At 38.8% G+C, this 121896-nt stretch overlaps 11 protein-coding genes across 32 annotated transcripts in view; 6 read left to right on the forward strand and 5 right to left on the reverse strand.

Annotated features, from left to right (window-relative positions):
• Positions 1 to 24630, forward strand: part of mycbp2 (MYC binding protein 2) — a 33505-nt gene extending 8875 nt beyond the window's left edge. For 5 of the 13 annotated variants that reach the window (XM_055153279.1, XM_055153298.1, XM_055153291.1 and 2 more), the window contains 65 exons: positions 342 to 461; positions 539 to 620; positions 708 to 825; positions 941 to 1299; positions 1376 to 1548; positions 1809 to 1934; positions 2011 to 2138; positions 2215 to 2306; positions 2390 to 2524; positions 2601 to 2684; positions 2769 to 2865; positions 2946 to 3138; positions 3273 to 3547; positions 3619 to 3840; positions 3911 to 4102; positions 4568 to 4774; positions 4863 to 5000; positions 5088 to 5266; positions 5335 to 5477; positions 5582 to 5682; positions 5769 to 5987; positions 6230 to 6452; positions 6531 to 6649; positions 6742 to 6829; positions 6901 to 6950; positions 7029 to 7201; positions 7472 to 7616; positions 7693 to 7899; positions 7970 to 8025; positions 8091 to 8206; positions 8285 to 8382; positions 8651 to 8767; positions 9002 to 9142; positions 11547 to 11771; positions 12520 to 12652; positions 12723 to 12842; positions 13454 to 13639; positions 14661 to 16283; positions 16364 to 16533; positions 16623 to 16870; positions 16953 to 17120; positions 17195 to 17352; positions 17436 to 17635; positions 18007 to 18156; positions 18242 to 18405; positions 18762 to 18918; positions 18994 to 19218; positions 19311 to 19376; positions 19540 to 19779; positions 19892 to 19981; positions 20090 to 20170; positions 20245 to 20511; positions 20601 to 20884; positions 20959 to 21055; positions 21140 to 21259; positions 21330 to 21431; positions 21507 to 21635; positions 21730 to 21862; positions 21952 to 22055; positions 22133 to 22321; positions 22413 to 22520; positions 22613 to 22822; positions 22908 to 23015; positions 23152 to 23317; positions 23396 to 24630. In XM_055153279.1, the coding sequence (XP_055009254.1) occupies positions 342 to 461; positions 539 to 620; positions 708 to 825; positions 941 to 1299; positions 1376 to 1548; positions 1809 to 1934; positions 2011 to 2138; positions 2215 to 2306; positions 2390 to 2524; positions 2601 to 2684; positions 2769 to 2865; positions 2946 to 3138; positions 3273 to 3547; positions 3619 to 3840; positions 3911 to 4102; positions 4568 to 4774; positions 4863 to 5000; positions 5088 to 5266; positions 5335 to 5477; positions 5582 to 5682; positions 5769 to 5987; positions 6230 to 6452; positions 6531 to 6649; positions 6742 to 6829; positions 6901 to 6950; positions 7029 to 7201; positions 7472 to 7616; positions 7693 to 7899; positions 7970 to 8025; positions 8091 to 8206; positions 8285 to 8382; positions 8651 to 8767; positions 9002 to 9142; positions 11547 to 11771; positions 12520 to 12652; positions 12723 to 12842; positions 13454 to 13639; positions 14661 to 16283; positions 16364 to 16533; positions 16623 to 16870; positions 16953 to 17120; positions 17195 to 17352; positions 17436 to 17635; positions 18007 to 18156; positions 18242 to 18405; positions 18762 to 18918; positions 18994 to 19218; positions 19311 to 19376; positions 19540 to 19779; positions 19892 to 19981; positions 20090 to 20170; positions 20245 to 20511; positions 20601 to 20884; positions 20959 to 21055; positions 21140 to 21259; positions 21330 to 21431; positions 21507 to 21635; positions 21730 to 21862; positions 21952 to 22055; positions 22133 to 22321; positions 22413 to 22520; positions 22613 to 22822; positions 22908 to 23015; positions 23152 to 23317; positions 23396 to 23511 (11453 nt within the window). In that variant the 3' untranslated portion in view covers positions 23512 to 24630. The remainder of the gene's footprint in view (positions 1 to 341; positions 462 to 538; positions 621 to 707; positions 826 to 940; positions 1300 to 1375; positions 1549 to 1808; positions 1935 to 2010; positions 2139 to 2214; positions 2307 to 2389; positions 2525 to 2600; positions 2685 to 2768; positions 2866 to 2945; positions 3139 to 3272; positions 3548 to 3618; positions 3841 to 3910; positions 4103 to 4567; positions 4775 to 4862; positions 5001 to 5087; positions 5267 to 5334; positions 5478 to 5581; positions 5683 to 5768; positions 5988 to 6229; positions 6453 to 6530; positions 6650 to 6741; positions 6830 to 6900; positions 6951 to 7028; positions 7202 to 7471; positions 7617 to 7692; positions 7900 to 7969; positions 8026 to 8090; positions 8207 to 8284; positions 8383 to 8650; positions 8768 to 9001; positions 9143 to 11546; positions 11772 to 12519; positions 12653 to 12722; positions 12843 to 13453; positions 13640 to 14660; positions 16284 to 16363; positions 16534 to 16622; positions 16871 to 16952; positions 17121 to 17194; positions 17353 to 17435; positions 17636 to 18006; positions 18157 to 18241; positions 18406 to 18761; positions 18919 to 18993; positions 19219 to 19310; positions 19377 to 19539; positions 19780 to 19891; positions 19982 to 20089; positions 20171 to 20244; positions 20512 to 20600; positions 20885 to 20958; positions 21056 to 21139; positions 21260 to 21329; positions 21432 to 21506; positions 21636 to 21729; positions 21863 to 21951; positions 22056 to 22132; positions 22322 to 22412; positions 22521 to 22612; positions 22823 to 22907; positions 23016 to 23151; positions 23318 to 23395) is intronic. The other 8 variants (XM_055153314.1, XM_055153338.1, XM_055153288.1 and 5 more) reach the window with 7 other exon arrangements.
• Positions 24631 to 25045: 415 nt separating this feature from the next.
• fbxl3a (F-box and leucine-rich repeat protein 3a) lies at positions 25046 to 31039 on the forward strand. Its single transcript, XM_020936302.2, has 5 exons — positions 25046 to 25305; positions 25645 to 26026; positions 26101 to 26223; positions 27183 to 27354; positions 27823 to 31039. The coding sequence occupies exons 2-5, from the start codon at positions 25646 to 25648 to the stop codon at positions 28461 to 28463; spliced, it is 1317 nt and encodes a 438-aa protein (XP_020791961.1). The 5' UTR covers positions 25046 to 25305; position 25645; the 3' UTR covers positions 28464 to 31039.
• Positions 31040 to 31052: 13 nt separating this feature from the next.
• cln5 (CLN5 intracellular trafficking protein) lies at positions 31053 to 33294 on the reverse strand. The gene is made up of 4 exons (XM_020936316.2): positions 33080 to 33294; positions 32475 to 32649; positions 31767 to 31992; positions 31053 to 31678 (listed from the first exon to the last, which is right to left on the reverse strand). The coding sequence occupies exons 1-4, from the start codon at positions 33184 to 33186 to the stop codon at positions 31191 to 31193; spliced, it is 996 nt and encodes a 331-aa protein (XP_020791975.1). The 5' UTR covers positions 33187 to 33294; the 3' UTR covers positions 31053 to 31190.
• A 61-nt stretch (positions 33295 to 33355) lies between these two features.
• zgc:162944 (uncharacterized protein LOC569993 homolog) lies at positions 33356 to 35087 on the forward strand. The gene is made up of 4 exons (XM_020936223.2): positions 33356 to 33576; positions 34123 to 34294; positions 34378 to 34576; positions 34695 to 35087. Exons 1-4 carry the CDS (start codon positions 33382 to 33384, stop codon positions 34888 to 34890), a joined length of 762 nt encoding a protein of 253 aa, XP_020791882.1. The 5' UTR covers positions 33356 to 33381; the 3' UTR covers positions 34891 to 35087.
• acod1 (aconitate decarboxylase 1) lies at positions 34971 to 37629 on the reverse strand. Its single transcript, XM_020936224.2, has 5 exons — positions 37561 to 37629; positions 37316 to 37477; positions 36954 to 37043; positions 36678 to 36877; positions 34971 to 36076 (listed from the first exon to the last, which is right to left on the reverse strand). The coding sequence occupies exons 1-5, from the start codon at positions 37570 to 37572 to the stop codon at positions 35140 to 35142; spliced, it is 1401 nt and encodes a 466-aa protein (XP_020791883.2). The 5' UTR covers positions 37573 to 37629; the 3' UTR covers positions 34971 to 35139.
• Positions 37630 to 38116: 487 nt separating this feature from the next.
• On the forward strand, positions 38117 to 39819 carry kctd12.1 (potassium channel tetramerisation domain containing 12.1). The gene has a single exon (XM_020936313.2). It carries the CDS (start codon positions 38554 to 38556, stop codon positions 39418 to 39420), a length of 867 nt encoding a protein of 288 aa, XP_020791972.2. The 5' UTR covers positions 38117 to 38553; the 3' UTR covers positions 39421 to 39819.
• Positions 39820 to 55573: 15754 nt separating this feature from the next.
• LOC110170631 (LIM domain only protein 7-like) lies at positions 55574 to 94735 on the reverse strand. 5 transcript variants are annotated; one of them, XM_055148701.1, is made up of 30 exons: positions 94700 to 94735; positions 94264 to 94340; positions 89417 to 89487; positions 87880 to 87949; positions 82538 to 82644; positions 76152 to 76182; positions 75675 to 75788; positions 74759 to 74969; positions 74066 to 74309; positions 69959 to 69988; positions 69288 to 69402; positions 68252 to 68391; positions 67290 to 67932; positions 66663 to 66893; positions 65967 to 66081; positions 64917 to 65078; positions 63011 to 63195; positions 62852 to 62915; positions 62593 to 62649; positions 61397 to 61422; positions 61043 to 61150; positions 60744 to 60827; positions 59679 to 60079; positions 59052 to 59096; positions 58579 to 58637; positions 57633 to 57816; positions 57104 to 57421; positions 56627 to 56735; positions 56245 to 56347; positions 55574 to 56175 (listed from the first exon to the last, which is right to left on the reverse strand). In XM_055148701.1, the coding sequence occupies exons 2-30, from the start codon at positions 94330 to 94332 to the stop codon at positions 56153 to 56155; spliced, it is 4119 nt and encodes a 1372-aa protein (XP_055004676.1). In that variant the 5' UTR covers positions 94333 to 94340; positions 94700 to 94735; the 3' UTR covers positions 55574 to 56152. The 5 variants fall into 5 exon arrangements, with proteins under 5 accessions (XP_055004676.1, XP_055004672.1, XP_055004681.1 ...); XM_055148697.1 differs by having other exon boundaries at positions 60741 to 60827; positions 94700 to 94729; XM_055148706.1 differs by having other exon boundaries at positions 60741 to 60827; positions 63011 to 63111; positions 94700 to 94728.
• LOC110170632 (LIM domain only protein 7-like) lies at positions 70930 to 73559 on the reverse strand. Its single transcript, XM_020936310.2, has 3 exons — positions 72908 to 73559; positions 72528 to 72671; positions 70930 to 72166 (listed from the first exon to the last, which is right to left on the reverse strand). Exons 1-3 carry the CDS (start codon positions 73327 to 73329, stop codon positions 71380 to 71382), a joined length of 1353 nt encoding a protein of 450 aa, XP_020791969.2. The 5' UTR covers positions 73330 to 73559; the 3' UTR covers positions 70930 to 71379.
• A 1424-nt stretch (positions 94736 to 96159) lies between the features above and the next one.
• Positions 96160 to 98808, reverse strand: uchl3 (ubiquitin carboxyl-terminal esterase L3 (ubiquitin thiolesterase)). Its single transcript, XM_020936311.2, has 9 exons — positions 98698 to 98808; positions 98501 to 98512; positions 98116 to 98244; positions 97868 to 98024; positions 97224 to 97309; positions 97095 to 97142; positions 96951 to 97026; positions 96803 to 96861; positions 96160 to 96724 (listed from the first exon to the last, which is right to left on the reverse strand). Exons 1-9 carry the CDS (start codon positions 98737 to 98739, stop codon positions 96641 to 96643), a joined length of 693 nt encoding a protein of 230 aa, XP_020791970.1. The 5' UTR covers positions 98740 to 98808; the 3' UTR covers positions 96160 to 96640.
• A 262-nt stretch (positions 98809 to 99070) lies between these two features.
• On the forward strand, positions 99071 to 101173 carry commd6 (COMM domain containing 6). Of its 2 annotated transcripts, XM_020936312.2 has the most exons (7): positions 99071 to 99264; positions 99542 to 99600; positions 99701 to 99766; positions 100213 to 100289; positions 100382 to 100550; positions 100619 to 100771; positions 100970 to 101173. In XM_020936312.2, the coding sequence occupies exons 1-7, from the start codon at positions 99246 to 99248 to the stop codon at positions 101018 to 101020; spliced, it is 594 nt and encodes a 197-aa protein (XP_020791971.1). In that variant the 5' UTR covers positions 99071 to 99245; the 3' UTR covers positions 101021 to 101173. The 2 variants fall into 2 exon arrangements, with proteins under 2 accessions (XP_020791971.1, XP_055004705.1); XM_055148730.1 differs by lacking the exons at positions 99071 to 99264; positions 99542 to 99600 and having other exon boundaries at positions 99717 to 99766; positions 100420 to 100550.
• A 539-nt stretch (positions 101174 to 101712) lies between these two features.
• tbc1d4 (TBC1 domain family, member 4) lies at positions 101713 to 120603 on the forward strand. 5 transcript variants are annotated; one of them, XM_020936219.2, is made up of 23 exons: positions 101713 to 102709; positions 105774 to 105902; positions 105996 to 106236; positions 106979 to 107223; positions 108055 to 108144; positions 108550 to 108654; positions 108734 to 108866; positions 108975 to 109066; positions 109177 to 109287; positions 109371 to 109493; positions 109748 to 109807; positions 110859 to 111076; positions 111410 to 111562; positions 112970 to 113124; positions 113683 to 113895; positions 114814 to 114975; positions 115387 to 115545; positions 115897 to 115997; positions 116081 to 116224; positions 117227 to 117386; positions 117464 to 117633; positions 117766 to 117942; positions 118438 to 120603. In XM_020936219.2, exons 1-23 carry the CDS (start codon positions 102302 to 102304, stop codon positions 118666 to 118668), a joined length of 3780 nt encoding a protein of 1259 aa, XP_020791878.1. In that variant the 5' UTR covers positions 101713 to 102301; the 3' UTR covers positions 118669 to 120603. The 5 variants fall into 5 exon arrangements, with proteins under 5 accessions (XP_020791878.1, XP_055005327.1, XP_020791881.1 ...); XM_055149352.1 differs by having other exon boundaries at positions 110862 to 111076; XM_020936222.2 differs by lacking the exon at positions 111410 to 111562 and having other exon boundaries at positions 101714 to 102709.
• Positions 120604 to 121896: the final 1293 nt, after the last annotated feature.

Here is a 121896-nt window from a genome sequence, read left to right on the forward strand (position 1 = left end):
ATTTCAGCCAGCCATTCAGTGGTTAATGCCAAATATTTGTGTGTCTGAACTATATATTTTGTTGGTAGTAATTGGGAAAGTCAAATAAAAAAAAGTACAGTTACAACACATTTAAGTTGTGAGAGATCTTTTGAAGTGTGCTTTATTATTGAAACAAAAAACTATCCACTAAAACCTTTTATGATGGAGTTGGACTATTTGTGCTTTGGTTCTCTTTTCCTATCTCTTCTCGGTCCTTCCACTACTCCAGTCTTTTTTCCAGCCGTTTGCAGGAACAACAGTGGATACACTTTCTCTCCTATCTGAATCATTTTTCACTTACTCTTGTATGTGCCTTACAGATGGGAGCAGTGAACGAGGAGAAAAGGATGCCAGCAAAATCACCACCTACCCTCCTGGAGCAGTAAGGTTTGACTGTGAGCTGCGAGCGGTTCAGGTCAGCTGCGGTTTCCACCACTCGGGTAACTTTAAATTCTGTTGTGCTGTAATGTTAAACAAATCTTCATTTATAAACATGGCATTATCATTCATGTCACAGTGGTTCTAATGGTAAATGGAGATGTCTACACATTTGGTTATGGACAGCATGGACAGCTTGGGCATGGTGATGTCAACTCCAGGTACATGATATGATTATTTAGTTATTTAGTACAAAAAAGCATTCAGAATCCAACTACATATCTTTATCAACTATCTATCAACTTTAGGGGATCGCCGACTTTGGTCCAGGCACTCCCAGGTCCCAGTGTCCAAGTGACAGCAGGCAGTAACCACACTGCTGTTCTTCTACTGGATGGACAAGTATTTACTTTTGGCAGCTTCTCGGTAAGAAATTTGCTAAAATTTGTCTTTAATTTTTACTCTTGAATATGACTTCAACTATTTTGAGAAAGCATTATAATTTTCTTTCTGTTTTTTTTTTTTTTTTTTTTTTTTTTAGAAAGGACAACTTGGCAGGCCCATATTAGATATGCCCTACTGGAACGCAAAGCCATCTCCAATGCCTAATATTGGGGCTAAATATGGACGGAAAGCTACCTGGATTGGTGCCAGTGGAGACCAAACCTTTCTGAGGATTGACGAGGCTCTTATTAATTCCCATGTACTTGCTACTTCAGAAATCTTTGCTAGCAAACATATAATTGGTCTTGTACCGTCATCTGTGTCTGAGCCCCCTCCATTCAAATGCTTACTGATCAACAAAATGGATGGGAGCTGTCGTACCTTCAACGACTCTGAACAAGAAGATCTTCAGGGATTTGGCCTTTGTCTTGACCCAGTCTATGATGTTATTTGGAGGTTTGAAGTTTTTGTTACCTATTGTTAGCAAATCAGTGGATTAACATTAATTTGTTAATTCTGTGATCATTTTCAGATTCTTGCCTGCCTCCAGAGAAATGTGGTGTTACAATGCTGTTATAGCTGATGCCAGAATGCCCACAGCTACAGATCTACAGTCTCGTTGCAGCATTCTTAGCCCAGAGCTTGCATTGCCTTCAGGGTCCCAAGCATCAACCACTCGTTCTCATGCAGCCCTTCATATTCTTGGTAACAAATAGTTTCATCTTTTTTCTTCCAGAAATTAAACTGTAAGAGATGTGAAAAACAAATGTATGTACCATTATTTATAGTAGCACCTCCTGGCTGGTAACTGGTGTTTGTCTTAAAACTAGTTATATCAAATGATTTCAATATTCAACATAGTTATAATTTTAAATATTACTTTTATTTCCTATATTGTGTACCCTTAGTTTGTACAATTCCTTGCATTATCGTGGTCATGCATATGAGGTTTATTATTTAAATAGGCTGCCTGGACACACTGGCTGCAATGCAGGAGCTAAAGATGGGTATAGCAAGTGCAGAGGAAGAGACCCAGGCTGTAATGAAAGTCTACTCCAAGGAAGACTACAGTGTGGTGAACCGCTTTGAGAGTTAGTATCATTTTTGTGTTTAATAAATATGCTGCCCCAATACTTGTGCCCTTAAAGCATTGTTGTACTGTTTTAGGTCATGGTGGTGGTTGGGGCTATTCCGCTCATTCTGTTGAAGCCATTCGCTTCTGCGCTGATGCAGACATTCTGTTGGGTGGCTTGGGGCTGTTTGGTGGACGAGGAGAATATACTGCCAAAATCAAGGTAACATTTTCTGATATACTTAAATGACATTCTTGCCATTAATGAGTTCAGTAATACTTTTCTCAATTTTTTAAAGCTTTTTGAATTGGGACCTGATGGAGGTGACCATGAAACAGATGGTGATCTTCTTGCAGAGACAGATGTGCTAGCCTATGACTGTGCTGCTAGGTAATTTTACTTACTCTATAGAGTTATAGAGATCAGTTGATACAAACTCTCTCTGTCAATGTCTTGTTGCGTTTGTTACTTAGGGAAAAGTATGCCATGATGTTTGATGAACCAGTACTGCTACAGCTTGGCTGGTGGTATGTGGCATGGGCGCGAGTGTCTGGTCCTAGTAGTGATTGTGGTTCTCATGGTCAGGCTACCATTACTACTGATGACGGGTAAAAAAAAATTAAAAATCTTAAATTTTTTTAATACTTCCTCGACAGTTTTTGAATAACATTTGTCAACTTTTAGAGTGATCTTTCAGTTCAAAAGCTCCAAGAAGTCAAACAATGGCACAGATGTTAATGCTGGTCAAATACCACAACTACTGTACAGGTAACATATTGTATAGCTTAACTATAACATATAGATTAATTATTCTTCATGTTCAACCAATTAATGTGTATCTGATCACATTAGGCTTCCATCAAATGATGGCAATGCTTCTAAAGGAAAGCAGCAAACAAGTGAGCCAGTTCATATCCTTAAGCGCTCCTTTGCTCGAACAGTTTCTGTGGTAAGAAAACTTGTATACGAATTGTGATTGCCAATGCATTAGTTTGACATTTGCGATAAATGTTTAAAATGTCTCTCTAGGAATGTTTTGAGTCCTTGCTGAGTATTCTTCATTGGAGCTGGACCACTTTAGTTCTGGGAGTGGAGGAGTTGCGTGGCCTTAAGGGTTTTCAATACACAGCCACCCTGCTGGATCTGGAGAGACTGCGATTTGTTGGCACATGTTGCCTTCGCCTTCTCAGGGTGTACATCTGTGAGATCTTTCCTATTGCAGGTAGATTTCTTTTTGATCACCATACTATATTCTAGACATAGAAAGAGTTGGATAATTGGCAAAATGGCACCTTGACTACATACAGTAAAATGTATAATACTGATAAGGTTTTCTTTTGTTATTTTGATTTTCAGCCAGCACAAAGGCTGTTGTGGAGGAGTCAAGCAAACTGGCAGAGTGCGTGGGAAAGACACGCAGTCTGTTGAAAAGAATCTTATCTGAAGGAATAGACAACTGCATAACCAAACTGGACAATGACCCCCAGGGGTATTTGTCTCAGCCCCTTACTCTGCTGGAAGCAGTGTTACAAGAGTGCCACAACACATTCACTGCCTGTTTCCATTCCTTCTACCCTACACCTGCTCTGCAATGGGCATGCCTCTGTGATCTGCTCAATTGCTTAGATCAGGTAATGTTCATAGTACTTTTGCAATGTAGGCTCACATTTTACATTGGTTTATAAATTTCTCCTTTTTCCAGGATATTGCTGAAGCAAACTTCCGCACGTCCAGCAGCCGTTTGCTTGCCGCTGTTATGTCAGCTCTTTGTAACACATCTGTCAAGTTGACATCCATCTTGCCGATTGCATATGATGGTGAAGTACTTCTCCGCTCACTGGTCAAACAGGTCAGCACAGAGAATGATTCTGCACTAGCTCACCGCTTTCCCCTGCTGGTAGCCCACATGGAGAAACTAAGCCATGTGAGTAGTTGAAGTGACTTTTAAAGTGCGTATTGTTGCAGAAGTTGACAGTTGATATTTGTTTCATTAGACTGAAGAGAATCTAATGGGCATGACAAGTTTCCGGGAGGTGCTGGAGAAGATGCTGGTGATTGTTGTGTTGCCAGTAAGAAAGAGTCTCAGGAAAGAAGTCGAGCTTTTCTCCCCACATTTGGTCTCAAACACCTGTGGCCTGCTTGCCTCCATAGTTTCTGAACTTACTGCCTCCGCCCTTGGTTCTGAGGTAAATATTACATTTTATAGTTTTCATACAAATAAAACTAAAACTAAAAAAAAAAAACAACTAAAAATCTACATACAATTCAGAAAGGGACTTAAATTAAGTCTGCTAAGCCAGAAGTGTCAACAAAACAGTCCTATTATAATTGTCATCCCACAATTTACACAAAAACTCATGTTGGGCAGATTATGTCACCATAGTAACCAACATTTGGCGGCAACTCATGTTTTTCCCGCTGTCTGTTGTCAAGGAAACCATTGCTCTCTCCCAAAGTGCGTGATGCAGAAATGTGACTAGCTTTTGTAATATTGTTTTTAAACAGTGTACATCTCTTGTACATCCTATGCCTTTCAACAATAATTTCCCTGTATGAACAAACAACATTATCTAACCACTTAGGAAACTCAGTTGGGGCTCAGTTGCACCTGTTATTTGCCTTAGCTTTCTTCTTTAAATATTTTCCAACAGGTTGATGGGCTGAACTCACTTCACTCTGTCAAAGCATCTCCTAACCGATTCACCAAAACAAGCCAAGGTCGGAGTTGGAACACAGGCAATGGTTCTCCAGATGCTATCTGTCTGACTGTGGACAAACCTGGGGTTGTTTTAGTGGGAGTCTGTGTCTATGGAGGAGGAGGTATTCATGAGTATGAACTGGAAGTGCTCGCTGATGATGTAAGACTTTGTATTTGTAATAGTTGTATTAGTAATGCATTTGTACTAAATCGTCCATCACTGCATACTTTATATTGTATTTGTTTAGGCTCAGACTGAACATCCTGGCGATTCAGCTCATTCACATAGATGGACTTCACTGGAGCTGGTGAAGGGAACCTACAGCACAGATGACTCTCCCAGTGATATTGCAGAAATACGCTTGGATAAAGCTGTACCACTGAAGGTAGGATGCAATGTTACATGTTCACATTTAAGATTTTAAGATTTTGCTGTCAATAATGTGCCTTTTGCTGTATTTGTTGGGTTGCAGGAAGGAGTGAAATATGCTGTTCGCCTGCGAAACTATGGCAGTCGTACAGCTAATGGCGATGGGGGAATGACCACAGTGCAGTGCTCTGATGGTGTGTCCTTCACCTTTAGTACATGCAGTTTGAGCAGCAATGGGACCAACCAAACCCGAGGACAGATCCCACAGATTCTGTACTACAGGTAAAAGCATTTAGATTATATTTTAACTTAATGTTTATACAGGAATGATTTTTTTTCTCTGTTCATAGGAGTGAGTATGATGGAGATCTCCAGTCACAACTTCTCAGCAAAGCTAACGAAGAAGATAAAAACTGTAGTAGAGCTCTCTCTGTGGTCAGTGCTGTGGTGAGGGCAGCAAAAGACCTTCTCCATCGAGCGTTTGCTGTTGATGGTGAGTGTCATTAAGCTAATGGACACATAAATATTTCATCACTACCAAAAAATGAAAAAAGAATAACAATTACTGAATAAATATCAATTTCTTTTGTTGTACAGCTGATGATATTCCAGAACTTTTGAGTTCTTCTAGCCTGTTTTCTATGCTCCTACCTCTCATCCTGGCTCATATTGGACCAGTCGCAGCATCTGTGCCGAAGGTATGAGGTTTATGCTGACTGGTAAATGAGCATTTTGATAATTTATTCATTTTTGGATAATGTATTTATTTATTTTTGCACTTTAGGCTGCTGTTGAGGTTTTTGGCCTTGTCCAAGAGTTGCTTCCCGCTGTTTCTGCTCTTAACCAAAAATATGCTCCACCAACCTTCAATCCCAACCAATCCACTGACAGTACTACTGGCAACCAGCCTGAGCAGGGCCTTTCAGCTTGTACAACCTCTAGTCATTACGCAGTGATTGAAAGTGACCATCCATACAAGCAAGCTGGTGTCACACAGTATAAGGTAAACTAGATCTAATAGATAACTTGATGTAAGTCATTATTTCTATCTTTGAACTGTTTTTCCCCACTCTGTCACCTATTGCAGCATAAATATATTTTATATCTACTATATATTATTTTTTTTATTGTATATTTTTGCTACTGTGTCCAATTTCCTTTCTAGATCAATAAAGGTTGTCTAAACTAATGTTAAACCAACTCCATAGAAATGGATTCAACTTTTTAAATGAATGTTGTTTTTAGGTGTCATTCCCAGACTGTGTACGTTGGACTACTGTTGAGTTTGATCCTCAGTGTGGCACAGCACAACCAGAAGATGTCCTCCGCCTTCTTATTCCCAGCCGAATCCTTCACCTGGCCAGCCTTGGGGGCAAACCACTAATTCATGACACCATCAACACATGGACTGAACTCAAAAAGTTTTCTGGCTCCACAGGATGGCCAACAACTGTACTTGTGCTTCCAGGTAAAAACTTTTTTCATCAGTCATCATACATTTTATTATCTGTATTGATTCATTGCTAATTATTTAATTTTCTCACAGGAAATGAAGTCTTATTTTCACTAGAAACTGCATCTGATTATGTAAAGGACGAAAAGGCTTGTTTCTATGGATTCAAATGTATTGCAGTGGGTTATGAATTCAATCCTGGTCCAGATGAGGTAAAAACTACATTAGTCAATAACTCATTAGTCAATAGATCTTTAATAAAACAACAAGAACCACTGTGACTATCTATAACTTACTGTTGTAGGGCATTATCCAACTAGAGAAAGAGCTGGCTTACTTGGGTAGTGTGTGTGCAGCAGCTCTGATGAAGAAAGACCTTGCCCTTCCAATTGGTAAGGCAAAATCTACTGTTGTAAAGAGATCTACAAATGTTGTTAATTATGTATTTATATTTTTTATTTAGGTAATGAGCTAGAAGAAGATCTTGAGATACTTGAGGAAGCATCACTTCAGGTATAGTGTTTGTTTTTTTAAGCTACATGATAAAATTGTTGTTTCTTTATTTTTACAATATTGGCTTGTTTTTGCTAGGTGTGTAAGACACACTCTGGAATCTTGGGGAAAGGCTTGGCTTTATCCCACTCTCCAACAATACTCGAAGCCCTGGAGGGAAATCTGCCTTTGCATCTCCAAACCAATGAGCACTCTTTTCTCGAAGATTTCATTACCTGTGTACCAAATTCAAGTGGAGGACGCCTGGCCAGGTATACAAGAAACTATTAATGTTACAGTAAAATTGTAACATTAAATATGTATTTAACACTTGTTAAACAGCACAGGTCATAGAAACGGGTATGACAGCCAAACAATAAAAATGCACCTGCTTAATGAACAGATAATTCACAGGTGCATGAGAGTGGTAGACACCAAAGAGGTTTTTGAAGAATGCCTTTTGACATTATCGTGTCTTTTTCTTGAATCAAAATATTTCACAATGATGAATGACTACAACATTTTTTGTCCTTTATTGGCAGATGGCTGCAGCCAGACTCATATGCAGACCCCCAGAAGACATCCTTGATCTTAAACAAGGATGACATCCGTTGTGGATGGCCCACTACTGTTGTTGTTCAGACCAAAGACCAGTATGGTGATGTGGTCCATGTACCCAACATGAAGGTAAAGAAATTGTTTAATTTAAGATAATCACCCATGCAGTATTATACTAAATTGCCCATTGTGTTTGTATCTCAAGGTGGAGGTAAAGGCGGTACCAGTGTCACAAAAGAAGTCTGTACAGCCTGAAAATATGAAGAAGTTGCAGAAACTTCCTGGAGGATCCTCTCCATCATCTTCTGGGCCTGATCTGACATTTGGAGGGCTACCGACGCCAAAGTTAGAGGCCACATATGAACCAATGATTGTAAAGGAAGCCCGATACATCGCTATAACAATGATGAAGGTTAGCTCAGAGCTGTTCAGTATGCTTGATGAACTAAGTGATCTCATTATTAACTACCCCTCTTTTACAGGCGTATGAAAACTATTCTTTTGAGGAACTGCGCTTTGCTTCACCTACTCCAAAGAGGTAAGTGAGGTGCAATCAAAACACTTAGTGAGATGTTGTGTTCTTATTGATTTGCTCCTACTTAGACCCAGTGAAAACATGCTGATTCGTGCCAACACTGATGGGACCTACAGTGCCAATTGGACTCCTGGAGCTGTGGGTCTTTACACAATTCATGTTACCATTGATGGGATTGAAATAGGTGATTTTATTCAAATATTATGTTTTTCAAAAAATCTAAATTAGTTTTGATGCTAAAAGACACAGTATTTAATTACAGATGCTGGTCTGGAAGTGGAGGTCAAAGACCCTCCAAAGGGCATGATACCTCCTGGAACTCAGATGGTAAAGCCAAAAGCTGAGCCTCAGCCCAGCAAAGTAAGTTATTTCAGCCCATACAGGCAACCTTGTCAAACAATAGGATACTGTATATACATGTCACCTCAGTAAACAAAAGGTGGTTAAAGGTGGTTTTAAGCAGTTGGAACATAATTCAATTGCTTCAGTAATTTAATTCTCATCCTGCTAACTCTTTATACGCAATGACAACTGATGTCAACTTTCAATGTGTCTGGTGCTGTAAACTGCTGCTTAACTGTACTCTGCTCAGCTTCTCACAGTCTCCTCTCACCTTTGCTTCTCTCAGGTCCGCAAATTTGTTTCTAAGGACAGCGCAGGTCTGCGTGTGCGTAGTCACCCCTCCCTGCAGAGTGAACAAATAGGCACAGTGCATGTCAATGGCACTATCACTTTCATTGATGAGGTAACTGATGGGATGTACAGTACTATATAGTATATAGTGTCACTTTTTGTTTTAGTGTTTTTCTTATCTTTGTTGCTTCACTTGCTTTCAGGCCCCTTGAGATGATAGAGAATTCAAAACAAACAAAATTTCATTTTCTACTAATCTGACCCAGAATGTTTTCTGTAGCCTCAGGTGCTGTGTGTATTGTTTGACTTCTATTAGTAACAGGTGGAATGGCTGTTTTTTTCTCAGATCCACAATGATGACGGTGTGTGGCTCAGACTCAATGATGAAACTGTGAAGAAGTATGTCCCAAGCATGAATGGGTACACTGAGGCCTGGTGCCTCTCTTTTAACCAGCACTTGGGCAGGAACCTTCTGGTCCCGACTGACGTAAGTAAAAGCCTCTTTGAACAATCAGACTTTTAATCAGATTTATTATGGTAAAGGCTCCTGTGGTCTTTTCCTCAGAAACTCAAGCAAAGATAAATTGTTTTAATGATGGTTGTTTCTGCCTGACACTAACAGTGTCTTCATAGTATGGTCATCTAAGGGTGCATTCACACTTGTTTGGTTTGGTGCAGTTTAGTTTTGTTGTAGACTTGGGTCCTGTTGTAGTCCATGTTTAGGTACAATTTGGATATAATGTGTGTGTAAGTGTAAACGCACCCTAAGATCATCAAATATGGCTTGTTGCGGTGTTCACTTGCATGAAAAGATCTACTGACAATGTACTAACCAACTGTAAACAGGAACAGAACAGAGAGTTGCATGCGTTTATTCTATGCAGTCACAAATTTATTTAAGGAAAACTTGCTTAAAGGCCTTAAAAGACATTGCAATAAACCCAGTTGGCATTTGACAAAAGGGCAATTATTTTCTGTTGCCTTAGTGGCATTGTGTTGTTGTTCTACCCATGGCTTTTTCACTCTCAAACATGAACAGTTGCTGTTAGCAGCATGGAAACCCTTAACTCCATGCCATATAAAAAGATCATAAAAGTTACATCTAGTAGGCAATACTAGACAACTTTGGGAATTTGTAGTTGTGTTTAACATGGCAAAATAGCATCACAGTGCAATGAATGTGGTTTTCTGTCATGAAGCAGTCACTTTGAAGCAATCACCTATTAGCAGTCACCTATTTCTTACCTAGGGATGGGAACTCAAAACTAGTGCTTTGTCACAGTAACAATAGTCTATTGGGACCATTGTTTTTTTTATTTCCAGCATTTGGCCCTATTAATTATTGATGTAATAATACTAATGATTGATGTTGGCCCAGAACATCTAATAAACTTTGAACTCCTATCATACAAAGCCATTCTGTAGTTGCTTTATATATGCTCTGCACTGGCATCACAAAATTTCTCTTTCATAAGATGGGTACCCTGCATGTGACTCACTTTGATGCACAATGTCCGGCTTTCTCTGTGCTGTGCTCTTCTCATCAAACTTAGCATTGAAAATGGACTACTCCTGTTTCTTACGATTTAGCCCTAGGTATTGGATCTCTTCAATTAATTCAAATAATGTTCAAATGTTTCAAAAGGCTATTGACATGAATTAATGTAGTTCTAGATATTTTAATTGTTTTTTTCAATTAAATGTTCTATTAAAAGGACCCCTATTTCATTTTCAAGTGAGCAGTGTGCTCTAATGAATGAATTAATGAAAACTGTAAAATGTTATTAAATTTAAGTGTACCTAAATTTGCACTTTGGTAAATTTTTATCAGCAGTTCCCAATTATCAAGAGTGTCAATAACAGCAGTAATATTTTTAAAATCTTAACGATACCCATCCCTATTTTCTTAAGCTCTGTAAATTTCTCCTTGCATTGAGATGCCTAATTTTCATGTGAAGTCTCAGTCTGAACAGCATGACACACTTCTACATTAGTCAAATGGGGGATTTTTTTGGAAGTTTATTTTGAAGTTATTCAATATTTTATTTGATCATTGATCACAGATAAGGAAAACTAAAACAAACTGTAGATACATTGTGAACTGCCTTTTTTCCTTTTATGTTTGTTGTTGTGTATAACAGTTTTTTTTCTTCATCAACTGTGCAGTCTTATCTCCACCTTATAAATTATTACAAAATAATAATTTACATTCTTCCAAAAAAATACATCTGGTACATATCCCCAACTCTTCCCTTTTCATTTTTGGATCAACCACTGTTTCTTGACTTTCTTACAATCTGTTGCTTAGAATGTCTTTAACGCTAGCCAAGGAGTCAGGGATATCGGCTTTTTGTCATGGACACCCTTATCTATATTTCCCCCACAGGTGAGTTATGGAATTAAGGGAAATGTAGCTTGACTTTCTTATACAACTTCAAATGTATAGTTTTGCTTGTCTTTTTAAACCCTTGTGGCTATGTAGTCCCATCACACAGTATGAATAATTGCACGGTTCAGTCTCAGTTGCATGGTTGCCTGTTTTATTCTTTTTCAGTCCTGTGTTAAAAAGAGAACACAGCACAACTAATGGTAACAAAATGTATTTAATGTTGCATGGGGTCAAATTTGCATGAGGTTTTCTTTACACTGTGTGCAGTCCTGCATTCTTTTGCATCATATATTCCAGAGATATTAGCGACTTAAAACCTATACAATACAATTCTTATTACTACAAAAACTGTTCAGCAATGAAAGGAGTTTTGTAGCATTATGGTCAATTTTGGAGGTTCTGAAACAGACAAATGCACACATTTAATACAGTATTTCATCTTCTCACTTCTCTTTGCAAATTTTCTACATCTTGGTTGACATCCATTTCTTACCTGTTACAGGAGGTCAGGGGCCAGTCGGAGGAGAACGTAAAGGAGGTGAGCAGCTGCCCTTCCCACGAAGCCCCCATTCGGGTGCAGAGCAGGGCAGGGCAGGGCGGCGGCCCAGGGCTTTATAAGGTAGTGAAGACCGGCCCCTCTGGTCACAACATCAGAAGCTGCCCAAACCTTAGGGGTATCCCCATTGGAATGTTAGTACTTGGCAACAAAGTCAAGGCAATAGGCGAGGTACGCACTCACCCCAAAAATGCACCGTTTTCATGGCTTGAGTAACTCCATAATCAAAAATGTAGAAGTGCAGTGGCTGTTGTGCTCTTGGGCATAATTTAATAGTGCTAAATTGGGTGCTGTGGTTGGTATGTTTCTGACTTTTCTTGCTTTTTTTCCTTGCTGGGTTTCACTTTTGTGTCTTCAGGCTTTATAACTAATAATAGTTTGTCTATTAATCCATTGCACTTTCAGGTTGTCATTTGAGCTGGCAGAACACTTCTTCTGGGAGTCTGATTGCAAATTCCAGGGGCTATTGTCCACACTTTATTTCTTGCCCTTTTTAACAATAGTTCAATAACTAGGTACAGTGGACTTTCTTTCACCTTGTAATAAGATGTAAAACTGCACTGTGGGATCTGATTATTGACTTTGGTGTGTCATGCTGTTCAGCAATTTTATTTTGTGAGACTGCAATAATTATTTAATCCATGTTTCTGGGTTTGTTTGTGGTCATTGAAATTCATACTCTTACAATCACTTAATTGAGATTTATTTGTAAGTGGCATAGGAGTAATCTTGTATATGCGGTTAAATAATGATTTATGTGCAATCCTTTGAAAACTGTGAGCGCATGTGAGTGATCAACAGTAATATGGCCTGTACTCTGTGTTCTATTGATCTACTCGAATGAGGTGAATGGGCTTGGTTTTGCCTCTAGTTGGTAAAAATGTGTGAGAATGGATAAAGAGTGTTCTTTATGCATTAGGTGGTCAACTCAGAGGGAACATGGATACAGCTGGATAAGAATAGCATTGTGGAGTTTTGTGAAAGTGATGAAGGAGAAGCCTGGTCATTGGCAAGGGACCGTGGAGGAAATCAGTACCTCAGACATGACGAGGGTAAGCAGTGTTCTTTTGTGATTTTTCTCCTGTTAAACTGAAGATCATTTTGTGATTTATTTTTTAACAGAACAAGCTCTTCTTGAGACACAGACTCCACCTCCCAGCCCTTTCTCTGTGCAGGCATTCAACAGATCCACAGCCTCAAATGGAGCCCAGGGCTTTGACTATGGGATCTCCAACAACAAAGGTAAAGCTTACATATCCCTGAAAGATCTGCTTTTAACTAGCCTTTTGATTTTCATCTTTTCCCTTTTACATGTTTTATCAGTATCAGGTTTTCAAAGATCACTTTCCTTTTTGACAACTCTGCAATGCAGCTTATGCTTTTCATTCTTCTGTCATTTGTCTTGTTTTCTTACTAGATACATACACTACAAAAAAAAATAAATATATATATATATATATATATTTTAATAATTTGTTTAGATCCAATGAAAAACTGCAAAACTAGACCAAAGAGACCTTTTCAGCAAAGTTGAGAACAAACTTCACCTTAAGTGAGGTTCTTTTTTTTCACGATCTATTCCCAATTAACTAGGGCTGTAAGTATGTCCACTTTATGTTGTACTTAGTGACATTAAAGCAGTAGCATCAGTAGCAACTGTCACAATGCTGCAGCTGACCTTCTTACTTGACTTGTCAAGTAAAGATTGTGTTTCTTTTTAAATTCTCATTTTACACATCATTTCAGTTGTGCACAAGAACTGAATGATTGCCAGTGAATGACCCTCATTGCACTAAAACCTCGGGCCTAGTTGAAGCTGTAGTTGTTCCACCTCCTTTGTCTCCTGTTTGCAGGTGACCGGTTGAGTGCCATACTGAATTCCATTCAGTCTGGGCCTTTCCTCTCAGCAGCTCCCTCTTCCTCCATTTTTGAACAAGCTGCCCAAACTCCCTCCTCCTCCTCTTCCTCCCTTGTCCACAGTCCATTTGTGTTTGGACAGTCCCCCTCCCAACTGTCTCAGCCACAACCACAGCTTCTCAGTAAGTCTGTCGTGCCTTTTGACAGTTCCTGCTTGGAAAGTGCACCTGAGATTTAGGTCATCTAAATGTTGATTTTAATTTTGTTGTGTTTGTTTCATAAGCTAATACCGTGATATTTAAAATGACAATTTTATCATTTGTAATATTATTATTATTATTTAATAATAATAGTTATAATTTCCTGTTCCTAATTTTCCTTCCTGCGATTATTGTTCCTTAAATATAGTCCGCATACCCCCCTTTTTTAATCGTACCACCTTTCCAGCCCAGACATTCACTGCAGAAAACTATTTTGACCCAGAACTACAATTTAGGTTTTTAAACGTCACAAAAAATAACTCAACCTACCCCTTAAGACTAAACAAGCTGCTAAAAAATTTCATTATTAACAATCTACCTCTTTTCTACATTAAATATTTAAATTTTTTTCTGACATATTTTATTTCCTTAACAAGTTTACTTCACATAACATTGCTGTTTTGTGTCTATCAAACTTATATTTTAGTTTTCTGTTCTATTCCCTTGTTTTCTTCTTGGTGTTTCTTAACTACTCATTGTCTGTCTTGGCCTTGTACATTTCATAGCATTGTTCATGGCTCACTTGCCCTCTTTCAGCTATAGATGGTTCATCTCGCAGCCTTGCTTCTCGTGATCGTGTACACAAAAACTCTGTGTCTGTGGCTGGGCATGGTACTGCTCTCTCATCTCTCACTCAAAAGCAAAAGGGTGGGTAATTGCATGATGTGATCTAGAGCAGACTTGTCAGAGGGTGAAATAAAGGGTAATATGGGGCAATAATTGACAGGGAAATTTCACATTGTCATTTCAAATTTTAAGACTGGGCTGGAATTCATCTTTCATCAGCCTAAGCTTTTTCATCTATCTCAAACCAAAAATAATAGCTCTTTGTATATGTTTTGCTTTTTAATTATACCCGTTTATCCATAGAATTTGATGCTTGCCATTACAGTAAATGTTACATCCAACTTATCTAACTCTTTGTTATATACAATCTTTATAGGTGAGCGTGGAAATCTTATGTCCGGAGCCAGGCCTATGTCTCCATCATCCAAACACCGATTGGAAAATCGTTCACCAAAACAGGAGAGCCGCGGAAACCGTGTGTCTGAACAGAGCAGGATGAAGACTGGGGAGGGCGCACTTTCAGCTAGCGAAGCTCTTATTTTAAGATCAGACACGGCTAAACTGAGGTCAGACACGCACAGTCGCTCTCACTCGCCGAATCACAACACTCTACAGGCTTTAAAGGCAGACGGCAGGACCCCGGGACTACGTGCAGAATCACCAAACCCTGGGTCTCGCTCCATATCCCCCAAACAGAAAGGTTCATCCTCATCTGGAAGGTCTAGTCCTTCTTGCACTTCTCCTCAGCAGAACTCTGTATCTCCTCATGATAAAAATCTCCCTTCTAAAGTTAGCCCTTCTTCCAAATCCCGCCTGGATCCTCCCAGAGAAAGATCGAAGTCAGACTCTTACACCTTGGATCCTGACACCCTTAGGAAGAAGAAAGTTCCTCTTACAGAGCCGCTTAGGGGCAGGTCTACCTCACCAAAGCCTAAACTGTCCCCTAAAGACCCAAATAAGGGTGTGATAGGTAATGTAGAAAATCGTATTCCCTCTTCTCAAGTTACCCAGGAAAACCTGCATAGTGAAGTTGTGGAGGTGTGCTCTTCAAGTACTCTTCTCTCCAATGAAGATACAAATGATGAAAATGCAGATGATGCTTCTTGCAAGGTGCACTTTAGCATTGGCAAAGCCCCAGTCAAAGAAGAACAGGAAAGTCGCTCTTCTCCAAAGGTCAGTCGCAAAACCTCCAGTAGACACACACGGCCTAAGAAGGACAAATCTGGACCCTTGTTTAAAGCTGAGAGCTCCACAAGACTGACAGAGCCGGCCAAACAAGCAATGTCCCCGTCTGTGGCCGAATGTTCACGTGCGGTCTTTGCAGCATTCCTATGGCACGAGGGTATCGTACATGATGCCATGGCCTGTTCATCCTTTCTCAAGTTTAACCCAGACTTAACCAAAGAGCACGCCCCGATTCGTAATTCTCTTGGAGGACAGGGGGCTGAGGAGAAGGAGAGCAAACTAAAGAACCGGCACTCTTTGGAGATATCATCTGCACTGAATATGTTTAACATAGCTCCTCATGGCCCAGACATATCCAAGATGGGCAGCATCAATAAAAACAAGGTACTCTCAATGTTGAAGGAACCACCGTTGCCAGAGAAATGTGAAGATGGAAAAGCTGATGCAGTTTCGTATGAGATGACCTCTCATACTTCTATGAGGGCAAAGTCAATTTTACCCCTGACATTACAACACTTAGTTGCTTTTTGGGAAGATATATCAATGGCTACGATCAAAGCTGCCACCCAAAACATGATATTTCCAAGCCCAGGTTCAAGTGCCATCCTTAAAAAGAAGGAACATGAAAAAGACAGTAAAAAAGCAAAGAAGGAGAAGAAGAAGAGGGAGAAGGCTGAGGTGCGCCCCAGAGGGAATCTGTTTGGAGAGATGGCACAGCTCGCTATGGGTGGGCCAGAGAAGGACACCATCTGTGAGCTGTGTGGAGAATCACATCCCTACCCTGTCACCTACCATATGCGACAGACCCACCCTGGTAAGACCATGAAGAAATAGACTGTGTTGACACAACTTAACGTTTATCTGCAAGATACAATTTTCTCATTTCTTTCACAGGCTGTGGCCGCTATGCTGGTGGTCAAGGGTACAACAGCATTGGTCACTTCTGTGGTGGTTGGGCGGGAAATTGTGGAGATGGAGGCATTGGAGGTAGCACCTGGTACCTTGTATGTGATCGCTGTCGGGAAAAATACCTGAGAGAGAAACAAACTGCTGCTAGAGAAAAGGTAGCTAAATGCTAAATATTTAAAAGACACAACTGTCCACATGACTTTAATAATCATATAACATTGATACATTTCATTTTACTTTAAAGGTGAAGCAGTCAAGGAAGAAACCATTACAGGTTAAAACCCCAAGGGCTTTGCCCACTATGGAGGCTCACCAGGTCATTCGGGCAAATGCTTTGTTCCTGCTGTCTCTGAGTAGCGCTGCAGAGCCCAGCATGCTTTGCCATCACCCACCCCGACCTCCACATGCACAGTTGCTTCCCAGCCTCAAGGAGGGTGTGTCTGAAGAAATGCCAAACAAAATGGGATGTCTTTACCTTCAGACACTTGCCAGGTTGCTATTACGTTTTGAATGTTTTTAAAATACACTACAATTTCTGTGACTGAGAATAACCTTATTATTTTACACAATCCAGGCAACACACTGAAAACTTTGGGGGTTACCAGGATGATAACCTTTTCCAAGATGAGATGAGGTATTTACGCTCCACCTCTGTCCCTGCCCCCTACATCTCAGTTACACCTGATGCCTGCCCTAATGTTTTTGAGGAACCAGAAAGTAACATGAAATCAATGCCCCCAAGGTAAATGATCCATACAACTTTTTTCCTATGCCTGCATCAAATGCTTAGTTGAGACTAAAACTTTTATCTTTCAGTCTTGAGACCAGTCCAATTACTGACAGTGATACAGCTAAGAGGACTGTGTTCCAGAGGTCATACTCAGTTGTAGCGTCTGAATATGATAAACAACATTCTCCATCACCAGCTCGGGTTAAGGCTGTGCCCAGACGCAGAGTGCACAGTGGTGATGCAGGTAAGTTAGTCTGTTGGTAACCTCTAACAATAATGTATTATACTATAAGTGTGTAACATTTTCCCACTCTGTGTCTGAAATAGAGGTAGGATCTTCACTGTTACGACACCCCTCTCCTGAGCTGTCCAGGCTAATTTCAGCTCATGGCTCCCTCAGTAAAGGCGAGAGAAATTTCCAGTGGCCTGTCTTGGCTTTTGTTATTCAGCATCATGACCTTGAGGGACTGGAAGTGGCAATGAAGCATGCTTTGAGGAAGTCTGCCTGTCGAGTCTTTGCCATGGAGGTACTCTCTCTAAAATTCGTTTTTCGCAACTCTCGTGTAAAAATAAAAGTCAAATAAAGTTATAAAGAGTGAAAAACATGTTTTCATTTGAATGGTTAGTAGGCTTGCTCCTTATTTTGGACAATGATGAACAAATAATTGTTTGGGCTTGTCACTAGCACATTCTGATTAAACTACCTGCCCGGTTGGACAATAATGTTACTCCTACATAGTTAACATTTGACAAAACTTAAAATTAATAGTACTTTTTTTTTTTCCCTCATATAGCTTTTAAATTTCTCAGGTGCTTAGAACATCTTCTGAAAGAAAAGTCAGATATTGTCTTTTAAGATTAAAAGGTTTTGAACCTATTTTTTTTATTCCACTTATAGGCTTTCAACTGGCTGCTGTGCAACGTGATACAGACCACATCTTTACATGATATACTATGGCATTTTGTGGCATCTCTTACACCATCTCCTTTTGAACCTGAAGATGAAGAGGATGAGGAAAACAAAGGCAACAAGGAAATTGTGGAACAGGTGAATAATGTCTAAAATGACACCATCTTAAAACTGGTTAAAGTGTAATTTGCTCATATCACATTTGTTTTGTTTTTTTACATAGCAGGAAAGGGACCTGGGTGTCTGTGAGCATCCCCTGTCAGACATCGTCATTGCTGGAGAGGCCGCTCACCCTCTTCCTCACACCTTCCACCGGCTCCTCCAGACCATCTCTGACCTCATGATGTCCCTTCCCAGTGGTAGCTCACTTCAGCAAATGGCTCTCAGGTCTATATAATTTTTTCACTTTGACCTGTCAAATGTATACATGGTTTCTCAGTCCTTCCAAAGCAGTGTTTCCCATTAATAATGGAATGTATATGGTGGCCCCCAATAGTCTACAAACAAGCTGAGCAAAAATGGTAAAACAAATGATATTTGTAGTGTTATTCTAAACATACAAGTAGGTATATTCAATGTGTAATCAGTGCTTTTTATCAATAAATGCAAGTGACAGTAACACCAAATATTGTATTAAATAAAATTATGCAAATTGATGGACCATTTGTGCCACCTTAGGCTTCATATCAGTCTGTGGGAAACATTGCAAAGGCATATTGTAAATGTATGGATCTCTATTTTAGGTGCTGGAGTCTTAAATTCAAGCAGTCAGACCATCAGTTCCTTCACCAAAGTAATGTTTTTCATCACATCAACAACATATTGTCCAAATCAGATGATGGAGACAGTGAGGAAAGCTTTAATATCAGTGTGCAATCTGGCTATGATGCAATGACTCAGGTAATGTTTTATGATTAGCCTGAATTGTACTGCAATTTATCCAATACATATTTAATACAATAGTTTATTTTATAGGATCTGTGCCTGGTCACCTGTCTAAAAGACCTAACAAGTGTTGTAGATATGAAGACATCTAGTCGCCCAGCTATGATTGGAAGTCTCACTGATGGATCCACAGAGACTTTTTGGGAATCTGGAGATGAAGATAAGAACAAAACCAAAAGCATTACGATTAGCTGTGTCAAAGGCATAAATGCTTCAAATGTATCTGTACACGTGGACAACTCCAGAGATATTGGGGTGAGAAAATACCGTAACAATAAAGTGATTTTATCCTCATAAGAAGAATTCAATTTACTTAGTTTTCATACATTTACTTTTATGATTCCCAGAACAAAGTCACTTCAGTTACATTCCTGTGTGGAAAAGCGATTGAGGACCTCTGCAGGATAAAACAGGTACTGTTTACTGTTTATTATAACTACTATTACTACTACTATTACTAGGAACCCCACATTTATTTGGAAACAGAGATGGGTAGTTAGTAGAAATGATGATAATATGTAGCAACAATTTTCACAAATTTCCTTTATTTATTTATTTTATTTATTACTTTATTAGGTTGACCTTGACTCTCGACACATGGGCTGGGTGACTAGTGAGCTCCCTGGCGGGGGTCATCATGTGATCAAAGTGGAGCTGAAAGGCCCAGAAAACACACTGAGGGTTCGACAGGTGAAGGTTCTTGGGTGGAAAGAGGGCGAGAGCATCAAGATCCCAGGACAAGTGTCGGCCAGTATGGCCCAACAGAAGAACTGTGAGGCAGAGACTCTTAGAGTGTTTCGCCTCATCACCTCCCAGGTATATCACAATACTTTTTATTACAAAACTGCCAGTATATGTACAGTAAATTGGTAAAATGTTATCTATTGGAAAACATATAAACACCTGTTTCCTACTTATCTTCAATTAGGTATTTGGAAAACTCATTTCTGGTGATGCAGAACCAACTCCAGAACAAGAGGAGAAAAACTTGCTATCATCTCCCGAAGGAGAGGACAAGGTCTTTTTCTGAATGAATGTGGCATGTTTTAGAAACGTGGTTCATCTTATAATCAGTTATAGTTAATGATGAAACTTTGTATATTTTTTTATTTTGAATTTTTTACAGGCACCTTCTGATGCAGACCTCAAGGAGCACATGGTTGGCATCATATTTAGCAGAAGCAAACTCACTAATCTCCAGAAACAAGTAAATATTCAGGTCCTATAAGTATGCCCTTTTCATCTTCACACATCAACTAACTGGTAAAATTTCCCAAATAGGTGTGTGCACATATCGTTCAAGCTATTCGTATGGAGGCCACAAGAGTCAGGGAGGAGTGGGAGCATGCTATCTCCAGTAAAGAGAATGCCAATTCTCAGCCCAGTGATGATGATGCTTCTTCAGATGCCTACTGCTTTGAGCTCCTGTCCATGGTCCTTGCTCTCAGTGGCTCTAATGTGGGCCGCCAGTATCTAGCACAACAGCTAACTCTTATGCAAGATCTTTTCTCACTGCTTCATACCGCCTCTCCACGAGTACAAAGACAGGTGGGCTGTTTTTTTTTTTTTGTTTGTTTCTAAGGGCACCATGTGGGCTTTTGACTATGTTTTACGCAGTTGTCTTGTATTACTATTAGGTGACATCATTACTTAGACGGGTACTACCTGAGGTGACCCCAGTACGACTGGCCAGCATTATTGGAGTGAAGGCTCTGCCCCCTGCAGATATCAGTGACATTATCCACTCCACTGAGAAAGGCGACTGGAACAAATTGGGCATCTTAGACATGTTTCTGGGCTGCATTGCTAAAGCCCTTACTGTGCAGCTCAAAGCCAAAGGTACAACCATCTCTGGCACTGCTGGCATGGCTGTGGGCAAAGGGGTAACAACAGTCACTCTGCCAATGATCTTCAACTCGAGGTGTGTATTCACATATTTGAAATCATACAAATGACTGATTTTGTGGTTTGAGTAACTGTCCAATATTTCTTTAGTTACATCCGAAGAGGTGAGAGCCACTGGTGGATGAAAGGCTCCACTCCTCCACAAATAGCAGAGATCATCATAAAGCTGGTCAAAGACATGGCAGCAGTAAGTTTTCTCTGTTTTTCTATGTTCCTTGATCTATGTACCCAGTTATTGTTTGTCTTTACAAATATACTTTTATTTGTAAAGGGCCATTTATCTGATGCATGGTCCAGAGTCACCAAAAATGCCATTGCTGAGACTATCATTGCTCTGACCAAAATGGAGGAAGAGCATAGATCTCCTGTAAGATGTATCGCCACAACACGGGTAAATTAATACACTGTATACATTTAAATCACCTATAGCTCTAGACTCAACTTCTTTTTTTCCCCCACAGCTTTGGTTAGCCTTGGCTTCACTTTGTGTTTTGGACCAAGATCATGTAGACAGGCTGTCCTCTGGCCGGTGGATGGGCAAAGATGGTCAACAAAAACAGATGGTAGTTATAGTAAAACACTCATGAAAAATTCTAATAAAATATATTTTTAAAATTTGTATCTGTTGTTCTTTACAGCCCATGTGTGATAACCATGACGATGGAGAGACAGCCGCCATCATCCTGTGTAATATTTGTGGCAACCTTTGTACTGATTGTGACAGATTCCTCCACTTGCATCGGCGCACACGCTCTCACCAAAGACAGGTCAGTGGAAGTCCATAAATAAATATAGTATAAATAGTGTATATACACACACATACAAATAAATTAAAGTAATATTTTTATGTTTATTGCACAGGTATTTAAGGAGGAAGAGGAGGCTATAAAGGTGGATCTCCATGAAGGTTGTGGAAGGACCAAACTTTTCTGGCTTATGGCCTTGGCTGATTCAAAAACTATGAAAGCCATGGTGGAGTTTAGAGAGCACACAGGTAACTACTATGTTATTAATGTTGGGGTAACCTGTGATTGTCATGGATTTGGATATTTGTTCAGATATTAAGAAGTGTGTTATTTGTAGGTAAACCAGCATCCAGCAGCTCAGACGCCTGCCGCTTCTGTGGTACCAGGAATGGAACTGAGCTCTCGGCTGTGGGAAGTGTTTGTTCAGACCCAGACTGCCAGGTACTTGCAGTTGCCAAACACTACATTGGCACTTTTTGTAATAATTTTCCCTAACTTCCGTTTTATCTCTTTTGTAGGAGTATGCCAAACTTGCCTGCAGTAAGACACATGCTTGTGGGCACCCGTGTGGTGGAGTCAAGAATGAAGACAGTTGCTTGCCCTGTTTGCATGGCTGTGACAAAAACACTGGCTGCCTGAAACAGGATGCAGATGACATGTGTATGATCTGCTTTACCGAAGCCCTCTCAGCTGCCCCTGCAATACAGGTAGAGACAAAACATGATAGTAGACCTATGGATTGTTGTTTGTTTGTTTGTTTGTTTGTTTGTTTAATTCATAAATCTGTTCTGTTTGCAGCTGGATTGTACTCACGTATTCCACCTTCAGTGCACTCGTCGTGTTCTGGAAAATCGTTGGCTTGGGCCTCGTATTACATTCGGTTTTATGCAGTGTCCCATTTGCAAGGTATGTTTCCTATGCAGAACTTAAAATATATATTTAATTCCCTTATTCCTGTTCATGTGACTAAATGTGGTTGTTTTTTGTCATATCTATAGAACAAAATCAACCACTCTGTGCTCAAGGACCTGCTGGATCCCATTAAAGAGCTTTATGAGGATGTAAGGAGGAAGGCTTTGATGAGACTGGAGTACGAGGGTCTACACAAGAGTGAGGCAATAACTACTCCTGGAGCACGCTTCCATAATGACCCTGCAGGATTTGCTATGAACAGATATGCATATTATGTCTGCTACAAATGCAAGAAGGTTCTCCATCGTCTATTATTTTAATTAAACGTTTAATTGGTGATGTTTGTCAACATTGAGAGTTCATATTATTATTGTTTACTAGGCCTATTTTGGAGGAGAGGCACGCTGTGATGCTGAAGCGGGACAGGGAGATGACTATGACCCCAGTGAGCTTATCTGTGGAGCTTGTTCAGATGTGTCTAGGGCTCAGGTGAGCGATTTATTCAAAAAAACTCAACAGTTTGACCAAAAAACATGCAACATACTTTTGTACAATACATGTATTATATATAGATACATACAAAAAATACATTTATCTTTAATGCTGCTTTTTGTGTACTTGCTAGATGTGCTCTAAGCATGGTACAGACTTCCTGGAGTATAAATGCCGGTACTGCTGCTCTGTGGCGGTTTTCTTCTGCTTTGGCACCACCCACTTCTGCAATGCCTGTCATGATGACTTCCAAAGGATGACCAGCATCCCAAAAGAGGAGCTGCCTCATTGTCCTGCAGGTGTGTAACTGCTCTTTTTACATTGTTGCACATGTGCAGCCATTCAAAGTTTGCTCACAAATACTATTTCTTTCACAGGGCCAAAAGGCAAGCAGTTGGAGGGAACAGAGTGCCCATTGCATGTGGTACACCCTCCAACAGGAGAGGAGTTTGCTTTGGGCTGTGGTGTGTGTAGAAATGCTCACACGTTTTAAAACCTGAACTGTACAAACAGTTCTCTACTGTGATTTGGCTGCAGCTGAGACTCAGCCGTGAAGCTTGGTGTTATCGAGTTTCCTGCCCAGTTCTGGACCAGGTCTTTGCTCGCAGCCAGGCGTCTTCAGGTCTGCATCAGTAACGTGTACTCTGCCATATAAGAGTGGTGGCTACTCTGACGTAACCTGATTAAATACAGAACAATAACTTTAAAAAAGGAAAAAAGAAAATTACTTGTGACGTGTTTGCATGCAGCCGGTGTATTCCCCTCGGCTTCTATAGACGTTGCACACCTCCTGATCTCTGAAGTGTAACATTACAAGGTTTAACAAAGAGTATAGAATAAGGCAAGTTTGGATCAGTGTGGGATTTAAAAAAAAGGAACAGGCTGCATTTCCAGCTTCCTATAAATTTAAAATATTGTTATATGTAACTTTTCGTATCTTGTACAGTATTCTCCACTGTCAAGTGCATCATGGGTTGACAGATAAAAAATTGTTGGTGGAAAAGACTGTTAAAATGTTATGTTTAGGCGGAAAATAGTGTATGATTTATCTAATCTTGTATATAATGATATTATTCAAAATAGCTGTATTACAAAGTTGCTACTCTTCACTTCATTTTTGTTTGATATTCTGGATTATGTTTGGAGCCAGAACTTTTATTGAAGTGCAATACTGGGTGTGCCTCCTATTTTGCAGCTGTTAAACCTATGGAATGTATGTCGATAAAGCCACTGTACATTTTTATACAGTAGTCAGTATCTCCTAAATGTCAGCTCTCTTCCATTGTCTATGAGAAGTAGATACCTGGAACATACTGTCATAAATCATATTTGCAACCCTTGGTGAAATAAAATAAAATATTTTAAAAAATGAAACACTCAGGAGGAGACTGACAGTTGAGTTAGGAGAGAGGGCCCGTCTTGACACCAAACTGTGCACCCATCATCCTTTTTCCAAGCAGGAGGCAGGGGGGTTGGGATCATTGAAACAGAGTGTAGAGAATAAGAGCTGCTGTTAAATAAAAAGCTTATTACACGTGAATCTGCTCTGTAATATTTGTTGTGGATGGAGCTGAATGGTAATAAACCAGGTTCTCTGTTTCCCAATGCTTTATTACTGTGTCTTTCTTTTTCACTGTGCCCCATGTAACTTTTCTGCTTGTCCTCATGGAAATATTGTGTTGTATTCATCTGCATAAATTTGTTTAATTTTATGTGCTTTATAAATAGACAGGTTTAAATGCCATGAACATTTTAGACAAAGCAATAACAAAGCAGGTGATATTCCCTTCAGTGCACCTTAAATTGTTTCTTGGGTATATAGTACTGATACAAACAAATACCACGTTACTTGGAAAAATATAGATAAGAGCTACTCTACTCTACCATTTTTATTATAATAAGTATTATTCTTTCTGCTCAGTAAACCATCAACTCAACTGCATAGACAAGCCTTTCCAACAGCCATTTCAGATTGCATTTCCCACAATGCACCGCACCACTCACAACAACACTCGCCATTTCAGTTTTAAGGGGGGTCACTCCACCGCCACCAGCTCCCACTAAGGAACTAGGTCAATCGAGTGGAGGTGCAGGACTCACGCCGATTCTTTTCTGAAAACGTCTCCCGCTCTTATCCGTGGTCAAGTGGCTCTGTTTTTGTGCTCTAATGCGTGCGATCTGGTTCATACGGATGAGTTTATGCAGCGTGGGCCCAGGCTGAAGTGTCAATCTCTCTCGGATCCTCCTGCTAACAGCTTCCTAACTATAAGCGACTGTAAACATCAAGGTAGGATACGTGTGGGAAGTGTTTCCATCCATGCGCACATTTCTTTTGAGCTGTTTTTGCTTTTTGTATGTTGTAATAGGTAGCAACATAGTGTAGCTGGTATAAACCATTAACATAAAAAGCAGATGTAACTTCTGTGCGCATAGCTAGCTGCCCTTATTAGACATACACTTACAAGGCTACACGTTTTGACCGTGGGCCTCTCATTCATATTATTTCATCGTAAATAACACTATCTGCAATCTGCTGGAGCAACTGGGGATTTGTTTTTATTATTTCAATTTCAAACTTATTTTTCTCCAACTCATTTTGACATATATTTGTTGGGTTTCTTGATAGGATGAAACGCATGAAAGGTAATGAGGAGGACAGTAACAGCTCCCCCAGTGTAAACCAATCTGAGCCATATAAAAGGATGCGGCCGGAGGACCTGGAGGAGCCTGTGGCAGAGGGGGACAGTGCAGCACCAGGCTGTGATTGGGCCCGGCTGCCCCAGGAGCTCCTGCTGCATATCTTTCAATACCTTCCGCTTCTGGACCGGGCCTATGCCTCTCAGGTGTGCCGGGGGTGGAACCAGGCTTTCCACATGCCAGAGCTGTGGAGGTGCTTCGAGTTTGAGCTCAACCAACCAGCCAGCTCCTACCTCAAGGCCACACATCCTGATCTCATTAAGCAGATCATAAAAAGACACTCCAATCACCTGCAATATGTTAGCTTCAAGGTGGGAATGAGTCTCCAAACCCCTCCCTTTCAGGTATGCAGAGTGTATATAATACTGTGTTTTACTCTTGTCAGGTGGACAGCAGCACAGAGTCGGCAGAGGCTGCCTGTGACATCCTCTCACAGTTGGTCAACTGTTCTCTTAAAACATTGGGACTCATCTCAACTGCTAGGCCCAGCTTTATGGAGGTCCCAAAGGTAAAAGCACCACAGAGACCAAGTGTATTTGTTTTATTATCGTTGTTATTTCACCTCTGCCTCTGTCTACAAGTAAGCTTATTTTCGTACATTTTTACTGTGCTCTCTGGACTGACTCCAGTGTGCAATAGATTTAGTTCTGTTTACTTTACTTTTGGGTCTTGTTCATATACACCACGCATCATTCACCCAAAACATGCACCATGAGCCATGTGAAAGTCCATCAGCTGATTGCTGAACTTATTTTTATGACAGTGTGCTTTAAGTGGACACACAAAGCCCTGTGAATATGCAAACATGCAATCACTGCCACTGTACACTGTGGCCTTTCACCTGAGGCTAAATACACCATGAAGGCTATACACGCTGGTGACGCAGACAGAGGCAGGAGGAGATGTGTCTCGCTGAAGATTATCCAAATTGCCAGAGGAACGTGTCAAACAGCAGCTGTACAGCACCCATTCATAGCCTGTAAAGGCCTACATGATCCAAGCACTCAGAATGCTTGGTGCGAGCTTTTAATGCGAATCAGAATGCAGCTATGTTCACACTGGCCAAAGCGCTCCTCTGTTGGAGTGAATGCTCTTTTTTTGTCAACCTAACTAGTGATAGTGTGAAAACGATCTAAGATTCAAGAATTCTCACACATGGACAAGGAGAAGCAAGATGACATTTACAAGAATAAAGCCCAGAAGTTATATTGTGTCTTTTTACTGAACACAGGCTCTTAACATTTAGACTATCACAATAGCCTTGAAATGTTCACATTACAAGGCCTTGGTTACACTCTCCGCACAATAACCATAATACTGCCTATGTTGTAGAAACATGTGAGTTTAAGAGACCCTACACACAAAGAAATGACTTGTAGCTGTTGGATTACACAGGTTCACAGTGAAATAGTGACTTATTAGAAAGGCAACACTGATTTAACTAACTTTTTATTTTACTTTTCACAGTCTCACTTTATCTCAGCTCTTACTGTGGTATTTGTCAACTCCAAATCATTATCTTCACTCAAGATTGATGATACACCAGTAGATGACCCATCTCTGAAAGTGCTGGTAGCAAACAACAGTGATACTCTTAAACTCCTCAAAATGAGTAGCTGTCCTCATGTCTCTCCAGCAGGTACTTGATTTAATTATAACAATTATTTACCCAGGTAAATTACAAACATGTTCTTAATTTATAATAAGGGACTATTCACATTTCAAAGAGGACTGTAGTAGGGGTGTAACAGTACACAAAAATCACGGTTCAGTACGTACCTCAGTTTGGTTAATTTTTGGTACAGTATGTGTTTATTAAACCAACAATTTGTTTTAACATTATAGAAATGGGAAAATAAAATAAATGCAAAGTGCTGCTTGGTAATACTAATAAGCCAAATAAAATATTCTTGAATAAACACATCTAGTGGCAGAAGTTAACACACACAAATTGCGTGAACTCATTCGGTTTGTGCATTCCTGCACCAAACCAAACGTCCGGTACCGAAACAGTTTGGCACGAATACATGTACCGTTATACCCCTAGTCTGTAGTAAAGATGCAAACAAAACCCAATGTTCCTATTCATATTTGTGCATAATTGCAGGGATCCTGTGTGTAGCTGACCAGTGTCATGGCTTAAGAGAGCTGGCCCTCAACTACCATCTCCTGAGTGATGAGCTCCTGTTGGCTTTGTCCTCTGAGAAACACGTTCATCTGGAGCATCTTCGTATTGATGTTGTGAGCGAGAATCCTGGTCAGCATTTCCACACAATCAAAAAGAGCAGCTGGGACGCTATGGTGCGGCACTCTCCTAAATTTAACCTTGTCATGTACTTCTTCCTCTATGAAGAGGAATTTGGCCCTTTCTTCAATGATGAAATTCCTGTCACCCATCTTTACTTTGGTCGCTCTGTTAGCAAGGAGGTATTGGGCCGTGTGGGCCTACACTGCCCTCGTCTGGTGGAGCTGGTAGTATGTGCCAATGGTTTGCGTCCTCTGGATGAAGAGCTCATCCGTATCGCTAAGCACTGCACCCAGCTGTCTGCTATCGGACTGGGAGAGTGCGAGGTCTCCTGCAGCGCCTTTGTAGAGTTTGTCAAGATGTGCGGCCGGCGGCTCTCACAGCTGTCCATCATGGAGGAGGTGCTGATTCCAGATCACAAATACTCCCTCGATGAGATTCACTGGGAGGTCTCAAAGCATCTAGGGCGAGTCTGGTTTCCAGACATGATGCCCACCTGGTGAAGGGGACAGTCTTGTCCATGGCTGAATCTCCATGTTTGCAATAAGTGCTCAGAATTTCCCTCATTCTGAGGGAAATGTTTGTAAATGTGGAGGTGGCTTAAAAAAAGTTTTGTTTTTTTTTCCTGAGTTTTTTGGGTTTTTTCCTGAGTGAAGGAGAATGTCAGTGTGGTGCCTAAAACACAACATAAATATTATATATTCTATACATCAAAAATAAATTAGCTTAATCTAATGAGTGGAATTTATCTTAAACATTCTGTACACATGAAGAATTATGATTATTAACATTGTATGAACATTGTTGCCAGGTTGTATCGTCTAGATTGCTGTATAAAATGTCTATGTATGTATGTGCACAGTTGTGCATGTGAGTCCACCAAATGCTTTAATATTTACATAATACGGTGGTTAGAAAGTATGGCAAGCTGTCCAGTTGACTCTAACACTGATTCACAAGCTTTCTTGTTTTTGGCAAAAAGCGTAGTGGTTTATTTTATTTTCTACATCTGGGAGCTGACATGGTCCTACCACACCTTATCTAGCTAAAGTTAAAAAAAAAAGTTTGGTCTAGTAGTCTATCTTATTTGTCAATAGCAATGCAAGACTGACTAGGCCCAAATCTATTGATGAGATGTGAGGTGTATCAAGTTTTTGTGAACTGATTTTTTTTTTTTTAATCATTTCATTTTTTTTTTAGTTAATGCAAATTATTCTGTTGCTACATCAAACACATCTGAAACACAGTTCATGTTTCAAGTATGTTATTTACCTTGATATGTAGAAGCACCTTATAATTCTGAGTAGATCCTTCAAGGGCACAAATGCCACAATATCTTTAGATTTGTACTGTTGATTTTTTTTCTTAACTTTCTTAACTGTTATGTATATAATGCACAAAGAGTCTGAATTTGAGAATGATTGAAAATATTGATTCGATAGTGTGAACTGATTTTTGTGCATTATTTTGACAGCCTATTGTGCACGCTGGGAGTGCAGCATTTTTGTTCTCTTGTGCATTTATTTGTATATTGTCTGTAGAGGTTTCATTAGTATCTTCTGCTCTTTGCCTGTTCCAACTCTAAACCTTTGTTTATTATTGTGATCTGCCTTCCTCATTACCTTTGTCTGATCTGCTGTCATTGCACTGTGCAACAGAACCAAGGATAATGCAGGAATGTCATTGCCAGCGGAGTTGTAGCTTTTGTCATTGATCACATCCAAGCATCCACTAGACTCTGTTATAAAGGTTTGGCAAGTCAGATGAGTGAAACAAGCTTTTTTCCTTTAAGAAGGAAGTTGATAGAATCTGTATATAAAATGCTGTGTGTTTGATCATCAATAGAAATGTACTTATTTCTGTATTTCACCCTCTGTCAGGGTTTGAAATTTCTCTTGTCTTTTATAAACAGATATTCTTTTACTAGATTTTTCATTCTCTCTTTACATATAAAAGTATAGAGTTCGGGATTATGTTGCCATGAGAATTTAGCATAATGTTAAACCACTGGAGATTTCATGACGTTAAATACTAACAGCTTTCATTTAAATGAGTTCCAACAATAGAGTGTGATATATGTATTTACCAGTAGTGACCCCAATTATTGCTTATTTGCTCCATGGCCCTTCTGTTTGTTCTTTATTTCATTTTGCCAATGTATTACTCTGGACGTTTTGCACGTCTGTTCACAAATGTTTTTGCCGTTTGATCCCAAGCTCTATATTTATTTATTTATGTAAAGTTTTTGTAAAATGCTTTTTTTACGGTTGTGCCGAAGAAATGCTATTAACTGTAAGCAGTAGAAAATGAATAAGTACTGAATGAGCCATAGGCTTCATTCTACTGCTTCTTAAACATATTGCGGCGTGTTGAAACAATTCTTTGTTTTTGTTCCTAGTGTTTGATACAAATAAATAAAAGGTTGGAGTTGGCAAAAAAAAAAAATTTCCACCTGTTTTTAGTACATTTTTTTTTTAGCAATCCTGAGCATAATTCATCACCAGAAAATCTGTTTTAATTAATGTATTAAGATTGACATTCTTTATGAAGATACATTTGACTTGATCTGCTCAGATGGCAATATGAAGTTACAAGGCCCATATTGTTGAATTGTGCATTTGTTTGTAAAAAAAAATGTTTTGCAAATAAATGAAATGTCTTACAGAAGAAAAAAGCTGTAGCACCTTAATTTGACCACAATAGTGAAGCCATAAACACAAACAATGCCTGTTAAAAATGCTAATAATATACTTGGTCTGTTTTCTGTAAAGATGATCTTGAATCACTGATAGTTGGACTGCTGGTTGTTTGCTGTAACTGTTTTAAACCTGGCTGGTTGTCTGTGCTTGTGTGCAGTAATATACCACAATTTTATTCATTATTGCTTCAGATGGTGTGCAGTGAATTTTCAGTTTTAGTTTATGGCAGTTCTAAAGCTACACAAGTGTCTACACAAGATTTTAAAAGCAATGTCAAAATACTTTAAAACACGCCTCCTGCTTTTCTGGTCACCTCTAAGAGAATGGAATACTTCTGGACATATGATTCAATACTGGTAATAAAGAAATAAATAAAAATCCTTGTGCCCATCATTTGGTATATACATTAAGATATTTTATTAGTTTTATCATAGTAAATTAGTCATTCATCAGTATTGTCTTAAACTCATTAATTACAAAACTCAAAATTATCAGCTTTGATGTGACTGTGGTGTATTTGCACATCAGATGTCACGGTAATGGTACTTCCTCATATGTGATCTGTATATACGGATATTTCATTGGCAAATACCAGTATTCAAAGTTGTAATAAAGGTAAAAACTTTTGTCCAGCACAACTTTGTCATAAGCTTCCAACAGACTAACAACTATGTCAACATAGGACTGATGAGGCCTGAACATGTAGTAAAATTTCCTAATGTCCTTTGCTAGGTTTTCCAGTGCAGGCTGGCCAAAGATAGCACTGTCGTTTCCCAGGTATCTTGGTTCTCCACTGTACAAGTAGATCTTTGTGTAGTTGGTTTGTGTTCGACTGGACAGTTTAGCCCCCAGTTCAGTCAGTTTCCTGTATGTGCGATGAACAAATTGGGAGCAGTCATAGGACTCAAACCAAACTGTGGCATTGGAGCTTGGGTCCGAGCGCACGGTCCAGGTTTCATAGTAAATACCAGTGCTGTTGTCCTGCTGCACCCACTTGGCCAAGTCATTGAACTGGTTGCCTGGAGAAAGTCAGTTTAAACAACATAAATTAAGTTTGTCAAAATTGTCTTATACGATTCATATATTTTAGATTATTTGACATCTCACCTGAGATTTCACCTATTTTTTCCAACGTGCCATTTTGAGACCAGTGTAAATCATCTATGCCTTCAAAAAAGCAGGCAGCTCCCTGATTGCACCAGAATGGGGCATTGAATTTGGGTCTGAGGTGAGGAAAGGTGCAGTTGCCCAGCTGAAACAGTTCATACCACTCCGTGGTGAAATTAGTCCTCATCTCGAAGCTACTGAAGCCAATGGCGTCATGCATAATATGCTGCAAAGAGAACAAGCACAACATAGATTTTTGTGAAGCTGTGGTGGAAGAAGTATAAATTTTTGTTACTTAAGTAAAAATGCAGATACTAGAAAAAAAATTGAAAAAAATACTCAAGTAAAAGTATAACATGAAAAATCTACTTAAATAAAAGTATTAAAGTACCCATTTAAAAATGTGCTTCGAGAGTAAACCATGAAAATATTAGTTAAAGCTTCAAATGTTGTGAATTTTGTTCAACAGAAACAACTCAATTGATCAATAAAAAACTTCAAACAAAAAAATACATTTACTTTCCGGCCCTGTTAAAAAATGTGGTGTAGAAAAGTACAAATACCAGCTCCCAAATGTAGCTAGTTAATAAAGTAAAACACACACACACACACACAAAAAAGTCCATAAGTGTTAAAAAAAAAGTGTTTGTGTGCTTTACTACTTGTACTTGTTACATTCGACCACAGGTTTGGTGGCTTTGTTCTTACCACTTTTCCAAGAAGATCTCCATATTTGAATTCCCAAACAGGAGTCTGTAGTCGATAAACCGAGATGACATCACTTTCTGTCATGTAAGGTATCCTTCCATCCTGATCTCCTGTAGGACAGAAGGGGTACAAGGCCTGGCAGTAGGAGTCCACATCCGGCCGATAGTCAAACCTCCTGTGGGTGAAAGAATGTAGAGCACACATTTAGGCACATACAGATATATACATATAACGTTAGTCTTCGTTATTTACTCTTTACTTCTTAATGGCATAATGCAGCCCTCAGACATCATAGACGTGTGCTTTCTACTGCAAGTTTATATTCACCATCAGTCTTTGGCCTTCCTCATTTTGGACACCCATGACCTAGCTAACCTAAGACTTTGATCATTAATCTACACATATTAAAGAGTAAACCTTCTATAGAAAATCATGGGGGAAAAAATAATAACAAAAATCTGCCTATCATAACCTGCATAGATTATCAAGTTGAGTCACTGTTTTTAGTTTAAGAGTTTAACAGCGTTTATCACAGTAGCTCAAATCAAGAAAAAAGTTTCGACGGTTGTGTCACATGATTTTGTTTACTAAAATAAGTGACTTACTTGTAAGGGACAGGCCACTTCTGCCGTTGTTCTTCACTGCTTCTTAACGGAGAGAAAAAGCTAAAACCCAGTAATAAGCTAAGAAATAAAACTAGATAACAAGTCATTCTATAAATGTTGAAAATAGAGGTAAAAGTCGACGCTAGGACGAGAGCCTGTCCATTGCTCTGCACTTCCTTGTGATGGTCACATGAATGTAAGATGGTAGTAAACAAAGCGTACACACGGTGGCGCTCTGAGTAAATGTATACGTAAACTCTCGTAGAAGAAGCAGTTTCCGTCCTTTGTCAGCCCTTTCCACCATGCTCAGTCTGCTGCGCCACTGTACCCCACGCCTTCTCACGCTAAGGACGATCCAGGGTCTCAACTCACATTTTTACTCCACTGAAATGGCTAAACGCGTGGCTGTGGTGCTGGCGGGCTGCGGAGTTTTTGATGGCAGTGAAATACACGAGGCCTCGGCTGTTTTGGTACATCTGAGCAGAGGAGGTGCAAGTGTAAGTTTGCATTACTGTAATATAAACTAATAATAATAATAGTCATAAACCTGGTGGGAAAGCGAGCAGTGTTGTTTTGAGCACTTACTTCTCATTAAACTGTGTGTTATATAACAGCAGTTGGGCATATTTCTAACAAACCTATTTTGGCATGCAACAAACCATGCACATGAACACTTTCGAAAGTCAGTTTTCAACTTTCGGTTTCCCCACCCTTGAGGGGAAACCCTTGAGCGGAAACCGAAAGTTGTTGATGTTGGCTTGAATGTTCCACAGTCTGACATTATATTTACCTCTCTTTGCGTTATTATTGTATTACAAGTGTTACTCCTCAAAAATACATTGAAAAACATGCATCGTATCTTGACCTGGTGGCATCACCTGCTTGTCTCCATGGTGATGTTGTTAAACTGTGGGACATTCCAAGCAAGGCAATAATATCTCCATAGTGAAAAGCATCTGGCAGGCCTTGTCCTAGCAAGTTACACAGTGCACCTTTAAATCTCTGGGCTAAGCTAAACTAAGCTTCCATTTGCTACTTTGCAGGTGAATATGTTTGCACCCAACATTGACCAGATGCATGTGATAAATCACCTCAAAGGAGAACCATCACAGGAAACCAGAAATGTGTTAGAGGAGAGTGCCAGGCTGGCCCGTGGAAACATCCAGGACCTGTCCAAACTGAGCGTCAAAGATCACGATGCCATCATTTTCCCAGGTGAAGTTTACCTAACATACCTGTATAACATTGTTTTTAAATAGCTTTTGCGTCAGTGCATAATAAATGTTGTATCTGTTTAGGTGGTTTTGGTGCAGCCAAGAACCTGTGCACATGGGCGGTGCAGGGGAAAGACTGCTCTGTGAACTCAGAGGTCCAGGCTGTGCTGCAGGCGTTTCGCACTGAGGGCAAACCAATTGGCCTCTGCTGTATTTCACCTGTGCTCGCTGCCAAAGTGTTTCCTGGATGTGAAGTCACTGTTGGCATTGAAAAGGATCAAAAGTATGTGCCTATTTTTGGTAGTTTATTGCAAGTGCATATTTTGTGTTTTTTAAATCTATTTATTGCAATTATTTATTTCAGCACAGCTCTAATTAAGTGTTTTTCAATACTTGTTTAGGTATCCAAACACTGCTGATACAGCAGCAGCTATTAACCAGCTGGGATGCACACATGTGAATAAGAGTGTCAGTGAGAGTCATGTGGATGAGAAGAACAAGGTGGTCACCACCTGCGCCTTCATGTGTGACGCGCCTATTCACGAGGTCTTCGATGGCATCGGCTCCATGGTGAAGGATGTGCTAAAACTGGCTTGATTTGTTTTTTGGACTTATTTGAGCAAGATTCATTTGTAAGCACTTATATGATTACAACAGGCATAATCAATCATCACAGATCAAATTAAAACATGTTTATTTACATAATCAAATCAGCTACTCTACACCGATTGTCTCAGTAATGTAGATAGAAAAAACATTGCATGACAATAATGTAAATAAATGGTATTAAGTTATTGTGTCATTTTTTAATATATACGGCTATACGGCATTCATATATAGCAACAATTACACCTTGTGGGAAAGATTTGCCATTTTCAAACAGGAATATAGTGAAGCACAGTCTCTCTCATTCTCAATGTTTTCTATCATATCAATAATGCCTTCAACTCCCTCAGAAGTCAACACTGCAGATGCGTTTGACTTGAACTTCTCTATCAAGTCCTCGTGACTCAATGGCTTCCTCCAGTGGCCATAAAAAGTATTGCACTTTGCTGCATAACGTTGCCCATCATTGGTTTGCAATTCAACCTCACTATACATATTTTCAAAGCTTGGTTTGTTATCTGCTGGTGTTTCTATTTTAACCTTGGACAGCAATTCTTTCAGAGCTTTTCGATTTATTTGCGTCTTGCTGAAAGAATCTACGGTCACTTTGTTATCCAAAAGAGCTGAGCAGGCATTGAACTGAAATGAGTGCCTGGCTTGATGCTGTGATGTGGGTAAAGCGCAGTTAATATACTTGGATGGGGGGACTCTAAGTGTGATGCTAATAATTTCACTGGGTTCAAAGCTCCTCACTTCCTCTATCTTTGCTCTTGCCGCTAGTGCTGCATCTGCAACCCAGTGCATTCCCAAATGGGCAGGAATCCTCTTGAAGGCAACATCCTGCTTTTCTAGGCTCCATTCAAACCCACCGTCACCACAGCCAGGCATAACACTCGGATCATAGTCTCTGTAGTAGATCCCAAATCCACAGTCCATGTCTAGAATAGCAGGATTTCCTTTGAGTCCCAGTTGAACCAGCTGAGCAGCCTCTAAGCCTCTCCGTGTTGCATTGCCAATGTGGAGAGGTTTGGTTTGGGTAGCTGTGTTAGCTAAGGGAGCACCCGCAGAGGAGGCAGCCACAGCCAAAGCATGACTGCACTGCAAAGCGGATAGACCCAAGAGTTTAGCTGCTGCTGCTGCACTGCCCATCACCCCTACCACACTGGGAGGATGAAATCTGTTAAAACAAAAAAGTTACATATCAATAACTGTATATTTTAAGGAGGGATGGATAATATGCCAAAAACATGATTTTCTTAGAGCATTATCATGATTTTGACTATACTATGATTCATTTCTACTTGAAAAGGTAAATAAAGTAATTTGCTTCTTCTGAGAGTTCACACTTCACTGTGGTTGTTTAAAGCCTCCTGTCACTTACTAAGGACATGACAGAAGCTGACCAATAGAAGGAGTGGGAGTGGAAAAGTGTGTTTGAGTATTCAGATGCAGCAAACAACTTAATAATCATGATTTCACCCAAACGGCATATACTCAAAGATCAGTTTACAATTTGATTTCTATCCCCTTGGTGCTCAGCTCTAATTTTAAGTATAATGTTTTTGTTAAATGTATTGTCTTCTAATGAAATAGAAATAAACAAGTTTGCTGATGATGACCATATTGGACACCTTTAAGAATAGCAACAATAATAATAGCAATATTTTCCATAAACCATTATGCCACAAAAAAATTCTGTATTTAGATTTTACTTGACAGCATAAAGACACTCAGAGAAGAAATGGTCTGCCGCTGGTTTACACGACGAATATTTTTACCTTTCAGGGATGTTTTGAGCCTCTCTGGAAAACCTCAACAGCCTGCCCTGCACTTCAATGCCCACATTAAAGGCCAGAAGCAGCTCCAGTCCTGAGGGCTTTTGGGGCATTGTCTCCGCCAGTGCCAGTAGAGCAGGTAGCACCGCTCCAGAGGGGTGAGTTGCAGGATGCCAAGTGTCATCAAAGTCCATGGAATGAACCTATTACCAGACAAGTGGTGCTAATGAGAGTGTGTTCAAGAATAAATTGTCTTCACATGTATCTTATAACACCTACTGCAATTCCATTGACAAAGGCAGCATAATGAGCTGGGAGACTAATTTTGGATTTTCCCCAAATGCAGCTCTTCTCTTCAGAACTGAATAACTGCAATTAGACACACAGAAAAGCTTGCAATTAGATGTGGACACAAGTGTGGCTCCAGTTAGACTTAGGCTTAAACAAATTTTATTGACCCACAAGGGAAATTATTTGGACACAGTAGCTCCCACATCACAATATATTATTACTTTTTTTAAGGCTTAACAGGTTGCAAACAAAACTGCATCAAGAAAACTCAACACATACTTAAAAAACACAAATTATATAGTAATATATTGGCATACATATCTATTGTCCTAGAGTAAAGTTCATTCTACCTGGCTGTAAGTGAGCGCTTTGTTGAAGACAGATGTCCTGGTTCCAATGAGCCCTACGCCCAGAGTGTCAAGCATCATTCTTTTGCTCCTCTTAATCACACCATCTGTCAACTGAGCGCTGTTAAGAGCATGGATCCCCACACCAAAGCTCTCTGTAATACCCTGTAAAGGTGAAATGAGGCTGTTCAGACCAAAATATAAAGAGAGAGATCAATTATCTAAATTAACTACACCACTGTTCTTACCTTGCGCAGCATTGTTCTTGACTAAGATAATATGACATTCTTGGATCTTTTATAGGTCCCTGTAATCTGCACCAAATTTCCCAGTGACACCATAAAGAGAAGTTAAGACTTTCATAATGACTCAGTGCTTGTCTTTTTTTTAGTTTTGGTTTAGTTTAATCTAGGATTTGTTTAGACAAATTACTGAATTTACATCACTCTTTCAATTTTCTTCTTACCTGTTAATATGCTCAAGTACCCATTTATAAGAAAGAAAAAGGGCACCTTAAATTCATAGGAAATCTCATGCACATAATTGACCACTCCTGTCTTTCACAATCTTCTTTTTCTGTAGATGACATGATGGGAATTTAGTGAAAAGGGAAGTATGAGTCTTGACCAACATACACAATTTGAACATTTAGGATTTTCTAAGGGATTGTCACAGTTATGTAAAACACATTTCATTACCTTGTTTATTTTTTGTAAAATTGATGACAGATGTGTGGTGGGATTTGGGTTTGGTTGCATTTAATCAAATCCAGAGTGGATTAAGCCCTCATAATGAATTTTGAGGTAAGGTGAGAGTTAATATTGAAGTTTGTGTTTCCTTGCCTGATGTGGCTGCATTTCCAAGTTTGCTACAATGGGTGTCACTCTTTACATATTTTATAGACTATCATATGGGTTTGTGAGAATGAAACTTGAAGAATAAAACAAACAACAACAAAAAAATCCACACATCAGCTTTTTAATACGGATGTTTATCAATGATCCTGTATAACGGTATACGTGATAGGCCTGTAAGTGGATAAAAAACACGTCACTAAGATGTCATATTGTCTTGAAACAGACCGTGAATAGTTAATATAAGCCCCGAGTGCCCTATAACGCACGCGCGCTGGCACACGTGGTGAGAAAGGGTTTCATAAACAAGCTGCTGCCACTCTGCTGCTCACTTTCCTCTGATCCTGCTCCAGTGCAGTGCGCCTCGGAGCCAGACGCACAAGGACCATGGCACTGGCAGACACGGAGCGCGGAGTGTCCATTTGCGGCGACTCCAGCTCACCCTTCTCTGAGATTATTGAGCTCAATGTCGGTGGGCAAGTCTATGTCACCAGACATAAAACTCTGGTCGCGGTGCCGGATTCACTTCTGTGGAACATGTTCAGTAAAAAGTCGCCCAAGGATTTGGCACGCGACAGCAAGGGGCGCTTCTTCCTGGACAGAGACGGCTTCTTGTTCCGCTACATCCTCGACTACCTCCGGGATCTCAACTTAGTGCTGCCGGACTATTTCCCAGAAAAAAGTCGACTGCAGAGGGAGGCGGACTTTTTTCAGTTGCAGGACCTGGCAAAACGCTTAAGCCCACGAATGAGTAAGGACAACTCCATCAGTGAAGAGATCAGTCAGAGCGATACGGAGGAAGGTGCGCAGCAGTGCGGCCCCTCTGGTGCCATGGAGACTTTACGCACCGTGTCTTCTAGTGGGGCTGTGCGCTCCCCGTCGTTAGATTCCAGAAGATCGGGCTATATCACTATCGGATACCGCGGTTCATACACAATCGGAAGAGACATTCAAACTGACGCCAAATTCCGGCGAGTAGCGCGCATTACCGTTTGCGGCAAGACGTCTCTCGCCAAAGAAGTATTTGGGGAAACGCTAAACGAGAGCAGAGACCCCGACCGACCACCGGAGAGATACACATCTCGCTACTACCTAAAATATAATTTTCTAGAACAGGCGTTTGACAAGCTGACAGAGGCGGGCTTCCACATGGTGGCCTGCAGCTCCACTGGCACCTGCGCCTACACCAGCAATGACCCCAACGAGGACAAAATCTGGACCAGTTACACCGAATACGTTTTCTGTCGGGAATAAACAATTTATTTATGCCCTGCTGTAAATAAAACATTTCACAATGTAGGGAATGTCTTTGAAATGTATTGTATTATTGGCTATAATGAGAGACTGTATCACTATGTCTGATTATGTTTGTTTAAAAAGAACGCAATTACGCATTCTCAGTATTTAATGACCTTAGAGTATTGGAAAGAGGGATGTAGATCCAAACAACCATTAACATCGTCTTTAGATCTGCATGTCAATAATGACACATTAGCCAAACTAAATCCAATAAGCATATGTCACTATAACATGCTTGATTACATTGGACACACTTTGTATTAGCAGGTTGATTGCAAATATGTAAGTATATGTACATTCACGGTATATGTTCAGCCTGTTCAGAAGAATAAACTTTTATTGTGATTCTCAAAAGATGCATTATTTAATTTGATTTACAATTGTGTTGAGCCCATCAGCATTTTCTTGTGTTAAGGTGTTCTGAAACATTGCTGACAGCTCCATGCTTTCTGTAACATGTAAATATTGCACTAGGTGGTGTTTTTGCCCGTTCATTTTGTCATATCAATTAAACGTGCACATTTAAATAGTGCAGCTGTGCACACATGATGTCATTATCATATCAAGTGTAATAATGAAAGGGCCAGCTGCACACAAATAGGAGGGTGACGGTGCCAGCTACAGAGCATGAATGAGAAGTCCGCGTCAAAGTAGAACATTGTGACAATGGAGCAGTGAGGAAAAACATGAGGGAACTTTGCCACATAAAGCAGCAAGGTACCGTCTTAACACATACATTTTATTAAGGTTTTATTTCTATAGGAAGATCGCTGTGTTTTGAGAATGCATTTTCTTACGGACCCTACCCTCAGTGTGATATGTCATATCTCTGTATAATGTTTGTGCAGGTACACAGGTCTGCAGTTATGTAAATATTTTTGTCTTGTTGCTTTTGCTGTGTTGATCATTTAAAATAATCTAAACCGTATAGACACACATCTGACCTTGCATTTTTGCTTTAGTGTGTTGTGATATAGGCCTAATGTATGCGGCTGCATTTACCAAGCAGCATTTGCCTAAAATTGTGATGGAGAAGCATAAAACATTCTCTGCAGCAAAGTGAACTTGTTGATTTGTATTCTGAGCATGGTTCAGGAAACTTCAAGTTTCAGAGTTTTTAGATCAAAGTCAGTTTTATCAGCACATCTCAACTGTAACCTCAAACCAAATTTTCATAATTTTAATGAAATTCTGACTCAGAACACATTTTTGGAAATTGTGATATTTAGGCATCAAAAATAGAAAGGTTGTTTCATTTTGTACAGATATTTTTTAATGGTCTATTCAGGATCTTTTATTAAAAAAAAGTCATACAAAAGGTCTGCATAAGCACATAAGCATAAGCAACACAACACACATTTCTATCTTCTGTGTACTTCTCAAATAAATAAAAGGAACAATTAGTCTTTTGGTCAATTAGTGCAGCAGAAGCCTGTGCAAAAGCTACTGCTTTGAGGGGGAAAACATCAAACTCTTTTTCTTAAAGCTTTTACAGCTGTTTTCAAATGGATTTCAATAGTGCTTTAGGGCCTATTTAAATATACTTGAGCAAGTACATGGCTGGATGTAACTAAATTAGAAGCCTACATCATAAACCACCACATCTATATTAGGTCTTTAGCCATTAGACCTTTCTGAGCACAGCTTCAAGCGACCTGCTCCACAGAGGAGACCGTACTGATATGCGCAGACTCTGGTGTAATGTAGATAGATGTTAAACCAACCCCTTAAACATAACAGTCATGAATGCAGTGACCAGTAACAGTGAAATAAAAATATTTATTGAAGCAACAAACCAGTGATGACTAGCTGCATTATGACAAACCATTCACTGCAACAGGAAACAGTCTTTTCAAATGATGTATGACAGGGCAGTACTCCCAGAAGCGGATCATACCAGAGACGCAGCAGAAAGAATCAAATAAAAGTTAGTTATCTGTCAGATTAGATCCAAAGCACCATTCAGTATTCACGGGGACTTCATCCAGTTAACTTTTCAGTATTGTTTCTCGTACACAAAACTCTACAATCTTCTATTTGGAGACTGAAAGCTGTTATGCAACACAGACTAAATCAATACGGGTTGACAAGGATCTACTCCAGGTGCAGCATGTTTGTTGTGTATTTCTTATTGCAGCACCGTAAGCCCTGTAACTGTGGGGCCAAGGTGCAGTGTGAGAAGTGCACAACATCTAACATCTGCTGGACTCTTGGCTGACAGATGTCTGCCTCCTATGACATGTTTACAGGTCATGGCCTCATTAGATAACCAGGCCATCAAAGACAGCTTTTAATTTGGAGATGTAACTTATATTTAGATTTGATTAGCTTCCACAGAGACTGAAGTTTATTACATGTGCTAGAAGTTATTTTTTTATTTGGTCTCGTCATGGCAGCATGTTATGGATGCACAGAGGTCAGCAATTTTGCAGTGAATCACAAACACTTCTTTTTACTGCAGTCTCTGCTGGAGGCAAAGAGACTGACTGTTCTGGCTCACATCAGTTATTTTGAAGCCGCAAAAGCATCGCAACCTTAAACATCTTATCCAACAGAATATTAGACTCATGTATCATCAACTAACCAAGGCTACAACTGTATATGTGTGAGTGATAGAGAGCCATGGGAGCTAAATCCTGAGTATCAGCTATTTTAACTAAGTTAAAATAAAATGAATTCATGTGAAGATAGAGCTGCTGTTTTGCACATCTAAAATGCCTGTGACAGGTTAGACTACTCATATTTCTAAAACACAGTTAAGATCATTATATTTAAGAAATATAATATAAGAATATACAAATATAACAAAACATCTTTTTTCTGAGGAAATCATGTCTAAAGTATATGAAAAAATGTGTTCCTTTTGCGTACATCGTGACAAACTTTTAGACAGAATTCTCCCTATTGTCATCGGTATGTTCAGAACTCTCTTCTTCCTGTAATTATCAAGACATTTTTCAACTTGTCTTTGCAAATTGCTTCCTGATTGGTGTAAAACTATAATTTCTAATTGCCATAGTAATAATACCATCAAATTAAGTCAAAATGAGAGAATCTTAAAAATCATATGCACTTGGGTAAGCTTGGATTATTTGAAAAAGCTTATCCAGCATGAGGCAAGCTTGTTCTGTAGGTTTGTTATACACGCATTTACAAAAAGAGAGTCCAGGATAATTGAACCAAGCACATTAAAGCATAAATTCCAGTTAAATGATGCGTATGTGTGGTACCTGGAGATGTTGCATTGCTGACGTCTGATCATGTTGTGGTGGAGGCAGACAGAGCGACAGGTGGTCCCATGATTTCCACTCCCTACATTCTTCCTTCACCGAGGCGCTCTGATCGTGCCGAGACAGGTGACATTTAAACATTCAGGAGGATTTCTGTGAAAAAGGAAAGGTCATATGATTGCAAGAAAGAAAAAAAAATACAAGAAATATGACATCTTAATATGACAGGTTTTGAATGATATTTGACAGATATTCTTGTATAGTTGAGTGAGATCATACTAAACTCTGCTGTTACTCTTTAACAAATGTACATGTCATTATTAGCACAAATATGGTCTGAGTTAGTTATTATAAATCACTTAAAAGTCTTATATTACACAAAATGGATTCTTGGGAGCTTTAAATCATGTTACCTCAACACAAACTTACCCGGAGTTGTCTACATCTCCAAAGCTCAAAATGCTCTGTTCCACCTTGTGATGTTTTCAAGTTACCTTTTATCTTTAGTTCAGTAGAGATAGACAATTCCAGGGCTGAAATTATCCAAATAATTCTAGTGAAACTGTATGGAGTTTAAAAACACAGTGGAGCACTTCCTGTATTACCACATGGCATCACAAGGTGGAACAGAGAAGAACTCAGCCTAAATATGCAGAGTTTGTTTGTGAAACATGTGTGAAACAAAACACAACTCCAGGTATGTTTTTGCTGAGGAAATAACATTATAACAGAGAACAGAGAATATTAAAGGTTAACATTTCCATTAAAATGACAGTATCCCATTACTGTTATCCAATTATGTAGTTTATAAGTGAAAAATAACTCTAAAATGTAATACCATCAGTCATACCAGTGCATGTATTGCTGTTCTATTCTACTGTGAAGTCAGAGTACTTTCAGATAAGCTAGTGCAAAAGATAATGCAACATCAAATCTTAAGTCCCATCCCCGGTTAGTTATATTGACTTACATGAAGAATCGCATGCACACTTTTATATGTCAATCATTCAGTCACTGATGGTTGCACGGTGTAATACAGAAAGTGTTTTGCTTTTTGATTTCCCATGCTGCTGTGTGGGACTTGCTGGATTCTCTTTGGATAACCCTCTTTTTCTAGTGCAGTGTACTCAAACCTCCTGAAGGGATAACTATTCTGGGCACAGGCAGTTCTTGTATCTTGGCTGTGTTTAAATGCTAACATTAACACCACAAGGAAGACATTTTGAATTTAGAATAAATTAATATTCCATACAGCTACTGCTCTCTCCAGATTGACCCTTACAACTGATGCTTGTTCAAATTGGCAATGAAGTCAATTGTAATTACTGGGATCTGATTAGCAAGCTCTGTTTCCTTGTACAATCTTGCATGGTGTTGGATTAGAGTCAGCTGTTTTCCCCACTCCTCTTAAAACGTCTTTCTTCAGTCTTACTTACAGGCTATTGTGAAATCTAATGCAGAGAGATGAGAGATGTGTTCACACACCATGCTTTCATGTTTTTGGGGACAGCCTTTTCACTGAACCATGAATGTAATATTTACCTTCATTTAATATTTAAACATTTAATTTAAATAGAATTGAATAATCTTAGCTGGTATTCGGTCTCTCTGGCAGCTCTCATGTGAAGGGAACATGATTATATAATGTAGAAATTATGTAATTGTGTTAGTAGTGCAAGCACATGAGGAACTGATGCGATCGCCAAAGTGGAGATAACCTACTATTGTACTGCGATCATATATGGCAGGAAATGATTAGCGATGCCTTAAAGAGATAAAATGTATTTTTGTCTCTCATTTTCAAACCCTATGTCCAAGCTACTTTACAATGAGGTCCAGTAACTACAAAATTACTGTTAAATGTATTTTGAATAATAATAATTTAACTTTGCTGTAAATTCTTTCAAACCAAAGTTTTACTAAAGCAAATGAATAAACTAATGCTTATGCTAACAGCAAAACATTAAATAGTATAATTATTAAATTAGTGTCCATACTGTGCTATGTAAACAGTGTAATAAGTTATTAAAATGGCCACATGTGTGAAATAGAAGCAGTTGGTCCAGCTGTGAACTGAATAAACAAAGAACAGCATGTGTCCCATCTCCGCTGAGGTAGGCAACATGGCGGCCTCCTCCTCCTCACCAGGGAGCATCCTCACCCTTCTCACTTAGCCTGCTAATCTCTGCTCTCCATCTGCAGCACTGTCCCCACAGTCTGAACACCACGTCTATACCAGTGTATTTCTACTATTGATTACATTCTAAGGCCTGTCATATGACTGAAGGTCTGCTGGATTTTAAAAGCAGATAAAAAAGGCAGTGGGCCCAGTGGGCGACTCAGCAGTATTTGTCCATCCTTTATGACTTCAAACTCTGGAGTCTCAATGGTAGAGGTCACCAGCTGCTACACCTCAGTCAGGAAATCAAATGGGCTTACAGATCTCAGGAAAGGGCAGGGAGGATTTAGGGGGGCAAGAACACTTACAACTTTCATTACTGTATGTAGGCTAGTAATGAAGTAAATGCTTGGGTAGTCAATCTAAAGCATGATAATTGTAGAAGAAAAAAAAAAAGACAGGCATGGATCTGCCAAATCAACAAATTGAAATCATTATCATAATAACGATAAATCAAGGAATCAAGCAATCAAAGAAAAAAATCAAAATAAATAAATAAAAGGGAGAAGGTCACATATATTGCACCCCCCTCGCACACACACAAAATGTACATGCTTTCATTTACTAGTAAAACTGTATTAAGTATTAAAGTAAAAATCTAAACAAGACAAAGAAAAAGTCTAATGTAGGACCCAATATGGAAAATCATGAAAACAGTTTGTCTTTTAGTCAATTTTCTTTTCAAAAACATAGAATTTCTGTAAAATTCGGAACCTTTTGTTGCAATATATTTATTTTCTTTTGATATTTGGTAAGTTATTGCATCTGCCAATACTGTGATATTGATACTTTTGTGATATATTGTGCAGGTTACTAACTTGCTGCAACTGCTACCATCACTGGCACAACCACTACTGTACTTATATTATTCTTTTATATGATACTGGTCTTTTCCCGAACAAGAGTTAACATGGAGCCTCTCACAATTGGTCGGGAAGTTTAGCAAAATAATCTCAAGTTACTATTTGTGCAATGTGATACTGTTTCTTATCTCAGTGTCTCATTTGCAAATATAAGAAGCCAAAGCCTCCAGAAATCAATGTGTGGGTTTAGATGGAGGGGCACAGTCTGACATCCTCAAGTGGCTCGCATTACAATGAGACAAACGAGTGCTTATCCAAAAAGCTCGGCTTAGTGTGTTGTTAATTAAGAAAGGGATTATATACTCCAAAATAATCCAAACTGTGATGCAAAATTACTCCAGAGCAAAAGCATGGATCATGAGAAAATTATTCAGCCACATCCTAAAGCGTTTGTTAATCAACAAGCTATGAAAACATTTGGTCCTTTGTGGCAAATTGTTCAAGATGGAAAAACCCTCAAAGTCTCTATATAGCATCTTCGGTAACTATGGCAACAGCATGAAGTCTATAAAAAAACAACTCTTTTTTTTTTTAGGTGAAAGTGGGCAAATTAACAATCTTTTTTTGGTCATTGCAACAAATTATGTAATCACGTTAAACAAAGTTAAGATCTGTTTTTTCTCTTGCTCGCACAGTAAAAAAACACTTGTTGGCAGTACGTGTGTTCCAGTCCATTGCTTATCTGCGCTCCTCCTGCGGACATAAAGTATGAGCTCAGGAAAGCATGAAATTGAGTTTGGAGACAAATGGACGTAACAATGCTTTGATGATAACCTAGAGCAAACAAGGAGACCATTAGGAGGTTAACAAGCCAAATAGTCAAATGCGCGCGTTAGCCTTCCTCCTCTGCTATGTACGCGTCTCCTTGCCACTCACAGTTTAATCATGAACCAACCTAATGGCTTGAGTGTATAGACTGACTGTAATGAACTGCATGCAGTTTCTATGCCGGAGGGCGGATGGTGGTCGGGTAGCTGTTTCTGTTCATTAAAAGCTGGAGATACCCGCGGATGGTTTTGACTATAATTGATGTTAGCAATGTATTTAATAATAAAAGAGGCAGACCACAGGGCAATAGATTTATCAGCATCGTTTACATATGTCTCTCCAGGCTTTCATTTAGATTAGAGGAAAGAGGATTTGTAAGAACAGTTTGCCCCTGAGGAAGAGGACATTTTTGTAATTTGCACATAACAAGACAAGTTTATATTCTATCAAAATTAAAATATTGTAAAAAATAAATCCTGAATATAAATCTGAACAAATAGTAGCAGAGTGTTTGAGGAGAGAGGTCCCTGAGGGCGGCCTGTCCCGGCTCCGTCCTCCTGGGCTGGCAGTGAAGTATGAAGAAGATAGCAGCTGGATATTAACCTGGGACTGCAGGGCAATCGCCACGGCAACCTCAACTCATCCATTCTGCAGACTCCAAGTCTACTCTGGGATTACCAGGACACAACTTTAATAAAGCTCTGGTTATTTTTCCTTTACATATACAGCTGGGATAAAATATTTTAATATCTTATTTCTGGGTATGGACATGGGGTAGCACTTCTCTATTAATTAAGCATGATAATAAGCATGATCTGCTGCTAAATAAAGGCACACTAATTATTCAGGTGGGGGATCTGCCACCTGCCTATCTCCATGGAGGAGGAATTCTGTCTAAAATGTTCAGCAGTATAGTGTTAAAATTTAAGTATCTTGTATTTATTCAGTTATTCCTGTGTTTAGTAGTTTCTTACTGTGAGTACAGCACCTCCCACAGATGTGACCTGTAATTTAACGTGGCTATGTCACTTGCTTGCCTTGCATTGAGATAGATACACTTAATGCCATACTGTGAAACATTTCTGACTACATCTCCATGGAAACAAGAAGGTTGCAGAACATCAGAAAATAAGCATTTAGTGGACAAACTTTTAACTAAAGTAATAGTTAATAAGTTCTTTCCCAATACCCTGTGCAGATGCGTTCATCACAATATCAGCAAGAGAGGTCAATTTTGTCAGACTGTGCCATTTCTCCATTGATGTCCATTTGGGTTTCTTCTAAAAGCTGCCAGGCACAGAGCCATCTCCACATTGTCCACGTCACCAGAAATTGTTCATATATCAATATATTGACAATAGCACTGCTCCTCTGTTGTAGTGCGAACAAAACAAGGAGCTTACAGTGCAGGAAATGATGGGTTCTGAAAGGCTATTCACCATACAGTAATTATAGCGCTGCCAGCGAGATAATGACTTTGAATGGACCACAAACAAAAGACAGGACTGACAGCTTCACGTTCTAGTGGAGCTTTTTCAGATAAAATATTGCTTGCTTTAGGCTGTGGTGACAATGTGGTCTCATTCAGAATTGGGTGCAGCCTTTTAGGAATCAGTTCCTTTAAATGTGTGGCAAAAAATCCATGATCGTTAACTAAACCATTTCATTTATAGTGAGAGTAAAAACTAGAACTGGCAGCAAATTCCCCATTAAATGAATTTAAAAGTGTAATAGAACTTTTTGGAGTGTCTGTCTAGAAATTTGTTTTGCCTATTGATACTTTGCAGTGACATCATACTGGGGGTGCTAATTGCATCTCTACTGCCAGAATGTGCAACAGTTACTATGGTGACACAATGCACACAAAAAAAATAAAATATACAAAATGGATTTAAACAGCACATTTTCAGGAGCCTGTGGTCACTATGAGCACTCATGGTCCTGTTTAGGAGTTTGATTTTCAACTAAAAATGGTGAGAGTGACTAAAAACATTTGACACTAATTTGTCATGTGAGAGACAAATGATCTCACATGTAGTTCAAACTAAGTCAGCTCTTTCTAGTCTAACTGTGTTAATATAAAGCTCACATTAAGTCTAACGTGAGCAACAGAGCTTCAGACAGAGTAAGCTTCACACTCCCAGTGAATATTGATGACATCAGCTCCAAAATATCTATATATGGGTCTTAGTACAATATTGAATTGAGGTGTCCATGTCTTTGGAGACAAGCTGGTGATCTGCCACAGGTCAGACCTGTGGAGTGGCGTCACAGTAAGAATGTGATTCATGGTGTTTTCTAGCAATAAAAACAACTGTAATTGGATAATTGCAAGTTAGATAAGTTTAATGCTTTACTATATATTCCAGACCATCTAGGGGTGTCAAAAATATGGACCGGAGGCCGGATCCGGCCCTCCAAGACCTTTATTCTGGCCCTCAGCTGATTTTCTACTAAAATATTTTAATTATATTTTAAAACCTAAAGAGAGAATTTGCAATTTTTTGCACACCATAACTACCTTTGTGAGCAGGCTTTCTCAATAATCAAAATTAATAAAACAAAGCTGCACTCAAAGCTAACGCACAAGCACTTGAATGACATTCTGAAGATAGCAGCTACTCAGGACATGGTGCCTGATATTGATGCATTTGTGCAGGCTAAAAGATGCCAAGTTTCAGGAGCAAAAAGAAAGCATCTAAATTCTAATCTAAAGTTAATGTTAAAACATTGTGTTGAACTTGCATTTTTCTTATAGTTTCAGGTTGTTCATAATATTATAATATTTTGTAAAAGATTTCTGTAATAGATTTGCATTTCTCTTTACTTATTGCTATTTTTGGGGTATAAATGCCATGAGTTTTCTGATCCAGCCCCTTTGGGATCAACGTAGGTTGGATATGGCCCCCAGACCAAAATGAGTTTGACACCCCTGATCTATTACATTTCAATGAGACAAGCAGGGAGTGGACTCTCCATCTGTAAAGTTACATAGTACCCCTTTAAGTAAACTTTATTCTTTTTCACTGACTGTGGCTTTGCAGTGATTTCTGTGGACAAATCTTGTTTTGCACTGAGCTAATTTACAACTAATTCAGAGGAAGGAAGACGGTTTTATTGAAATCTCTGTGAGCGTGACATGCAAAAAGTCTGTCTAATTTTGCCAATTAAACTATTACAAATTACCGAAATAATTTATTATAACACAATTCTCTAATTATGAAATAAAGTCCCTTTATTTAAATGTTTATATGCACACCTTGTTGCATTTGAAAAGTTTGATAATTTACCCTGTTTACTCTTTGTTTGCCTTTGATTGGCCTAATTGACTGACAGCTTCTGGAAGGAAATCAATAAACTTTGTGACTCAGAGGAACAGGAATACACAGTCTCAAGTCTCTGGTTAGATTTGTCTGGTCATGCTTCACAAATGCAAGACAAAACATCAATGCAGGAAAAGCTTTGGCTGCCATGAGTTAAAATTAAATTCATTAAAATAATAAAAACACAGTTGATTCTAAATAAATTAAACAAAATAAAAATACATATATTATTTCTCTTCCAAAATTTCTAGCTTTCTTCAAAATGAAATATTTATAAAACGTATTTCGATCTGAATATAAAGAGGGATTAACAAAGCTGCTTGATAACCACATCAACATTTTAAACCAGACGCTTGGAACATGAATGTCTTGCTAATGATCCTTCTAGACTCAAAGGAATGAAGCGCTCTGAATTATGTAGGTTTAAGATTATGTAAGGTTTGTGCCGGGAAATGAATAGTTATAAATACAGTATATTTATGAGGCAATATATTCCCTGAGTAGCATACAGATTCGTGATTATATGAAGAGAGTGTAAAGAGAGACGTGATTGAATCCATAATCCATAGCATTCTCTGTCCTTTCACCTAAAATGAAAATGAACAATAACATTCTCTCAGTAGTCCAACCATCAGGACGACAGCGCTGTAAAGACATGTATGGCATCAAAGATATATGAATGAGATGTTGTGCGATTTCTTCAGCCCCCAATCACACACTAAAGAAAAGGGACCAAACTAACAAAATTGTCATGTTACTTCAAAATGCAATATCATCTTGGAGTAAAGGTTCAAAAAAAGCTTTTGTAGAACTTACTGTTACATAAACACTTCAATATTTAGCTTTTTTGTTATGTGAAAATCAATTCTGTATTTTCTTGTGTGGCTACTGGTCAAAAATCAAATGAACTCTTGGCAATGCAAGGCCATCATCATCTTCTCTGAAACTAATTATTGGAGTAATATATTCAGATCCATATAAAAGTCAAAAAGACAATTTGCATAAGCGATTTTGTGTCAAATAAATGTCTTTTTATGTGAGAGAGCAATTATGCAAATCAAGTCCAAAAAATATCTCCACACAAAACAGTCCAAGACACATTTACGTCAATGAGATGAAAGCACAACAGTTGCAAATAGAATCTGTCTGACATTCTGTGAGAACCAGGTGTGCACACGTCGCTAAAACTAACATCCCAACATCAAATAAAAGGTCAGATTACAGCGCGTGTTGCACTTCCTTTTATGTTTTTTTTCTCTGAATAAATTTCAATTAACTTGGATGAACCGTGACAGGCCATGGAAGTATTACTGTAACGGCTGTCTGTTTGAGGCACAGTCTGTTTACTGCATCTGTAGAAAATATGACTGACATGTGGTTAATAGCCCACAGTGTCCAGTCCAGTCTATAACATAGTACTGACCCAAACACCAAATGGAAGAACACTGTGTCCAAGGAAAAAGTCATGAATAAAGGAGCACCAATGTGGAAATATACTGACACTTTGTAATCCCATGTGTATTGGGGGAATGTTCACCAGTTATCATGGAGACACAGTGCACACTTCAGTTAAGTTTTAAGCCAAATAAGTTTTAAGATTGTCTGAAAACTCAAGAAAAATAAATACAAAATGGATTTTTAACACATTTTCAAGAGCCTTTGATCAATATGAGCGTTCAGGGTCCTGTTTGATTTTCAACAAAATGGTGAGAGTGACTCACTGATAAAGTGTTGGTTAATGCTTGCTAGTTTGTGACTGTAAAGTTATTTGACAGAGAATGTTTGTGTGTATTGGAAAAATATAAAGTGCTGACTGTCAATTATAGGTAATGAGCCTTTGTACTTCAGTATTAACACACATACTTTTGTGGTACATATAGCCTAAAGCAATTTCAAACTTCACTGCAATGATGATCAGAATTCTCACTGAAATAAGATTTTGTAGGGTTTTGTGCTATATGTCCCTGTTGTATTAGTGTGAGATAAATCTGGTCAAAACATAGAGTATAAAACTTTTGATATGTGTTACTCTGCACGTTCGGATCCATGAGTGACATGCTGTTAATAATCCCAGTGTCCAGCACGGTCACTGTCCTCTCTCTCACATCTATAAAACACCAGAGGAAATGGGGAATCAGTAATTCAGGTCAGGCTCATCTATAGCACTGGAGGAGGATGGAATAATATAAAAAACTAGCTCTCATCTCCCCAGGCATAATAGTCTGCATATCAGGATGGCCCAGCTGCGTCCAGCTGTCTTATCATCTCAGTGCGAGCCTAAGAAACATGTCTGACTGGCTTTCTTCTCCTTCACGCTGCAAAACTACAAAAACTGCAATTTTTTGCTTTCCTTCCTTGTGTTAAAGCAATTCATGTTTTTATGCAATGGTGCATTTGGAGATTCTGGGTCATTCTGCAGCTTTAGTAACACTAAAATAATGAACAATGCCAGTATATTTGAGTACGATATATCTCCTGAACATTGAGCATTACACTCCTCCTACTCCTTCTATTTCTAGTAGATAACGGAGAATATTTCTTATGGAGATTATTGCACTGTTTAATTTACTGGAAAAAAAAAATGTAGATAAAGATAAAAATCAAAAAAAAAAAAAAAAAAAAAAAAGCAGAAACCATGTGAGGTCAATACTGGAAAAGTTTCACAATTACAACTTTAAATTGTTACTGATTTTACCTGCATCTCATCAAAAATAAATTGGAGAGTGCTCTGGGTCACACAGACAAATTAAAGATGTTCTCCTTCTTGATTGTAACATGGCTCTGAACATGCAGAGGAGGCAAAATAACCGGTTTTCAGCACTTTCCAATCAGCCTGTGTTTTAAATGACTAATCTTCTTCTTGGGTGTTATTTTTGGTCCCCTATTGATGAGTATTCCTAATGTGTGTTCACATTTAATCCTGACAGGGACGCACCTGCACAGCTAAACAGCACAGTTACAACCAAAGCTTCATTATTCAATCACTATTTTATTTTTGGAGGGCGCCGCATGCTCCAAGATTGACTGCGTCGTAGGTGCCCTTTTGAGAGGCAGGGATTAGACTCAGCCCCATTCATAATGAGGACAAGCAGGGATTGGAGCTGATCGTTTCCTCATTGAACAAAGGTCAACGATCAATATCTGTGGACAAGTTTAGTTTTTACATCTGTGGGGAAGAGGGGCACTAATCTGTTGACTATGAGCACTCCATTACCCCTGTGCCACAGGTGAGATGCACTTTCACATCCGCACTGTTTGTCATTAGCGTTGGGAGCTGGAGGTCCCTCATGAAGCCTTTATTCAATGTGACATTTAATTTGGACTAGGTCAAACGACAAATTGCTTATAAAGAGTGAATGTGAGAGTGAATGGTCTGTGTATGTTTGGTGGTCCTAAACAAAGCAGGCTGTAGATGCTCCGTAAGCCAAATGACTCCTAACATGAATATTTGGTTAGACGAGTGAATACAATAACAAATACTTGGCACCAAAGACACACAAAATAGTAAAAGTAAAAGTCATCATCAGCTTCTCTCCATGGAGATGTTGCCCGGAATGGTCCACAGTATGGCATTACACGTATTTATCTCAGAGATGGAGACAGCAGGTGACACCATAGGGCCAGGTTGCATACAAGATCTATGGAGAGGCGAGCCCACTCACAGTAAGAAAGCTAATTTTTAAGTCAATACAAAAATTAATGCATTTAATGCCATATAGGGAGACATTACAGACAAAGCATGAAAACAACATCTCCATGAAGACAAGCAGATGATGAACCCTCCATCAGAAGTTACTCAATGCAACTTTAATGTAAAACAAGAATCATTATCATATCATGATAGACTTACCTAAACATCGAAGAAAAGCTTTATTGTCCACTTGAATCTGGGAGAGAAAAGATAAAGTAACTTTAAAGGTGCAATGCGCAACTTTACGGGTGGAGGGTCTCTTACCTGCTTGTCTCCATGGAAACGTTATTGCTTTCCCTGAAATGTTCCATTGGTATGACATTCAAAATATCCATCTAGCATTTGTTCATTACGAGTGCCTCTATTGCTCAAAATTTCAATTCCTTCTCTGAACAGAATTTGAATTGTAATGTGGCGCTGTAGCCAGCTTGTCTCCCTCATGATAGAAAGGTTTGATCTGTACAGTGTACAAACACAGTAATAACATTTCCATGGAGACAAGCAGGTGGCAAACAATCCACTAGAAATGTTACGTAGTTCACCTTTAAGGACACTTTAAAAACATGCTTTCATTTCATCTGAAAGCTATTTAGATGAAGACCTTTATGATCTTTAGCAGTCAGCATATTTTTTGTAATAGGTCATATAAATTGATCATCTTGCATTAACCTTTTCAAAATGTATCAATAAAAAATAATAATAAAATACAGCCATTTTACATTCTTCGTAATGGTCTGACTAGAGCTTTAGTACCTTTAGATCTATTTGCAAATACAGCCTACAGTGCAATGACTGATGGAGCTCATTGTCGGTTTACTTTAAGTGCATATAATCTCATCTGTGTTGTGGTTTACGACAGTATGAAGCTGTTAAGTGCTCAAAAGCCATGGCAACAGGTCTGTAGAGACTGACAGGTCCTAATTATAGTATAGATTCAAGCTGCAAGTCAGTTAAAGCTAAGGTACAACTTTAAACAAAATGGGTGATCAGGTGGTTAATAGACATCTTTGCATCTTATTTTACCAACCATGATTACAGTATAAATACTACTTGAGATACTTATCTTGCAGGAAAATACGGGGGTCAGCTCGTTGTTGTGGTTTGTGCATGATTCCGTGAGTGGATATGAGGCGATACATTTATTTGCAGTTTATATAGCTCAACTTTACTCTTTCTATGTAGCAACGTGACATTTTGCTTAATAGCTAATCCTGCAGGCTACTAATAATCAATGTAAACAGTGCCCCCTTTTGGTGAGGTCATAATATAATTTCACACGCCACAGTTGAATAAAATGCTTGAGAATGTTTTCTATTTTTACTGTTCCATCTTGGTAGAGACTAGACCTGGCTTCCAAGTTATAATTTTAGTTTTCTGTGTAAGGGAGTCGGTGAATCATCATTGGCAGACCTGACATAAAAATCTGGATTTATTTTCTTAAAGCCATTAAACTGTATATTTGTTGCGTGTTATTAGGACTAACATTTACCATTAGCCAACGAAAATCTAAATAAAAGTAATCTTTTTATTTAAGATGGCTGCCTCAAGGCGACGTGTGTGCTCCTTCAAAGTCTCAGCCAATTTAATCCTGCCTAAATCCATCTATCAAGTGAATGCATCTTCTATTTATGGCAAGCAGAGGCTCCTCACCTTGTTTCAAAAGCAATTGAGAGTTCAGGATCTAGAGAATATTTCTACTCTATCCTGTATGAATATTCATTGGCTGCTTAGGCAGATAGCATTTTGTGAGACAGTGACAGAATACATTAGAAAAATAGCTTATCAAAGTGTAATCAAATGTAATGCATGCACGCCAAAATGAAATATGCATGACAAATTGGCTTTGGAGCAGGCAGAGCAGGCATGTCCTCTGAACCCTGAAACTAAATCTCATTGAAATTCCTTTCATTATGACGGAGCAGAGGAGGGACAGAGAGGCAGAAATGATGGGAGGGAATTTGAGATTACAGAGGCAGCTGAATCCTTGCATCACAAACTAGTATGTCACTGCAAAACTGTTACATAACTTTATAATAAGGGACACCAAAGTGTAATTGAACATTTAGCTGTTTTATTTACAAATGAATAATTTCGCCTTGTATCAGTACGATATTTTCTTTACATGAAAAACCAGGTACAATCTTTTCTTAATCAGTGAAAAGCAAGTGCAGACAGACAAAGGACATTTTTAAATATATTTTTCAAGAATTGCTTTACGTTTTCCCAGTTTAAACAAAAGGCACATCAACTTTACAACATCTTGGTTAACAAAAATATTAATACCATAATGGAATGGAGATGGATAACAGACAAGATAATCTCACCTTTTTGTAAACTAATTAATTTTAAAATATCTGTAAGATTTGATATTATAGTAAAAGTTTATTGCTGGAAAGGTTAGCCTGCTAAAATCTTTGATACATGCACAACTATTTTATACATCTTAATACTTATGAAGCAGAAAAGCAGATAACAACTTAGCAAGCTTACCCTTTAGATAAAAATATGAATATGGATAATGTAAACTTATAAGTCCAAAATTACTGTTACGTCTGAACTATTAGTTATGGCTTCAGGTTTATGGTTTATTATCACAAGTAGTCTCTTCATCAATTTGTTGGAGTACAGTCACATCACATGGAGGTTGGTTGGCCAGCTAAGAAAAAAAAAAACAGAAATTAAAATGATTTACCAAATACATTACAAAAGTTATGATTTCACTTACTTTTGAATCGCATATAGCAGGTGTTGCAATACAAGTGTTTATTTCGTATTCTGACTTCTGCTCCGGCTTGTGATCCACCAAGGTCCGACCCACAATCGAAACACTAAAAAGTCCAAAAAAAGTTAATCGCTGTGCACGGCTTTTTAAAGATAAACTGAAATGTCTAAGTGCAGTGAAGGACCAGGGCAGATAAGAGTGAAGGCTCAGGACTGGAAAGGAAAAAGGTGCACTTAAACTTCAAGGTGAGGACTGGAAAAAGCATCACATTTAAAGAGAACAGAGATCAGAAGAGAAAATGTAAAAAGGAATGGAGAAGTTTGATATGTCAGAAACTGGATGCAGCCGAGATTTTCCTTGGTCCTGAGAGGGTCCAGAGTCTCACCTTAAAACAGCCCAAATGATAACAGAGCCCCAATGACTCGATGATCATGGCTGCTCCCTTCCCCAGTGGAGTGTCACAGTATGTACAGATTTTCTTGCCACTCACTGACCTGGATTATAAAGTGTAGAGCAGTAATGTTAAAGCTGAGCACACATGCACAGGACATGTATGGATGGTTAAACACACAGATACATTGCACTAGTATAATATATTAGTTTATATATTACATCACCCATCGTATATATAGATGTCCACAGGGTTCTAAATAGAACAAAATAAATTGTGTTTTTCTTAGCATATATGTGCCAATTCAAAAGTAACAAGTTTGAGAGATAATGGTCATATAGAGTGTTTAAATTTTTATTACTAAAACTTTTTTTTTCCCGATTCCAAAATTATTTTAATCCAACTATCTACTCTTTAAATTGTCCCATTTAGAACCTTGAATACCACCAGGCTTTTGGGCGTCACTTTTACCTGTTCCTCTGCTGAGAGTCAGACAGTGGCTCTGGAGATCTGGTGGGTGAAGGAGCAGACAATGAAGGGGAGGGTGTCTGTCGGGACCAGGGGACTGAGGGGGTTCCTGCCCCACCTCGCAGAGAACTCAGAGAGGATGAAGAGGGTAGAGTGGAGGAGCGAGGAAGACCTCCTGACCAACCACCGTAAGAGGAAGTGCTACCCGCCATGGCAGACTGAGGCCGTGAGTAGTTTTGGATTTGAGAGTTGGTCCTAGGTGTCCATGAAGAACGCCAGGAGTTATAGTTGTTGGAATCCAGGTTGTCAAGAGATTCACCTCTGCAAAGCGTTGCATGTTAGCAGTTAGTATAACCAATTTGGCTGCCATCAGGATGTTTGGCTTTTTCTTTTTTTCTTTTTTTTTTTATCAATTTGCCAACACAAGACTGGACTGGCAGCCATTACAAAGCAAAGCAAAAAACACCCTTATATGTTAGGTACCAAACCAACCACTGTTAGTCATCCCCGGTCTACAGTAAAGTGGGTGTACCTGCGCATAGGGGGCACCTCTCTCTCCATGCTGGTGGTGCTGGTGGTGGAGGAGCGTTGCCTGATCCAGCTGCCGTCTGTCAGCAGAGGGGTCTTCTTCTTCATCTCTTTAAGGATCTGCTGTCGCTCCAGCTCGGCCTGCGATGCTGACTGTTGACCCCTCTGAGTCAGTGTACTCCCCATCACTGCACACAAACAGATTACAGAGAACACCACTTCTGTCAAATTTTTTTTTAACAGACCAGTTTGATTATTTTTCCAAGCCTTGATTTCAATGCAGGTGTGATTAAGTCAAATAAAATCAAAAATAATGACTAAAGTGGCTTTTTCAATCAAGCTAGAAATAATTACTTGCTTCGGCAAGTGATTGATTAATAATTTGTTTTCTGCCTTACTAATCAAACATGTTCCAGGAAATGGAATATTGTATGCCATTATTGACACAGAAACCAATCAGAGAAGGTCACAGAGGGGAGAATGCATTTGATTTGTGATGTTGCCTCATGTTTGAGCCCACCTCTCTCAGGCTGTCTATATCTCATAACATTGAGAATGTCCCTTCTCTCCATCTCCAGCTCTGACGCTGCTCTTTGACTCTGAGCCTGTTTATAGCGCTCGCTCATCCGCTCCTGCAACAGCCAGTGAGCTATGCCCTTTGGCTGCACAGACACACCTGCGCCCCATACAAGCAAGGCAAATTTATTTTACACAATCCATACATTTAAGATTTACAACTGTTAACAGTATCAAAGCCATAGTGCATACATTTACTATGATACTGAATAAAATCCTCTAAAGCAAAGTAAAGATTCACACACCACAAGACCAAGAGCTATGTTGACAATTGGTGACATTACAGACAGCAAGTATAGATGAAAATTCATATATGTAGTTTACAGAAATGAAAACATAAACTCTTGCTTAAGGAGAAAATGACAAACACTGACCTCTCTGTTGAGTTCTTTGTTCTTCATCAAGTTGAGGAGATGATTTGGATCTTGTCCTGCTATAAAAATGCAAATATATTTACAACTCAAGTCCGTAATATTAAGTTCCTTGATTAGTCTTAAGCAAAGAAAGCACATATGTGGGCATAGTTGAAGGAGCCAGAAACTATACAATACATAAAAATCCTATATAAACAGTGGAGCAGCTTTATGCTATCAGATGGTAGCGGAAATATTTTCATGCAACTTTAATGTTTATTTAGAACTGTAGTGAGTCTCAGTGGTATGTCGGTGGGAGGTTTGGTGCAGTTGCCAAAACAAGGATTTGCTCAGAAACGGCTTCTGAAAGAACTAACATGGAAGAATACAGTAGAAAGCCTGCACCCATTCAGAAAGAGTGGATGTGTTTGAACAATGAAAAACACTAAATACATGAAAAAGATGGGTAGATTTTTCCACACATTTGTACCAACCTGTCTGCAAAGGTCATTGTTGGCTGGGCATTGAAGCCACCAGCCCTTTGGTGAAGTTGATGGGTGAATGGAGTGAGATGAGCCCAGAGTTAGACGAAAAAGACGAATGACAAAGCACATGCATATTGTTATTATACATATTAGTAACAAGTATATTATATAAGCATTAGCAGGTTAGTGATGCAGAGACCTAAAATTTCAAGTATGAAGTACAATATATTGAATTGCTGTGTAAAAAACTGCACAAGATATAAGCTAATTTCCAACCCACTTTACACTTTGACAGTAACATATTTTTTGTCTAACAGTATCAATCAACCAAAACCAATTTGTTGTCCAAATTCTGTAACTTTTTACATGCCTTCTTGGTCAGTGTGTGTGCTGGTACATACTACTAAACAGACTAAATTGGCTAGACTGTGTGGCCATATACAAGCTTGGGACCACCTGGAGGTCAAACTGTTCATTACATATTTATAAACACATTGCATGATGCTTTGAATTTTAACTTATTAAATGTTAGTAACTGTTAGTATGGCTTTGACAGCACCAGACAGCAATGCCATGCGTTATCACATGTAATAATGCCGAATGGTGAGTGGAGAATGTGTTTGGGACAGGACTAACCACTGCTGTTGCTGCTGCTGTATCTCCATGGCTCTCTCTCTTTCTCTGCGTTGTTGTTCTGCGAGTTCCTCTGCTCTCCTCCTCCTCTCCTTCTCTTCATCTTCCCTCCTCCTCTCCTCATCCTCTCTCCGCCTCCTCTCCCTCTCTTCCTCCTCTCTTCTCCTCTTCCTCTCTTTCTCCTCCTCCTCCCTCCTTTTCCTCTCCTCCTCTTCTTGTTGTTCCCTCCTCAGCCTCTCCTCTCTCAGGCGCTGGAGCTCTCGTTCTTCGGCCTGTTTCTGCTGCTCCAGCTCCTCCTTCCTCTTCCTCTCCTGCTCCTCCCACAGAGAGCTGAGGGGCTGGCTGACGAGTGAAAGGGGGGAGTGAGGACCCTTGCTCTGGCTGTTCACCTCCAGACCCGCAGGCTACCACAGAGAAGCAAAGAGGAAGTATTTGACCTTTACTGTAGTGTGGATCAGCATCAAATATTAAGCAACTCAGCACATGTCCTGAGGTGGCACGCATTTGGAAATTTCAGACAGACTTTTTATTGCAAAACAACAGTGATGTATCTATTAAACCATGGCTAGACATGGTTCTGCTTTCTCTTTCATTTGGCTTTTTAGGGGAGAGAAGGAAAATGAAAATATCAGGATCTGACTGCATATAATGATGGCATAATTACAGCATAACATTTAGCCGTGCTATTTGCATATATTTAGACGAGCTCCTGCTATGAGTCATGGACGCTTGCCTTTTGGGGTCCATTGGTTTACTTAAGTTTATGGGTGTTGTGCGTAGACTACCAACTAGATATGCTAAAACACCCTGGAATGAATTTAAATTAGTTCAGTTTGTGAGAGTGTTTAGATTTACATTTTCTATGTACTAAAAGCAGGAGTATAATTCTTTTAATTTTGAGGCCAGCAAACCAAATTACACTAATAACTACACATCATGTATGCTAATGGAAAGTGTAGTGATTCATTAATCTTCCACTCTTTTCTACTTTACTGACCTCCTACTGTTTCACCAATACAGAGATGCACTGCCAATTGACAATACAAGCTTCTTAAAAACACTCACCACCTGCTGGCTTTGAGTGCTGCTTATCTCCTGTTGAGCTTTGAGCCACTCTTCCTGCAGTTTTTCTTGATCACGTTTATATTTTTCCTAGAGGACAGATAGGTAAAAGATTAGGACTTAGCTACATAAAGTTTATTCCAGACACACTGCTGAAGAAAAATTTTGATTATTATTATTTGAAATACCTCAGCTTATATTTACATTACAGTTTTGTGTGATTGTCCATGTAGATGACAGTGCACCTTAAACCAATTAGTTAGGGATAAACATCAAAATGTTTTTGAAATCGATAATACTCATACCTGTAGGAGGCGCTCTTGCTCCTTCTGCCATTTCTCTTGCCTTTTTCTCTCCTCTTCAGGGTCCCAGGACCAACGGCTAGAGGATGGAGTGATTGGAGGAACAGGTATCTAATCAGCAGAAAGCACAGATTTAGACACCAGTCAAGTGTGCCAAGAGAATGCCTTCACTGGCGATCAATAAAGTTAAGTCTTATCTTCTATAGCTTATCTTATTTTTTCACACCGTTCAGATTACACAAAATTTCATAGTTTATAAATATTCAGGCAAATATTTATCATATAGTGGACTTGCCATAAAATAAATATACCATTAGCCACTAAAGTCTTAATACTGTAGATATGTCTGGTACTTACATCTGGCATTACAGGCTCTGTTCCTCCTTGAAGAAAGAATAAATCAGTTAGCACAGACATGCACAGGCAAAGTAAAACCTAGGGCGATACTCTGTCAAACTTATTTTAACTCATCAATCATTTTAGATAATATAACATTTAAAATTAAAACACAATCTAGCAGCAACTATGGTGGAATTCCTTAAATCAGGAACTATTCATTCACCTCATTTGGGATCACCTTGTAACTGGCATTTATTTTGAGTGAATGGTTTCAAATAGGAATATTGATTAATTGAGTGTGCGAAAAAGAGGATAAAAGATGCGGGAAACACACAGGAAATGCATGCATAAATAAAGAGATAAGGCACACATTGACTGATTCCATACATGCATTTGGAGAGAATTTTTTCCAGAACAAATGCAGGAAAAGACTGACAATTCCACAAGTACAGACAAGACTGGATTTGTATTTGTGGTGGGCAAAGGCATGCTGTCTTTAACAGTCTTAACTTACACAAAATGGACAAAATGGACTTGTGAGCTTTAAGCCATGTTAGAATGTTGTTACCTCATCAAAAACATACCCGTTACTGTATTTTGTTTCATTCATTAACACATGTTTGAGTAATTCTTTATTATTAGTCTGTCTACATTTCCAAAGCTCAAAGTGCTCTTGTGATGTCATGAAGTGGTAGTTGTCAAGTTAATAGCTTTGTTTTAACCAAATATGCAGGATGTGTGTGTTAAACAAATTAACTAAAACACAGCTCTATGTTTTTGATGAGTACACAACATCATAACATATCAGAAAATAATGTAGTAATATAGGACCTTCAAGGTATATCTGCTGTTTGAGTATTCATTTTAGTGTATGATAAAGATCACTTTGTCCAGCATGTCTGTGTCTCAGATTTTGGTGAGAAAAGTCAAGGACCACAGCAGCACACACTGTTTACCACAGAGGTAGATCAGCGCACTGACATTGGACCCTGAGCCCCCTAGAGGAAGGAAGGTGTAATGCATAAAGGTCAGAAAGAGCCCCCAGAACAGACAAGCATGACACATTTGATTTGAGTTTGCAATCAACTGCTTTACATGCAGTGAACTCCGTTTGCATCTAAGAAGTAATGGACAAAGCACAGAGACTTCAGACACCTTGAATAGAAGGATACGAAGTAATGACATTTCTAATTACCCAAGTTTTTATAGTTTACCTTGTTCAAAAAACTCAGATCTTCGTTTTAAGTTTTTCAAAGATATTGGTTCTGACTCTACATGAAAACAAGAAGGGAAAGAACTCCTTAATTACGGATGCAAAGCACATTACAGTAAATCCAGATATTCAATAAGTTCCTATGGCTTTGTTTATTCGAAGTCAGCAAGTTTAAGCCTGGACTGTTTTGTAAGCTGCATTCAGACCGAAGCCAAGATCAATTCTGTAACCTTTCTGATTGCGTGTGCTCTGCTCGCTACCTTTGTTCCTCATGGTCACAGGCTCGTTCCGGAGACTGCCATTAAGTCCATTGGAGGCCACATCCTGGGTACAGAAATAGCATTGCACATAATCATTAAAATAGATTACACAAATGAACAAAACACAGTGAAATGTTGAATTCATTTGGTATTACTTACAACAACTGGGTGTGTGAAGGTGTCTTTGGGTGACTCTGATTTGTTGGGGATACGTGAAGTAAAATCCAAACTGGAGTTGACTGTCTTAGTATCAGGAGCACCTAGAAGTAGTGGATGATCCGTAGTGGTCAGATTGATGGTCTTATGGCTTTTATATGGCAGGGAAGTTTGGTCTCTGTTCCAGTCTGCACCATGCAATGCAATGGCAAAGATGTACAATCATATGTTTTGAGCTGTTTGGTAATTGGGAAATTGATCAGGCATAACATTATAGTCGTTTACCGCATTTACAAAACAGTTCTACTGACAGAAACATTTTTTTCCCTTCTTCTCTCTTCTCTTCTAATTAATGCTAATTTTATGATTATTATTTATATTTTGATTTGTTTGTTTTGTGATTTTGGTGTCTTTCTTATTCTGTTAGGGATTTTGAATTACTTTGCATACTCTGTGTGTTATAGAAATAAACTTGCCTACTTTATATTTTGATAACACTCTGGCATTGATATCTCCTGTAATTTGAGCTACTGGTTCTATACTTCCCACACAGGTCTGTTCAGTACCCCCATGTGAATAACTTTGACCATTGCACTGGTTAATAGTAGTAGTAGTAGTAGTAGTAGTAGTAGTAGTAATATATCCAGTATATTATTACTATTACTATTAACCTTTACCGCCTTGTGAATAACCTTGACTGTTGCAGTGGTTAATAGTTGTTCCATAATATGCTGGATGTATTAATAAACTGAATGATTGATATTCCTTTATCTGTCACAAATTTTCATTCAAATTAGGGTTTCTCGATTGTGGGAAAAAAATCCTAATCTAAATTCAGAAAAGCTTTATGAAACAATGATTTATGTACTGGCAAAAGTTAACAGGGTGTATTCATAATTTATTACTTTTAATTATGTTTCAGAAGCCATTGTGGCACTGTAAATTAGACTTTGCTTTGCTCCAAGGCCAGAGTGTTGATATTATATTCACATTTTCTGTAACTGATGGGAGCAATACAAGCTAACATCATAACTGCAAAATCAAATCCTTATACCTGACTTTTTCTTTATTATTGTTAGTAATTGTAGTATTTACTTATTGCCAAAAATATACCACCACCGCCCAACAGAAGCCCTAATGAATAAACAGTTTGTGATTTCACCTGTTTGTGGACATGATGTTGTGCCTGATCAGTGTAAATGTAAAAACCCCACATTTGAATATATGCACCACTAGTAAGCAAGGGGCAAGGTTAAAGTGTAGTTAAGAGGACCAGCAGGGAGTACCAGAGAAACCATCTTCCCAGCCATGCACTCTATAAAAGCTTCAGAAACTCACACAATGTGGCAAACAGGCTCACAGCCATTTGTACAGACTACAGCTATTTTAACAAGCGCCGCGTGTTAGTTGTAGTGAGCTCTTTTGGGTGGCTTATTATTTTTGTAAGTTGAGACTGACGTACTATGGAACAAGTAAGGCTTTTATACTAACACTATGAAGAAGCAGCAGTCTCTCACCCAGGGAACTACGGGCTTCGTGTGGGTAAGTTTGCCACAAATAACACTTTACATCTGAACATATAAGAACAGCGCAAGAGAATATAGACCAAAAACCAACCAACATTATTAGTAGGAAGGAGCAATCCACATGAGAAATAAGTCTTTTACCCTTGATACAAAAGAACAGTCAGCAAACTTTCACCGTTTAGCTGTCAAGGGATCATTCATGGATGATTTAACAATAGTTTACGGACCAATTTGGGGTGTCAAAACTATTTAGTAATGCACACAGAGTGAGCTATTATGTCAGCTCAAGATTCTAACCTTTAGTTCACCTGTAATAGCCAGCCTCCCACTTTGACTCCACTAAAAACCCTTTAAATACAGTGTAGAGGCTGTAGATGACTCACTGTTCTTGCCATGACGCCTTATATCTATGACCAGACTGCCCTCCTGCAAAGCCTTCTCTATGTGGGTCTTCCAGGACATGTAGCTCATGTCTGCCACCTGGTGTCCATTGACGGTCAGCACCTCGTCTCCAGTCTGAAGCTGGCACATTTCTGCTGGGCTTCCTGTTCAAACACAATGATCAGTTGTTTAGTGGGATCTGCAAAGGATGACTACACTATTAATATGTAAAACTGATATCTGAGTCTATTCAAATCCATGCTTTCACTCTGAATGTTTAAGGTGGGATGCTTAAGTGTGCACATATGCCACATGCTTAGCTCAATAGAAATGTTATTCCTTTGCCTAGAATGTTCCACAGCATGGCTTTACTGCAAGAATGTACTTGTATACATTTTGTGAGGGGCAACAAAACATCTGTAATGAAAAAACAACAACAAAAACAAAAAACTTATGGTACATATACTTGTTTAACGACATATTGTGCAAGCTTACGCAGCCCACCTTTAACATTCAGAGTGAAATGTATGGAATTTTCTAGACTCAGATAACATCCTCAGGAGACAAGCAGGTGGGGAACTCTCAACCAGAAAAATTGCATAATGGACCTCTTATTTTCAACAATGCAATGTTGGTCTAAAGTAAAGTAAAACAGTTTTCTGATTATTATGCTGGTAGAATATATATTTCATTATCATATGCTAAATAAAAAAATGTGTGAAGAATGAGAGACATACCCAGCAGATCTGACCCATATAGAAACTGCCCTACATAGGCCTGGCATCATCACTGCAGTGGTCTGGAAAACCAGCTAACTTGCAGCACAATGTGAAACGTTTACTGAGCCAAGACCCATTCAAACTATTGTACTGGGTCTATGCACACCATTTGAAATAACCTTTACAGAACAACCTATAATATGTTCTTTTGTTCCTATTCAACAGAAGAGTAAGCCTATTTATAAGTGGAGAAAGTGCATAACAGCTACAGAAGTGAAACAAGGATAAACAGATTGGTATTATAGATAAAAAATAAGGAGTAAATGTGATTACCTGGAATAATGGATGTGACTCGGGCACCTGTTGAGTCCCAAGCCGCCTGGAAGCCAAAGTCTCTGCTGCTGTTGGGCTTTTGGTTCAGACTTATCCTCATCTCACAGAAGTCCTCCTAAAGACAGACAGTTCAGATCAAATATTTAGACAAATTAGCTTTCACAGTAGCTACACGTTGGCAATCAAGTTCGTGTTTCGTTCTGTTAGCTGCCAGCAGTCATGCCATGAATGATTAATGCCCCTTTAATACCTCACCTGCTGGTGCTAATTCAATTTCAAGATTAAGATACAATGATTTCCTTAATATAAACAAAACCAAAACAGCTAATTCATAATCATATTGCCTACACTTGTGATGTTCTCAACTATATTTGAGGAATACTTTGTAGACAGACAAATGGATACTTCATTGTACACAATTTTAGTAATCTTACCTGACCTATTAATTCTATCTATGCCACAGGTAATGTGTTAAAACAAATTACTGTTTTTAATTCTTCTTGTTGTAAGATTTGTAAAATGTATGCATTATTACCTTTAACATTCATTGTACTTTTAATTTTTTGTTTATTTCAATGGTATGTATGTTTAATTCATCACTCATTCATGTAGGATCCATAGGAAAATAAAAATGAAACCACTGACAGAATCACATTTTCTTTTGCTATTTTTTTTTTTTGTATTTAGGACACTGACCTGGCTGTTGTCTTTAAATGGAGCAGGGCTAACTGCAGTTTCACTCTTGGGTTCCGCAGGAGCAGGTGATGTGCTTTTCTCTGCGCTGTCCTCCTGGTCGTTGTCTTCCTCGCTGCTGTGGGCAGAACTTGACTGGGCCTCGTCTTCAGAGGTCATGAACTGGTGATAGCGGCTTGGCACTGAGGATTTCTTAGAAGTGTCTCCATTCACAGATTTAATAGAGTCATCCGTCTGCAAAGAACAAAGTGGTTTAGAAATACGTACTGGGAATTTAATAATATTTCATTTTATGTATTGTATAAAGCAGTATCAGAGACAGTAAAATGTATGTTTATGATTATCATTCTATGATTTTTTTTCTCTTTTTTGACACTAAATTAAGTCTTCCTTTCAGTGTCAAGTGTCTATAATAATTCCCTGATAATAGGCATGAGAAATACTTTAATTATGTATAACCAGACAGTACTGAGTTAATTTACTTACATTACATTATCAGACCAACTCATGTGAATCATGCAAAAAATGAGAATGATAGCGATGCTTGTCTTAGAGTTTTCTTGACAATTCTGCACTAACAGATCAGCTGATGTTTGCTAAGACTTATTTACTCATAACTCTGACACTCACTGTATTGGCTCGGGGCAGTGAAAAGAGACGGGTCGATTGGGTTCCGAATGGCTTCGGTGTGACAACTGACGTTAGCCGCGCGCTATCCGATTTCTGGTAGTTCCTGGGCAGGGAGGCAGAAACACGAGACACCACTGGGGGCTTGGGTTCCATTGGGATCTGCTGCTGTGGCTGTATGAACTTCGATTCAACAGAGGGAACCTCAGTTTGGGATCGTAACAATGGGCTCTTTGGCGCCTGCACCTTCGGCTCAGAGTTCAGAAAGGAGGTGGTTGTTGTAGTCTTCACTGTTTCCACTGAGCTAGTTTGGAGTCTGCTTTGCTGTGTAGCTGGTGGAGATGGAGAGCGCTGGTATGAGCTGTAGCTTGTAGATGTGATAGTAGAGGTTATGGTGTCACTGTTCACTGTTTCTTTGGAGGGTGTAGGAGAAGATGCTCGACCAGTAGCTGTGGAAGCTGGTGATGGCTCTTCGTCCATCACAACAGGCTTGGAGTATGAAGAAGAAGCGTAGCGTGGTGTGTCAATAGTGTTGCTCCTGCTGTAAATGGCACGTGACGTTGAAGCTGATTTTTCAAACACGTCCTCGTCATCCATGTACGATAATGATCCCAGTCGACTGCCAAGGCTCCGACGTTTGACCTCTCTGATGACCAGATAAAAAAAGAAAAGGCCATAAGAAAATGTCACTTTGGTGCAGGTTTGAATGGATTTGACAGCCACAAAAGATGGTGGTAAATAAAGATGATGTGAAAATGGGTAAGCAAACTGCACGCACTAGGACTGACAGTGACTTGTACTGAATGGTTTTACAATAAATCAAAAGAACTGTCAAACTTGTTACTTACAGTTTCTTTCAAAAGAGCCATAGATAAAGCATTAAAGTAAAACATAACATACTTTAAGTTTAAAATGCTACAGTAACAGGTATGCTACCCCACATATACTCTGCAGCGGTGATTTACCTGTCCTCTTGCATCTCCTTGAAGGTCTTTGACTTCCTGTTGCTGCCGAGTGTCAGCTCCTCTATCTTCTCACGCTCCTCTTTTTTCCTCACTATATCAGAGTTGACACTTTTGCGCCGAGACTTCCATTTACTTAGATCCTACAAAAAGCAAAACCTGTCAGTCATTCTGTATAGGATTTTATTTTTGTTACAACACAATAAATGAGACAGATAATGATGCATTGCTAAGTAGAGTCTGCGCACAGCGATAAGCAGAGAATAGTGAAAAGGAGAAGAGCACCGAACAGAAGGGCTACTTTTGAAGGTGTTCTATTTGTGTGCTCTAGGCTCCTCCCGGCTCACCTCCCTGGAGAATATGGGTACTGTGTGACCTAAATGCTGCTTCAAGACTTTATTTTTTAGCCTTTGGAAACACAATTATATTTTAGTGACTCTTGACGTAACATAAAAATGTGTCTTTTTATTTAGTCTCTTGTATTTGTGTATTTTTTCTCAAAATATATAAATACATTTGTTGTGATTTTATTGTCTTTGATATCACATACTGTATGTATTTACAGCAAGATTTCAAATATTTTTTTTTGTTTTTAAGGTAAACTATGACTGCTGTCAAAGAAAAAAGGACATTGTCTAACTATTTAGAACCTGCCTCTTTTTTCAGCACTTGACCAAATGCAATTTACAGTGACATTTTGACACTCTTAAAATGATTCAACCAAACCCACTGACATTCAGAAAGTATTGATAAAACATACATCAGGCCAGACTAGACTGACTGAAGGTGCATCTGAGTTTTAAAATGATGCAAAGACAATGCTCTTCCATTAAATGTCATTATTTTTTTTACCTGAATCAAATTAAGGTGCAAACACTTAGCACCCCTGTAGACCAGGCACGGAATAACACCATTAGTTAGATGCATGTGTAGATGCAATACTGAACCTTTTCGCCAGTATTTCTATCAGTTGAGATTGATTTGAAAAGAAAACATACCGATTAACCTGTGCAAAGCGATCTGAAAACACTCTACTCACATCTTGCCACTTATCATCACTCTCCTTGATGTGCTCTCGATATTTCTGTAGCTCCTCATAGCGCATCTGTCTTGCAGCATTCTGGTCCATGACAATATCACTTGTTGATTTGCTCCTACAAAAGAGAAAAGTTAGAAAAATAAACAAGTGAAAGTTATTAAAGTTTAGATTATGCATGCCATTCCACGGTCCAGCTGAAATATGTTATTAAATGTTAGTATGCAAACCAAGCGCAATGAAAACTTTTGTTAATAACAGACATTGTAGTACACCCGGGTTATGGAAAAGAAAAAAAAAACCTTTGTATCCTCACCTCCTCGCAAAATATCACACTTAAATCAGAGGGTTATCACAAGAGCAACATGTGCTTAGAAGTTTGTAGTGAACTTCTCAATCATAACTCCCTGTACTCCAGCCATATGACCCAGTGTACCAGCTGCGTGCATCTTTCCACTGTGTTGCTTTGTCAATAGGGCTTTGTCAAGCAATAAACCTCCCCTTGAACTTGGCCCCGTGCCACACAATACACATTATGTGTCAGCATTTAGCGGCTGGAGGGTGAGAAGAGCAGTGACAAAAGCAAAGGGAGAGAGAGCCACAGAGAGGGTGCAACTGAAAAGGCAGACCTTAATGCAAAAGTGCGAAATTCCTGAGAGGCTATATTAACTCACCCTTCGAGACTGTCCTGTCCTTCGACCTCTCTATAAAATGAAGAAAGAACCACAAACAACAGGGATGAAATAAACTGTACGGGAATCCTAAAAAAGAGAGTTTATGGACCACTTGAAGACTTGAGAGTGCATTACAGCCAAACCCACATGCAGCTTTCAGTTGGCTAAAAGTTTCAGAAACTGCCCGAATTAAATTATAAGAATGGTTTTAACAACTGTTGTTTTTGTTTATAGAAGATACAATATTTTCTTTTCTTAACCACATTCTGTATGATAATGGTCTTTCCATGATTTTTAGGCAGACTAAAACTTGTAAATGCTTTTTCCAATCAGACAGAAGCCCTAACATCTCACAAAGGTAATAAATATATGTGTTGTATTTCATAATCTTTGGTCTCTCTTTCTGTCTGTATATTTTAACCTACACTTGGAGAATATGCAGTAGCATAAAGTATACTATAGCTTACTTGTTAAGTTTCCTTGCTGTAGACATGTATGTTTCAATAAACAATGCTGCCTTTATAGAGAATGACTGATGTCATTGGAAACGTGGCTTTACATGTGGAAAAGTCAAAGTAAGTCCAGATGGCCCAGACTCAGGTTAAATGGCAGCTTTGTGTGCTGCTGTGGCTGCTAGTGCATGTACAAACACCAGGGTACGGATTTGTGTTCATGTTACTATGGATACGCATCTTCTTTTACAGCAATGGGGAATTTCTATGGGACCTCATGGCATCATCTCCAGACAGGAGTACAGTGTTTGAAATGGCATGTTCATTAGTCACATTGTTCAATACTGTAATGCTGCTGCACTTGGAGTATCACATGTAAGTGTGAAGTTATTTCTCTGTAACATTTGACAATGACCTAATCCTCATAAAGCCTATAAAGAAGCACTAAATCATTTAGCAGATTACAACAAATTTAAGAGCAATTTTGTTTATTAATATTTTATATCAGCTTAAGGCAACCAAATGTATACTGTGCATTTATTTGTAACATTACGTTCCCTTCTCATTATTACTTTGTTCATAAACCAAACTTTAAACACACATTGCATTATCATGAATACTGTAAATTCCAGTGTCATTGTTCAAAAACTAGCTTATCTTTACTGACAGATTTATTTTCATATATTCTTGTCATATATTTTTGTCATATATTAATAACTTAACATAACTTCATTCTTCTTAAATATAGTTTGTTGGTAAAATACAGAAAAGAAAATACAACAAATCCACAATACAGTCATTCTATTGGACAAGTCTGAATGATTCATTTGGCACCACCTCTCCCATTGTAACACAACAAGCAGGACAATCGTTGTCTCCAACAAAAATATAACACATCATCCAATCTTTGTAATGGAAAAGTACCAATGTCCACAGACGTAAAATCTGTTCCCGTCCAGTCAAGTCTATCTATGTCCTTAATGCAGCCAGTCTTTCCAGCAAAAGCTTCTTCCTGTGTTTAAGCTGACTGGCTTCTCTGATAGTCTGCCATTTTTGCAAATCCTCCTCACTACAGGTCGAAGGCACTGATGGACCCTTTTGATTGGTCAAAGCAACTCTATTGCACACCTCCAGCTTGCGAACCAGCATATCATCCGTATCAGGGCGCATCTCTTTATCAAGTTTATTTGCTTTATTGTGTTCTATTTCCTGGGTTAAAGGGCATGGAGGGCAAAGGAGTTTGGCTTTTAATTCAGGAGGTAGAGTCCAAGGTTCTGGGATAGGCATGGGGCTGTAGTTATCTGGGGCACCGGATAGGGGGCGCTGCTCGTGGGATGTTTTTTCCTTACGATAAACCACATCATCTTCTTCTATGTCAGGGAAGACCTCCTCCTCCCCCTCCTCTGTGCTGTTGCGGTCAAGCTTTCGAGTTATAATATTTAGCTGGGGTTCTGATGAGTAGCGTGGAGGCCTGATGGGTAATTTCAACATTGCCAGATCTGTGTTAGACTGAAAAGCAAGGGTCCTTCTGGCAAACATGTCATCATTCTCCAAGTCAGGGTATAAGCTGTCATAGTCCAACTGGTCAGGAGGCTCTCGGGGGTCTTGGCGCCCATAGAGGGGCCATCTCTCACATTTGACCAACTTGGGACCTGAGGTGGGGTCCACAGGGGGAAACACTAAAGGAGGTGGCTCTAACACAGGGGATTGTATCACAGGAAGTTGTAGTGGTGGGGAGTTGGGTTCAATATAGGAACTGCAGGTTGGCAAAAGGGAGAGAAAAGGACAGAGAGAGTAGAGATGAGTGCATGCTTGTGAACTTGATGACAGAGCAAGAAAAATAGATTGAGACATGTAGCAGGTAAACAATTTGATTCAAATAAATTGATCAAATCTTGAAATTCCTGAACTACAAAATATAAATCATCATTATAAAGGCTAGAAAGCAGCTTATTTCAGAGATCAACTAAATGTGAGTACAGCTTGTTAAGACTTCAGCAGTATAACAGTATATAGTCCTTAATAAAGCAGCAGGTTGGAATCTCCACATCAGTTAGAAGTGTAGACAGGGTTAGTAGTATGTTCCCTCAGTGTCACAGTCATGCAGCTGTATCGACCTTTTCCCCACAACCAGGGTGGGGTGAGCTGCAGAGGGCCTATCTGAGAGGGACTGAGAAGGACCAGAGGAGGAGCGCCCCGAGGAGAGCCACGGACTGATGTCGCAGTCCGAATCATCTGAAGACGAGTCTGATTTCTTGTAGCTAAACAACCAGAAGACACCATGAACAGGACAGATGACAGATAGGTGGAAAAAGAAAAGGAGGAATTTATGAGAAAATGCACCATTCATTTAGATTTAAGATGATGTTAATGGCATGCAGTGATTCTAAAAGTATAGCAAGATACAGTATTCAGCTGTTATGGAGACATTTACTTTAACTAATGTTGCAGTAATGTGATTATGTGTACTTCCATGTCATGCCCATTCCTCACACACCTGAGTCCTTGCATCTTCTTGTACCAGGGTCTTTTCTGTGAGCCCAGTTTTATTTTCTGAATGTGGATGTCCTCTTCAGGTGTCCAAAATTTGGGTAGGAATTTGTCATGGGACAAAGCTGGAGGCTGGGGTTTGGTGCCTATCTTGCGGGCGTACAGATCATCTTGAACAGGGTCAGCGTGGCCCACCTCATCATCTGAGTCCTCTGAGTCATCATAGTCCCTGAACAGACTGTCAGTTGACACGCCAGTGTGGTGGTCCACCCTCACAGAGCGCTGGGGGGAGTGTGTTTGTCCACAGTCATAGGCACCAGTTGTACTGCTCAAAAGAGACAGCCAACCAAACATGTCACAGCAGCATTTAGAAAGCACAGCACACCAATCACACAAACAGCAGGCTTTTCTCAGCCAGTCACAACTCATGTGAGATGATGCAGGATGAGTGAACCATTGCAAGCTGTAAAACCAAACTTTGAGGCAAATTTTTATCTGTTATGCTCATAGCTTGACCCTGCAAGCCTAGAAACTGAGGAGCATTGCAACTGAAAATCCACATCAATCGCAGAAAGAAACCAGACAGATTGCTAAGTTAGAAAGAGCATAATCGAGTCATACTGCATAAGGTTATGGCTGATGTAAACTTAAACAAGCACTGTCTCATGAGGCAAGCATGCCATATTCACTCTGGAGCTGCTCTGACCTGAGGCAGGCCACATTCTGCTGTGGGACAAAGCCAGGATTCAGATTGACTTGGGGCCATGGCCCCCTCCTAGCCTCAGATGACTTGGTGCCTGCCAGAGGGCTCATGGGCATTGCGAAGTTTGTGGGAGTGGAGGGGGTGGGGCTGTGGAAGCGTCTGCTGGCCAGATCATCCAGGACCAGGTCAGGGTCAGGGCGGTCCAGGTCAGAATCACTGCCACTGTCATCATAAGAACAGAACTGCCCTGCTGCAGGCACCGGGGACCCTCTACTGACATAACAGTCAGATGAGAGCCTCAACAATAACAGCAGAAACCCAGCACAAAAGTAAATGACCAGCACCACAAATACCAGTGATGGAAGAGGAAAGAATAAACAGTACTTTCTTAATATAGTTAAGACAATTCTAAATACACTCTATCAAAACATATGTGTAATTTCTGTATGTGTGTGTTTATACCTGATGATAGGTACTTCCTCTTCTGAGTAGGGGCTTGTCAGGCTGCGGCGACTATCGTCATTGCGCTCTGCTCGTTTTTTCCTCAGTGGAGCTGGCACATAGCCTGTACTCTTGTCCTTGGAGGGCAGAAACTGGTTAAACTGTGTGGTGGTCTTAGGCGCGATCACAGCTGAACGCCGGTAAGTCAAGTTATCCTTGTCAGCCATCCTGAAGGCTGGCTCTGGCTCAGTGTCACTGCAAAACCCTGCAACATGAAAGAAGGGTGTGAGAAACATAAACAATGACATAACATGTTGATAAAGGTGCTACTTAAGTACACTAATCCAGGCATGCCAAAACAACAGACCTTTGTTTTACATAGGCAATGTCTCATAGTCTGTCCTTAAAAAAATCAGGAAGTTTTATTACCAATTTTATAATGAAACTAAAGCTTTATTTTTACTGAAAATAACAGTGTTCCAATGGACACCACTAGATGGCATTAGATATTTGTTTTCTCATATGGGAGTCAGATTACTGGCTCAGATCTTTCACATCTTGCCTGTTCCCAAATATTTTAAGTTTGAGGTAAATGAACTGTAGAGAAATATTTTGGGAAGAATGTAACACTTTGACGTCTATGGAACTCAGTTTAACAAGAGCCAGTAGCAATTGTTCTGAATAAGTTTAATGTAATACAATAACATTTCCTACCCTCACTGCTGCCTTTGATATCCGATGAGATACTGTGCGGTCGAGATCCCAGAGAGTCTAAACTGTCCAGGGAGTCGTCTCTCCTGTGCCCCCCTCCTCCACTTCGAAAATGATGTAGGTCTTCTTGTTCTGAGTACCAGCTGTCTCCAAAACCACTGTCTCGCAATATGCTGTTGTCTTTTTGGGGAGTGGATGGCGACTCGTGCAGAGCCTTCATGGACAAAAACACAGAAAGTTATACAAGAGTTAGCATGGACCTCCCAGGTTAAGTGACCTCTTATTTACCCTTTACAATATAATGAAATGTTTCTCTGTTTACAAAGAGTGTCTTGTGTGTCAAACATGTAGTGCTATAATGTACAGTATTTTCCTATAATGACAGTCTTTATGTAACCCTTGGAGAGACATTGACAAGCTAAAACATGTTAGTAGTGACAAAACAAAACTATTTTAGATCTTTAAATCTCTTAAAATTACATCAGACAATGCAGCTGTAGCCCTAGCCTTATCAAGCTTAACTTAACATGGACTAATACTATCATCACATTGGCTAAATTAAAGGGAGCGGCAAGGACACAGCGCATATAAATCTAAATGGGAGTGAGGTGTCACATTCAACAGAGATGTGCGCATGAAGAAGCACAACCTCTATTTACACTAAACTGGGTGCACTGTATGGGACTGCAAACAAGATTAAAATAGTTGAGTCAGGGGATTAGGTCATTTATGATTTAACATAGCTTTGGTTTAGTGGCCAGCATTCAGAGGTCCTTTGCTTATTATGGTCATTCTGTCTTTCTTTCTCCACATACCATAGAGAATATAAATATGCAAAGAGGGCAATAAAGATTGAAATTGTGCTTCCTATGGTCTCAAAATGCAATATGCAAATGCAAAAGCTCTCAATGCCATTTACCTTGTACAATGCTGTGCCCAGCAATCCCTCAAATGCCTTCAAGTTTAAGTAAGGTCCATTATACACAGGGTCACACTGAGCCCTTCTTCCCAGCCAGTAAAGGGTGATCAGCACCTACAGAAGAAATTGAAAAAAAAAAAAAAAAAGAAAAGACATACACTTCATAATTAAGACAATATATTCAATTATATGTTTTTTATACATTATGACTTTAAATGTTTTAAATTTTTTGACAGTGAAATAAAATTTGCCAGGTTTAAGACTAAATAGTTGACAAAAAAATTGATAGAAGACCAACTTTGTAAAATATTATATAGAGGTACATAGTAAAAGCTTCTTGCCAATAAAAGAATATACAGTATATACATCATGCTGTTCAATTGTCAGCTTAAATGAACAAACATTAGTCCAATATATTAATGCTGAGAATACATTTATAATTTGAATGACAAATGAATTCAAATTCAAAACACTCACATTTTTCAGTCTGCGGCTGGTCTCCTCGGCTCTGTAAGGCAGAGAGCAGAAAGCTGTGGTGAGTGTGAGAGAAAATGACAATAAAAGAACAGAGGGCATGCTTGTTTGGAACGGTGTGTTTGTGAAAGAGCTGGAAACGCACAGCACAATCCTGACCACTGGCAACTGCTCGCTCCACTCACTCTCACACAAATAACCTCACTCAAAAACAAATAAAGCCAAAGTGTGGGAATGCTACTACAGCAGTCATTTATCATTTACACTAAACTGTTCTAGAATTAGTACTATTGAATACAATGGAACCATTGTATCTAATTTGTTTATGCAAAGGCTAAGGGAATACATTTTTGTGGTGAAGTAAAGTTGTTGTGGTGTGATTCCATCAAAATTCATTATTTTATTCCTCTGGTTATTAACATTAACTTGTTAGCCAATGGCATGGGTGGACCAAGGTTACTGTATACTTTATTGTCGTCCATTGAGCAATTTTTCATCTGCATTTGACCCATTCACCAATGCCACTAGGGTAATCCTTCAAGAGCAGAGGGCACCACAGTGCAGGGCACAGGGACCCACCTCCAGATGTTTAGCTAGGCTTGGTCAGTACTAACTTGGAATGCTGAAGGGTTTTACTTATTGTGCATGTTTGCTTCCAACATCATCTTTATTTATCCAGATTTTGGGACTTGCACAGGATTTACATACAGGCTTAACTTTGTACAAGTAAATATAAATGACTGAAATGTTACTGTACAACAACAACCTAAAAATATATACACTTATTCTTGGTTTATGTACTGAGGCATTTTTGCAGCACCTTTGACCCCAGCAGTCTATAAATCACTTTTACCTGGTTTGTCTTTCTGATGGGGAAAAAAAAAAAAAAAAAAAAAAAAAAACACACCCTGAGCATAGTGTACCGTCTAAGTACTTGGTATTTTTAAAGGGGCTGTAAAATGTGATAAGTATAATATAGGATGTAAGCACAACAGTGACAGTGAGAGAAATATGAGCCTTTTCACATGGCATTGATGCATGCTAGACATTCCGGCTCTCATGCGGTAACACAAGTACAACATATGTAACAACAGCCACATGCTATGTCACCAATGCACTAGCTAAGGGTCTTAAGATGACAACAATATGACTGATTTATGTTGTACCAGTGTTAGGGCTCCAAGAAAATGTACAAATGCTCATTACAATGTATAATGGGGTGTGCAAAGGTATGAATATATTGTGATACTAAATTGCTGATCCAGTATTGTTATCATGGGTTGCTATGGTTATATTTTAGTATTTTATAGCAATTTTTTTGTTGCTTGCTTAATGAAAGGAAACTTGTTTATGCAATATACTGTTCACTGTTTTGATGATTAAAATAAATGTATTTCATAATAACTTTGCTTAAGTAGTGGTGTAACAAAGAAAAAGTATTGTTAAAATGTATTTGGTTCTTAGTGTATCTTAGAGTATCATGTACAATATATATATTTTTGCATGTATCCCTGCATCGTGAGAGCCCTAATGTATAATGTGATGATAAGTATTAAGTACTATAAATGCTATTAAGTAACAAGGCAGTGTAAATATTAAGCCCGCAAAATGCAACATTCTTTAATTTGATTTAAGACTCCGCAGTCTTTGATAAAGTATATTTTTGTATTTCTTTTAGATGGATGGTTAACATACCAGTGTATCCTGGCCCAATCCCAAGCCCAAATAAATGAAGATGGAGCCAAAAGCATATCACAGAAAAAGAATGCATGCCAAACAAATATGCAAATTCACAGTAGGCAGGGAGCTATTAGAGAAAGAGAAGGGAATCTTTTTTTTAGTTGAAGAACCAAAGCATCATTGGAATGTGTTTTGTTATTCCAACGCATTGACTGCATTTGTTTATTGATAAAATGAAACATACTCTGTAATCCTTATCAACACAGAGTCAAATAACATAGAAAAATAGCTCTCCAAAAGGCACAGTACTAATGATGGAAACTCAAATCGACATTTACCAACTTGGCATCACAAATTTATGGGCTCCATAAAAGAGGCGGGAGAAATATCTTGTGTGGCTTGGAGCTGAAGATTATAGCAGTGGTAACTTTAAAAAGGTCCAAAGAATTACCACAGCCGCTCCCATAACACTCATTTATTTCAGTTGCACTAGATGAATAGGAGAGCAGATAAAAGCCCTATTTGCTGCCTTGGGACTACAGGGACGCTATGTTAAATCAGCTGAGTTCCCTTATGATTATGTGTCATGACAGGTCTAAGACAAATTATCAAATCATCACGCTGAACTACAAAGTGGATTTCATATATAAAGAAAGACATTGTTTCTCAAGTGATGACCGATGATGAAGGAAGCATTTGATCCAAGCTAGCCTTGCCTTGACAAATTAGCAGGTTGCTCTCATCACACTGACAAATGATTTCACCCATACAACCTCGACTCAACCTCAAATTATTGTCTGTACCAAACAAACATTAACACTTACGCAATATTATAAACAGTGTATACAGCCTTAAATATAGTAGCATTACAGTGGCTTAAAGTATTTTCTATTGAGTCTGCAGTGATGGTTGGGTGTCTTTGTCAAGACACTGTCGACTGGAGCATCAAGAACAATTATTCAAACCTAGCCTGTAATAACATTGTGCCACCTTTGTACACTTAAGACAATGACATGAATTAAAAAAACAAAGCCTTGAAATGAATGGGTGTGTTTCAAAATGTAAGCCATGCATACCTCTTCAGTGATGTCTACTTGCCTGGGTACATTTTCCCACATAGGATATCCTTTAAAAGTATTCTCTCATTAAACGCGCCACACACCCAGGCGCCTCCAGATACCAGTTTGGTTGTGTGCGTGAAAAGGATTGGCCTGGCATCATTGTGTCATAATATTAGAGACAGTGCGACCTCTGTGGACACAGGGTGAGGCTGGTGCTTCTCTTTCTCCCCACCAGCGAAACAACTATAGAACTTGTGTTGTCTATACAGAGCCATTCAATGTTATTACACATGTGACAGAACAGCACATGCAATAGGTTTTATTCATTAAAATCAGCTGATTAGTAGGAAAGATTCAGTTGCTTACACCAGTTCCACTACAGTTTCTATTACGCTACTAAACTTTTTTAGTATTTTACTAGTAACATGAAATATAAATTAAATATAGAATGTACAGACTTCTTTCCCATTCTGTCATGGGTTTTAATAGGTTCAGTTTCTTTTGGTGGATCTAAATGATTTGGATATAAAAAAAGAAAAGAAAAGAAAGACACCTACGCCAAAATAAGCAAAATACTGAAAGTGATTGGACTTTACATTCTTTAAACCACACCTTGAAGCTTACAAATATGTGGCACTTTTACGTGTACTACTGGTGTGTCCTCTTAAATGTTTCAAGCTGTTCTGGGTGTCAAATATTATATAACTATAATTATATGGTTATTGCTCCCTCTCTATCAATAGTCCTTTGATGGTCCTTCACATTCCTCATGTTTTAAGAGGCGTGAGCACTTTCTCTTTTCCAGTTTGGACAGCACTTGCCTTCGTCAATAATTTGCTTAATCAAATGAGAGAGACTTTGAACCCCTCTCAGCAGGGGACATGTCTCAATAGGTAGAGGCTTAGCTAATAGAGGTTAATAAATTATCAATAAAATGTGTATTCACATTGACACCGAATGCTTTTCCTAACAGCTGATACAGAAATATATTAAATTTATTTTCTACTGTGACCTGCTGCACCTCTCTCAGGTGCACAGGTCATAATACAGCAAAGCTCTAAATGTATGTAGGGACCAGAAAGACACAGGGTATAGGACATAAATGGTTTCAAAGCTAAAGAGTACATATATTTGTGAGACACTGTACAGATGTCGTACTTAAGTAGCTACATTACAGGAGTGGGCAAAAAGGAGTCATGTGTCTCAGCCAGTGACAGTAATGCCACTCCAAAGCAGCTGACACAATCTAAAACAATGTATTATATAATAATACTCTATTGTGTACATAGGATTATGGGTTCAGCAGTCAGTGTGGTGGCCAACTATGCTTTGAGGCACTGATAAATTGGAGATGGAGTTTTATACTTAGCGGTCAAGTGTAAATATTGACTGTCATCAGGAGACTGCCAGTGTGTCCATATGGCACTGAAGAGGTCCAGAGGAAGTGATTTCAAATGTTAATGGCACAGTTTAAAATGTCGTGACTCATTTAGAGCCCTCTATTTCCTTGGCAGCTGCTCTGAGCTTGATCAGTCCAAAGTATTTAAAGATGATTCAGATTCTTTTAGTTTGGTTTCACCTACAACAATTAGAGATTCTTATCAGTCTTACAGCAGTTTGTCATGCACTGTGATGATTTTGATGTACGATTTATTTGGCACTGATAAGATATTTATATGAAATGCGATTTCACAAGAGAAGGAAGGACAATGTTTTCAGATGGTGAGTCTATTACTGCAAAGCTCAAAGGTCAGTACAGATGTCCAATAACCTTTTATGGCTTTCCTGGATACACACAACAGACACATTTAGTGTTCATATTTTCAACATTATATTTCCAGAAAATGCTTTACAAATCTTGAATGAAGTGAAAGTGTCAGTACTGGTTATGGTGGTTCTGAGGAAATGTGTTTCCTAAATGTGTTTAGCTTTAACTTAATCTTTGTATCAAAGCTTTGTTTTTAGAGGTGGAAACAAAAGTAGAGCAGAACATATTAATATACAAGGAAGATTGTATAGACTACAACTTCACAGCACACACAAGCACATAGCTGAAACAGAACACAGAAGAGCTGAGCACAGCACCTGTCAGACAGGGTTTAAGGGAGTGGAGCCTGGACACACACCAGGGGCAAAGACAGCTGATAGACAACTTTCTCTAGCTCTGTTTTACTCTGAAACTCATTTGCCTATAGCTCTGAGCTGCAGCAGAATAAACTAGGCATTGGTCATTGGTTTTTCCTATAGGTAAAAAGTTTCCAGCCAACTTAAATATTTGAAAAAACTACAACTACAAAAAAACTACAAATCCCAAAAAAATAATCCTTGACAGGGTTGGGTTAAGGTCATGCACATACAGATGCAGAGCTGAAAAACACATGTCACTAATAAAAGAACTCCTAATGTTAGTCCTGATCCTGGGCCAGCCAACGTGATCCCTGTAAGGCTAAAAATAAGAAAAAGGAACGACCCCTTCTGACCAAACTGCTGCACACAGGCGCCTATGTATAGAGTATAGATAGTTAGATGCATTAGATCATAGATTAAAATTTAACATGAAATTAATCTTGATACTGATTCATAGATAAATAGATTTGCATATTTTAAATACCAATTATCTGATTTTCAAATGAACCTGTATCAGCTACAAAACTGATAACAATATTGTGTAAAGAGATATAACTGATTATGCATTATAAAAAGGACAATCTTCAAATTTATGACAGTGATTCAGCCATTTTGTGAACGCTGTATCACAGAGCAATAGAAGGCTAGAAGAGAGAGTTTCATAACAATAGATTTGTTTAAATTGGTTTCATGTTCCAGTAAATGTACATGACAGACATTAGATGTGTATAGGTGTGTTTGAGGCATAGGCTATACTGTTTGCGCTTGTAGCAGAAAAGAAGCTCTTAGATCATGGAAAAAATATGACAACAAATTATAAGATTTCTTTCCAAATTTGCCAGCAGTAATTTAATAACTACACATTCATTAATAACGTATGCAGGGATAGCAATACTACATTTTAAATAGTATCTGTCTTTTATATATTCATAAAGTTTTTATGTTTTATCAGGCTTTTTTATTCCAGGTCTAATGCCACAGAGCATTATAATAGTGCCCTGGGCTGTACCTGCAGGAAGTACACCTGTCTAAAACCGAACAGGTCATTCAACATACCACGTGTACTTTGCTGCCTTAGGAACAAACAAAAACGAAACATTATATTATGCTTACGGTGTCTTATTTTTAATCACTAAGATTTGACATGTGTCTATAATGATTTAAAACACCCTGGAGAAACAATCAAAACATGTAACATCCTGTAGCCCCAAATCCTGGTGACGTGCAGGTTTTTGGTGTGACAGTATTTGTTGTTCTTGGATCATAAATAGATTATGCAGCTTGTAAACAGGTGCTTACACACACACACAGAACTTGAAATAGCCCTGACCTTTTCCTTTTACCTCATGGTCAGCTTTCCTCACATGGGGGAACATGTGTCTACTACATACTATATGTATAATGTCAAAGTACATCAATGCATTACAGTCCATTAACAAATTCACAATTGGGTACCGGTGAGGAACCTGAAGCACTCCTGTATGTGTAAATGACTGTGAAGCTATAAGGCTGTGGACTTACTTGACAGTAACTCTTGTAGATAGGTCCTGCAGATCACCGGGATGAAAGAGTTGTGCTTCTTTTAGTCCAAGTTTGCCGCAGGCTCTGAGGAAGACGTTCAGGTTATCCTGTACAGAAATCAGAAAAAGGATGAGGGCTGCTGGACTTTAGAGGAATGAAATAATAATCACTCTTCAATTCCCTGACAGGAACATAGCCCTCAAGTCATTGCTTTCAAAGTTCATATCACCCGAGCACAGGGACGGACAGGGAGGAGCTGTGTGCAGCAAATAAAGAGCTACCAAGGGCTGAACACACACAAACACACATGTGGGGGGTGTGGGAGGGCCAGGCTGACAGACAGCAGCAGGACTACCTGTGGGCAGGGCTATGGTGGGGACAAAGTTAAAACCAGGAAGGATGACATCACAGCCCTGCAATAAGTCCTGCCTCAAAGAGCATGCGACGCATGCGAGAATAACACAAGAGCACACTGCCAGTCTGCCTACTGCAGACTCTTTCTTATCACACCCTGAAACTGTCCCCTCCCTACTGCCAAGCCCTTTACTCGAGAATACCTGTGGAATCTATGGGGTGGTGAAGTATTTTGGAGACATTTGGTTGCTATGAAACATGAGGTCTGGTGACAGAAGTGGACAAATATTTCCCTGAAGCAACCTTATGAAGAGGGAGGTGTGGAGGGACAACTTAACCTCATGAATGTCAATCATTAAATATTGTATAAATTCTGTTATTGAGTTAATATTCAAATTGAGAAACCATGTGAGTCACAAAGCAAAAACACATATCTTAAGAAATCTACCATACAATGCACAGAGCCAGTAGAGTTATGAGTTTTCAGATGTAATCTCTTATTTGTAAGGCTTCATTTCCCACAAGATTAGCCTGCTCAAAAGTCTCTCATTTAATGACACATGGTTTAACGTGGACTACCATGATTAAGGGGTAAGCTCGCTCTATATTTAAATTCCCTACATGCTTATTAGCAAATAGTATGGGGGTGACGACCTCTCTGTACAGGTTCCCTGCAGCTAACGGCTCTGCGTGCCCATAAACAGAGCTTTAGACTGCCCTGAGGCCCCCCGCGGGTTAAAGTTCAATCCCATTTTTGTTACAAGCAGATTTTCTCCAATATGTCCTGCATTACAATATGTTCCCCAAATCTCTGCTATGGTTATTGTCCCACAAATGTAAAATCAGTCAATTAATGAAGCACCATAAAATAAACTCTAAATATATATAAATATTTTTTAAAAATCTAAGACCCAACCTTTTTTGTCCCTGATGTTGATACCACATGCTATACCTTGCAACATCATGCAATAAACTAATTATCAAGATAGTATTATTACTAACTTGATAATAGATGTGATCATTATAATGTACAGAAGTGTAAATGCAAATAAATAAAATAAATTTTGTTTAATGCAATGGGTTAATTCATTCACTATGTATAACCTTCCTAAATTGCATTTATATTCTTTGTTACCACAAATAAAGTGATAATAATTAGATCATAATGTATTATAGAGAAAAAAAATCTGTGCTGCATTTTGTGTGACAATGTGTATTCTGCACACATAACATAAAGAGATAATACTGTTGATGCTTTCTGTCATTATAATCTGGGAAAATATGCTGTGCTCCTCCATTAGCTTCTTATCCTGTCATAAACATTGAAGACCCCAACTTTACTTCAAGACTTCAAGAACAGAAAGGTGTCTCTTAGGACTGCCTGTCATGGTCCAACAAGCTCATTTTTCCACATGGTTGCACTGTGGCCTCTCTATTTCAGTCACCATGTTCTAAATGGTACATTACAATTACCCCAAAGTGACCCTGGCCAGTGTCTAAAACAGAAAGAAAAGCCATAGTTAAAATATCTTGCAACGCACTCAAAATCCTCAAGGAATAGATTTTTCAGATTAAGTTGAGATTAAGCCTTGGCTGAAAAGTTTCACATTATGTCATAAAACTTATCAACTTCCTAAAACCATGTATTCTTATTGTGTGCACCTCTCCAAAGATCTGACAAGTGCTATGACCTGATGATATTTCCTGGAGTTTTCAGAGATGTAGTTTAGAAAATGTCAAATCCAGTGATAACATGCTCTCAAAAATGCAAAAAATTGGGGCCATGGACCTGGGGCCATGAAAATGTTGATCTAGTCCTACAAATACCTCAGAGAAGTTGGTGCTGTGGGAACACACAGAACTGTGTCAATTACAGTGTTTTTACAGTGCAGTCATCATTAAGTCTGGCTCTTGTGTGTCAGGCCTAAAATCAGGGCAGATGTTGATGTATCTAACCTGATCCCACTTGTGTGCAGTGAGTGTACCCCACAATCAGATGTCATCAGATGGCAGAGGAGTGTGCGGTCCTCATGGGAAACATAGCTGTGGACACGAAGGAAACCGGAGAACAGACACACCAGTGCAGCCAGCGTTGCAAAATATTCCACAAAAACAAAACTGCCCACTTTCACCATCTCTTGTATATACACAGCTTGCACTTGAGACGAATGTCAAGAGTAAACAACTCGTATTTCTTATTTATTTATTAATTTTTTTTACAAATCTTAAAAATTATTTCTTAGCCATCCAATTATGTGCATTTATACCGATGTATTTTCACAACAGTCACAACAATTATAACTGAATAAATGTTAAATGTTTATACCATGGAACATTAGTCAAAGCAATAACATCTCTATGGAAAATCATTAGGCAAATCAAAGCAAACAGAACTGCAAATGATATGGTAAACACGTATAGAGCTTTATATTGCCAAAAAATGCCGATATATTGTTGTTTGCATTGTGAAATATTGTAGCATGTAATACCATGCTATCAATGGGGCGATTCCAAATGGGGCGAATCCTAATAGGGTGAGAGTGCAGGGTAGGTTTGTCCCTTTAAAGTGCCCATATTACGTATTTTTTGCTGACAGGGGCGGACTGGGACCAAAAAACGGCCCTGAAGTTCCCCCCCACCATTTGGCCCACATTGTCATGGGGTAATACAAGAGGTGCTCCACTGTGTTTTTAAACTCCATACACCCTCACTAGAATCATTTGCATGTTTTCAATCCTAGAATTGCCAATCTCTACTGAACAAAAGGTAACTGCTAACTTGAAAACTACCACTTCATGACATCACAAGGTGTAACAGAGCATTTTGAGCTTTGGAGATGTAGACAGAGTAATAATGCAGGATTACGTTTTTGATGAGGTAACAACATTATAACATGACTAAAAGCTCACAAGAGCCAATTTCGTGTAATATGGGACCTTTAACCACAAACTTCACAAACAAATACCCTTAACTCTTTGTATATTTCTCCCACATACTCTGTGACAATTACAACCCATGAGGGCATTTTCCCACATTTTTCTGCACCAAAGCCAATAACACATCTGATGCAAAGGTTATTTCACAGTATGAGGTGGAGGCCCTCTTGAAGACTAAACGTGACACTATTTACAGGGAAAAAAGAGCCCAAACAATGTTAACAAGCCTACCTGATTACTATAGGAGGATGATTATGCTTGCAGTGGGGAGAGTGTGAGTAATGTTTGTTTGGAGTACTTTTCTCTGTGCGGTTGGCAGTAACTGATAGCTAGAGGCCAACCGGGAGCTTTCACATTTGCTGGAGAATTCATGATGGAGAGGTTTAAAGTCTGGAAGTAACACACCAGTGCTACTGATGTAAGAGATACTTGAGCTCATTATCTCCGCAGGTGCCCCAGACAGTCATGCTAGTCATTATTCCAATACAAACACGGAGGAATTTTGTATTTGTTGTTTACATAGCCTATGTTAAAGTGCCAGTCTGTCTCAAGATCGCTCAAATTGTCTTCTTGCAAAACATTGTAAGTACTTAAGCCTATCCATGGGTTTTGCTTAACTAGACAGACTAGACATTCAATTATACAAGAGTGCTTTGTGAGAGATGAGTTAAAGTGGATATTTCAACCTTCTATCTTAACTGGGCAAAACCCAAGATAAAGCTTCCTATTATGATTTTCATGTATTTGTTTAGTTGCAATTATTATAACTATTGCTACCACTAGTGGAAGTAGCAGCAATTACTACATTTTACTGGCAAATACAGCATCAACAAATACTTAAAGGTGCACTATGTAACTTTTCTGTCCAGCACCTAGTGGTTTCCATGGAGATATGCTAAGGAGAATGCTTACAAATACTGCAAACAGTATGGCAGTAAACATGCTTATTATTTAATTATAGGTGTTTTTAACAATAAAACAATACCTTGTATTCTAATATGCATTCTACACCTCTCCTCAAATCAGACCTGTAAATTGGCTTGGTGCTTATTGCCTTGCCATGCAAATAGATAAGTTTAATATCATACTGTAAAAACCTTCCAGGCAAAGCAACAACATCTCCATGGAGACATACCCTCCGTCCAGAAAGTTACATAGTGAGTCAGACATAAAGAGAACTTGGGACGACATGGCTGGGCATCTTGCCTTGTGCACCCTTGTGATGGAAAAAGTTTATCTTCCTCTATCTAACTGACTAAAACTCCCAGACAAATTTGTCCTGTCACTACAACATTTTCCTCTGACTTCAAAGTGTCATATTTTGGGAGCACTCACATGTGGTGAGTGGCCTTTCAAGTTGCTCTATGTCCACTGAACCTATTAGTGTAGATGAATATAAGCAGTGACAAGAGGCAGAGGAGAAGACCTTTATGTCATTGAGAGTTCAACCACAGCAGTCTCAGAGTCAGCAGCAATTGCTTAAACTATAGCACAGCTTCTCAGTACATGGACTAACAAGTACTTAACTGAACTCCTACTGTTAGAAATAGCATTATTAAGTTTTTCAGTACACATTCACTTACATCAAATTGATTTTGATACTAAAAGGAGACATGGTACCAATTGTCATAAACCAATGGCAGCAAAAATAATAGGCAAGAGAATTACAACAACATAAAAATGTTGGTAGTTTGTTTAATGTTACCATGTGGTCTATATTGGTTCTAAGATAGATCAAGACAATTGTAAAATTAGAAAGTCAAATTTTGTCCTATTAATGTTATTTGTTTCAGTACTAATATTGCTCAAATGAGTATCTAGTTTTGACACTAGTTTTAGTCACTAGTGTTATGATAATTATTAATATACCACTCTTACTATTGCTAATACATATTACTACTAGCTGCTGCTACTACTACTTAATATGTACAGTAAAATATGTACCTAATCTTATAGTTTACTTTAAAAATGTATGTATTACTATTATTATTTTAATATTTAATAACAATAAATGTAAAGTACAAAGGACAGAAGTATATTGGAAAAACTTACCAGTCCAGCGATAGGTGTGGGCAGCCTGTTCACCCTCCTGATGGTCCCTGGTTTGATGCTGTTGATCAGACTGTAAAAAAGCAGCATGCAAGTGAAAACTGTGAGACATTGGTTAGACTTGTTCCTCTGTTGAGGACTGGACAAAATAAGGGTCAATGTGTGTGTTGTGTGTTTAGGACTTTGTTTAATGGCAGCCACCTGGCTTCAGTTTAGTAAATGGCCACTTCTGCACCCCCATGTAAATACACATCATCTCCTACACTTTCCCATTGAAGCCAGTCACAAGCCAGTCAGAAACCTGGTCAAAAAGGGTAATAGATTTGGATGCTACCATAAAAGGTGAAAGTCTTATAGTCTGCTATTGCTATAATTTAAACTGTTTCAACAATTACAGCCTATTACGCAAGAAAAACCGTAACCACAAAACAATATTACCTTTATATCTAATAATACAACAGGGTTACTAGCAGTCTAAAATAACCAAACAAATGACTAATCAAAAAAGTAAAGTTAAAGTTAAAGTACAATAAAAGTATGTATTAATAAAGTAATTAACATATTTTAATGAGTAAATATATAATTACCAGTTCCAAATTTAAATATCATTCCAACTTGTTTACATGGCAGCGGGAGGAAGTAGGATGGAAGAAAGAAGGTCAAAACACAACATCAGCACTGGTCAAAATTAGTATTTTTGAGTCTGAAGTGCTTTCTCAGCAGACAGACTGGGTGTGATAGAACAAGGTCACTCATTTAGCACCAAAACAATAGAGGACCACTGTGATTGTATCAAACAACATATGCGGCAAGCTAAGTAGGATGTAATCATATGTGCAGCAACCCCCTCCAAACATTCCTTCACAAGCTCTTAGAGATAACAACAAAACAATGGTGATGGAGGCCGGGGTCCTAGGTGAAAGCGATTTAATCTCCGCCTTCCTCTTCCTCACACTGACAAAACAAGGACAGCTATTGGAGTCAAAAATGTCGTTGTAGTTCACGGAAAGCAAACACTATAGTCAGGCTCAAATCAGCAGATCAGGACTCTTTGAACCATGGCCAGAAGAGGTTGGAGGATTCTGCATGGGCTGTTGCTAATTACAGTGTCCTGCTGAGTCAAAGCAAATCACCTAGACATCTTCATCCTCCACTTGCACCCACATAAACATGCATAAGTGAAGGCAAATGCAAATATTATAACATGTACTTGAAATGATCCTCCAAAGTGAAGATCAGTAACTATCTTCAAACCAGTGAGAAAATACAGTGGGAGGTTTTCCATTGACTACACTGCTTTTCATAGCACTCATAAATCCAAGATGGCACTGTGCCCCATCTACAAATCTGTAACATCTGTCAACCAGGCAATACAAGTCATGTAGAAATAGATTATACCATAAAATTAAACAAAAGCAGACCTCATGCAACTGAAAGTGGAAAGACTTGAATAGTATTACAATATGACAAGAAGACATGGAAAACATCAGAAACATAAGTATGCTCCTGTTTTGAATGACTTAAAAAGCGATCTACTTACTCACACAACAGCACGCCGTTCTCAAGTGCTGATCGGAAGTCACTGCTCCCAAATTTTTTCTTGGTTACTGCCTGGAAAACAGAATAAAAACAGTGAGCCAAAGTTGCATGCACGCCTGGATGAGGAGAGAGGGTGGGTGCATTTGTGAGTGTGCGTGTGGGGTGGAGAGCTGGGAAAAGAAAGGTAGGATGTTGAGAACAGTTGGAGAGGAAGTTAGAGGTATTTCCTTCTTAAGTCTTACAGTGTCTCTGGGTCATGGTTGAAGGATTGTTCTAAAGGTATTCCATAAGAGAGAAACTGCAATGGTCCCCTGTTAATGCTAAAAGGTCCCGGTAAACTGTTCTAAAACGGCTCTGAAGCCAAGCAGCCCAAAGCCACAAGGCTCTGGGAGCATCTGGATGACTGGAGGAGCACAGCACTGGGTTATAGCCTCATGCCTTTCCCATGATCTCAAACCACCAAGACTCATTATGTGAACAAGAAGAGTACAGCCCAACTAGCACTAAGACTAAACCATAGGAGTTAGACCTGCTCTGGTCTTGTATAGATTTTAAACCAGATGCTGAGATGCCTTTCCTTATGAAGAATTTCAAAATTTATTGATTGAAAATTCTGATTATAGATGTTACAAAAGATATATTTGTAAGAATAATTACCTGAATACCTGATTTATATAATGTTATTTCTTTTCATGCCACATTAAATTACATTTGGTTTCATAAATTTATTTTTTACATTGATTACATAGTGAAATGGTAATCTATTGTACAGTGAATGAATGGAATACACCCTTTTCTGTCATTGTGAAAGCATAACATTGTGCAGTTTCTTCTCACAACATTCGGAAAACTATGATTTCACAATGTGAAATCCCGATTCCTGACATAAATCTTCATTTGGACTTGTCTTCATTTGGACTTGCATTAAATGGCATGTCATCCTAATGGTAAATTACTGTTTGTGACTAAGTTTCCAGGTATAATCTAGTTTAATACATTAGGTATTAGTAATATGAATCCATTTAGTCACTGCATAATTACACATGCACATGCCTCACTATTCATAATATTACAAAGGCTAGGACAGCTGGCTCTAGTTGCATGCACACTGTGTAGAACCAAAACAAGTTGAACAAGTCACACCATCCCTTTGGGTCAGACGTGCCCTGTTCCAGGGCTTTTGTCCTTTTGCTTTTATAGATAGTTCAAAAGAATAGACCTTTTTATCATGCTTGAGTCAAGCCTATCATTACATGGATTAAAAGTGAGTGATAGACAGCTCAAGTAATTTACAACTTTTAAGACAGCCACAGTAACTTGAGCTGAAAATACCTGAGATTCCAGATGAAATATAAACACAATTTGAGTTTCGCCACACTTGGGTCTGTGCATGGAATATTAAAATAGCAAAAAGTGAATGTGTAAGTAAATTCTTGCTTTATCTTTGTAAAATATACCAACATACTTCTTCCGTCAATAATAGAATCATAACCACCAGGCAGTGAAAACAAACCGCAAAGATATGCATGCAAAGGCTCACTGATGCAGAGCAAACAAACTTGACAGCACAAAGTTGGCATAAGAAATCCTGACCCCTACTGTTAAAAGTTAGTGGGACAACAACAGATAGTGACAGATAACACAAGTGGTCACTGTAGAACAGACAACAGGGTTAGGAGAGAGAAAAGGGCATAGCTCAATGTACAGAAAAACTAAGCATTAGATCTCAGGGCATTTACTGGTTCTATCTCTACATTGTATAAATTCTGAAAATACAGTACATCTGGACATGAGCTGCTTTCAGACTCATAGTTTGAGCTCAGTTTAGTTCTGAGGTAGGCTCCTGCTCTAGCTCTGGTCTACTCTAGCAAGTCTAGACTAAGGGTGTGTTCACAATTGTCCTGGTTTTGTTTTTTGTTTAGTCCTAATATAGACTTGGTTCTAATCCTGGTTTAGTCCTCGTCTAGACCAGGTTTAGGCTTAATTTAGTAACAGTTTTTGTGCACACACTAGGGCTCAAAAATTTTTAAGAACTATATTCACTTTCCACAACAGAATGCAGTTCTTTATATTTGATTGATGCTTTTTGACAGGAAAGCATGTTCGAGTAGTCTGAATTTGATTCCACACTGCAGAGGCCATGGGTTCACTGTATCATATGCTTTTCCAAAAGTTAAGCCACAACCTCACTTTACCTCTCAATGGTAAAAATATGCTAAAAAGTAAACACTCAAAATTAAATCCCCTACAAATGCTATAAGTGGTGTGATCTTTTGAATCTGCAGGGTGGGTCCAGCAGCAGTGAGTGAATATTTTCCTTCTTCACTCGTCATTATTAGAGGCATAACTCCCAGTCCACTGAGCTCTCTCTCCAGTGGATCCCGTCATGTGGAATAATGGCTCTAATCTGCTACAACACACAGCAACTTTGATTTAACAAACGATTTAAGGCATGGCCAAAGGTTTCAAAAACAGCTTGCCTTCCTGCTCACATCCTCTACTCAAGAATGCCATACAGTAGAAGAGGAAGTCAGCTTTGTGATAACTTTATCTCATGCATCAAAACAGTAGTTAGATACATTTACATGCCACACTAGTAGCTCAAACAAAAATTAGGGTTAACAACAAACATACGGTAGTTTAAACTAAGTTAATGTTTTAACTTTTATTATCTGATTCTGGTATCGACATTCTCCGTTTCAGTTCCTTCAACACGCATTTCTCTCAGAAAACCATAGCTCAATCCTCCGTAATGAAAATAAATAGAGTTATATTCCACAAAAAACAGAAGATGTTTGGGTTGAAAAGCCAGTGAAGCCATTGTGGGAAGCCAAAAACTATTTTATATAAACACAATCTATATCCAAAAGCAGCTTTAAAAGTGCTGATCTAGTAGAATACTGGTTTGAAACAGCACCTTAGTGTCCGTGACAAAGTTATTGTTTATTCATGCAGTGCATCGAGGCAAATCAGTATTCAAGGTTTGTGCGGATGCAGCCCTCTGTTAATTGTTCCAAAAATTCTTTGTTCCTTCTTTACAGGAGTATGGGTCATCAGAGTGCAAATGGGACAATGTCCAAATCATTTCTAGATCTAACTCTGGAAAAAGCTCTGCAGAGAAGCCACTAGAGCTGACACCATCATTGTAATAGAACAACGTCAACATGCAACAACAAGTGAAAGGCAGTGTGAGGTCCGGCCTCACGTGAGTACATCTGAATGTAGGGGACCTAATTTCTGTAATTGCTGCCTGCCAAAACATTAAAAGAAACAGAATAGGGCCTATGATGAGGTGACTAATGATCAGCTGAGCAACACAGTGGGCCAGGTCATAGAGGACATCTCATATATAGATCTACAAGTCCTGGAAATATGGCTGCACAACATTGTGTAATATAATAATAACACAAAATAATCATGGACATCTAGAACATACAAAACAATACAACCCTGCTACTTGTTTCTCACAGATGCTGTCATTCAATTGACAAGGGCCTCCATTATTGTGGCAGAGCACTGTGGTTTGTATGACACAGTGGCCTGGACTGACAGCAGGCCAACTTTTTAAGGGTCTGCTACTCTTACAGCCATGGCAGCTAATGCAGGAATGTGTCCATGTGACAGACTCCAGACCATTTAGTCCAGTTTTTTAAGCACCCCACCAACCTGGTTGCACACATGCCTCTGTTTAAAGTGCTATAAAGCCCGACAGCTTGTTAATCATTCAGTGGCACCGACCAGCAGCCATAACACTTTCTTTTGAAGGAATGGTGTTAACCTCATGCCAGAAGTCACTCTTTGATTGCTATTGTACTGCCCGCGTATGCCACTGCTGTTAAATAATAAATCCCTTGTTAAGACTCTCTTGTACAACCTGGTCAGCCCCCTCCCACTTTAGCCTCACCTAATCTGCCCACCCCTGATCGGAAAGATCATGCCTACAGTGGACCACCAGCCCAAGTCACTACAATGGGCCAGTGTGCAAAAGTGTGAGACTCTGATGTCACATCAAAAGTATTCAGGTCCACTCTCATGAAATTAGAACAATATTTGTTTAGTTACAGTCCCTGCACCATCTCTCAAATGTCTGCAGCCTCATACTGTGGAGTGTAGAACACATGAAAACCACATTCTTAAGAGTTTACAAGGGAAACAAGTACTTCAGGTGTGCTGTTATATAAAAAAAATACTGAGAGCCATTTAACTATACAACTAGTATAATAACTATAGCCTAAAGTAACAGTCACTGTCTTCTGTTGTATTATTGTTTCCTATCAGAAAACACCTTCAATCAAGATAAAGGCTACATAGCACTATTCAAAATGAGTTAAACTATTGCAAAGGTTTTGAGGAAACTGAACACATGAAAAGTTACATATAGAACAAATTAATACATTTAATTACAATATTTTGTGTATAATCTTCATAACCTAAAAAAACAGCTAAGTAATAGACAGAGCAGCTGAACAGGTTTAGGCAAGATCTAACATGGGAAACAGGGTAGCATAAAAATTCATGAATGATGGAAAGGTCAAATGCATGTAGGGCTAGTCTACTGAGGAGACTAAAAATGACCTAACCACAAATCATGCCTGAAATTCCTTGATTATAGTGTGTACAGGTGAAGTCAAGGGTGACATGCCTGTGTGCATCTCTTAGTCTGAGTTTGTTTTCCTGAGGGCGTAGAGCTGAGAAAAAGATTATCAGCTTTCCTTCAGAGGGGCAAGAAAAACTCTACATTATGGCTAAATACCTTTCTGTAAGACTTCTCAGCAGTGTAAACTCTAATAAATCTGGTGAACCTTAATCAATAAAAGTAATTAAGATAAATTTATAAAGTCTTCTTACCTCTATCCATCTCTGCGCCTCCAAGTAGGCTTCTTCGAAGCTGACCGTGGACTGCTCACGCCACTCCATCACAAAAACTGTTTTGTCCACAGTGAGGGTCCAGTCAGTGGCATAAATAGATCCAGTTCATACAAGAACGGCGAAGCACCAACACAATGGACACACGGAACACGGATCAAGTCAACAAAACTACAGGTGAACAGGTATAACAAGCTAACAGGTCTTTAGAGATGCTCGTGAGTAAACCTACACTAATGGTTTCTGTAAGACAAAATGATTTCTCTTGCATCACATTGCACGCTCCTGTGCCTAGCCTACCTGAGTTTTCATCCGACACGCCTGTGTTATTGCTGCTTTGTAGCTTAATCACCAGCTGCTGGGTCTCCACCTAGTCTGGGATCACATTCACACACTAAAGTCAAGAAACACGGCTCACCTTAGCGCTCAGAGCTGAGAGAAGGCGGCAGGAACAGACGGGATTGTCCTTTCATAAAGTTTGCGGCTTTGGCGGGGGCAGTGGAAAGGGTGGGGGGTTCACAAGAGGGTCCAGAGACCAACCACAGCTCCTTTGTGCAGGCATCTTCCAGGTGAATAATCTATGTTCCTTGTTTCGGGTATTATAGTAATATTGAACTATCGAAACGCATCTTGGAGGGAGAATGAAAGGCACCTGTGCAGTTTGTTACAGCCTGACACAAAAAGTAACTACGGAACTGCAGACAGAAATCTTAGATCTCCAGGCAATAAGCGACTTCAGGTTACTCTTTCATACAGCTCCACCTAGTGGGTACTCTGCGGTAGTGCAACGTTTTCTCTGATAGCAACCTATAAGGCAGAGGTGTCCAAACTTTTTTCACCGAGGAAATCTAAATGTATTCGAAGCGGAGGACCACAGATGTGTGGTCATTAGAGTTAGTCGTTCAGAATGGTGCTATTACAGAGCCACTGTAGCTTTAATAAGGCTTGGGACATTAGGTTTTTCCTATGATCAGTTGGCCATTTCAGCAGGATTCTTGAGGACCAACAAAAAATGCTCAGAGGCAGGCCATAGTTTGTACACTGCTAGTTTACGGTCAGTGGATTGTACATAGGCTATAAGATATATTAATGGAAAAGAGATCTCGTGAGAGAAGGAACAAAAACTTTGTGCAGAGGGCATTTAGAAAACACAATATCAACACAGCAGTGGAACCGTACAGAAAAATCAGGCGATTACTCGTCCACTCAAAAGATAATAGATTTTTTTTTTTTTTAGAATCGGAGCATAAATGTAATGTCATTTACTAAATACCCTGCATGTCCTGGATTAAAACATACATTGGGGAAACAGGGAGGGCATTCAGTTCATGAAAAAAGGAACATAGGACAGAATGCGAGAATGAAATAGCGAAGATATGCACACAATAAACAAACACAAAGCAGAAAAGGAAGAACACAAATCAGCCATTTCTGACCACTGTAAAAAAGAGAAACACATAATGGACTGGGACGGAGCAAACATCATCGCTGGATTAGATAGGTAATTGAAATACGGGACTATAAACCAGGACAAGGGGGCTTTTTTGCTCTCACACACCTGGAATACTGTCCTGAGGAAGTCAGACTGCAGATGGCGCTATCATCCTGCCTCCACCGGGAGGAAGACAACGCCAAAATCTGAATAAATTAGCAGACCAGACATCATGCAACATCATGTGACCACTGAGTAAGACCGTAAGTGAGCAGTCAAAACAGGAATGAAAACAAACTCTCGGTCTGAAAAAAAAAAAAATCCTAATAACATAAACTTTGTTCTATCTAGTTATTAATACATGTTCAGTATCCATTTCCCAAAACTTAGTTAACAGTATTTTCACTACACACAATAGCAATATGTTCACAATGTAATAAAAGTCATTAGAAGAAATCTGGTTTATTTGACTGAATTACAAAATGTAGGCACATCCCTGAAAAATAGATACATTAACCAATTGTCAATTTGACTCCTTCATGAGACATTTGATCATCTTATTCTTGTTATAATACTGTCACCATACACAAGTGCATTTGTATTTTTGTTTTAAAAATAGTTACTCACATATACAAGGTGACAATCCAAGAAAATGCAACATTTCCCATGAAGCAAAACAAGTTAGTGCAGTATAGCGAATTTGAACACATCACTCTGTATACAACAATCCTCAAATGTCTTGAGTGTTTTTAATCTAACAACTCATCCAAAGCAACTATTATCTTAAAAGGATGTCGTCATATCACACTAAACCCTTGCACTAATCAGTTTCTTTTTGAAGAGAGGTAAGAGCTGATCTAGTGAGCACTTGAGAATGTTTGGCAGTTTCCTTTTTTGATTTCACACATCTAAAAAAAAGTCAACACTTTAATCTTTGCTTAGGGCGATAATGGTGAAACAAACTTCATCCGGGTCTCGAGCCATGAAGATTTTACAAACATCTACTGCATCCTTTAAAAAAAAAAAATCCAAAATATATAAGTGGATTATTAAAACAAATACGTTTCTTTATTTTATAGCATACTTTACCTCAAGGAAAGTTTCCTCTGTAGTGTTTCCATGCACGATAGGAAAAGGCTTACGACCATCTATGACAAAGACATAGAAGCATGAAGTTTGATTGGACAGAAAATATTGAAAACAAATTAATAACTGTAAACTTGAAGAGGCTAATTACCCAATTCATAAAGCTGTCCTCCCACATTAACAAAAGCTATGAAATGCAAATTGACTCGTTCATCAGCGCTTGGTGCCTGACAAAGTGAAAAAGAAAATGTTTTCATACAGTATATTTAAGGAATAAACTCAAAAACCTACAAACCTCAGTCTGTCCTTCTTGAGCACTTGATTCATGTGTAACACGTATACTCTGCAAACCATTCATATATTTGTAAAATAAAACAATAAAAGGATTAAGGATATTGTTACTATAAAATTATATATTCAATACCTCATCCTTCTCAAGGAATGCAGCCTTTTTCTCAGGGTTCATTTTAGAGGTATTCTCAATAAATTTCTTGAGCGGGGAATCAGGCTCTTGAAGAAAAACACACAAACACAATTAACAAAAGAAGAGTTAATAACATGACATGTATTTTATAGCCAGGGTCTCTATCATTTTTCACCAAAAGAGCTATTCTAAAACACATATTACACACAAACACACAGATTAATCATCAACTTTAACTTTTTGTTGCAACAGCAGTCAATTTGTTGCAGGGCTGATGCATCAACAAAAAGAAGAATTTTATTTGCATTAACATTTACCTAAACGAATGTAATAACCAACCATTTGTTTGTATCATTCCTTTATAATAAACATTTAAATTTCAGTAATGGTAAATTTTATTTCCAATGCAAGAATATTTGATTATGTCTGTTGACTTGAAACATACACATTATTATGTATCGCAATTGGTTAATCAAAATGTAGTAATATTTTTGCTGAATTGCTAAAGGCTCTGGGGAGTTGAGTGATAAGGGATGAAGAGCTGCTCCCCAGGCACAGATGGGAGATCCATGCTGGACAATATATCTGAATTAGATGGAATGGCTTCAACAATATAATTATATACAACACAAATATCTGGTTACCAAACTCCAGATGTTTCAAGTTGTTAGCCACGGCATGGATGATTCCTATTGTTCCACAGGCATTTCCAATTGTTTGTTTAATAAAGTAGACATCGGGGGAGATGTCTTGTTTCCCATTTTTCAGCCTTGCTTCCTCTTCTTCCTTGAATGTCTCATACTGCACAAAAAAGAAAATTACAGTGAAACAGAGTGGGACATCAATACAAATGATACGGGTAAATATACTAGTGTACAGGATTTGAACATACCTTGTCTGTAATGGGGAAGAGAAGGAGCACTGCACACACTGGTCTTGGTACCATGTTAAGAAGCTCTGGATCTAAACCATAAACGTCTCCAAACTGCCAAGTTGGTTTCATCCCCAAACGGTAAAGAAACTGTATTTTGGAATAAGAGGCCAGCAGGATATGCAAACATAGGTTCATATGCCCATGATGAATGTTTAAGGCATTCTCCAAAAATGCTCAGGAGCTTGCAGCATGCATTATAGTTTTAAATAAATTAACACAGGCCTACAGTTAGGTTTTTTGTGATTAAAAGAAAAATATGACAAAACAAATCAATCGTTTAGCTCGTTGTTATGCCTACTCTGTTTCAATATAATATCATATTTCATGATCCATAAAAACTCACCGTGGTCATGACCTGAAAAGACACAAAAAGAAAATGTAAGGTTAAATTTCTGCATGAATAGTCACTTGTCTTCAGCTTTTGTTCTCAATTAGCCATTTATGACAGTTAGCTCCTGTTAGCCCTCTCATGTTCATAGAAATCATGCTGATGAATGAATTAGTGAACATCGAGATTTGACAAAAGGTAAACCTACTTACTTCTGGATTTGATTCAAGTGGCAACCAACGTGGAGAGTCCATTTTGAGTGATACTGTAGTGTGGATAATTTGTGAACAAATGTGAGCTAAGAGAGCTTTCACCAGTCTGTTTGACAGCTGGAAACCGCTTCCGCATTGGGACAGCGCAAGATTGCAGCGCAGGGGGAAACAGTTTACATGAACCCAAACAAGACACTTTGCATGGGTTATACAAATAAAATAATATATGAATGTCGATCAAAATGTTATGAAACGTGTACGAGTAATAAACATTTTGGTAATTAATGTTTGTATTAAACTGTAAGTCCACGTAAATTACAGTTACACAGATACAGCAGTGTGGGATAGTGGACTGTTCCAGGGGCCAGGGCGTAATCCTTTCTGCTTCACGTTTTCACAAGTGCTGCTCTTTATGAGACATTTCGAAAACAATATTCACAATTAACTTCTAGTCATAATATTGGGACCCGGAGGAACGTTGCAAGTCATAATATTGTAATTTTTCCCATAACAACACACCACAAGAGGGCTCTCTCATCTGGAGAAATATGCCTGCGGCAGAGTTAGGTAGGCTAATAGTTCAACTTCAACACACAGCTCCTTTCACATGATTTATTTGTAACTGTTAAATCAGAACAGGTTTTTTTTTCAGTCTTTGCAGTTCATCTGTTTTCTCTTTGATTCGCATTTGCTAGCGCCACTCCAGACCATAAAATAACCCTATAGCTAGCATTGCTGTTAGCATTGTTGTTCGACAGACTGGAGGAGGAGAGAGCATCATTTATCTTTCCATTGATGATTCTTGTTATTACATGTGTCGAGTTTTCTCTTTCTTATGTTTCAGCTTCGAATAAGGTTGTGGACGTCATTAGTAGATTACCACCTGATACATTTTCTGAAATAGTGAGACTTTTTTTGTCTTACAAATATTTCTGCAGAAATTAAATGAATTAAATTTACTTGATTAACTTTATTATGAATTATTGTTTTTCATTATTTACAGTGTTTGCACATTCTGACCTACCTGTGTGGACAGTCCGCTGGAGTTGATTCAGCTGTACTATCTAATGTCAGTATTTTATTTAATTTTTTTTCTTTTCTTAGTAGTTAATAAAGGTGCTTTGTGTAACTTTTCTGGTGGAGGGTCTGTCTCCATGTAGATGTTATAGCTTATATCTGAAATGTTTCACAGTATGACCTTTGTATTTTTATGGAGACAAAACCAGGCCAAGTTACAGGTCAGATCTGTGGAGAGGCAACCCTGCTGACAGAATGGCTGTTTTTCTAGGTATTTTTGACCTATAAAACCACCCGTAATTGAACAAATGTAAGGTAGAGTTGTTTAATATCATGGTGTGGAACATTGACATATCTGTAGAAACAAGCAAGTGACAGACCTGCAGGCAAAAAGTTACATAGTGCACCTTTAAGATTTAAGATTTAGGAAATAGGTCTGTGAACTCTTCTTTTTTTCTTGAATGGATCTGATCTTTGTTATTGTTCTCCCGAAAAAAGGAACTGTCAAATGCCGGTACCTCACTTAACCTTGAGGATTTACAGAGTATTACAAGATGTGTTTTATTAACATTCAGGTATACAGCGCATTGCAATCAATGACACAAATTATATTTTATAAGTTTTATGAATATAAATACCTTTAGTGAATCTATATCTGTATGGACAGACATGCTGGAAAACACAACCTCTCTGCTGATGATTTAGTGTCAAAGTTGGAAGAAGATGGGAGCAGGTGGGCCAAACCCTTTCTTCAAGTGATACATAAGTTATGGAGTGAACATAGTGCAGAAGTCCAGCTACAACAAGAAGCTAAAGAGATGCTCAGCATTGGCCAGGTACTTTTAATTGCATTCTTAAATGTTGACCTTCATTACCATATTTGTGTGATGCTTTGCGTTTGCAGTTAGTTGACATGCAGTGGAAACTTGGCATGGCCGTGAGCTCAGACACCTGTAGATCACTAAACTCTCCGTATGTGATGGTAATGTTGAAGGTGGCTGATCCCTCTGGTCAGATATGTCAGAAGTCTTTTGAAATGACTATCCCACAATTCCAGGTTTGTATAAATTGTAAAGAAATTATTTGAGTGCTCAAAATATTTATTCCACAAATTGAAGTAAACATGACCTTTCCTAGTTTGGTGGATGATGCTTTGATTGCATGTTTCCTGTTCTACTGCTGTTCTTTAATGTTATATAGCAATACTGCAATTTTCAAACAGTGAGAAAATTAAAGGTTATCTTATCTTTTTCAGAACCTGCACACTCATTTTAAGGATATTGCAGCAGTAATGGAAACTGTTTGATATAATTCAGTATATATTTTTCACATTTCTCAGTTTGTATCGTCTTTGTAAATAAGTGTTTGTTATTTTATGGTGGCTCACAATCGAATCAATTGAAGCAATTCTAATACCTTTTGTGAGATACATTGCTACTAAATAAACAAATGCTCTTGATTATTGAATTATTTATTATGTTGTTATTGTGATATAAAGTAATCATATTTACAGAGCATGACTACAGCATTTCAAACTATGGCTTATTGAGGCATATTAACTAAAACTTGAATAAAGTTAAATAATCCTCATTTCATGTAAGACTGCAGTGTCTATAATTTCAGTGCTAGTGACACAATTCTTCATACGAGTTAAATATAGAACAGCATGTGTTTTAGCCAATGAGTGAGCTCTAGAAATCTAGAAATTACGACGCAGTGCATAAAATCCTTAAAACAGCCAAAGTGCATGTCAATATAATTACTATAGGCCTACAGATATAGGGTACATTTAACTGATATTAAATGAAGTAATTTGTAGTATTTGATGACGCCATTAAGAACCTGTCCTGCGCAAAACCTAAACTCGTGGAACAACTTTGGTAATAGAGGCAAAAAAAAAAAACACTTCAGTTTGGGTTACACTGGGTGGGGTGGAACCTCCCTGTCACGTTTCACATGCTTCTGTTCTGCGCCCAGCCCATTCCTCCAGCACATGGGACAGCAGCGCTGGGCGGGTCGTCGACGCGCACTCCTCGCTGCTCCGCCTATTCCAAGACGCTAGTGGAAGAAAGGTTTTTTGTCGTGGTACAGCATGAGAAGAAGACATACCACCTCCAATTTATGTATGTTCTTTTTTTCTTGAACAGTGTGATGCGCCTAAGCGACGAAAAGTTATGTATATGTGTATTTTAAAAGCTGCAGTGTCGTATGAGCCGCCTAAGAGCGCACCCAGGAGCAACACAAAGCGCGTCAAAGAAATCTGATTTCACTGGGAGACTTTTGTTTACACAGAATGGAGCCTGAGCCACGTTTTCCTTAGCACGAGTGGCTAGGACAGTGCTGCATACTCTTGACATCTAGCTCACAGCACAACCATTGGAGAGGGTGCCACATGCGCATATTTAGGCTACTTGCCTGGCTGCCCAATAGAGTTTTTGAAGATTTTTTACTTATTGGGAAAAAACATATGTTTGACTCCTGCATTTTTGACAAAGTCACGTTGCTTGGCATAGGCTGTATAGGAATGGAACATTAGAATAGTTATTCTTGATACTGGAACGAGTAAACAAGGTTTCCAAAAGTCAACATGGAGAGCAGCGCGGACGAGAAGGAGAGCAGCCTCCCGAGCTCTGACAGTGACAGGCGCTTCGCCTTAAGTTACATCGGCTGGACTACGTTGGACAGACGGACAACACTGCCCATGCTGCCCTGGCTCGTGGCTGATATTCGCAGGAAAAGTGAGAAGGGCGACTGTGGGCCTCAAGTTCAGCCTAGGGATGTCCAGCTGGTCCTCAACCCTCCTTTACTACGTTGTGTCCCCTCTAACAACAGCAACTCTTCCGTATTCATCTTTGAGCACAAAGCACAGCTCATCTCTCGTTTCATACACAACAGCAATGATCTCTCTTATTTTGCCTATCTCCTGCGAGGACAGCCTGACAACCCCGAGTCAGAGATGTCCTGTCACGTCTTTAAGGCCTACGACCCCAACCAGGTAATACTGTCAAAATGAATCCACGTGCACCAAAACTTTTCAAGGTACGACAGTTGCATGTATCCCAAACTTGTTTTCCCTTAGGCTGCTACATCATTGTTGCAAAATGTGTTAGAAAAGTGGTAAAATTGCATTTGATCACACAACAGAAAAGCTTGAATAGATGCCTATAATCACAATGCCATAATTTATATACACACGGGCTAGATAATGACTTTGGTAAAAACATGTTTTCCTTGGAATTAAGTATTTAGGCCAGTGCCCTGAAAGGAAGAGGAATTGAGCACAGCGTTTTTTGACATAATTAATCCTCTCCTTGTTTTGCCACCATGGGAATCAGTGTGCCAGAGGTGGAGATAGTAACATTATTTGGAAGAATGAACACACGCCACCAAAATTGGGTAGATATAAATGAATTAAGTGCATACATGTATGAATAGACTTGGGAGGAGTCATGTTTTCCTTCTTTGAAATATCCAATCTTACTCAAACAGTATTTGCATTGATTGTGTCTCATGTTTCCTGAAGTATGTGAGTGGCACAAGCAGGCTGTTTGTCTGCTAAGAACAGGAGAAGCAGCAAGCACGTTTGAGGTGTCAGGCTTCACCCTCATTGAAAAGTGCCTGTAGATATCTTGGACATACATATAGATCATAGCAGCCTGATTATGCACACACACAAACTGGTTTAGCAGGCAGCAGTTCCCAACATGTAGACAGTGGACCATGAGGAATGCATGGCTACACTGTTCTCAAGCTGCCATGTTTAACTCTCCCTCAATTATCAGTTCTACTATTACTATTATTCCTCTTTCAGATAGGACAATCTATGCAGAGTTACGATACAGAACATGCCGGACACCCTGACAGAATAAAATGCTATGGGGCCCTGTATTCTGAACCTCAGTTGTAGGGTTAAATAGATGCAAAACTTACATTTGTAAACACTTTCATTGCCATGCAGACCCTCAGTGTAGTATTCTGCAGCCCTCCATTCATACCAAACAAAGAGAATAAAGAGTTCTGGCCTTTTAGTGTAGGTAGGCTTCAAGGACAACTGAAGCATTGTAGGATATATATAAACTTGTGTGTTTACTGTGTGAAAGTACCATTGTTTTTTCATACAACATCCCATTCAGGGTGAAAAAAATGCAGGTTCTGTCCTGTATTTTCCACCACTCTCTAAACATGAGACTGCTTGTTAGTTCAGCTAAGTGTGTTCTATAAATATGTTTATAAATGTGTTTAAATTATCAACTGCTTCAAGTTAAACAAAGACTTTCTCTCCAAGTTGAAATGTAACCTTTTACCTAGACTATAGGCTCTGCTGTGTTCTCCCAGACACACAGGCCAACACAAATAGAACTGAGTCAACTCCTTAAGCCACTGATGGGCACCGTGGGCCTGCACAGTATGTATCCCTGTGTTTTCCTTTGCTCTCTATTAAAACTACACAAACCTCCACTGCTCCACTTGGCGAGCTGTGAAGCTGTGGCCTTGTTGAATACAATTGGATAAGGTCACAGTCTAAATACAGTTATACACTACTATAAACATCAAACGTGTGTGCTGTGACTTGTGCTTATTTTATGTTTAGAGAACTATAAAAAAAAACAACTCCAAAATGGTTTAACTGCTAAGATGAAACAGAAATACTGATGGTGGTTAATATAATGTAATTATATAATATAATTAGAATTAGATGATAATAGCTTATATATTATGAATGACATATTTACATTTTAGGCCACTGTTGGGTGTACTGTGTAGAGACTTCAACACAAAGTATGAAACTGTGTAGTATGAAACAATTTAGCATAATGGAAATTGCAGCTAATGCCAGTTTTAGATCATTAATTCCACGCCAACTAGAATCATGTGGTTCAATCATTGGGAAATGCCTTAGGCCTAGCTTTGTGTTAGTTTGTTTAGTTGGATCATGAACATTTTAACAGTTTACCAGTGCAGCTGCTGACTTACCCACTTCTGGAAAAGCAGTAGTCATCAATATGTTAGAGTGGCAATACACTGTAATGTGTCTTTTAATCTATATAATTTCTAGAAAACTGTAGCATAATGACTCATTGCTTTTGTATCAGCTCTCCATTACCTTTTAATTGGCTTTTTATTCAAGTTTTTTACTGAACTTTGAGACCGACAAAACCGCACTGCAATCCACTGGCTACTATTTAATATGTTTTTGCTTTATAGTAGTAAAGTTAATAGGGAATTTACTGATATACTCAGTTACTGATATGCAGGGTATTTCTGGGATCTATAGTGGCTCAGAGAGGACAATGCTTCATGCTTGTTTTGCCTTAAGCCCTAAAGCTGGCCTCATTTATTAGTGTTTTGCTCCGTAGACAGGATTTGGACAACCACCAAAGTCATGTATCATCATGGATACAGATAACAGGGTAATGTTAGGTGAAGGACAGTTGTTTGAATAGAGAGTGGCCTCTACCTCATGCATAATTTTGTTTATGTCCTTTTCATGTTTTTCCATTTGTTACATAATGTTTCTCCCTTTGCATTGCAAATGTATTTACTCAACAGTCTTATCAGATATGAGGACCGAGGAGTGAAACCACCGTTACTTCTAGAGCAGGTCCTGGGGCTGACCTTGCCTCGACTGCCTTGGTTTTCTTGTTTCTTTTACAGCATTTCCTCTTATGATTGGTCTCTGCACATTCCTAAACATTGCCCAATAGTTTCCTACATGCATTAAAAGAACTACACTCTACAAAATTTGTTGCTCAAATGACTATTGTAGGTGCTAAAATGTGCATCTTGGCAACATATTTTAGTTAAATGGAAGACATAATGACCTCTGAGTTTTTATTTTATTCCTTTGTTTTGCCTGGTTCTTTTTAGCTAGTGGGTGTTTCCTGGCCTGGACCTAACGTTATTGTTGTCCTTTACCTTTGTTACCTCCGTTCAGATTTCCTTGTCCTGAATAATTCATAAAAGTCATAACATTGTATACCCTGACCACCCAAACAGTTATAATTTGTTGTTGTGTAATGTTTTAGTGTGTTTATTTTTTATCATTTCCTTTGCTTTAGGTTCCTGAAGTTATCAGCAGGATTCGACAAGCATCCAAATCCGTCCTTAAGGAAGAAACTAATCCAAAACAGGAAACTGAAGAAGCGTTCTACAATTCCCAAAAGTTTGAAGTGCTTTATTGTGGCAAGGTAAAACAAAATCTGAAATAAAATATTACATTTCACTGATTATAATATTATCCTGTATAGAATAAAAGTAAAACATGATCATTTTTTTCCAAGGTAACAATTGGTCATAAAAAAGCTCCATCTACCCTTATTGATGATTGCATTGACAAGTTTCGCCAGCATGAGGTTGAACGTAAACGACTTCGGCTACTTAATGGTCAGCGTGGGTCAACAGATAACACAACAGTGGAGTTTTTCATGGGCGCTGAGTCAGACCCTCTGTCCGCTGTTTTAAATCCAAACACAGAAAACACCAAAGTGCCTGCAGTGGATGACATACCATTAGGAGGAACAGGTTTGGAAAAAGCTATTTCTCTCTTTATACTAACTAATGTCAGATTAGGTTTCATTCACACGACTTCACATTCAGTATTCCCTATAGTTTGCAAATTGAGGTGGAGGACAGGTTAGAATTCTGTGAGGTGATTTTTTTGTTTTTTTTGTTTGTTTGTTAATGGTTAATCTGTTTGAAATTACAGGTCTATACACATGAAACAAGATCTGTCAAACTTTGATATTTTCTCTTTCAACCTGAATAAAAAGTGACCCATTTATTTTACTTATGTTTAAGCACTCTACTCTTTTTTAAGAAAGCTGTGAAAAACAATTTATGATTACTTTAGTTTATTTGATCAGAGCAGCACACTGTAATTAACATACATTCCTTCCTCCCTCTCCATATTTTCTCTCACAAACACTCTCATTCATATACCAGCCTACATGGACATTGGAGACAAACTGGGTGAAGTGTCTTGCCCAAGGACATAACAGCAGTATGTGCTAGAGTCAATGCTGTCTCGCTACGTTACCTGGTATTCTCAGTGGTCTCCCATCTAGTAACAACAACCTGCTTAGCTTTGGAGATCACACAAGTGATCTAGATACACACCTACATTAATAACTGAGTCAACAATGGAAATAACAATGAAAATAACCATAACAGTTCAATTAGTTAACTAAATTCACAGTTAACATATATTATTTGTACATTTGCCTGCTCTATGAATGTACTATGTATTTTGTCATTTTGTTTGCAGGTAAAGCCGTATCTAGCAGTGCTAGTCAAAGCAGTCTGCGTGGTACTTTCCCAGAGTGTATCCTGGAGGACTCTGGTTTTGAGGAGCCTCAGGAGTTCCGTACTCGGTGCAGTAGCCTCGCAGGGAACCTACAGAGAAAACCTGGAGAAAATGTCATTCTAGCCCCCACACGGCGCCGCCATGCTAGTGCTCCAAATAACGTTCAGCCTTCTGACGCGGACAAAAATCGCACCATGCTTTTCCAGGTAAAACAGGCCATTTCTGTGGAAAGTATTAGCATACTGTTTCCTGATAGGGGCAGCTGGCCGCCGCTCAGTTATCTCTGAATCCAGCTCACAGTTGAATTTATGCTCTGGGTGTGAATTTGAACTCATTATCTGTTAAAAAAAACAAAAAAAATGGAATGGCTTATGGTTGAAATAGATTACTGCCACAAGTTTTGTAACATTACACTTATTTGTTTATGTGATCCTTTGCATCTTTCAAAGCTCATAAGCCCTAGTCTAAAGGTAATACCATGATTGATTTTCTTTTTTGCACAACCTAAACCTTAGAAGAACTTGGAAGCCACTGTGGAGTGGTTGCCTCAGAGCTGCTGCACGCTGTAACTCTTCCCCTCAGTCCTCTGCACTTCTCTGGTACTACAAATCATTTTTATGTGGGAGCTCTTGGCTGTCCCAACACAGCAACCAACCCTGATGTATGCTGCTCCCAGTTGAACAAGCTTTAACTTCTGAATAGTATTTTGTGATCTATTCAAATATGAGCATAAAAGGCCCCTTGAAAAGCTCCAATGTTTACCAGCTGCTGTGCAAAGCTATATTTAACAACTGGAGCACAACGCTCAATATGATACTCCACATAGAAGTCCATTATGTAAAAAATCATTTGCGCATTGCGTTGACCTTGATTCTAAATGTGTTTATGTCTTTCATTGACCGTGTCTCCAAACTGTTCCAGGGCAGTGCTTGTCACAAGATATTATTTATTATTATTTGTTATATAGTTAGTATGTCAGTGTTCTTCAGTTTATTTTGTGTTTTTGTTGAAAAATTGACATGCATGTTGTTTTGCAGGTTGGGCGTTTTGAAATAAACCTTATAAGTCCGGATAGTAAGACAGTGGTGCTAGAGAAGAACTTCAAAGATATCTCATCGTGCTGTCAGGTTTGTTTATTAACGCTGGCTGTGTTTTATGAAAAGGTCATCGTATCCGCCGCCTGTCTGAGTGAGCTAAAACTGTATTCTGGAATCAAGCAAGGACTATACAAAGCCAAAGAGGATAAAATATGTGATTACCCTGGACCAAATTCCCTGAATTAAATCCAGGACTAAACCTGGCCTTTATCAGGATTTACCAACACTAAAAGACAAACTTTGGATTGGTTGTGAATTAAACATGGACTTAACCAGGCTGTAAAACTATCCCTGAATCACTTCTTTAAAAATGCAGGCACTACTGAGTGCCAAGAGAATGTCCTATCAGTAACGCCTGTGCCTCAGTTTGAGAAATAAAAATCAAATGTAATGTAATGTACATCCATTAATCTAGTGTTTGTTTATATGCTACAGGGTATAAAGCAAACTGATCATTTTGGATTTATTTGCCGGGACCAGTGTGAAGGTGGTCCTAGTCAGTATACCTGCTATGTGTTCCAGTGTGCCAGTGAGTCTCTGGTGGGTGATACACACTTTAGAGAATACCTCTTAGCTCAATAACATTGATCTATTTCCTCACACCTCTTCTGTGTTGCAGGTGGATGAGGTGATGATGACACTGAAGCAGGCTTTTAGTACAGCTGCTGCCCTACAAAGCAATAAGACCCCGATCCAGCTGTGTGAAGCATGCCCCATGCATGACCTACACAAGCTCTGTGAGAGGATTGAAGGTACCATGTGAACTCACATCAGAGGCTTTCCTCTGACTCATGAATAGACTGATGCGTGGTCTGCTCTGCTTTTTACACACAGATAAAACTACATTCTTGTGTCCTCAGGTCTCTACCCACCTAGAGCAAAGCTAGCTATCCAAAAATATCTTTCCCAGCTCAATGACAATGAGCAAGCTGAGATTTTTGAGCGAGTCCAGGTAAAACATGTGTGGAAGATATAGGAGATAAGGGTGCATTATGTAATAATAAAGTAAAGTACAGTGTATAGAGCTTTTATAATAATATATATGTATACATATATGTACAGAGGCAGAAGCCATCTTCAGATCAAGAGGAAAATGAGCTGGTAATTATCCAGCTAAGACAACTGTGTGAATTAAAGCAAAAAACCCACTCACACCTCGGAGATGCTCCTCAGGTAAAGTTTTAGAATGGATGAATTATATGTTAACTCCAATGTGTTTGTTATTTTCATTGTATTGTACTTTTGATTTTGAACAGAATGCAGCCAGTAGCTCACAAGCTGGAGATGGAGCAACCAGTGGCAGTCGTTTCAAACTCGACGTTCTCAAGAATAAGGCTCGCTCTTCCCTCACCAGTTCACTGGAGAACATCTTTGCACGGGTACAATCCTGCAATAAACCATAAACCATATACATTTGATTATAAAAACTAAAAACCCTTAGCACCCTCTTATCTGGGGATTTGGATTGACCTATATCTCTCTCAGTGACACTGCACACATCATTATAACCATCTGTTTGGGTCAATATAGCACAAAGCCTCGCCTTGAATTGTAAAAACAAAACAAAACACCTTCATAACTGTATGTTTGTCAAATTTGACATATACTCTATTTTGATATTTTTTTTCACCAGGGTGCCAGTCGGATGCGGGGTCGTTTAGGAAGTATAGGAAGTATTGGAAGCTTTGATAGGGTGAGTGTAAGAAAACAAAAAATCCTTGTAACTTGTAAAATTATTATATAAAGGACAAACTTGTACTAGTCTACTGTGTGTTCAAAACTATTGCTTGTTGACTCAGAATGCCACTCTGGTGCAAAATGTGTAATGAGTGTGTCATGTAGTTACTTTGACCAAGCATCAATCATAAACAGCACAGTGTAAGTTGTCATGTTGTACATGTTAGCTCTATAAGGCTTGCCATATTCCAGTTAGCATGTACCTTTTGGATTACCTGTTAAATTGAATTTTAGTGTTTTTTTGTACCAGAGTAAATGGAACTGCATGATTTGTAAGAGTTACACATTTCAGCCAATTCTCAAACGTTGTAAAATTATTTATTTTATTACATTTATTGTCATCTGGATTTTGTGCCAACAAGCAGGAAATCCAAGTCAGGATTTCCAGTTGTGTGACTGCTGAGCTATGCCTTTATGTACTTCCTTTTTGTCACAGTATGAAAACACAACCTCTGTCCTAATTTGTACAAACAAATAAGGCTATAAACTTTGTATACACTAAGAAATCAGTTACATGTTTTCAACTTCTGCTGTGTTTTAAGAACCAGCATGTTGTTTTCCTTGCCGTACCAGTTTTAAAGAGGGAGGTTACAGAAGCCAGAGAGAGCAGATTGGAGGGTTGACTACTCTGAAGTCCTTCCCTCTGATGTGTTGATGCCATGAGTCACAGGACTGCATTAGAATACAATAGCTGTGGGAGTTTACTGCATGAGGGGAGACATGAGGCTGGAGTGGGGCTCAATAGAAAGTGGAGCCTGGAGTAGGTCTGGCTGTGGCTTACGTTGTGAGTGAGGTGAGTGCATTTCTGAAACATGAGCTGCTGTTTTATTTGGCTTTGGGCTTGGCATTGCCTTCAGTTTTGAATTACTGTCTATTTCTGGTTTTACCGTGATAGCACTTTGACTCTCTACTGTCAGACAATAAACCAAACAATTAAAATGCAGAATAAACATAGTAGTTCAATTATCCTAATAATAAAAAAATATCTGTAATTATTCTGTCATCAGCAGGATGAGGAGTCTCCAGACCACTCACCTCCTGGTTCCCCTCCACACTTTCCTGATGATGACCCAGAAGCTGGCATCCAGTTTCGGCGGCGTGCTCACACCTTCAGCCATCCACCTGTGAAGAAGCGCATTTCCTTCGAGAGTCACCCCTCCTCTCAGAGTAAACACGCCCCTCTGCGCAGACAACAGTCAGTCAACCCTGAGCTGCTGCAGAGCAGGTAGTGTACCTGACTTAACTTTGACCACTGGCTCTGAGCTGTGGCAGTAGTGGATGTTTTGCAAGCGCAGCTTTTGTGTTTTGTATGAGCACATGGCTAAGGCTAACAAGGCTTTAAAATCTTGGAATGTAATAGTTTGATTTGATGTGCAAAACCTTTGATCTATATCTTTTTCAACTCCTACCTAACTATCCCAGCAACACAATAGCATCACATGTTTCCCGTTCAGGTTTAGATTTTTTTCATACATTTCTGTTCCTTTTTTGTTTGTAGTTCTTTGTTTGTGTAATGTTTGTTTTTATTTGTGGGCATTTCATGTTTGGCTCACCACAGTCCTGTGGCTGTCTCAAGAACACGCAGTGTTTCGGAGAGTGACTCTACCTTCAGCCTCCCCACCTCCTTCTCCGCCCCCACTTTCCTGAAAAGCATTTACCAGGGCTCCCTGAGTTCCCTCAGCTCCCTGGCAGACAGTGGGAGCAACAAGAGGTGAGAGGGGGTCCTCATAACCCCCTGTGCACAGCCCCCAAAACAGCCAGCAATCTGTCACTGGGATGACATGGCTGCAAGGTGTAACATTTCTATGCTGGGAAAGCAGACACCCCATGTTGGCTGTCCAAACGTGCAACATGCATCTTTATTATTTCTATTACTTCACCCCTTCTCATGGAAGTGAAATAAGTTTTCACAATTAATGCTGCTGGACTTGCTGTACTATGGAAAAGAAGGAGATTCTGATCTTCCATTTCTTTTGTGTCACAACTGCATGTTATATGCATGACTAACTAATGCAAACATTATTTGTAGCTTTCTGCCACTTCATTAAAAGAGTCATTGTAATGTAGTGTGTAGTGCAGTTCTATGCATCTTGATTTTTATAGCAGTTCATCCAAGACAGTGCAGTTGTGCCTGAGTGGCAGAAAGTAAAGGTTAATATTTCCATTATGAATGAGCCTCAGCTGTGCAGACCACTGTAAAATGTCACTTCCACAGGATGTTTTCCTCTGACAGAAATTCAATCCATTTAGCACTTCTGTTGATGGTGTACCAAAAGAGTAAGAACAGTGAAAATGCTGACCTCTATAAAAGATTTTTCATTTTTCATATTCACAATAAGGGGTTTGTGTTATACCCTAGCTCACTGTTACTTTCTGATTAGGACACTCATTGTTATTTATTCTTTTTATGTATTTTCAAGTTTATGTAAGCAACATGATGAGAAAAAACTCTTGGCCTCTTTCACTTTTTGGCTTTGGTCTACCTGTGTTGACTTAAATGACAGTGTATAATGACAGTGGTTTTAACTTTGTTTTTTTAATAAGGCTGTTGGGACATATAGGAAAAATGAAGGTGTTATACTATATCTACCTATACAATACCTTTTTATTGGCAGTGTTTTTTGTTAATTTGACTCTAATCTGGAAAATATTCTGACCAAATATTCTCACCAAAAAGCATGTTTACTCATTTGATATCTGGCTTGTAACAGATAATGCATGAATGCTTTATGCCTGAATATCCGCTTTGTGGCTGATATTGTAGAAACTAACTGTCAAACACAATATTGAACTTTGCTTTATTAACAATACGTACATGTTAGTAGGCCTGTCACAATAATGACTACCGTTATATTGACTTATCATTCAATATATGAAAGATAAAGCTATATATTTTGGGGTTTTTATGGTTTTAAAATCTGCATTTACTATCACAATATATCACACTTCAGAATTTGTTATCGTGACAAGCCTGCATGTGAGTTAATAGTTGTAAACATTTTCTTTCATCATGTTACAGTTGGATGTATTGGGTATATGTGAAATGGCTTAAAAGGTGGTTGTAAGTGGACACCTGTCTTTCACTGAGTATCTGTGACACAGCTCTCTTGTCTCATAGCAATGGCGAAGGGAGGAAGAGGACTTTGTCAGGCTGCAGTACTGACTCCCTGAGCACTCTCCCTCTGACCCCACGTCGCGTCTCCTGGAGGCAGAAGATCTTCATGAGAGTGGCGTCTCCCATGAACAAGCCACCGATGTCTATGGAGCACCCAGGTTCGGTAACACAATTGCAAAACCGGCATTACAATCCTGCATCAGTTAATAGACTCTGTGGGCTATTATTTACAACTATGCATGATTTACAAACCGACTTCTAATGTGTCACTGTTTTTTTTTTTTTCAGGTATTTAATGTCACATTTTAAATTTAATATTAAAATACATACATACATAGTTCAATATTTTACATCTCGTTCATTGTAATTTGCAATATTGATTTACAGCTTAATACAAAAAGTTTTATTCATTTCTTGTTCCAAATATGACAGGCCTCTTCATAGTTGCATTTAGAAATTAGCATATTTCGTTTAACCTGTTTTTGTTGTTGAAAAAAGCCATATGACATTTTTGAACTCTACAGTGATGACTCGGAGTCTGTATTTTTTGAATGTAGGGGGTAGGGGTTTTTTTTTTTGTTTTTTTTTTTGCTAAATCTGAGTTCAAGCTGATCTGCGTTCAGGACATGTGTAAAACCTGTAAAAAAAAAAAGTATTTCTCTCACATTGCTAACATTTGTCTAATTTTATGTCCTGTATTATATGTTGTTACTTAGACCACTCTGACACTTCTGAGCTGCTGCCGCTATCTCCTTGTGCTCTGGTCTCTGGTCTGGATCCATTTGGTCGACTGGAGCCCATAGGCGGGGACCATGCTCCTGGAGAGAGGCCCAAGAGGACTGCAGTAGATTACAGGATGCTCTGGAAGACTGCCATTCACCAACAGATCCTGCTGCTGCGCATGGAGAAGGAGAACCAGCGCCTCGAAGGTGCGTTTGAGTAATGATGAACTGAAACATGAGAGTCATATGAGCGATACACTGAACAAAATGTCTTCTGCAGTCTGTGTAATTGTGTATACTTGATATTGGTGTATGGTTTATCTGTGCACATGAGTCCTGTTCATATTTTGTCACGTTGTTCTACACAAAGCACAAAGAGGCTCCTTGTATGCCAAAGATATGGATAATAACAGCTTTCTTTTACATTATGAGTGGAGGACCATTTTATGTTTCATTATGAGGTGGAAGCTACTTTGCAGATATAGTACTTGCATTCTCAGTCAGCTTTATTGCATTGTATTTAAGGGACGATTGTTATACAACCTTCATCAAAAACAGGAAGTTTGAACAAAAGGAGTGGAAACAGGGAAGTGCAAATCCACGTGTGAATATTGTACTGAACTTGCATGTAAGACTGTATTTAATTACTGGATGAAACTATATTAACAACAACGAGTCTCAATCAGGCGACAATGCAACTTTATAATTAATTATTTATTATTCAATATCAGGGTACACATTTAACAAAGTGTCTGTTTTCTTTTTTGCTACTCTGACACTACTGATGATCTTTTTCAATAGATGGTAAGCAATATCAGTGCATGAGTTCAAAGCTAAAGTTTTGCATGAATCACACTTTTTGGGTTTATATGGTCAAATCAAGCACACATTGTACTGGTCATCTGTTAGTTTATTCTTTCAACCTCTTCATTTTTCTTCCTGTACTTTTGTTTCCCGGTGTTCGTATTAGTGAAGTAAATTTCTTGACATTTCCATGGTAACTGTTGGGAAACTATCAAAGAGATTGTTGTCTCATTTTCTCTTGAACTGGCCAATTACACGTATCTACCAAGAATGCAGTAAGTACAAACATTCTAATAAGTATAAACCTTTTATGTATTATAGCAAGCCGTGATGAGTTGCACATTCGTAAGATGAAACTCAACTATGAGGAGGTGGGCCAGTGTTCAAAGGATGCTCAGGCATTGTGGGAGAAGAAACTATGTGCCCCAGGCAGAACCACAGTCCCACAAGATAAAGAGGAGATGTACCGCGCTCTCTGTCAAGGTCTGTACTGTCAGGCATGTTAGAGTGTGGAAAACCAGACACACAACTCGTGCTAGATATTCTATTTTGCATGTTCTCCATTAGATGTATTTTTTGTAATATTATGCAGAGCTGCACAATATATCAAATCATCAGCAATCAAATCATAAACACTATATGTGTTGTGCTTGTTGCTTGTTGTGCCTCTAAATTAGACCTATACAAACATGTTCTGAAATTCATGGGATATTTCAAGTTGTATTACCAGTTCATGTTTTAGCCTCCTTTACCTTTAGTTGTCTAGTTGTGCCCTTTGAACAGAATCTTACTTTTAAAACATAAATCACAAAAATATATATATTTTTTTCTAAAATCATGCAGCCCCATTTTCTATTAGTTTATGTGTCATTTATATGTTTTATATGTTACTAGGTGTTCCAAAGAGCCGTCGAGGAGAAGTGTGGCTCCTTCTCTCTCATCAGCACCGACTGCGACACAGACTTCCCCAGCGACAACAAGCCCCTGACACCCCATATCGAGATTTGCTCAAGCAGCTCACAGCACAGCAGCATGCCATCCTGGTGGATCTTGGTCAGCTCAGCTATTTATAATATATACTTAAGAATTTTGTTTTAATTTTAGAATGCTTCCTAATTAAAAACACAGCTCAATTTTGTTTATTTGTGTATGAGTAATCCTCCTGCATAATGATGTTGTCTTCCTTAGAGATGTAAACTTAGAGCAATTTATTTTTGTCACTGAAACTTAAAATTGTTTAAAAAAAAACATACTGTAGTCTATGGATGTAAACAGCATCCACATTTGGCACAAATATAGTATTCTTAGCTTGCTCAGTATCGCTACTACTTTCTCCCCATTTTAATGTCTAAAACAAAAAGAGAAAAAAGACACTATTTCAGATCTTATTTGTCTCCTCTTCAGGTCGGACCTTTCCCACCCATCAGTATTTTTCCGCTCAGCTTGGTGCTGGACAGCTCTCCCTCTATAACCTTTTGAAGGCCTACTCTTTGCTGGACACAGAGGTAGATTCTTCAGTGTTAAATCATTATAACATGCTGCTGCGACTTATAATGATTTAACAGTCTGTGTGTGTTTATTTTTGCAGGTTGGCTATTGTCAGGGAATCAGTTTTGTAGCTGGAGTGCTGCTGTTACACATGAGTGAGGAACAGGCCTTTGACATGCTAAAGTTCCTCATGTACGACCTGGGCATCCGACGCCAGTACAGACCTGACATGATCTCTCTGCAGGTGTGTACACAGACAGCCTATGTGTTTATTTTAGAGTGAAATACTGTTTGGATTAGCTAGACTTTAACAAAATATTACAAAGGACTGTTACTTTTTACTGGGACAGTGAACTTTAAACTTGAGTAAGAGAGAAGTTGGCACATAGAGGTTGGTTCAGAAGTTACATAAAAATTAAAAACAAATGCACATCATGTGTTGCATGTAATTAGACATACTTATTTTCAAGTTTACTATTATTATTATTAACATATTTTGAATATACATCGTACAAAATAAATATGAGATAGAGCTGACCTATGAAGCCACCTTTTCTCAAACTTTAGTATCACCTAATAAAATATTTAGTGTTCCAGGTCTAAAATAGCACTCTACACTTGCTGTAGCAGTTCTAAAGAAGGACTAAACCAAAGGAGGAAAAAAAAGTGAATTATACTGATTGTAAATTTAGCAAATATTTAAACTGGATTCTGTGTACCACCTGTATACTGTAGTTATGACGCTGCAGCACACAGTAGTCACATGCTTGTACCTCACATTAATGCCACACCTGCTGCATGCTCTGTTAACTCAGGTTCTAGTAAGATGAACTCAGCGAGGGTACATGTGCTCGCAGGTGTGGTAATGTTTAATCTGTATGAGCTAGTCTGGAGACACAGCACTTCCCTTTTACTGAAAAACAGCAGCAGCAGTCACAGAAGTTTGCCGTTGTTTTTGCTCATATCTGGCATGAAAATATTGACTTCTTGGTACTGTTAACCTTTTTTACTTTTAGAATTGCAGAGTCTCAGTCTTCAAACCTTTTGCTAGATTACTTGTTTAAGTAACTGTCTAGGACTTCTGTATGAGACACTGTTTATCTTTTTATCTAGTATTGCCTAATGTGGTGACTTAATGTGTCTTTAACTTGCAATTCCAGCCTAGCCAGTTTGCACTTGTTACTGCCTGTATCTGTTGCCTCATGTTATTTTATGCCACTTATATATTGTTTGCTTGTTGTTGCAGATTCAGATGTACCAGCTCTCTAGACTGCTACATGACTATCACCGCGGCCTGTACAATCACTTTGAGGAACATGAGATCTGCCCAAGTCTCTACGCTGCTCCGTGGTTTCTGACACTGTTTGCTTCTCAGTTCCCTCTTGGCTTTGTTTCTCGCCTGTTTGGTATGTCATCTGCAAAGTTCATAATCGTATTGCTTTTACATTTGTATTATAGCACTAATGGCATTTTTATTTTTCAGATTTTGTGTTTGCCCAAGGGACTGAGGTGATCTTTAAAGTCGCCCTGTGCCTTCTAAGTAGCCATGAGAGTGAAATAGTCAAGTGCGATAACTTTGAGAGTATAGTGGACTATCTGAAAACTACACTCCCCTCACTCAATCAGACACAGATGGAGCAGACCATAGCAAAGGTACAGTAGAGTTATAAGTCAACATTACATAATCACTATGAGGCCAATTTGGTACCAATTATAATAAAACATTAAAATAATATAATAATCTGTGGATGTCATTGTAACATAATTTTGTTTATGTTGTATCAGGTGATGGACATGGATATCTCCAAACAGCTGCATGCGTATGAAGTAGAGTACCATGTTCTGCAGGATGAGATGTTAGATACTGGACCACTTCCTGATGACTCTGAACGCCTTGACAAACTAGAGAAGACCAACGCACAGCTGAAGAAACAAAACATGGATTTACTAGAAAAGCTACAGGTGAAAATAGACATTATTGACACTTATTTAGTATTACCCCAGATCACCAATAGATGGCACCAGATTACAACAGTGAGAAGGAATGTGTTGCCATCTTTACTCAGTCCTGTGGTTTTCCTTTTGGCAAATTAGAATAAAAATGTACTTTTTTATAGTAAATGTCAATTTTTAAATGTACATATTGTTTTTTTAGTAGTCATCTTTAGTAGTAATATTATTACTTTTTAATATTTATACTTTTAAGTTCAATTAAATGTCAAAAACAAATTTATTACATTTGCATCAATTTATGGTCTCACTTAAATAAAATAAAAGGGGTTGACTATAATTGGCTGGTAATTACAAAAAACAATAGCTTTTATCTATTTTTATTAGACATTATTAGCTGGTGATTAGCTAGAAATGTAAATCTGTTATTCTAGTAAGTAATAACATGAAACTACACATGAAACCACAGCTTGTTTTCTCTGAGCTGACTCTAGTTGTTTTGAGCAGGCGGCCCGTCAGAAGATCCAGTCCCTGGAGACCAGCGTGGATAACTTCCTTTCTCGGGAGAGCAAAATGAAGCACATGATCCGCTCTCTGGAGCAGGAGAGGGCAGCCTACCAGAAGACCATTGAACGCATGCGCTCGTGCCTTCCCCCTGACGCCCTGACAGATGTTGAGATGACCCAGATCAAAACAGGACCAAATGGGAAAGCCAAAACTGCAGCCAAGAAGCCATGATGACAACCATGGGCAGATGCACACACAGAAGTGAACAAATAGACATTGTGTTTGAAAAGACTGCGGGGATTTTTTACAGCTGTTAAAATGCTGTACAAGCTTTCACATGATGCTTGGAGTGGAGGCCTCCAGGCTGTATGCTTTAATTGTATACGTCAAAAGGTAACAGGAAGAAGAAGAAGATGTTTTCAGTTACAATGGCCACATCAAGCAAACTTTTTTTTTGAAGAGAACCAGGGAATTTCAAGCCACTACTTAGAAAAAACATTTTGAAAACAACACTGCCTTGATGAATTTTTGTAGCACTACAACAGCAATGAACAGAAACAATCTTGTAGACTTCAGGGTCAATCTCCAGCCATTACCTATGTCAACATGTTTTTATGACTTTGAATGTGAGAGCTTAGATTTATGAACTAGCTTTATTTTTCTTCACTTGAAATATGTCTAATCATTATTTTGTTTATTGAAGCATTACACATCTGTCAGTTCCAGCCCACACATTATCTGATCTTGTAGTGCTCACCACTGCCTTGTGCACTGTACATGTGATTGTACGTGCTGCTTAAAAGGAGGAAGTGTTTCTTCCAGAGCTGGGGCAGGATGTGAGATTGTCTGCAGTCTCAGTTTCCTGTGCGACTGACCGCCGTGTCGCCCTGTTTTAGCTTCTTGTTGAGACTCTGAGGCAAAGTTCACACTATGCAGGAAGCTCCGATATAGAGGGAGCATACACACGTCTGAAGGTGAAATGAATGTAATACAGTACTGTAAAAGCAAAGATCTTTTTTAATCTGAATCTCAAATAAGCCTGTTGTTATACATTTACAAACAGTGGGTTTTGTATCAATCAACATTTCAAGATAATGCATATCTTCAATCACTGGTAATTTTACAGTACTGTGCAAAGTTTTTTGTATTTAAAAACTACAAAATGTCAACAAATCTTAAAGGAGTTAGATACAGACCAAACTGAATTTAATTAATGCAGTATTTTCAGTAAAACAAGCATTAAGCAAAATATAGTGTAAGTTGGGCAATTGTATCCATTTTGTGAAAATAACTCAAGCTTTTGCACAGTACTATACATTGCAATTGTGAGTCTCAGCCTAGCATATTTACTGATGGTTTTGACAGTTCGAGTGAGTTCACAGCTTGTCCCTGGATGCGTTTTATGTTATGGTTCTGTTTGTCTGACTACTGCCAGAAAGGGAATCAGCCCAGGTTATACTGTCATTAGAAGCTAAGTGATAACTGTCACAGAAAAGCACTCAGTGTCTGTCAGTCGTCCTGTCCTTGAGATTTGTTTGCACTGGAGTTATCTGTCATGGCAGTATGCTTGGACATATACTTTTCTTTAGTAAACTGGGCTTGTCTGAGCATCCACACAGTGCACATGCCTCATTTGGCTACAGCTAATTGAAGGAGATACAGCCTGACGTTTGCTGTCAAAGTGATATGTTCTTTGGGTAATTGAGGTGACATGGCAAACCTTTGCACCAAACTTCTCATTAATAATATAGAAAAAGGCTTTCCTCTGAACAGCAGGAATCCTCTCTGTAGATTTGTTTCTCTCTTAGCACTTGTCAATGTGTCAAAGGACCGGCTGAAAAACAAATATTTCTAAATTTCAATATTTCATTTGTAGAAATATTGAAATGTATAAACAAATAACCAAAGAAGTATTCAAAAGGATTCAGAATATGTGTCTTGGTTACCACAGTTAAATTATGTTAGAGTTATAATACGTTCAGTTTCTTTTTCTACGTTTCCCTATGTTTAAGGCTTTCCGTTCAGCTATTGCTTTATATCAAACATGGAACTTAATTGTAAGAGATGATTTTCAGTATTTTGATTTGATTGAGATTTCAAACTCTCAGTTCACGTAACAATGAAACTGCCTTGACTTGATTCAATAAACCTCACCTTTTCTTGTTATGTGTCTGGCCTTCCCTGTCTGTACCAAGCTCTCATAAAGAAATCATCTACCAATCATCTATTTACCATTTCTACGGTGATAGGTTATAGGGTTTGGATTATTTGACTATTAGAGATTAGATTAGAGCATTCATGTAAGGCAATTGTGAATGAGCACCATACCAGATGCATACTATTGCTAATTTCCTAGAGGTGATGGTGATGTAATATGTTAATTAGGGGGTCATACTCTGTTGGCACATAGCCCAATTTGTATGTTAGCTTTGATATGTGTATGTTTGCATGTTAGTTACTTCTAGCTACCGTTATCACTATTATTTTTTTATTTTAAAGGTGCACTGCCCAACTTGTTTAAATGACTTGCCTTGAATATTCCATGGTTTGACATTAAACATATCGATCTATCATTTTATTAATTACAGGTGTTTCTATTGCTCAAAAATACAATTCAGATCTGTGGAGAGTTGTCCCTATTTACAGAAGGAATGAATGTAATGTGATGTAGTGTAGTGCTGTAATCTGCTTGTCTCCCTTGTGATAGATAGCCTTAATCTATACTGTGGAACATTCTAGACAGAGCAATAACATTTCCATGGAGACAAGCAGGTGGCAGACCCTGTTATGCTATGCACCTTCAATAGTTATATGTGGAGAATGACTAGATATTTTCAGTTCAAGCATGTAACGGTAGTAAAACAGTCATGTGAAAATTGAAAAAAAATCACAAGTAGTAGGATAGCCATTCCAAACTCATTTTGTCTGTCTAACCAAAATGTTGTGTTCCCCAGTCTGACCCTGGAACCCCCACAAGTGACGGTCAGAGCCAGAGTCCCATCCCTCTAAACAAAAGGAGTCACATTCCGGGCGTATTCCCACAGTATTCCCACACGAGGAGACATCCTGCAGCAGAGGCAGAGAGCGGGAATTCCACTGGGAGCAGAGCTGGGAACCACACTTCCTTTGCCCTGGAGTCTTATCAGTACTGTTTGTGTTTTCTCTCATCACTCTCATCCTATCTTCATCCTCTAACCCTCCTCTGCGCTCCTCCGGGTCTCCTCCTCATCATCCCATTGGAATAACAAGGATCAATTGCTTTTAGTATATGTATGTGCCTCACCCTTCGACGGTGACTTACTATTTTGTTGACATGACGTACTTTTTACTGATTAATTATGGGAATAGGTGGGACAGCATTATTCAATTGTTATTACAGACCAAAGGAGCGACTAGAGTTTCTTTTAAATGGCTTGGTAAATTACTTATGACAGTTCATTTAATTGTGGGTGGAGATTT

The sequence above is a fragment of the Boleophthalmus pectinirostris genome, unplaced genomic scaffold (genome assembly GCF_026225935.1).
Source record: "Boleophthalmus pectinirostris isolate CB_2022bp ecotype Guang Dong unplaced genomic scaffold, ASM2622593v1 HiC_scaffold_1, whole genome shotgun sequence".
NCBI classification, from domain to species: Eukaryota; Metazoa; Chordata; class Actinopteri; order Gobiiformes; family Gobiidae; genus Boleophthalmus; species Boleophthalmus pectinirostris.

What these genes read in the sequence shown, in the direction of transcription:
- fbxl3a (XM_020936302.2), top strand. Translation starts at nt 25,646, where the DNA reads ATGAAACGCATGAAAGGTAATGAGGAGGACAGTAACAGCTCCCCCAGT. An exon ending in GCTTTATGGAGGTCCCAAAG is followed by an intron (nt 26,224 to 27,182) that starts GTAAAAGCACCA and finishes TACTTTTCACAG; the next exon opens with TCTCACTTTATCTCAGCTCT. An exon ending in TCCTCATGTCTCTCCAGCAG is followed by an intron (nt 27,355 to 27,822) that starts GTACTTGATTTA and finishes GCATAATTGCAG; the next exon opens with GGATCCTGTGTGTAGCTGAC.
- cln5 (XM_020936316.2), bottom strand. Translation starts at nt 33,186, where the DNA reads ATGACTTGTTATCTAGTTTTATTTCTTAGCTTATTACTGGGTTTTAGC. An exon ending in AAGTGGCCTGTCCCTTACAA is followed by an intron (nt 32,650 to 33,079) that starts GTAAGTCACTTA and finishes TTTCACCCACAG; the next exon opens with GAGGTTTGACTATCGGCCGG. An exon ending in GAGATCTTCTTGGAAAAGTG is followed by an intron (nt 31,993 to 32,474) that starts GTAAGAACAAAG and finishes TTCTCTTTGCAG; the next exon opens with CATATTATGCATGACGCCAT.
- zgc:162944 (XM_020936223.2), top strand. Translation starts at nt 33,382, where the DNA reads ATGCTCAGTCTGCTGCGCCACTGTACCCCACGCCTTCTCACGCTAAGG. An exon ending in CGATGCCATCATTTTCCCAG is followed by an intron (nt 34,295 to 34,377) that starts GTGAAGTTTACC and finishes GTATCTGTTTAG; the next exon opens with GTGGTTTTGGTGCAGCCAAG. An exon ending in GGCATTGAAAAGGATCAAAA is followed by an intron (nt 34,577 to 34,694) that starts GTATGTGCCTAT and finishes ATACTTGTTTAG; the next exon opens with GTATCCAAACACTGCTGATA.
- acod1 (XM_020936224.2), bottom strand. An exon ending in CCTTTGTCAATGGAATTGCA is followed by an intron (nt 36,878 to 36,953) that starts GTAGGTGTTATA and finishes GTCTGGTAATAG; the next exon opens with GTTCATTCCATGGACTTTGA. An exon ending in GCTCAAAACATCCCTGAAAG is followed by an intron (nt 36,077 to 36,677) that starts GTAAAAATATTC and finishes TTGTTTTAACAG; the next exon opens with ATTTCATCCTCCCAGTGTGG.
- kctd12.1 (XM_020936313.2), top strand. Translation starts at nt 38,554, where the DNA reads ATGGCACTGGCAGACACGGAGCGCGGAGTGTCCATTTGCGGCGACTCC.
- LOC110170632 (XM_020936310.2), bottom strand. Translation starts at nt 73,329, where the DNA reads ATGAGTTGTGACTGGCTGAGAAAAGCCTGCTGTTTGTGTGATTGGTGT. An exon ending in AAGAAGATGCAAGGACTCAG is followed by an intron (nt 72,672 to 72,907) that starts GTGTGTGAGGAA and finishes CTGGTTGTTTAG; the next exon opens with CTACAAGAAATCAGACTCGT. An exon ending in ACCCTGGTTGTGGGGAAAAG is followed by an intron (nt 72,167 to 72,527) that starts GTCGATACAGCT and finishes GCCAACCTGCAG; the next exon opens with TTCCTATATTGAACCCAACT.
- LOC110170631 (XM_055148697.1), bottom strand. Translation starts at nt 94,332, where the DNA reads ATGGAGTGGCGTGAGCAGTCCACGGTCAGCTTCGAAGAAGCCTACTTG. An exon ending in AAGGCGTCATGGCAAGAACA is followed by an intron (nt 63,196 to 64,916) that starts GTGAGTCATCTA and finishes TGCATGGTGCAG; the next exon opens with ACTGGAACAGAGACCAAACT. An exon ending in CAGCAGCAGCAACAGCAGTG is followed by an intron (nt 59,097 to 59,678) that starts GTTAGTCCTGTC and finishes ACTTCACCAAAG; the next exon opens with GGCTGGTGGCTTCAATGCCC.
- uchl3 (XM_020936311.2), bottom strand. Translation starts at nt 98,739, where the DNA reads ATGGACTCTCCACGTTGGTTGCCACTTGAATCAAATCCAGAA. An exon ending in TCTTCCCCATTACAGACAAG is followed by an intron (nt 98,025 to 98,115) that starts GTATGTTCAAAT and finishes TTTTTTGTGCAG; the next exon opens with TATGAGACATTCAAGGAAGA. An exon ending in CTTGAAACATCTGGAGTTTG is followed by an intron (nt 97,310 to 97,867) that starts GTAACCAGATAT and finishes TTTTTCTTCAAG; the next exon opens with AGCCTGATTCCCCGCTCAAG.
- commd6 (XM_020936312.2), top strand. An exon ending in ATTCAGCTGTACTATCTAAT is followed by an intron (nt 99,767 to 100,212) that starts GTCAGTATTTTA and finishes TCCCGAAAAAAG; the next exon opens with GAACTGTCAAATGCCGGTAC. An exon ending in TGACTATCCCACAATTCCAG is followed by an intron (nt 100,772 to 100,969) that starts GTTTGTATAAAT and finishes TATCTTTTTCAG; the next exon opens with AACCTGCACACTCATTTTAA.
- tbc1d4 (XM_020936219.2), top strand. Translation starts at nt 102,302, where the DNA reads ATGGAGAGCAGCGCGGACGAGAAGGAGAGCAGCCTCCCGAGCTCTGAC. An exon ending in CATACCATTAGGAGGAACAG is followed by an intron (nt 106,237 to 106,978) that starts GTTTGGAAAAAG and finishes TTTTGTTTGCAG; the next exon opens with GTAAAGCCGTATCTAGCAGT. An exon ending in ACTCTTTGCTGGACACAGAG is followed by an intron (nt 115,998 to 116,080) that starts GTAGATTCTTCA and finishes TTATTTTTGCAG; the next exon opens with GTTGGCTATTGTCAGGGAAT.